We start from the raw sequence: 139621 nt of genomic DNA, 5'->3' as shown, positions 1-139621 counted from the left end.
GAAATCAAGAGATAGAAAAACCTTCACTGACCAAAAGTGTCCATCAATAGCTGGAGTTCATGGTCATCATGTATCACTGTCCAAAAGTGTCCATCAATAGCTGGAGTTCATGGTCATCATGTATCACTGGCCAAAAGTGTCCATCAATAGCTGGAGTTCATGGTCATCGTGTATCACTGGCCAAAAGTGTCCATCAATAGCTAGAGTTCATGGTCATCGTGTATCACTGACCAAAAGTGTCCATCAATAGCTGGAGTTAGGTCATCGTGTATCACTGGCCAAAATCGACTCCAGTCCCAATCTTTTTGGTGTAAATTTAATTGATCTTGAGGGTTATTTACTAAAGTGTCCCGGCTGCCAACACTGAGGCTAGTGACATGAATTTCACCAAGTAAGATTTATTAAAGAAAATTCTACCATTGCTTTCAATGATATTTATTTTCACTGATCAAGTGCTGGATTTTTGCAGTGCTTTTACCCCCGTTTTGCAGTCTTTAGTAAATAGACCTCACAATGGTAGATGTTTCAATGCAAAGACAGTTTCTGCTGGTGCTTGCTACACATATAAGAGTTTCCTATGTGTGATGTAGTTTCTTAGCCGGAATACTTCGCCACATCTGACTTGGCAAATTGTTTGACACTCGCAAGATAAAGAATTGACACAGAGATGCAGTTTGCTAAAGCTCATTATCACCTATGCGTCTTGTAACTTCCGCCTAACTGCTTGTACTGTCGATACTCTCTAAATCACACAATGACACACAAGGCGTCAAACGTAGAGCAAAGTCCTTGATACGTTGATGCAGAGACGCATGAAAATGTCCCTTGTTACATCACCACAATAACGTTTTACTTGCTAATCTGCAAACACCAGGAAAGCCTTCCTCGTAAAACCAAACGTACTGTATTCTAGTCACCGCTTTCCCAGGGGGGAGAGAAGTGTTGTGAGTCTACTCTAGAATTACTGTACCGTGCGCTTGTGCCTAAAATGTTTTGTCACCTGGGAACAAAGCCCTCACACAATGGAAGGTGCAAGGCGTCTGCTGATAACAGCGACATCAACGTCCAATTATTCCATCAATGTATTGATATGTAATATATCTAGAAACAGACCGGTCCTGCCTTGTTTCTTCTTACTGGAAGGCTAAGCAATAGCTCCGGTGGCATGACATGCTGAGCCTGAGAGCAGCTGGGGGCTGCGGGCGGTGGGCAGGGAGACCGTAACATTTGGGGTGTTGGAGGATTTAGTCTGACCTGCACAATGTTAGGAGTCAATATACTAAGGCAGGGGTGCTCAAACTTTTTTTGCTGCGCCCCCCCTGCCGGATCTCCGTTGTTGCACCCCCCCCCTTACCTCACGTCACCTGTGGCATCATTTGACGTTGCTTTACCGTGGCAACCGTGACATAATTTGACGTCGCGTTGCCATGGTCACGCGTCCTGAAGCCGGCTGAATCTTGGTAAGTAGAGGTTGCAGAGACCTCGCGCGGTCCACCGGCTTAAATGCCCTGGGGAAGAGTGCGAGACCTCGGCAACCCCCTGCGCCCCCCCCCCCAAACCTTGTGCCCCACCAGTTTGCGCACCTCTGTACTAAGGCAAGGGTGGCCAACTCCAGTTCTCAAGTGCCACCAACAGGCCAGGTTTTCAGGATATCCCTGCTTCAGCACAGGCGGCTCAATTAGAAGACTGAGCTACTGATTGAGCCACCTGTGATGGAGCAGGGATATCCTGAAAACCCTGACCTGTTTCTGGCCTTTGAGCACTGGAGTTGGCCACCCTTTGTACTAAGGTCTCAGCTGTAAAATTGGGGCAAAACCAGTGCAGAATATAGCACCAGAATTATCAAAGAAAAGAAACCCCATTAAACCCAGTTGAATTTTCCTTTTCAATAAATCTGGTGCAATTCTTTTGCACGGGTTTCACCCCCGTTCTGCAGCTAGAGTGTTAAGTAAATAGCCCCTTTAATGTGGGTATGAGAAAGTATTGCACAAAAGGAGCCAAAACAGACTTCGAAGCTTCATTGTATTTAGGATTGCACTTTGTCTATTTAGGGTTAACTCCAGTGACATGTTTAAGGGCTCTCATCTGGGTAACTGATACATTTTGTACCCAAATCTGACAGCTATAAGTAATTAGGGGTTTTGATTTCCTCCGGTTGTTCCCTTTTGTGTGATGTCATTGTGTGATATCACAAGTAGCATTTGCACCTCCCAAGAATTGCTATTGCACTTACAGAGCCCCCGCTCTCCTCCCCACAGCGTCACGTGACGGCGTGTTGTCATGGCAACGATTCACCACGTGATCTCGCTACCTCATGACGCCACAACTGCACCCCCCAAACAGATTTTTCTGTACAAGCAAGTGCTTGTACAGCCACAGTCCCCCCTTCCCGCCTCCCTTTAACTGTATTGGTTCTCTGATAAGGACAGGGTCGGACAGGGTGGGATAAGGAGGAAGAAAACACATCATTAACAAACTCTTCCCTATTCAGAGGTCCCTAAGAAATTCAACTGGCAATGTGAGATGACATATTTAAGAGAAGACTATGGTACACAGAGAACCTGTCGCGCGCCACACAAACAACCACAACATAAACAATAGCTACCTGGTGCATGGGAGAAGGGAAGAGCATAGAACACACACATAATCACAGAGATTACATAAAGCCCCCAATAGTTGCACTCAAGGTAGATAACACTACAGGTGAAAGTGTCATAATAATGGAAGCCAAAAAATAGCCTAATCCCCTAGTGGGGTCAGCCGCAGAAGGTCACCCTAAAAAAATAATAAAGTTTTAATAATCTAAGATAAAAACCGACGAAACACCATAAAAATGCATAGAAATGCATGAAATAAAATCCCCAAGTAGGTGGAGGAGAGAGAAATAGGCAATGTAAATATATCTCAAGCCTAAATCACTATTGCAAATAATAGTAATAGAGCTGTCCACTCGATCTGGGGTAGTTGCCTATGTGTTTAAATTGTTCTTGTATACACGTGTTTTTCTGCATAAGAATTTAGAATTGAGCTCTGGCATATTTTCTTAGGGTCCATAAAAAAATCTCTGTTTATTGATTAAAGTAATATTAACAATTGTGCTGGATATTGACTGGGAGAGGGAGAAATGCTTTATCTAGCATGTTTCTTTACCTAAGGCGGAATCATTTTATATATATATATATATATATATATATATATATATATATATATATATATATATATATATATATATATATATATATATATATCTTTTTTTTCATTAGGGAACCCTGCATGTATTATACAATATATAAATTAGGGGAATCCTTGATGGGGAAGGATTTAGGAGTGCTTGTAGACAGCAGGCTTAGCAATAGTGCCCAAAGTCATGCCTACAAAGGGCAATGGATGGAAGGGAAGTAAACATAATTATGCCCCTTTACAAAGCATTAGTAAGACCGCACCTTGAATATGGAGTACAACTTTGGGCACCACTCCTTAGAAAAGACATTATGGAACTAGAGAGAGTGCAGAGAAGAGCCGCCAAATTAATAAAGGGGATGGACAATCTAAGTTATGAGGAGAGGCTAGCTAAATTAGATATATTTACATTAGAAAAGAGGCGTCTAAGAGGGGATATCTATATCTATAAGTCTCAAATAATGTTTGTGTGTGTATGTCTTCCCCCGGTGTGATTGGCCCTGTGTTCCCCCTGTGTCATTGGCTACGGCGCACCCCCCACCACCCTCCCTCCCCCTCACCCCACCCCTCACATTGCAAGGACCATCTCACTTGCAGTTGGAACCTAAGGAGAACAACTTGGCGAACCCACACTCCTCACCCCCACTCCTCGGTGCAGGCCTCACCTCTCCCCCACCACCAACCCCCCACCCTCCGGTCACGCCACTACCGCGCAGGCCTCACCTCTCCCCCACCACCAACCCCCCACCCTCCGGTCACGCCACTACCGCGCAAGCCTCACCTCTCCCCCACCACCAACCCCCCACCCTCCGGTCACGCCACTACCACGCAGGCCTCACCTCTCCCCCACCACCAACCCACCACCCTCCGGTCACTCCACTCCCACCTGCCGCTCCTCGGCGCCGTCCTCACCTCTCCCCCACCAACCCCCCTCCCTCCGGTCACTCCACTCCCACCCGCCGAGGAGCGGCGCCGTCCTCACCTCTCCCCCACCAACCCCCCTCCCTCTGGTCACTCCACTCCCACCCGCTGAGGAGCGGAAGAATACAGGGGGGGGAGGCAGTGTGTGTTTCTGTGGGGGGGGGCGGACAGTGTGTGTGTGTGGGGGGCAGTGTATGTGGGGGGGGGCAGTGTGTGTGGGGGGGCAGTGTGTGTGTGGGGGGGCAGTGTGTGTGGGGGGGCAGTGTGTATGTGGGGGGGGAGACAGTGTGTGTGTGGGGGGGACACCGTGTATGTGTGTGTGGGGGGGACACCGTGTATGTGTGTGTGGGGGGGTGGGGACGCAGTGTGTGTGGGGGGACGACAGTGTGTGGGGGGGACCCCGTGTGTGTTTGTAGAACACTGTAGGGGGGGGTGAACACAAACAGAGAGGGGGGAGTGGAGAAACAGACAGGGGGAGTGGGAAATTGTACTCCCGGGCCCGGGTCTCTCAGCTAGTATAACTAATATACAAATATATTCAGGGACAATGCAGGGAGCTTTGAAAAGAACTATTCATCCCACGGGCAGTACAAAGGACTCGGGGGCATCCCTTAAGGTTGGAGGAAAGGAAATTTCACCAGCAACAAAGAAAAGGTTCTTTACAGTGAGGGCAGTTAAAATATGGAATTCGTTACCCATTGAGACTGTGATGGCAGATACAATAGATTTGTTCAAAAAAAGGTTGGACATCTTTTTAGAAAGGAAAGGCATACAGGGATATACCAAATAAGTATACATGAGAAGGATGTTGATCCAGGGAGTAATCTGATTACCAATTCTTGGAGTCAGGAAGGAATTTATTTTCCTCTTTATGAGATATCATTGCATGATATGACTGTGGGGTTTTTTGTTTGCCTTCCTCTGGATCAATAAATAAGTATAGATATAGAGTAAAGTATCTGTCATCTAAATTTAGCATAGGTTGAACTTGATTGCTGCATTTCTTTTTTCAAACTCATCTACTATGTAACTATGTCATATATTTTTTTAATGGGGGAAAAAACAGACTGGTGAGTATCATTGCATATCCCTCCAGCACTTAAGAGTTTAATTCGGCCGAAAATCCCCTTAGATTTCAATGGGATATTCAGCCCAAAACAGCCCGAAGGGCCGCTTCAGTGTATATTTAACAAGGTCTACGGTGGTTCCTCTTTAAATTTCAATAGTGCCGATCTGGCTAACTGCGATAGCGCGCCGTGCTAATCACAGCTTTACAAATAACGCCATAAGAGCGCTACCATTTTGTGTGCTTTGTCCTAATTCTGTGGCTTGTTTTCTGGTGTTCATGGCGGAAACCAGAGACACGACATCTGCACGCTCTCTATATCTAGAGACACGACATCTGCACGCTCTCTATATCCAGAGACACGACATCTGCACGCTCTCTATATCCAGAGACACGACTTCTGCACGCTCTCTATATCCCTCGTCGACAGAACATCCGACATGCCGGAGGGAATAAGACCTGGCCCGTTTACATCGGCGCCGGGCGAGGGAGGCGTGAAATAGCTGCAGATTCGGCCATCGATAACCCAGCATGGTAGGCAGGGATCGCGGCGCGTTAAATCCACGGTGCACAGCAATTACCCGCGCATTGGTTCTGTGAGACCTGCTGTGCTGATAATGAGCGAGCACTTAATGTGTGCTCTGCGAGTCGCAGCCCTGTGATTCCCAGCGAGGCTTTCCTTCAAGGCTGCAGCGGTGTGCAGTGTCTCAGCATGAAAGACTGGGAAGATGTGTGTGGTGTATCAGATCACTTGTCTTTGTCTAGCAACACCATGTAATGATTCAATCTAACACCTGCCTCAAATGTAATATATGCTTGATACATACAGAACATTTTTAGGTTGGGAGCCAGCGGAAGGCCTGCGACGTGGTAAAGCAGACCCCGCTGAGCCGCGCTGAGCAGATGCACTTACCCCCTGCATCTGTAATCAGCGCGGCTTTAGGAGCCGCGTCCGCATGCGTGCGGAGGCTCAGAAAATTTCAGGAGACAGGCGGGTTTACATTTTCGCGCTGAGGGGAGCGGAGGAGCGGTCACGTGACGGCAAACATCCAATGGGAGCGAGGGACTAGCACCGCCTCCCGTCACGCCCCCGCTCAGCCTCCGTCCCCACGGCGCGCTCACTGCCTCGCCTGCATGGACGCAAAAAAGCACCAAATTGAGCAGGCGAGGCAGAGCAGGAGCACGGCTCAGCGCGGCCCGAGGCACCATGCCCGAGGTCTAAAGGAGCAGAACATGACTTATCTCAGTGTGAAGTCCTTTAATGCAGATTAACCAGTCGCATTTTGTATTCCTAATTGTGTTGAAATGTATTTAAGGTTCTATTTAAAAAGGCCCAAAGGCCCTGGCGGTAAGGTGTCCACATGGCAACACCTGCTGTTTATTCTCACTTTCTCTGCTCCACCAGGCAGCACTGAGCTGCTTCCACTTAGTACAAAGGGTGTTATCAGCCTTCTTAAAGTCTAGCGATATCCCAGGGGCTGATTAATTGAACCCTAAAGCAATCGGCCTAGAAACCTCCCATTGCGGTGAATGGGAGCGACACGATCGGCAGCTTTTTGAATTAGCCCCTAAGTGAAAGCAGCCGTATTAATTTAGGCTCATTTATAGGAATAAAATACACAGTCAAAAAAACTGAATTGTGGAGGGAAATTACCAGTGAAGTGAAAACAGACACCCTTCTTCTGTACAGTAATGAGACTAAATATGTCAAAAATAAAAGATAAGCATGCAGGAGAAACTGTGCTGTACAATTCATATCCCCCCATTGGAGGTGGGGAAGGACTTACCCGTCTTTTCTCACAGCACTACAAAATATTTACTGTAACATTTCCTGCCTTGGCATCTCTGGGAAGTCGAGAGATGTCCGATGTCTTTGAGACAATGGGTAGAGGTCACGCCCAAAGTCTGGGTCACATATGCATTGCAGTAACGCATCAAAGGTTTGGTGGTGATTTGCTTCCGCCAATCTCATTGCGGGCGACTGCCATTTCTAATTTATATATAAGAAATAAAAATAGGAAGGTGACATTTTTTTTCTTTAAATAAATCAATTCTGTAGTATGAGATAATAGTGAGTTTTTATTTTATTTTTTTATTCAACTCAATGCCCCTTTTTATGAGTTTTAAAGCATCCTTTTGATTTCAATAGCAGGCTTTAGCCCACCTCCCCAGCAGTGCAAGATCTTTGCAACACTTTCCTGTTTGTGATCATTTGTTGCCAATGTTCCCAGCAGTTTGAGCTGTAAACTGTAACAATAGAAAATGTTACTTTAGTAATATCAGGATACATTGTAGCTGCTGAGTTACACTGACTGAAGGATTGATTGATTGATGCTAGAAGGTGACAATTATGTTAGGCACAAAACCAGAATTTTTACAGATTTATAACAGCAGCGCCAAACGATTGCCAGCTTAGGTAAGAATGCAGAATTATACATTGTCACATGTTTTACATATAAAAATAAGAGGGAAAAAAAGGGGGGGGATGTACTGTAGTATTAAATAACAATAAAAATAATGAGAAAAGTTCATGCTTTAAAAGACACGAAGAAAGGTACCTGTATGTATGTATGTGTGTGTATGTATGTATGTATGTGTATGTGTGTATGTATGTATGTGTGTGTGTATGTGTGGATGTGTGTGTGTATATGTGTGTATATGTGTGTGTGTGTGTGTGTGTGTATGTGTGTGTGTATGTGTGTGTGTGTATGTATGTGTGTGTGTATGTATGTATGTGTGTATGTATGTATGTATGTATGTGTGTGTGTGTGTATGTATGTGTGTATGTATGTGTATGTATGTATGTATGTGTGTGTGTATGTGTGTGTGTTTGTGTGTTTGTGTGTATGTGTGTATATCTTTATTTATATTGTGCCATCCGTGTACATAGCGCTTTCAGCAGTAATACATGTGGCATAATAATATAACATATAATGGGAATAAAGAAAAAAGTGCGTGCTGTGTAGCGCTATTCAAATATAATAATTTATATAAATCAATATTTATCACTCTAATATAAATAATAAGTGAATTAAATAATGAGGGCTCTCAACTAAAAACACTAACTACCCAAAGTAAGTGATAAAGATGCAGAAAAAACAGATGATAGGCACGCCCTCACATCTACATAGTGTGAATATATCTCACAATAGATGTATAAAGAATATCATATATTATATACAAATTAGGTATGATCAAATACAACCGTGTGAATGTGACAAAAATGCTGAAAAAGTCCCCAAGAGTTCCAAGGATGTAGAAAAATGGACCCAGCCGTTGCTCAGCACATAGAAAGAGATAAATAAAACAACACAGTGTGATATTGTTAAGAGACAATGCAACTAGTATTAATAATATGGAGAAAAATAACCATAAACCATCTTGCTTCATCAATCTGTAGTATTTTCCTTTTGTGTATTTTTTATGGTTATTGCAACCGCCTTAGCTCCTGGCTGGTAGGTGATACTGGGGTGGTCTAACTGTGCCACTGCCCCGGATACCTCCAGCCCATAGCAAGGCTGCAACAGGGGGGCTCTTAACTGAGAGTCCCCTTGATGCTCCGCCAGGGTAATGGGGAACTCTGGCTGCCTTACCTGCTGCTTTCCCTCCCCGGCTACCACTAGCCCTTCTTCTCCCACTGAGATCTGGTGCCGACTACCTACCTGCAGCCTCTCCTCACTCCGCTTCCCCCTGGCTACTCCTAATCTGGATCCTAGGGACACCTGAGTGAGGCCATCTCCCTGACACTGCTCCCCATTACCGGGGGTGAGCTCAGGGTTGCTGGTGCAGATGAACCCACCTTAGCTCCTGGCTGGTAGGTGATACTGGGGTGGTCTAACTGTGCCACTGCCCCGGATACCTCCAGCCCATAGCAAGGCTGCAACAGGGGGGCTCTTAACTGAGAGTCCCCTTGATGCTCCGCCAAGGTAATGGGGAAACCTGGCTGCCTTACCAGCTGTCCTTCCTTCCCCTCCCCTGGTGCCCCTATCTCCTGCCACCCACCGGTCACCCCTACAAGGGAATAACAGGGTACAGTCAAGGGAAAAAATAAGTCAGGGTCAGTCTGCGACTTGGTCTGGCTTACCTCGCTGGCCCCCGCAGAGACCGCCGCCTTCGTTGGTCCCGATTGCAGGGGGACTGGAGTGGCCGCCGCCGGCATCATCTGGGCCGGGCAGCAACGGGCCGCTGCTGCAACAGCGTCCGGGCTTGGTACAGGTAAAACGGTGCAGGACAAGGGTCCCAGGTCTTTGTGGAGTAACACGGCTCCCGCCAGACCAGGTAAAATAATTCCCTCCCGCAATCCCTGTCCCTCCCCCCACTCAGAAAGGGCTCCGGCACTTTGCCGGAATCGCGGCTCTTCCACCGCCGTCGCCGCCATGGGCAAGCCCCGGGCAGCTGCCACAACAGTACCCGGCTTTGGTGCAGGGTCGCTGGCGTGGATTGTGGGGCTCTGGTCATCGCTGGGAATAGCTGACTCCGCCAAACAAGGTGAAACACCGACCTCCCGCACACCCCAACCCTCCCCCCAAATAAAATTGCCGCCGGCAGGATGCCGGAATGGCGGCTTCTTCTCCGCCGCCGCCACCGATTCGCCGCCGGGATCTGATGGATGTCCGCCGCTCTCCGCCGCTAACGGGGTCATCTCTTCCGCAGCTCGTGAGCGCTGGCCCTGAGGGGCTTCTTCGACCGGCCGCGCACGGTCCGGGCAATGGGCTTTATTGTGGCACGCTTTGTGGCAGTGGTAACACCGCCGCTTCTGCCGGAGCTTCTCCGCTGCCGGTGGACTACCCCCCGCAAGAGGCTGCTGAGTCTAAGGCAGAGTTGCTCGAGCGCCGGGCTCATTCTGGAGCATCTCTGCCGCCGGTGGACTACTCCCCGCAAGAGGCTGCTGAGTACAGGGTGGAGTTGCTTGAGCGCCGGGCTCAGGGAGGGGGTAAGGGGTCGGGACAACGCCAGCTTCAGGAGCTCGTTCTGCTACGTCTGGGACCACATCCCTCCCCACGCAGACAACAGTGAAAGCTCTTCCAGGGAAAATGGGCTGGCCGCCGCAACGGCCGTTACCTCTCCGGCTGTAAAACTCTCTCCCTCCACAAGTCTCTGCCGTCCCGGAGCTGGGTCCATTCCCTGCTCTCCGGGCGGTTTGGTGGTTACAGCGGCTGCAGCTGTGGATCTTTGCTCAGCCTGCCGGGTTTCATGCTCACCGATCGCCGCCTCTCTCTAAGCCTTGCCGGCTGCTGGTCAGCGTGCCTACTTGATGCACTCCTCCGGTCTCGGTGCCCGGCTCCAGTCACACGGATGGCCGGCACTTTGGTTCTGGAGGCAATGCTTCTCACAAGTAGGGGAACAGTGAGGAGGTGCCATATCTTGTGTTATATGTTGTACACTGTGTGTTCAATATCTTTAGTCCCAGGAACTCGCAATTACTCTCGAGTTCCCACTATATTACAGGGTCCCGCAGTACACTGTAATACAGGTCCAGTTCAATCCCGCCGCTGCCACCAGTTTTATTAATAAGCCTGTGACGGTAACTTTGTGACAGGCTATTAATAATATGGTAACTTTGTGACAGGCTATTAATAATACACACCAAAAATAGAACTGGGTTGAACTGAACGAGGCTTAGATATGATAAAATATAATTTATTCCTTGAAAAAGGTGAACACACGAGATTATACAAATAACAGACAAAATATAGGCAGTTACTTAAAGGTTAGGACAAGAAAGCCATCAGGATACAGGATCGCCATTTCTTCCATAATTCAGGTTCAGATGTGGACATCACAACAATACATGAAGACAATTGAGTAAGGGGTGAATCTGACTTATACACCATTTCAGCCCTTTACTCTTAACCCTTGGCGCCGAGCTGGCTAGGAAAATCTCTTTGAAGTAGATTTTAAGTGTGAAGTATGACACTCACAAACCACTCAACTTCCTTTGTTCCTGGCCCTAGTATAAACAATCAAGGCAGTTAACTTTTGATCACAGGGCTATGTTAAATCTTCAGGATGCCCTTCCTGCCCTATTAGCATAGCAGATGGAGTCTGCATTTTCAGAGCAGATCCAAAATCCCATATACACTTTAATATCTTCACATATTAATAAGTTCTGTTCTGGTGGGTCCAAATCTGCCAGTTATTAATGCCTACAGTGACCCTACATATTGGCCAAATTTCAACTCTCTGCGACCTCCAGAACCGGAGATACAGAAATGCACTTTAACACATTTTTAAAATACAGGATTCGTCCCTTTAAAATTAATCTCTGCTTTTCACTCTTTCCCCATTGAAATCAACGGGGTCCGCCGCCATAGCGTTGAATGGCGGGCTCCGCCGTTGCCGTCAATGGGGTTTCCCGCCATAGACTTTCAATGGAGAAGCCGCCGCCATTGAAGTCTATGAGAAAATCCACAAATCTTTACATTCGCCCTCACTCCGTCTGGTTGGTCAGAGAGGGCTGGGAAGGGTCATGCATAAAAGCCAAAACCTTGGCTACATGCCACCCAAATCCCATCCCTCTGGTCATTCTAGAACCGGAGATATGGACTTACATTTTTCATCATTTCACACTTAGTCGTTTTTACGCCACGCGGCTTTTCCCCATTGGAATCAATGGCCGGCGCCGCCATAGACAATGCATGGCGCACGCCGCCATTAGATTCAATGGGACCTCCGCTCCGCCATTGAAGTCAATGGCGCGACCCTCCTTCTCCGCTCGACCCCTTACGGGGTCTCTCATTCCTGGAACCGGTGTGGATCGTGTGTGGGGGTTCCTAGGAGCTAAGGGCAAAAATAACTTTATTCCCAGGGGCCCTAGAACCTAAGATTCCCACGCCAATTGTCTTTGAACTTGACCGAAGTGATTAAACTCTTTTCAAAGACATTGTATCCGCTTTTGCGGTCTGCGGTTTGGATGGCTGCCAACCTGTTCCTCGAGGCCGGCGTTGAGGAATCTCCATTGAAGTCAATGAGCCCATTGACTTACAATGGGAAACCGCCGCTCCTCCTCTCGGACGCCACCTGCTGGTCGTCGCTGGAAAACAGGTCCAAAAACGCTACTTCTGCCATTAGAACGCATGGAGTCTCAATGGCGACCTATGGAAGGCTGCAAAATGGAGCCTGAAAAGGCGGGAAACAGGAACAAAGGGCTATAATCACTAAATTAACATTAACCCCTTCCCTCCCGCATCAACCCATGTGTATGTGTGAGTGCAAACACCAGGATGAGACATTACATTTATACAGGGGAATAAACATTTGGATATTGAAGCAAGGTTAAAACCACATTACTGGACCCCAGTCCAGTTAACCCCTTGCTTCCCAGGTGAGAGTAGGGGGTGGCCAAATGGGGTGTAACCCCTTTAATCCCGGGCCAAATCCCCTCTCTCTTGACAGGGAGAACTTACAGAGACCGAAGGCGGGTGCTCTGTTAGTGTATCTGCAAGGGGCCAAGGTCCGTGCATCTGAGGTGTATAGTATCAGCCAGTGGAGCTACCTATATGCTTTGTTAAAGAGGTGTGTTTTAAAAAAGGTCCTAAAGGTGGGGAGCTAGGGGGCAAGTCAGATATTGAGGGGAAGGGAATTCCAAGGGTGTGAGGCAGTGAAGCATGAAGTTAAAGGTAAATTTCTGTATATGTGCTTCAAGTAACTGCTTCCTTAACCCTTCCTGCGCCTCCCTCTATCGCTCACCGAGGTAAGAGATGCTAAACTAATCCAAAATTATTTTTAAAAGCCTCTTTATTACATAGTAGCAAAGTGATGTGTGATGTGCAAGATGCATTCTTCATACCCCGCTTCATATACTGTACATGCTGTATATGAGATTTCCTGACCGCTGACACGCTGGGAATTAGTATCGACAAAGGAAATATATGTGTATTACACTTTCACTGAATTGATACAGAGTACTGCCATCGAGTTGCACTATTTATTGTTTTGCCATGGCACTGGATACATGAATATTTTCAGAAGAATAAAAAGGTGATTCCAGAATAAAATGAACTCTATTTTTATCTGTGGTATTTCCCGGTCTCCTCGTCCTTGGAGGCAGATATCTGTTTCGACTCTCCCCGCGAGTTTTACCGCTAGCCAGAGGTAGAAATACCTGTGTGCGGGCTACTTTGGGTGGGGTGGTTGATGGATCTACAGGAGCATTAATCGGGTTTATCCAGCACGTACATATTGTTGTATATGAGATTTCATGATCCATGTTTCTCCTGCATTGCATTGAATCCTGGTTCCTGTAGATGTGTCTAGGAGCATCTTCAGCTTTCATTGCTACAATGCATTCAGGTCTTTCTAACCCCGCTCTCTCCTGGAATAACTCGGGTGTCAATTGATCCAACGCCTTCTGGTTCTGGACTTGCAAGACTGGACAAGTGCACTGAATCCTGCTTTTGTCTGCGACGACACTAGGGCATTGCATTCCGGTCTGCGCTTTGACTTCACCAACTCGCACAGCTGCCTTGGTAATTATGAATAAGACATGCTTAATTAAACTCGCTCCATACGCACGCTACAAACAAAAACCAACAACCCGACAGCTTTAGATGATTAAAACAGGATATTAAAAGAGCAGGCCTGTGAGAAACGTTTGCTTCTCTTTGTGTGCCCTGGGGGTACAGCTCTGATGGCATCTTGGCATCAGAGCCAAGCACATTCATTCTACTGCCATCAATATGAGCCGTAAAAGGAAAATGTTGAGGTTTTGGCCAGTCCCTCCTGCCTCCCTGTGGGGTTATAAATTCGCAAGACCCTGCTAGGAAAACGTTCTCATCGGCATGTTGCAAGCAAAGCGAAACTTTCAAGGAAAATACCGTTACAAAACGTATTGGGGTTACTAAAAGGCCGCTGTCCTTTTCCCCATCACTTCATATTTGCGGAAACAACAAGGCCTTGTTCAGGGTGCCAAAAGCAGGAGTTGGAGGGCGGGCGTTCGCGAGGGCGGGCGGCAGTCTGCTGGGCGATGTGTGTTCATCCTCCCCAGCAGACTTTTTCAGGAGTTGAGGAGGCGGGGAGGGGGCGGGGCTACAGACCTGAGGTTAGGGATCCAAGTTGCAGTCTTGAAATCATTCTCAAGAATGATTTCATTGGCTGCCGAGTTCCCAGTGACGCTGCTGCAGCTTCAAAAAACGACTTGGTTTGTTTATTGAAACTGTAGCCAGCGTCAACTCGGTACTTCGGAGACAGGGCAGCTGCTACCCTGACAACCAGTATTCAATTTGAATACATTGTGTCCCACGGCAGCTCGCACGTAAGCACGCCCTCCCTCCGAAAGCCTGCACCCTGAACGAGGCCTTAGGCATTGAGGAGTCGTAAAAAACCCCAGGAGCGGGTTATTCAACTGCTGAGTGTTAATCACTTCATAAGAGAGATTTAAAATCAATCTAGAAAACGCCCCGCTCTTTTATCGCTATAATTACTCTATGTGGCCGTACATTGGTTTTCATGCACAGAATATATAAGTGCCCTTCACACCGTTTCCTCCCGGCCATCGTTGTGTCTGTGTCAAATGTAAGCAACATGTTAATCAGGTCTCTCGCATAAAGTGACACAGATTGTTATTCCGAGAGGCACCTGATGGAGAGTGTTTACCGCCAAATAAAAGGGGGAAATTGATGGCCTGGGATGCAGCATTTGATGCATCCCATTATATCATATGGACTGTGTAACCGCAACCTAACTCCTCATGGTCCTGTGCAGGGCCGGTTTAACCACTAGGCGGGCGCATAGAGCGGCAACATTTTGGGGGCTGCAGAAACTGGGGCTTCCATGTAGCAGCGGGGCCGGCGACCCAAACATGTGCCAGATCTGCAGAGGTGTCATCCTGCGGGGACATGCTGTAGGCCAGTGTAACATACCAGGGCGTACTTAATCATTGAGCTTAACCTTTCCTCTGTCTTAACCCTGTACGTTTCCCTCCTGCCTCTGTCCCTTTATTTGCTGCCTCTGCTGTGACCAGGTTCCATTCATCCACTACTCTTCTCAATGAAGAAAGGTGTTAACCCTTCAGCATCTCCCCCCCAGCAGAAGGGTTTAAAGAAGCCCAGGCTTAGAGGGCTGTGCCATTTGAAAGTGATTTCGCTGAGGATGCTCAAAAAAGGAAGTATATAGGGGAGGTGGAAAATATTCAATGTATTGTCCCTGCGAGCTGAATCTCCATCAGCACTGCACCATGCTTTTTAACAAGTCAGCGGTCACAGACCCACATCAGCTCCCCCTCCCTCCCCTGTCCGCCAGCTCACAGCTATTCCTGTCCCAGCAGCTGCCTATGTCAGGGATAGGACAGGATCACGGTTCTTCCTCCGTTGCAAGCATTTTGGAAAACGATTTTTCCACCGTTGTCCGGATCCAGATCTGGAGCGGCCTCGCTGCAAACTCTTTAACTGGTGGCGGGCAAACTAGATCCCCATAGGCCAGGGCTCTTCAACTAGTTCTCCAAAGGGGCCGGATCAGAGAACATTTACACGGAGAAGGGCCACAAGCTTATTGTAATGGCATTTTACATACATTTAAAGACTTGAAAATGTGTTGCAATCATATATATTTATATGACCCTAAGGCTGCGCTTATAGTGCCAGCGACGTCACGCTGCGGTCGCTGGAAAAATCTAATGGACTTGACTTTCAGCGATCGCGACCAAGCCGTTGTGCCGCTTCTAATATACGTGCACGCAACGGCGGCAATGCATGTGTTTTGCCGCGACATCGCATATCTGTCGCTATAAGCGCAGCCTACTTACAAGGGAGGTTCAGTTAAAAATTGCACATAGCTGCCTAAGTAGTATAAAGTATTAGCAGAATCAGAGAGTGCAACAGCCACATCAAGGCCCCGTGCGGGGCGCCAGTCGAAGAGACCGGCCACAGGCAGTAAAGCAGTGTAGTGCTGATATTAAAACTAATAATGCTGTTACGTGGCTCCTTCCTACGCTTAGATTTAGGCATATGACGTATAAATCACAGACTCTATGTAAGAGCCTCAGCTCATTGGCTTGATTTCCACACCACCGATGCACTACACATCTGTGTGCTGTCAGCAAGTACCATGACAATCTGTATTAACTGGGAAAACGAAGGCCAGAAATGATGTTAAACTTTCAACAGAGACATTCGACTATTAGTGCACTCCATGTAAACAGTTTCTCATTAGTTTCGTATTGTTTTAACCTCCTAAAACGTAGCTTTAATAGATATACTGTTAAAAAGGGGACATTGTGCTGTTTATATGTGAAAGTCTACAAATTGTGAAAAAAAATATATCAATAAACTACTCAGACCCCACTAGAACAGTTTCTGTTTCAAATGTTCATCTGTACAGAAGGTCTAGTTCAAGATCATTTTTTTTAGGTAGAACACCATTTATCCTGGGTCATTTCATTTACCAATGAGACATATGGGATATCAACATAACTTATCAAAAAAAACAAACATATACAAATAGCTCAGATAGAACTTCTGTCTTATTATTTTTGGAGTTTATATGCATAGACGATATCAACGTATACTAGCTTACACAGCAGATGTATAATTTGTAGCTATTTCAAATAATGTACTTTGTCTATGGCATCCGAGCATCAACTGATATCTCTCTTAAACACAGAAGCCATGAAATGATGCATCAAACTCAGGTTCAATTAACTGTGTTTCAAAACAGCAAATTCTTGTTTGTGTTTGTTTTGAGAGATTATCTGGTTTATAAGTATCAGAATAAAGTAATCCCCTCTGTTTATAGCTTTTTTTCCACCGTGGTAAAGAGAGGGTATTGGGCTGACTGTATAAATTGTGAGCAGAGAATGCCTAACAAATGGATAATGTAGCGCTAGCTAGTTTGTAAACACACAGTATCATTTTTATGCAGCAGTTTATCCCTACTGTTGGAGAGGGAGTTCGATGTGCTAAGATGTTACCATTAGTCTCTCCCTCGTGGTGCCCGACATATAAATGACACACCAATATGTGTTTCACTGTATACACAGCTTCTGTCGGGGCGGCGTCAGGTGTGTCTCTCTCGACCGCTTTGTAGTTTATGGTTGTCGTGTTATTTAGTATCTTTAATTACAAGGGAAAATAATAGTATAGTGCCGTTTCAATTATGATATGAATTGAATAGTACGATTCATTCAAATGGGATTCTTTTTATAATTATGATTGTAAATGAAAGGCTGGTAGAACTTGTTAAAATAGAAAAGGGAATCAATGAGTTGAAATCATGTGTACATAGGATCTACTATGTGAATAGCAATTTTTATTAATATCGATCTTATTAGATCACGTGCCATTATCACTTTTAGTTGTTGGATATTTGTAGTGTTGATAATGGTGTCTATTCTTAATTACCATTATGTTGGTATTCTTTTGTTGTTCACGAATAGTTGTTTCATATTTCTTTCCTTTCGGTATTGGTAGTTTGTAACTCTTATTTATCGATGTTGTAAGAAGAGGAAATGTGTAATTTCCACATTTTATTTTAGTATTAATAAACACAAATTTACGGTTTTATCCTGTTGTGCAGGTTCTCCTAATTTTTGGAAGGTGTGTGGGTGCTGACTCAGACTTGGGTATTCATAATAAATGTAGCTGCATAGAAGATATCTTTAGGTGCTTTATAGTGCTGGCAACGCGACCGATGACATCACCCGTCGCCACCAGCGAAAGTTATCATTTGTTTTTTAGTGACTGTCGCCAGTGATCTAACTAAAGGGGGCGGGCCGTGCAATTTGATTGGTTTAGAGACAGTCACATGTGGCGACTGTCCCTAAAAAAATCTAATTTACCCGACTTCCAAATTTTCAGTCGCGACGTCGCTGTCGCGCTTACTATAAGCGCTTGTGACAGAGTTAATTGATTTGTTTTGGAGCGACGTCGCATCGCCGTCACACTTGTCTTTGATAAAGTGCCTTGCACGGCCCGAAACGCGTCAGAGGACTGACCTGTACTGTCTTTTTTTGGCATTATGCCTATTAAATAATTTCATTAAGACCCGTTTCCAGCTCAGCCTTTTTGCAGTGCTCTAACCCTTCTCTGCCTCTACTGTATACAAAGTCTTCATTTAGGCCATTTGGAAATAAAGTGGGAACAGTGTATATACATTTGGATTCTTTTTGGAGGGCTTGCTTATGCTTAGATTTAGGTATATGACATATAATCACAGGCTCTATGTGAGAGCCTCAGCTCACTTTCTTAATTTCCCTACCACCGATGCTCTAAACGTGTGTGCGGTCAGCAGATCAGAATGTACCATGACAATCTGTAGCAACTGGGAAAACCAAGGCTTGAAATGATGCTCTACAGCCGGTCCTCGCTTGTCCTACGTAAAGCGCCCCACAATCCGCCATTGGATAATGGACCGTCGGATTGCGGGTCCATGTTAATCGGCGGTGGTGACCGTCGGATAATGCGTCCAGCGGACTGCATCATGCGGCATCGGATAAGGCATTCGACGGAAAGCGGGCCGTCGGATAGCGAGGATCACCTGTATATTCATACACGACTCTTCAGGGCTGAAAACGCCAGAATCCCTGCACCAAAGCTTAGAATGAACCCTTACTTTTTGCATTGCAAAGTATCAACTCCGCTTCAAGCAGCCGCCTACTTAGAAGACGGAGTTAAATTCACATAATGTTAGTAGGAAGCCCTCCGAGCATGATCGGCTCTTGAAAGCTGTTTTTCTAGTGTTCGGAACATTTTCCTTAATCTCCAGCTTCTGAGGTTACCATGGTGAAGTTTAGATGGCAATGGGCCCTGGGGAGACCTCCCGGACACTTCATATTTCAAATGTTTATATATCGCCTGAGCAGAGCATCAGATGCAAAAAAATAAAGACTGACCTGGAAAGGACAGATCCTGAAAATAAAATGGCGACCGGTGCCACCTGCTGCTTTGAAGGGATGACGAGAAAGATGAGCTACCTACGGTTACACACACCTTACATTCCCATACGGTCCACTTAACCACTGCACTGCCAGGTGCTGTGCAATGCAGCCAAAGCAATGGAGGCTTCTATATATTGTAAGGCAACAAGTTGCTGGATATAAATATAATAATTATCTCTTCATGTGCACGGCTTGGAGCAGCTGCCCTCCTGCAATAATAGCAGGCCCGGCACAGTGCTCTACATGCTGCTGGATGGAAATGAAGGGCTGCTGACCTCAGTGACAGATGCCTGAGTCCCAAGCCAGGCTCCTGGTATCAAGCATACAGCCGCAAAACAGAGCTATTTAATTTGGCAGCTCCCAGGGGATTGTAGACGCTTCATTTAGTTACCTGGAGCCAACAGGAAGAGCTACAGCAAACAATGCTAGAGTGAGCGCCAACACAGATTCAGCTGAAGAGGCACGTGTGTGTTAGGAGAGTGCGTGTGTGTTAGGAGAGTGCGTGTGTGTTAGGAGAGTGCGTGTGTGTTAGGAGAGTGCGTGTGTGTTAGGAGAGTGCGTGTGTGTTAGGAGAGTGCGTGTGTGTTAGGAGAGTGCGTGTGTGTTAGGAGAGTGCGTGTGTGTTAGGAGAGTGCGTGTGTGTTAGGAGAGTGCGTGTGTGTTAGGAGAGTGCGTGTGTGTTAGGAGAGTGCAGCGTGCCCACAGAGCAACCGTTGTGTTAAAACACTTTCAGCATAAAAAAAAACCAAAAAAAACTATGCACAGTAATAGGTGGAACTTCATTTCTCTGAAGAATGTGCTGCAGATTATAGTTGTACTCTGCGCACCACTGTGATACACACAATGCCCGCACTGCTGTCCCCCCCATGTTTCCCTGCCCGCACTGCTGTCCCCCCCATATTTCCCTGCCCGCACTGCTGTCCCCCCATGTTTCCCTGCTGTCCACCCCATGTTTCCCTGCCCGCACTGCTGTCCCCCCCCCATGTTTCCCTGCCTGCACTGCTGTCCCCCCCATGTTTTCCTGCCCGCACTGCTGCCCCCCCCATGTTTCCCTGCCCGCACTGCTGTCCCCCCCATGTTTCCTTGCCTGCACTGCTGTCCCCCCCCATGTTTCCCTGCCCGCACTGCTGTCCCCCCCCCATGTTTCCCTGCCCGCACTGCTGTCCACCCCATGTTTCCCTGCCCGCACTGCTGTCCCCCCCCCATGTTTCCCTGCCTGCACTGCTGTCCCCCCCCATGTTTTCCTGCCCGCACAGCTGTCCCCCCCATGTTTCCCTGCCTGCACTGCGGTCCCCCCATGTTTCCTTGCCTGCACTGCTGTCCCCCCCATGTTTCCCTGCCCGCACTGCTGTCCCCCCCGTTTCCCTGCCCGCACTGCTGTCCCCCCATGTTTCCCTGCCCGCACTGCTGTCCCCCCCATGTTTCCCTGCCCGCACTGCTGTCCCCCCATGTTTCCCTGCCCGCACTGCTGTCCCCCCATGTTTCCCTGCCCGCACTGCTGTCCCCCTGCCCGAACTGCTGTCCCCCCCATGTTTCCCTGCCCGCACTGCTGTCCCCCCATGTTTCCCTGCCCGCACTGCTGTCCCCCCATGTTTCCCTGCCCGCACTGCTGTCCCCCCATGTTTCCCTGCCCGCACTGCTGTCCCCCCCATGTTTCCCTGCCCGCACTGCTGTCCCCCCCCATGTTTCCCTGCCCGCACTGCTGTTCCCCCATGTTTCCCTGCCTGCACTGCTGTCCCCCCCATGTTTCCTTGCCTGCACTGCTGTCCCCCCCATGTTTCCCTGCCCGCACTGCTGTCCCCCCCATGTTTCCCTGCCCGCACTGCTGTCCCCCCATGTTTCCCTGCCCGCACTGCTGTCCCCCCCATGTTTCCCTGCCCGCACTGCTGTCCCCCCCCCATGTTTCCCTGCTTTCCCCCCAGTGTGCATGGCTCTGGCTCTCCCAGATTGCCCTGTGTACACAACCAACACAAAGATCACACCCCCTGCCCCCAGAATGGAAGTGAATGGGTACCGAATGAAAGCCTTTTCTTTCATTGTCTACCTCACCCCATTATAAAGCAAAGGCCCCTTCATATAACCCCCATTCACAGAGCAATCTATAGCCACTGTCTCGGTCTTCCTTTTATGTCCAGGAAAATCCTATTTCATCCACTCAGCACCAAACCTGTAACCCCCCCCCCCACCCCCAGCAGTACAGATGCACTGAATCAGGAGCTGAAGGTCCATACAGTATATCAAGGCCACGTCACACCACAGTCCGGAACAACACATGGCTTTTATTTAACCCTTTCCCATCTTTCCTGGTTAACCTGTTAATAAACAGAAGAGAACACTGCACTACCATCCAGCAATTAACGTGTTAGCACCCACATAAAAAGAGTTGGGAGGGGGCGTTATGTGAAACTAGCAACAATGAAATAGGAAGGGATGTGTGTTAGTATGGTCTTGTTTACAGAAAATTGTGTATGTATTCAGCCCCCTTGTCAATACCAAAGCACTTTCAAATTATCCGTCAAATCCATTCCAGCAGCCAACGCTGGGGTGGAATCCGGAGGCTATAGACTTCCCACTGTGCCGGAGAATACTGGTAAGATAATCCATCTAAGACCCAGTGACAAAGTGTGCTGTTAAAAGCCTTGCGCCTCTGAATAGATTAGGTCTTTGGAGCATGAATTTGCTGTAATGTTTTCTTTGTTACACAGTTCTGTATGATATATATACATATAGAGAATCATTCCTATAACCACTAAAAAGACCATCAGACATGACTAATTAGAAGACACCACATCATCCCTTCCTCCTGCCTAAGAAATCAGAGCACACATCAGATACATTGCCAGAGCACAGAAAGCGCATATCCATGTATTTATATTACTCATACCGTACATTTTCAGGGTGCAGGCGGAAAGTGTTTTCATTAAGCGTCTTTCACACGAGACGAAATTAAAGCTGCATTCGCCGCGGTTCATGCTGAAAAATACATTTTCAGAGATCTAATATGGATCTGAGAATTGACCTCTTAACTCCTGTGCGGCCGGAGAGCTTTACCAGGATCTACCTGAGATATTCTGCAGGCGTCTCAGGCAGCAAAGAGGTCGAGAGGGAAGTTGGAGGTAAACTTATTTATTTACTACTTTTTTTTTTTTTTTAACATTTCCACCGCAACAACAAAAACATGTCCCACTTTTGAAGGATGTGGCGTATCAAAGTGAACCATCACAGGGGGGCTCAACTCCAGTTCTCAAGCCCCCACCAACAGGTCAGGTTTTCAAGATATCCCAGCTTCAGCACGGGTAGCTCAATCAGAGGCTCAGCAAAGACGGAGACTCTGATTGAGACACCGGTGCTGAAGTAGCGACTGATTAAGCCACCTGTGCTGAAGCTGGGATATCCTGAAAACCTGACCTGTTGGGGGTGCTGGAGGACTGGCGTTGAGCCCCCCGGCACTATAAGACCAGGCTTGACATATTGACTTTTCTCCGTAGCTCCTGCCTATCCCACAGTAATAACCCCAGCAGGAACGTCCCTGTTGCAGTTTGGGGCACTGGGTGCTCCATGCTGGAGTATATTACGTTTGCAGCCTCTGGCAAACTGCTCTGGCAGCGAAGGGAGAATGACACCAAGGATTTAAACAAAACAGCCACTCTGACACCAAAGGAAATCTGGAGTCGGCAGGGAACCTAAAGCAAAAGCAGTTAAAGTTTTTGACCGAGTCCTGGGTCAGCACCTTCACATGTTAATGTTTATTTACCCCTTTGCTACCGTATAATAATGTATAGCAGGGAAAACATGCAGATTTCCTCTAGATTAGCGCTTCTCTTATTCTTGTTCTTATTCCTCAGAAGCTCCCATATTCTGTTTTGGGTTCTTTTGCAACTTGAACCAAAAAAACAAAAACAAAAAAAAAAAAAAGGTTTAGTTAACTCCTCCCCCCCTCCCATAAAACAGCCACACACGTCAAATAAACAAAAACCAAAGCAAAAAAAGAAAGAAAAATCGGAAGAAAGCTGCATCTTGGGGGTGTCCCAGCTGCAAGGCCCTGAGCTGCCAGGGGTGGAGGTAAATGTGTGTCTCAGTCTTTGGGGGGCGAGGGTGCAGAACCAGTCCAGGGGTCTCCAGTTCCCCCCCACCCCCAGCTCTGGAGACTCCGAGAGGCTTTCCGGTTCTCGTAGAGAGGGATCCAACTTTCGGAAGCTGGTTCTGCGACATCATCTGGCGTAGCGCTTGATGTAATCCTCAACTTTATTCCGGTACTCATCCTGCCGGCGAGACCCAGAAAACAGTGTTAGAGCCACAAATACGGCAGATAGTACGGACGGGGCGACAGAAAGCCACGGAGGAGCATTTTCTATCAGATGGAAAACAATGAGCAGCGAGTGACATAGCTATTTATTCTCTACACACTAATATATATTGACCTGCCCTGTTCTGGTTTCATTTAGCACTTGGATTTTCATCATACTAGACTGTTATTCACTCAGCTGCAGGGCCTGGTCCTCAATGTCCTATTCATTCAGGCAGTGGTATTAAAGGGACTTACAAACTTGGGCTTGCACTATAGTCAAGCAGTTATCTGTTAAACTCAAGCACACAACTGTTTTTGCTTAACTCCTTTTGATACCAAAGGGTTAAAGTAGCTCTTTATATTAAGGGGGCAGGGGAAAGCCCTCACTTAACAAAAAGAACATGCTGCCGGGTGCAATACTGCAGAGTATATGTACTCACAATGCTCTTTGTTAAGTGTATACCACTGCCAGATCTGCGCAATGCAACCTCATTGAGACAGACCACACGTACGGACCTCTGCAGACTGCAGTTTCAACAGGAAACACCAAACTTTCTCCCCCACACCCAATTGTTGTTTAATCTTCTGTTTCTCATTCCCCATTGTACAGATCAGTGGAATATGTATACAGTATATACACAATGACAACATGTGCCTAACCTAATAGGGGAGAGACCTTTGGTAATAAGCAGTAGACAGATTCATTTTTCCTAGATGAGTGGGCAATAACCCCATAGATGCTGGATGTTTTTTTGCTGCACAGCCCCCTGCAGTGAAGAGGTTCATACACATGCAATACGGGGAGTAGGTAGATTGGTTATAGTGCCATGGTTACCATAAAGTGTCCTGCAGCGTAAACTATGTCCCCATAAATAGTGCACGTCTCTCATCGGAACACTTTAGCAAGTCTGTCAGCGCTGCCTCTCTGAGCGATGGCCTTCAGCACAGGATAGAGAGAGACGCATTGACCGTGAAACACCATTTAAATAGGCAGATTCACGTAGTAGAGCCACTCGTTGGCCCTGAGAAGCGGTCACTCTGTCCTATAAATGACACGGAGCATTGCTCTATATATATATATATATATTGCTGAAGCCCTTGGAAAGGAACGTGCTGCACTGTGTATAAGGATGAGTATGTACATTATAGTATATAAATCCTGCCCATGGCAACGTCGAGTACTGAAGAGTCGCCGGAAATGAACAAGCTGACCTGTACAGTGATACTGAGTATCGATATATACATATATTTCCAGCCTTCCAAAAATGAATATGTTGCACTTTACAACACTGCTGAGTATTGCTATACTGTGTGATACGCCTATATAGTGATCCTGATTATGTACACTCTTCAAACCGCTAAAAATGAACCCGCTGCTCTGTAAAATGTGCTAAATGATCTTCTGAGCGGAAATGAAAACAAGCCCCAGCACAGGCACCTTTGCCACCTTTCCTAGGTTGATTTGTGTTGTGTCCGCACTTGTGGGTTTGAACGCACAGATCTGAGTGGGAAGGGAGCAGTTATCGCCAGTAATCCCACGAATAGGCCCCCTTCTCCTCTCACAAGAGGAAGCCTTGCCAAAAGCAGCTATTGGATGCACAGCATGCAGCACATTTTGCAGTATGGGAGTACCAATCCCTCCACCCCCTCTGATTCCGCTGCGCTTGTTTAGCGTGTGAATCGGATGATGCAGCTTCCCCTGAGCCAGCATGGGGTGTTCTGGCCGAATAAAAGGGACAAAGCAAAATCGAAGGTCCCCCTTGGAAGTCCCAGTGACAGATATGTATGACTTCTTTTCACTCGCAGTGAAAGAGCACTTGTTTGGTTCGGTACGAGCCAGTGTGAGCTGATGTGAGTGCTTCATCCCTTTTGCTGCTGAAGGGACTTGCAGGATGTGGGTGCGTGCGTGCGTGCCTGCCAAAAAAAATGCATCAGCGAGTGGTGATCGTGAGCACTTACAGCTTGGAAGGAGAGTCTGGCGTGCAGGAAAATAAGTTGTTTAAAGAGCGCTCACAATTCTATCCCGTGAAATATCAGGCCCAACAAATCTGATCAATTACATCAGCAAGAAGAAGTTCACGAAAGTGCAAACTTATTTAGAAATGAAAGTTGCTACCCACCCTAGTAGACCTTTCACGGGCCCCATTTTTAGGCTAGTATAGGGCGCTACTACATACATATTGTTTTTTTTTTAATAAGCATGAAGTCCAACGTATACATTAACAAATCATTCACACTCAAGAGTCCCCAAAACCACAACACTTCCTCAATAGGATATCCTCTTTCAAGAAGCATTTTCCATGTTGAATAAAAACAATTCAGTTTATTTCAGATCCCAAATCTATCACGATTGTGGTGGGGAGCAGATTGTCCATCTGCTTTCAGGATGCAGGTGTCTTAAATCAGCATCTGCACAAAGAGGATATCCGAATGAAGACCTTTTTTTATGTTCGGGGTCGTGGAGTGAGAGATGATTTTTCAATATAGGACATTGACTACCTGGATATTAAAAGCATTTCTTCCCGTTTGTTCTCACAAGAAAATGGGTCCCCCAAGCGTCCCCTTATTTAACAGATCAGCCCTGCTTGGAATAGGGAACGGAACTTCTATCTACCAACAAGGTTAATTAAGAACAGGTTAGTCAGTGGGGTAGGCAGGATGAGTGGTCTGTCAGTGGGCAGATGTCTCCTCTCCATGTAATCAAATCATTGCTTGCTTCATGCACTTGGACCTCCCCCTCTCCTGATAATAAACAGTCTATAAAAATACTCCTGATAACACTCTTCCTGTTGGATAGCATGTTAGTAAAACACTGCCTTTCTCTTCAAGCCTGCTCTGGCAGAGATTCAGTTAACGGGGAAGCGCCCAGTGCCAAGAAGGTCGGTGCTCCTCATTAACAAAGCTGACATCAATTAGCCCTGGCTGTGATAAACAAGGCCATCATAAATGCCTCTTCAATGCTTGCTTATCTCACTTGTGTTTGCTGATTATTGCACGTCTGTTGGAGACAAAGCAGCGAACTTTCAGTGCTTAGGCTTTTTTTAGACAGATAGATAGTGCTTCAGGGTTCCTGATCTCAGTTTCTGTCCTCCGGAGCGATGACTTGTAGAAAAGGCAATAATACATAAACATGCCTCACTATATAATGATAGATCGAGTTCTTCAAGCCGCCTCACACCCGGACAGGCTGCTTGTTTTTTTTTTGTATTTATTTAGCTTCACACATGCCTGCTATCCTTCACAGGACAGTAATGACAACACGTGGGAATTCCTTCCAAACAAGAGCTTACAATCCGTGTACGTGATGTGCTGGGGAGGCTTACAGACTATAGGAGATATGCACATCTATTGTATAGTGCACTGGTAAAAGGAAACAAGGGTGTTTGGAGGGGACAAACCTTTCATATCTAATAATAAGAATGTCAATTTTCCAGGCTTATGGGGTCCTGATGCAAAGAGCTTACAATCTAATTTTGGGAGCGCAAGGAGGCAGCGACGCACAGTGACATGCAGCTCACACTGCTTTTTGATAGTGGCTTTTGGGTACATCTCACAATGGCGCTCTCCTCTAACATAGGTCATTGTTAGCGAGTCTAACCATGAAACATACAAACCATGAAGACTACTGAAGCGCTATGTACATTAGTGGCGCTATATAAATAAAGACATACAATACAATACATGTGAAAGTAAAAGGCAGTAAAAAGGAAGGTCTGAGTAAGAGTCATTGGGCCCTTCAGGAGGGAAGAATGTATTGTATTGTATGTCTTTATTTATATAGCGCCATTAATGTACATAGCGCTTCACAGTAGTAATACATGTGGTAATCAAATAAATAACAGATAATATAAATAACAGATCATGGGAATAAGTGCTTTAGACATAAAAGTAACATTAAGGAAGAGGAGTCCCTGCCCTGAGGAGCTTACAGTTTAATTGGTAGGAGGGGAGAACGTACAGAGAAAGTAGGAGGGAGTTCTGGTAAGTGCGTCTGCAGGGCGCCAAAGTTTATGTATCATGTGTTCAGAATATCCACAGTGCTATTCATATGCTTCTTTAAGCAAGTGTGTCTTAAGGTGGGTCTTAAAGGTGGATAGAGACGGTGCAAGTCGAGTACTGAAAGGAAGGGCATTCCAGAGGTGTGGGGCAGTCAGTGAAAAAGGTTTAAGGCGGGAGAGGGCTTTAGATACAAAGGGGGTAGAAAGAAGACATCCTTGAGAAGAATGCAAGAGTCTGGATGGTGCATAATTAGAAATTAGGGCTGAGATGTAAGGAGGGGCAGAAAAGTGTAAAGCTTTAAAAGTGAGGAGAAGAATGGAGTGTGAGATGCGGGATTTGATTGGAAGCCAGGAGAGGGATTTCATGAGGGGAGATGCTGAGACAGATCTAGGAAAGAGTAGAGTGATTCTGGCAGCAGCATTTAGGATAGATTGTAGGGGAGACAGGTGAGAGGCAGGAAGGCCGGAATGAAGCTACAAGCTTGTTTTAATGGCTGTTATAGAAACAGCAGAAGAAAGGTTACAGTCACAGAACTGCCTTATTACCTTGAAAAACCAACATTGGAATTCTCATGCAAATTTCCAAACAGCAGAGGCTGAATACATTGCACGGCCTTTGTACTGATGTTGCTTTCTAGGCTTCCCTGTCTTTCTCTCCGCTAGAAGTGAACATTGCGGCTTCCATTTACATTAACAGTTATAGATTGTTGACCAACGAGCCAGTTAAAGACCGTCTATGCATCAGGCAGGCTTTTTAATAACAAAAAACAAAAGCACGGCAGTAAATTTACCAATCTGCCCTTTAATGGCAAATGTAATAACGTTTGAAATATTTCTGGACTGGAGAAGATAACGCCAGCTCTGATAATGGCAAGACAAGTAGAAGCGTAATACATCTCATTAAACAAGGTTAACAGCAACTCCTGTTCTCAGGGGCCACCAAGCGATCAGGTTTCCAGGATATTCCTGTTTCAGCACAGGTGGCTCAATCAGTGACTAAATCGAAGACTGAGCCACAGATTGAGCCACGTGTGCTGAAGCAGGGATATTCTGAAAACCTGACCTCTTGGTGGTCCCCGAGGACTGGAGTTGGCTACCGCAGCTCTATATAGTAGCCCTTTAAAATTCTGTGTAATGCTCCATATAACCGCTACTCAGACCTGCTCCATATAACCTTTGCCTAAAACTCGTATTGCTCCATATAACTGCTCCCTACAATGCCTCCTTAACTCCTCCTGTTCCACGGTATGGCTCTTCCTATAACCCAGGGGTGCGCAAACTTCTTGTGCTGCGCCCCCTGCCTGCTCGCACCTGCCCTTACCTTAGTGCCGGCGTTGAATGACAAAGCCGGCTGAATCACGGTAAGTTAGAGGCCTCACGCGGTCCCCCGGCATTTAATTTAAACGCCTTGGGAAGAGCACGGGGCCTCTGTAACCGCTGCGTCCCCCCCACCAAAAAAATCTTGCGAACCCCCCAGCTATAACCACGTATTACTTACTCCACATAACCCTTTTATTACCCACTGCCCCCCAAAGATGGGAAAAATAAATGAAAAGTATTCTGATAAATTTTGCCTCCTAATCACTACTGTCTGGAAGCTTGATATATAGAAGTCACTGGACCCCACGGACACTGGAATTACAGACAGGCCTCACTACTTCAGGGGAGGTTTTCCCCACACACACTGCACCCAAGACAGAGGAGAAAATTGTGAGCTGTCAGGTTGTGCTCTTTAATTACACAACTGTGTTTCTCATGTCTCAGAATAAAAGTTCACGTCAAATCAAGGGCAGACAAGCGAGGGATCCTGCTGTTAACCATCCCCCTGCCTGAGATCAGATCCTTGCAGCTACATTTACTCTCACTGTAACAAGTGCAAACACTATTATCTTCCAGAGCCGGGGTGGAAATAGTCACCTGTGGGAAACATTTATTGTACCATTTGGTGCGTCTGCTTTTTTTTACCCTTCTACATAGTACAGTTTTGTATATAGGACTTCCTCTCTCCCCGGGCGGTGACTGAGGGTATCCACCCAGACTAATTGCGGAAGTTGGGCCCAACTTTCGTGTTAGGACCACCATGGGGGGCTCCCTCTGCTGCCACCACCTGGTAAGGCCCTGCACCACAGGTATAGAGAGGGGGGAGCTTTAGACATGGAACGGAACGCTGGAGGATGGGCTGCATAGTTCCGCCACTGTTCCGGAGAGAAACGTACTATTTACACCCAATCTTTCCGACACATAGCGCAAGGCAACCAACACCATGCATTCTAACACTGGTTTACATATATACCTCATCAGGTCAATGGCCTTGGGTAAAAGACTGGCCTTTGTAAGGGATGGGGAGCAGTAACTGCTTCAAGTGCCCTTGGTCAAATTACTTTATTTCCCTGTGATGTGTGCATCATGTGATTACTGCAAGGTTTTTGTTTAGGTATTTTTTTCTCAGTAGTGTAATGATGCCTGTAGATTTGTATCCCCCATCCCCCAATCAAAATTGCAGAGTATGAATTCCCTTGATAAATGTGCAGCTGCATCTCTGCTTGTAAGGATTAAGCTGGAGTAGAAAGTGCTCGACACCGTTAGCTGAAGGGCATCTGCCATCCTAGGGGCAAAGGACTTTTTAATGGATTTATATTCTTGGCTAGTGTATATTTATGCCAAGGGATGTGGCCGCATACCGCACATTATCAGCCCATTTTACCCACTATTCTTTCTGACCTTGCCCCTAATGCCCTCTAACCTCTTCCTAACACCAACTGAAAAATTCCTCTAGGGAAGGACTGTAATATTGGTTACTGATATATGTTGGAGCAGCAGGTATTCATACCCTATAAGATCATTACCATGTAATATCATGCAAGGAGCAGTGCGCTGGTGCTAAAGATTTTTTTTTATTGAGGTTTATGCATAGAGGAGAACTGCACCGTGAATATATTCATTTTCATGAGTGGAAGTGTATGCAACTTTTCTGTGTCAAAATGCAGTCTTAATTTTAGGTTGTTGTTAATGTATGGAGACCGAATCAATGTACAGTGCTGCATGCTCCACATCTGGGGGGTGGGGCTGAGACCGTGCAGAAGTACCATTATACAGTGTAATGTGTTCATCTCAGGTGGTTGGCACCCTATTGAGATACAAAGTCATTATATGGTGCACCATGTTAATTTTCAGCCAAGTTACACCTACACACAATCAGTCTTCCGATCAACCTTGTTTCCCCTGCAGATGTGCGCGCAAAAGAATGTGCTTCTGCACATCGCTCGGCGGGGTCGCAAATGTGACGTCACAGTTTTGCGAGCGCATTGCAGTACTCGATATCTCAGCCTTATCCAACCCACTGGCTACAGCTGTGACTGAAGACGCTAAAGGGACAAACTAAAAATGAGGGCAGTTCAGAGGAAATAGTCACAGGGCATGGGATCCAGGGGGCACAGACCGTCGCCAAGCCGCAGTGAATGCACATGATGGATTGGAGTCTTACCTTATCTCTCAAGTGATGCTCAGCAGCCTCAATGTTCAAAGGATCGTCAAAATTTAACAGATCCTGTGGGAGGAACACAAAGATTTCACTTGCAGGGATTTCACACATAACAGGATACATCACTGGGCCGGGAATTCTATGGTTTAAGTCTAACTGAAAGCAGAAGCTTATACCACAAAACTGTAATATCTACTATTAAAAGCAAAGACCGTTTGAACTTGTTTGGATGTGTCACAGGGTTCTCAAATATCTATCCATCCTATAAATATAAAAATTATAAAAATCGGGCCACGGCTCAGCTTAACTGAACACGCATTATGACCCATGCACCTTAACGCCTCAGTGTGCGCCAAGACCTACGCTCACGTTTTGTCTTTTATAGCTTTCCATACACTAAGGCAATTGGCATGAACATGGTCTCATTCGAGTAATGAAGCGATTAGGGGAGGCGATAACAGGTACAAAACTACAATAGGCTGCATCGATATTTGCGTCCCAATAACGACTGTTAAATTTAGCTGATGTTGCGTTAACCTCTGTGCCGGAGATGCATGGAATGTGGCGAGACTTTATTGCATCTAAAAGCTGCTGCAAGCAGATGCTGGAGAGAATTCTTGCACTGTCCTGCATACAATTGCTTGCTTACTGTCGTCTATATCAGCGGCGCGCAAATTCTTGAGCTGCGCCCCCCTGCCCGGGAGCCGCAGCGTTTGCGCCCCCCCCTCTCCCAATAACTCAGCGACAACTGACGTCTCGGGTCATTTGATGCTGTGTTGCCATGGCGATGCGTCGCCGAAGACCCGCAGAGAGCAGGTAAGTGAGTTAGTTACAGAGGCCTCACGCCTCCCTCTGCATTTAATTAAAATGCCGTGGGGAAGAGCGCGGGGTCCCTGTAACCGCCCGCCCCCACAGTTTGCGCACCGCTGCTCTATATCAGGGCTGCTCAACTCCAGTCCTCAAGGCCCCCCCCCCCCCCCCCCACCCTCCAACGTGTCAGGTTTTCAGGATTTCCCAGCTTCAGCACAGGTGGCTCAGTCTTCAACTGAGCCTCCGGTGCTGAAGCTTGGATATCCTGAAATCCTGACCTGTTTGGGGGGTCTTGAGGAGTGGAGTTGAGCACCCTTGCCCTATATCTATGCAGGACGATTACACTGCCCTTTATAATACAAATCCACAGGTCGACACGTGGAAGCTCTTTGATGATTGTTTTCAGCTATTCACCTCATACGTATCTGTTATGGGTACGCGGATCTACAACAAGGTGTGTACCTGCTGATCGACGGCAACGGACTGTGACCACCAATTGTCGGCTAGCGTGCCTGCACCATGTGTTTTGGGTGGAGATTTCTGGGTATTTAAACACACGTTTTTTCTGTAACCTAGAACTGACAAAGGGTGTGGGCAGCACCCAAAACTTTGTTTTTGCTCCATTACTATGCCACAATACATTTCTATTCATGCCCGTATGTTTAAGTAGCACGTGGCCGCTCGACCCGTTTCTTCTACCTTTCTACGTATGCATGCAGGACAATCGCTACCCCGTGCAGAAAACGGAAACTTTATTGTTGTACTGTAAGTGGGGCTGGGCCGCTGCTATATATTGTATCAGCTGAACCATTAGAACATTTTCAGTCATGTTGTGCAGTTTTGCTCCTCTTGTAGACAGCTTTTACTTTGATCAATATACAGATCAGTACTGTCAGACATTTATAAATCACTTTATGTCTGTACTCACTGTAAATAAGGAGTTTAATCCCCACACGACATCCTGCAAACAAACAAACCAAAGAAAAATCAAATTAACCACACCAAAAAAAATAGTCAGCAAAAGATCACGGCCGTTTATTTGCAAGTAACACAGTTTGCTTATCGCACGCAGAGCCCCAGGACAGAGGAAATGTGTCTAAATGCAGCCGAATAATAGTACAAGGTGTTTTCAAAACTCCTGGGTTTTGGAAAGCAACATAACTAAATTGGATACAAATTAGAGCCTGGGCAGGGGGACTGCAGAGAATTACAGATTATTATCGGCTTTTACAGTCATAACGCACGGCCGAAATTGATCCTGATCAAGGGTACTTGAGCGTGATGGGAAACAGAGCAAGCTGCAACCATGCTACCCAGCTCTGGGCTATATTGACAGAACATGAAGGCTGAAAGAGAAGTCTGTCACCAGTTATATACACAACTCAATATAGGCATACCCCACATTAACGTATGTAATGGGACCGGAGCATGTATGTAAAGCGAAAATGTACTTAAAGTGAAGCACTACCTTTTCCCCACTTATCGATGCATGTACTGTACTGCAATCGTCATATATGTGCATAACTGATGTAAATAATACATTTGTAACAGGCTCTATAGTCTCAGCTTCGGTACAGGTAGGGAGCCGGTATTGATGTTAAGGACGTGCTGACAGGTGCATGCGTGAGCTGCCGGTTGCCTATTGGGCAATATGTCCTTACTCGCGAGTGTACTTAAAGTGAGTGTCCTTAAACCGGGGTATGCCTGTAATGCGTTACTGGCGCCTGCAGCAATGAAACGGTTACAGCTGCAGTGTCCAGTGCTAGTGCCAAAGCAAAAGGGTCACTGAATTTCGAAAAGGACGTATAGTTTTTTGCCTGGTGTCTTGATAATCGACAGGCAGGGTTAAGAAGTAGGCAGAGGGAGGATTGAAGTTTATTCTTTATGAGATGTTGAGGCAGAGGAGAAATTGAGGGAATGGGAAGAGCTGAACAGGATACATGGCAAGAAAACAGATGCCCAGTGAGGTATAAAACAAACAGAATGACATAGCAACTACCAAGCAATCTGTGTCACAAGACGTGCTCTGTTAACTTTTACATGGTATAGCGGTTACTCCTTTATGAAATAATTAAAAGAAAGGGAAAGGTCACAAGGAGACCGAGTGGTATTGATACAATTAAACCCAATGATTGCACGCAAGTGGCTTAGGAAGCTCCGTTTTGCATTTCTATCAATCACTTCCTTGCCATTTTTGATACCCCAGGAGTGTATTGATTTAGCCGCTGCCGACCTGTTGGCAAAGTAACGGATTATAGGAATTACATTAACATCTCTACTGCTCTCAGATACATGTCGAGGTTTTGCTGCCCGTGTCTGAGCTGACAAAAGATGCAAAGTAAATTAAAGCTGAAACTAACCCTACTAGACATGGTTGCAAGTTGCATCCTTTTTAATGGACCATCTTGAAGATCTTCATAGGCCTTAGTACAAGACCTTTCCAGACCTCACTAGTCTCTTCTTCAGGATCTAAATATCAGTTACAAGCACCACAACCTGAAAAAGAATCTGGCTTTCTCCAAGATTTAAAAAATAGTTTGATATAAGTGTTTATGAAGGAGCCAAATAAAACAACTAATAATTTCTCCTAAAGGAACCATTAAAAAAATGAAAAGAAAAAAAAAACCCTGTAAAAAGTGAAAGGAAGAAATTGGAGGGCAATGCGTTATAATAGCATTTATATAACACGTACAGTACAGTACTACACACTGCCCAGGCTGTAAGAAATTAATTATTGATCCCATTATTGGGGAGAGGTATACGTTTGCTGGGCCCGTCAACTGTGAATGGGATTAAAACAAGTTGAAGACAGACAGCCCTTGAGAGAAGACGAGATGATTTTTTTTTTAATGCTGGCTGGTGGTTCCGCTTGCCGCATTCAATATGTCATGGCTAAAATGAAGGATTCCATGCATCCAGCTACACGCCTCATTAACTTACTGCCGAGGAAGCAGAGGAAAGCATGGGGAGCTCAGGAAGGAACTGGGAGAAAGATACAGGATATTCACAAGTCCCAACAAAAGATGGGGCTAGGGAGGTAGTTGTCCCCACTTGTAAATGAGCACGATTAATTCAACAGTGACACGAGCTATTAGCATACAAAGACAGCACCCCAGAAAATGAACATGACAACACTTCTATACACTTCATTCAGCACACTGCTGGTACAGATGATACAAAAGAGCATGGGTCCCAAATACCTAAACAGTGTATGACTGGATATGGGGGTGTGTAGCGATATCTATATCTACATATCCAGTGAACAGTAAGAGCGACCATTCTAAAGCTGCTCTGCCCATTTGAAAAGGTCTTCTGAGCCTAGGATCCTCTTTGCTTGAGGGGACTCGGGTCTGCAGGTCAGGCATTTATGACAAATAATAAGGCAGTAGTTACGATAATCAGGTACATTTGTGCAATAGGCTGTACATGTAAGAAGCCTTGCGCACACTATAAATAGCAGTATAAGGCTGATATTATACAGCCTGTGCGCCCGCATAGCCTCCCGCACTCCTGTAGCCCCAGCGATCTGTGAATATGGCTGCAGGAGATTGGGGAGGCGATATGGGGGCGTGGCAAACGCGTCACAAAGCTGGTTCACCCTCATTGGCTGAACCAGTTCACGTGACGCCGCCATGCGGCAACGCATGAAAATACATTTTTTCTCTCTTTAAATCGCGGACGAGCCAGCGCGCTCCTTCGTGCGCGCACACACGGAGTGGCCATCATAGGCATTAGCCAGGTTGATGCGAGAGCGCAATGACAGGCTGTAAAATCTCAACCAAAGATGCTATTTGTTGAAGGGATGTTCTTTACGTAATGTTGTTCTACTATAAACCAGCTTTGCGCAAGCTTCTGTGGGGAAGGGAATGTTAGTACGTGGGTTGAGGTCCGTGCAGGTCCTTTCCATCACACTACTACACTAAAAGAAATAACATTTGGGAGCTGATGCAATGCTCACCTTTTGTTTCTATGTCACGGCTCAGATCCATATCCTGAGATCCAAGCTGAATGCCATTTTGCTTCTCAAAAATCTGCTTTGTACATCAGCACTCACTACTGCACCTCTGCAGTCGCTGTTGCATCTTTTCCGCAGCTATTGCCTTTATCAGGGGCACATACGCGTTAATGCTGAGATATTGGTGTTGGTGTTTATTACAGTTAGAATCTTGCAAAGCTATTACTCTGTTGCATCTTTTCCGCAGCTATTGCCTTTATCAGGGGCACATACGCGTTAATGCTGAGATATTGGTGTTGGTGTTTATTACAGTTAGAATCTTGCAAAGCTATTACTCCCAATTACAAATTGAGGGAGCAACTTTAAAAAGAATTGTTGCGGAGTGCTTTTGCATCATCGCATCTCCAATATAGTCTGCTATATGGGACTTCGCATTTAACCGATATAGCACTGCATGAGTGTCTCCCGGCGCTGTGTGACATCCCTTGCGTTCTGTTTCTAGCTGCTGTGGTGTCATTTATAGGGAGCTGAGGGGCGAAAAAAAAAACAAAAAAAAACAGATTATACGACAAAAAGCCATATTATCCCCCTAGCTCCAGTGCAATTTGTGCCACGACCAGTATCATTACCGATTGTTTTTGTGTGTGAGCGTGTAGATCATTTCAACAGCCCTAAACGGATCGGAGAAATATATATATATTTTTTTCCTGCTCCATTATCCTTTCAGAAAAGGATGAAAAGAAGAAAAAAGGGTATTCGTGCAGCCCGAGAAACATTATTTCAACAAAGCCTTTTCTCCTTGCTTACGGCAGAACATAAATGGCACATAATCACTATCCACCCAATAATTACAGGCCTGTCTCTAAGATTTTCTGTGAGTTGGTGACAGTCTATAAAGGTTTCAGAAAAATCTGAAACATCTCAGTGCTGATTATTGTGGGACAAATGGGACAGCTTCACCTTTTAATCGCTGCGGAGATTACTGTAAGTTGATTGAACATGAACACACACACGCGCTTAAAACAGCAATGCAGTCCCACTTGACAATTCTCAATGGGTTGCGCTCCAGTGGGGCACAGCAAACACAACAGCCTGGTACTGCTCTTGCAGAACACTATGTATGAATATATACATATACACACACACACGAGTAGTTGGAGGATATACAATGGTGGCCGTGAAATAAACAAATGTAGATAAATCAGTGGTTGGGTAGTGAGCGCTTTACAGGGATAAGTCACTTCCAAAAAGTTAAATGATCATGTGGCTCACCAGCGTTGTCACTAGGGCACGTTTACCCCCATTCCTACTGTGCTGGGAATGTGAAGCTGGAGTAGTCCCACTGTGCCAGTACTCTCGTGTCCCGTACTGCTTTATGTTATTTCTATTTTTCTTCATCTGAACAGTCTCCCTCCTAAACTCCAGAGACTAAATAGAAACGTCAGGAGTTGGATGGAATACACACACGCACGCGCACACTTTATCCTCCCATCTTATTTTTGGTCGTCACCTTGGTTTTTTAATCTCTCATGGAATCCAGCTGAGTGCCATCTTTGTCCAACGTTGGTCATTTCTTCTTGCGAGATGTTCGGCACACTGCCATTTTAATTTATTCACCCTTGTGATGTCACAGACTTGTGTGTGGTTTCAAACCCATTCATGCTTTTTCCTGTCTCGTTGGGTAATACCCAGCATTCAGCTCTGCATACTTCTTTGCTTCTGGATTATCTTCGCATTTAGGGTCCAAGTTTCACATCCATAACAGAGAACGGGCAGATACAAACACTGCTTTTCAACAGAAACTAGACACTTACATGCTTTAAACATGGCCATAGGGAGGCTCTCCGTCTTTTGCTGCTTCTCATATGAAGTTGTTTAGGACTATTCAGACTGCACAGGAAAATAACCATTAAATACATGCTGGTGTCTGCAGGAGATAAGGGCATGCTCTTTGTCCAGGTACACAACAAAGGAATGGACATTGTAAAACGGGTCTCCAGCACCTTATAATACTTGGTACATTTCTGCAATATATTGTCTGAATAATGATGTCCAAAGAGCACATGATTTAAGCACACTGTGTGCGTAACCCCTTCACCTCCCTTAGTTAAACATCCAGGGGTACGGAAGCAGATGACCGCCAATTAACACCTTTTTTTCTGTACAGTTTAACAAGACAAAATATTAACGTCTCCACTTCTGGAGGGACTGGCAGTGCCCGGTGAGACTTTACCACAATAAAGATGGTAACAGGGCACTCTGCTGGCCCAAGAGGCCAAAGCTGTGCTGCGGGGCTCACTAGCAAAGAAAAAAGGTTAGTCTACTGCACTTTAGTCATCCAGCATCAAAAGGGTTAAGAACTTCATTGGCAAAGGGGCCAGTGGTGCAATACAATGCACCCCCCTTTGGCAATGAAGGGTTAATAATGCACTGCAATGAGGAAGCTCTCTGAATGTATTTCATGTTTCTCCAACAGAGGTGGTTGGTCAGATGCCCTGCAGCACCTCCTCTAGTAATGAGAGTTAATTTGGCCCCCTGCAGGCTGATGGGTTAAACACAGTGGAATAGTTAATGCCTTCACGGTCAAGCCGATCAGAAGAGCCTACTCTGTGTTTCTCCCGCTGTGCAAGTCATTTCTTTCAATGTCACTTTACTTCTGCGCTCGGCACTCTGCACAGAACAGCTCTATTCATCTGACTAAACAAAACCCCGCAGGAGACGCTTCTCTGCCCCGACGGGAAAATTGAGCAAAACAATTGTGTTTAGCAGGCTCAGAGTCAAGTGTTCGGACAGCGGCCACCTCCGAGCCGAGTGTGTGAGACAAAGGCTTATCTCTATAGAAGTGGAGCGGGGCCTGCAGGGAGCTGCAGGGAAATGTTCCAGGAAGTCAGTACAGATAACGCTCACAGTAATCTACCCCCCATCCACCCCCAAATAAAGAGAGCGTTTGAGAGAAAAACAGCAAATCCAAGCACTCAAAAATATCCAGCACTTTCTTCCTTGTTCCATAAAAATGATATATCCCCCAGCTGTGGAACACCCTTCCCCTCACTATCCATCACACCTCCTCTCCTGTTCCTGTAGGAAAACTCACATTTACAAGGAAGCATATACAGTGTTGCTAAATGACCACACGAGTCACTGCACATGCTGTTACCCTCGTCACTTGTCTCTGCCTTCCAATAATCCAGTTAGACTGTAAGCTCTTCGGGCACAAACTCCTTTCCCCCAATGTTACTTTTCTGTATTATTCACCTAGTTTCAGGTCTTGTATAATAGCTTGGTAAATGGTGCAAGCACTGACTGACGCTATATAAAGAGAAACTACAATATATAAAAGGTTTAAAGGAGAATTGTGTGTTCCAACTCAAACTGGATTATTGACGGTCGTGACAGAGGAGACCTTAACCAGTGGATAGGCTGCTTAGAACTTGGCTTGGGCTGCCATATTTGATCTGGGCAGCACATAGGATGGAAGTAACCTGCAGCTCGAGCGCCATGTGGAGCCCAATTCACTATCTAGTGTGGGAGTTAATGGAAAGCCCTAATCGTTTTAGTATACAAGCTGGGTAATGGAACCAAACACGAACATATAAGTTCTTCACTATGATTACCTGTACTAACTCAACATGTCCTGGTACATTATGTCTTACAAGTAATGGTAATCTCATTCTGACAGAGACAATCACAAATACAGGCATTTCATCATCAGCAGGGCACATCTCAGAAATAAAACCAGCAATAATAGTAACAATTATGATAACAAAGCATTCATTTCAGCTCTTGACAACACACCGAGCACACCTGCTTCAATCATCACATCCCTACCTTGAGAGGTCTGTGTTCTGGCTACCTACAAGTTACTACTGTCACACATCCACAGTCACTCCTACTAATGACTGCTATCTACTTCACTGATTCCCTCACCTGCGGTCTCTGTACATTTTCCATCATACCACTTAGATTGTAAGCTTTCCGGGGCAGGGGTTTCCTTTGGTCTCGTCTGATCTAATTTGTTGCACGTACTGTATTGTCTCTGTTGTAAAGAGCTATGTACAGCTGTGGGCACTATATAAATAAAGACATACATACATATATATATATTTTTTCTACAAAGCAGTAGTTGCATACTACTAGAAGGATATTGAAATAATCAGCATCATTAAATAGTGCAGTTCGCTTTTATGCTGGGAGCTACAAGTACAGAGAAACGCATAATTCATTTGCACTGCAGTATGTCATCATAAAGAGGCTGAAGACATTTGCAAATACTTCGTACCATTATACAGTGCACTTTTGTTGTGTTACCATCAGAGCTGTCTGATTAAGGAGAACCCATTGACTTTTTAGTCATGCCTGTAAAAGGTTCCTTTGTTGTATGCAGAGAGAGGAGGGGAGTGGAGAGACAGGTTTTATGGGGGCTTTTGATTCTCTGCTGCTTGTTTATGTTATGCTTGTGTGCAAGTGTGAATACCTAATTCTCTGCCCAGGATTACTCGCAGGTAAGTGTGTGTGATTGCTACCCATTCACCGCCAGGATATTTAACAAGTCTCTCCTGCTCCAAAAGGAACACAATGTCTAGAGTGCCTTACTGTTATTAAAGTCCCACGAGCAGTATTAAAAAGGGGACAACCAGCTGCCTTGCAAAAGAATCATAACTTCTTTGTGGTTGGTGGAATGTGGAAAGAAAGCAAAAAAAACTCTAGGACTAAACAAAAGACATTGTACTCCATCAATTACTCAACATTGCTTCCTCCAGGGTATGTGCGCTAAAGGTATCATACAATTGGGTCTAGCTCCTTGGCAAGACAGCAACTAAAATAGAAAGGGGAGAAAAATCACACAAAGAACAACTTGATGCATCCTATTATGACAAGTGCATTGAATTATTTTGCCTCGGCTCCCTCTACTGCGCTTTATAACGGCTCCCTATAACTCCTCCTATTACTTGATATAACCCCTCCTAACAACACCTCCTACTGCAACATATAACCGCTTGCATGCCGAAGCTGCCAAAATTAACTCAGAGGATCCTTCATACAGTGAGTGCAAAGGGACACTGTCCTTCAGTCGAACAGCATCTACTTCATCTCACATCTACCTTGTCATACCTTCTACCTGCCATTACCTGACTTAACTGGAACCCAAAGCTGACATCACTGCCCGATACTGTAACCAGCTTCCACTGCTCCTCACACAGAAATACAAACAATGCAAATCACTGAGCCGCCCCTATCTGCCGGGCTGGATCTTCCTTTATATTTTGTTTTTAGCACTCTTCAGTATATGTCCTTTTTTTTTTTAATATAGTGCATGCTGAGCTGCATACACTAGCACAAAACAGACACAGCGAATCACTAGCACAACCAGTGTGCAGTCTACATTCTATTGCCAAAGCCACAAGAAGGATAAAGTGCTAAATCACTCAGACATGGCGCTGAATCCCCCCACCTCAGAGCCCGTGTTTTAACAACACTCATCAAGAGGACTTTCGGGAGGTACGCCCACCAAGATGGCTGCTTAGCTTGGCCTCTCCATCTTCCTTTTCAGACCACAAAAAGTAACGATGCAGGTCGGAAAGAGAGCTCTCCAAAAATACAGTACCTATATTGTTTAATTGAGGTCTACCCCAGTAGTTAATTTATAAGTTAGGGACACCCTGAGGCCTTAATTCCAGAGCAGACTATGCTGCGACTGCAGGAGGGCCATCATGTCTCTGCTGAGGGGGAAACAAGCTCTAACATAAATAAGTTCCTGTACATGTAGATGGAAAAACCCTGGTTATACTTTTTCGCAGTACATGTAAATAGGGTTGCCAGGTGGCTTCTCCAAAAATAATGGACACAATGGTGAACCTCTCACCTCTCAATGCAATTTACTCCTCTCCTTGGCTCCACCCCAAGGCTCCTGATGCCGCCTCCTGATTGGCTGCATTACCAAGCAGCAGCCAATCTGGATGTGATTGGGGAAATCCCGCGACCCCTCAAGCCAGTCAGGTCACTATGTCCAGAGAGGTAATACATGTCCAGAGAGGTTATACCGGTATACACATACACGTCCAGTATTACCTCAAAAAAAAAAAAAAAAAAAACATCAGAGAATGGGTATTGGGGGGGGGGGGGGGGGGGGTTTGAGGAGGTTCCATAAAAAAAAAGAAGGGGGGTGGAGGAAGGCAGGAGAGAGGGGGGACCAAGGCCTAGGTGGTTAAGGAAAGCTTCACCATCTTCTGGGTTTCTGTGGTCTTTCGTTTTTAACCACCATGAGCCCGAAAGGAAATGTCCATCTATATTTAATATTGCGATCCCTCAGCTTTGCCGTTACCTCACTGAGATTTCTTCTTTTGGCAAGGGCGGAGGGCGCAAGATCCGTGTAGACCTGTAGGGGTATATTTTGGAACCTGAGGTCCCTGGAGCCTCTTGCTGCTATGCTGAAGGCTTCCTTTGGTTAAAATAGTAGAACCTCAGTAGCACGTCCCTTGGTCTGTCTCCCGGCTGGGGTCTCATTCTTAGGGCTCTGTGACACCTGTCGAGGGCGAGAGCCTCTTCGGTAAAATCTGGAAGAGATGCTGTCAGCCATCTATCCATAAACCCCTCGATAGCCGTCTCAGATTCCGGGATCCCCTGGATCTGGAGATTGTTACGGCAGTCCCTGTTCGTCGCATCCTCCTGTCGGAGTTTGATGACCCCGAGTTGGGACTTCACCTCTTTGAGCTCCGCGTCCATGGGAAGATATCGCCTCATTGAGATCCTTCACTGTCGCTTGCATTAGAGATCCAATTTTATTAAAGAGGATAAGTGTGTCATTCTTAGTGGAGGGGGCCTCGACCTCCGGGCCCAGTTCTGGGTCAGAATGCTCTCGAGAGAGGATCTGTGCTCACCCGTGGGACCGATGTGAAGGGCCTCCACAAGATAGCCACCCCTCCGAGCACCCTGTCCTCCGCAGCTGTCACCCCAGCCGGCGGCTGACACTTCTCCCTGCTACACTGCCTGGTCGGCTCTCTCGTCTGGCGGCCTTCACTCCTTACCTCCTTGGAAGGTCTGTGACCTGCGATTTCCTCTGCTCACAGAGGGCCTTTCTGCTGCGCCCGGCAGCCATCTTGGAAGCCTTGCAGTGCTGGTGAGGAGGCTCTGAGGACCCGATTTCAGCCTGCGGGGTGGTATTTGCCTGGTTCTCACCGCTGTTGGGTCCGGCCGCGCCCATAGGGAAGGTTCCCCCAGCTTTATAAGGGGATACTGCAGATTTCTGCACACCGTAATAATTCATTTTACCCCTTTTGGCCTGCATTTGGGACGGAGCTACAACGCCACACATCTTGTTTGCTAGGTGTCTCGGCCACGCCCCCCCCCCCAACCTCTAATTTTTTAATGGACAGAGGGTTCAAATACAGGATAGTCCGGTTCAATACTGGACACCTGGCAACCCTACATGATGTAAACCGCTGCAGCTGTGATGCTGTCAGGAGGCATTGATATGAGGTCAGGCAGCCCTATTAGAGGTGATAACCGCAGGCTCTGGAGGACACATATTGATAGAGCCGCTTTTGCCAAAAGGGAGGTTGACTGCCTGTTACAAGCTATTATAGAACCCATTAACCATTACTTCTCCTCCCTTAAAAAAGAGTGTGCTGCATTGAAAGGCATTCTGTCCCCACAAACTGGGCAGAGCTTCCTGAAGCATAAGGGTCAACATAGCTCAAAATTCTGTTACCAAGATCCACTACAAGAACAAGAACAAAATTCTGTCTTTCAATCTGGAGCTGAAAATAGCAAAAACACGCTCAGTTCCCTGGGTCACGATGACCTATCAAGATCACCAAATAATCAATTACTCTCCTCACCTTTACTGGAGGCTCTCTCTTGCTCTCTACATCCTTGACAAATATTCTTAACATTTTTCGCTGGGTCAGAAAACAAGCTCGTCACTTAGAAACCTTTTCTATCTGCAGGCAACAGGCTGACAGCGGCCGATGGTGTGTGCATATATGTATAAATTTAGATGAGAAGTAGCACACAGCCAAAAAAATGAAGGAGAAGTGTCCAAGTAATACAAAAATGGTGTTTAAAGGAAGACATTAGCATAGAGGAAAAACCTCCTATGCGTTTCATACCTTAGTAATTTATCAAGTACTTGATAAAGTGTTAAGGTATAAAACGCGTAGGAGGTTTTTCCCTCTATGCTATTGTCTTCCTATAATACCCCATTTTTACATTACCTGGACCCTTCTCCTTCATTTTTTGGCTGTGCGCTACTTCTCATCTCAATACTTGATTTCAACTTCAGCAGCTGCACGTCCTTTCCAGCACCAGGAAGTGGGTAATTGTGTGTACACACTAGGCTGCGTTAATAGTGCCGTCGCTGGCGATGCTGACGTCATGCTACGGTTGCTGGAAAAATCTAATTGAAGTGACTTCCAGCGATCGCAAAGCCGTCGCTCCGTCCCGTTGCACCTACTATAAACGCACGCGACGGCGTAAATACATTTGTATTGACGTGACGTCGCGTCGCTGTCACTATAAGCGCAGCCTTGCTAACCATTGATTTGGACACTCCCAATGAAACAGAGGATTGGTGATTTTTTCACTTGTCCCCTGTTTTCAGGGACAATATGTCATCTTAGCACCTCATGGACATACTCACCTTTTTGGCAAGGATTATGGTTTCACCCACTTTTCCATTATTCCGGACTCATTGTAAGCATTGGCCCTGTATTAGAGTGCCCTTACCACATTCTATATCCCCTGTGTACATATGTATATCTATTTATATAGTGCCGAAAGTGTACTCCGCGCTTTACAAAGAATACAGTACAGGGAATTATAATCGTACAATAAGTGCAGCAAAATCAAACAATGGGAAAGGAAATCCTTGCTCCGGAGAGCTTACAATCTAAGTGGTATGTTGGGAAATTTACAGTGACAGTGGATGAGGGAATAAGTGCAGTAGATGGCAGTGCTTGGCCAGAATGGTTGGTAGGAGTGACTGAGGGCGTGGGACAGTAGCCATGACTCTAGGCTATTATGATGCTTCTTTTGAGAGGTGAGTTTTAAGGTTGGGCGTTATTAAATTAGTTGAGTTAAGACCATTAGCAGGGAAAGAGGTGGCAGGGAGGCGTGGGTGAGAGCAGGTGTGTATATTAATGGGTCCAGGACTAGGAGAGATATCCTCAGTAGCAAGGAGGAGTAGAGAGAGAGAAGGTGAATAGATTATTTGTGGGGTCGCTTTTTATTTAGGGGTGTAAATGTTGTTGGGAAAGAGGTGTGTAAATCGTGGTGTAGTGTATGGGCACAGGCATTGGTGGAGGGAGGGAGAGATGAAGAAATGTGCATAGGAGGGGGGCGGGGAAAGTGAAGGGAACAGAAACGTTAACAAGGGATTAAAGGAAATAGCAAACAGGAAAAGTAATAGGGAGGGCATAATGAGAGGCAGAGAGAGAAAGTTAGAAGGGGAGCGTTCCCAGGTATTGGAGCATAAGAGTAGGAGTTGAAAGAGCAGGTGTACAAATCAGGCCTGGCAGGGCAGTGTAGCACAGAAGATTAAACAGCAGCTTAGAAAGCAAGTCTATAAAACTTATCAGAGCATGATGGCAGAATGTCCTGGTTAATATGATACTCCAGGCGTTCATAAGGTGGAAACAGCTCTTTTTTCAGTGGATCACAAACTTTGACTCTTTTCTCAAAAGAATTCAGATGAATCTACCAAAGTTAGAGCAGTGTCCCCCTCGAGCCCGTCTGAAAAATGGCTAGAAATATCCTGGGATCACCATCACACAGTGTGCATGATACAAGCTCTCACTCCTTATTGTGAATGTGCTTCTCCTTTTCTGGACCAGCGCTTGCCAGTTCAATTACAGGATATTATACTCAGTTGGACATGTTGTTCTTATTCTATGTTTCATGTTATGTTAACCTTATGTGGTCCTAATATTTTCTCTTTTAGACTCAGACTAGTAATATCTGTATGTAAACCTGGTAATGAAAGTGTTAATTCTGTGATTCTGCCATCTACTGACCCAGAACTTACCTTCTGACAGAAATGCAACAATATGTACAGTAGAACTCATTAATTAGCTTTCAAAGATCGTGAAATTGCCTGAGATTTCTGCTTAATATGCATCAAACCCACAGTGCACGTTATGCTTTTCCACAACAAACAAGCAATCTTTATTGGTAATAGATTTTTTTGTTTGTATTTTGAACGGTGCTTTCAGTTTAATTACAAGAGAATATACACTTAGGACATTTTCTTATTCTATGTTCTATATTAATGTTAACTACAGCTCAACCCCGTTATAGCGCGATCCGTTACAAAGCGAATCCGCTTATAGCGCGATGCAAGTGTGGCTCCCAATTTTCGTATTTATGAATACTTTACAACACGATTATTGGTATCTTAAATACTTTATTGTACAATGCATACAATGGTACATTATTTCTAACGCGATCCGCTTATAACGCAATGTGATTCTTTGGACCCCAAGCACAGCGTTATAAGGGGGTTGAGCTGTATATGTAATTCTAGGTGAGGAGCCCAAACAACCAGGCGGAAGAGAGCCCAGCTCCTTTGCATAAAAGGGAGAACCAGAGTGATGTGCCGGTAAAAAGGTAGGTTTTATTTGTTACAGGGAATCATCCACAGCACAGGCGTTGTAAATGGATAGTCCTCTTATGCGTTTTGCGCTGCTAAGCACATATATATGCATCTCATCCCAGGCTATGTTTAAAGCTGTGTTAAAAACAGCAAGCATTGGCTTAAGGGTTCCATGTAATAATGGTTTTGAGACAACAGGTGGTACTGTGTGCTCATTTGCATGTCATTTCCCAGAATCCCTTGCTGCAGTGGAAGAACTGTATGCTAGGTGATAATGGCGAAAAGCAGGGTTGCAGACCTGTCTAAGACATGTAAATGTGCTCACAAGTAATATTTTTATATCTTATGATCTCTTTTTTTTAGTGTACGCATGACCATTTTACTTGTTTGAATTACTGGTCACTTCTTGCCAAGTATTTCATCTTCTCTGTATTGTTGTGATACCCGTCAAAGTAACGAAAAAGCAACACTCTTCAAGAAGAGCCACATTTAGGATAGAGGCCACACATTAAAAAGCTGAACTCTCAAATGACGTATTCGATAATTTATATATAGCCCTAACGTAAAGCACTGTACTGTATAGTCTTCTAGTACAAGTGGTGCTCAACGCCAGTCCTCAAGCCCCTCCGAACAGATCAGCTTTTCAGGATATCACATCTTCAAGCACAGGTGGCTCAATCAAAGGCCCAGTCAAGGACTGAGCCTCTGATTGAGCCACCTGTGCTTAAAGCTGCAGTTCAGTCAATATCCTGCATGTGTGTTTTTTTAATAAATCAGTTCTGTAGTAAGAAAAAATACTTTTAGCATTTTCTGTTTTTAAAAAAACAACTTTGAAAGACCAATTTTCTTGTATTCTATTTTAACAGCCATTTGCTAAGGCACCGCCCCTTCATGTCCTGTCACAAGCCCTGGCACACCCCTTTGTCAGCCCTGCCCTCCCTCTAGCACTTGTCAATGCAGCAGTGCTCATGAATATTCATGAGCTTCCACTGAGTGACAGAAGCAGAAGAAAAACATATGCCAGCTCTAATGATGTCACCAAATTTCGCCAATCAATACATGGAGAACGAATTGACCTGCAGCTGTACAGTTCTTTAGGTAATTAGAGATTGCTCACATGAAACTATTGAAGTAAAAAAAAAAAAAAAAAAAAAAAGACTGAACTGCAGTTTTAAGTGGGGACTGATTAAGCCAATTGTGCTGAAGCATGGATATCCTGAAAATTTGACCTGTTTGGGAGGGGGGTGAGCTTGAGGACTGGAGTTGATTCTAGGGAATCTTATGGGACAGCAACTTCTATGTATGTAATGGGCAGATCCCACCAAAACACACTCACTTTGCTCCAATATAAATAAAATCCAGCACCACAGCACTGCACTGCAGGCCCCACTGACAGCAGAGCAGTTAAACTTTACAGTGCTCTTATGAGGTACCAGGTATGTCCTAGGCACTTGCTCGTTTTCTAGGGGGTGATTGGGCTGAGAGCTCCGACGAAGCCCCCTCCACTTTCATTTCCTGCATCTGGGCACCAGCCGTGTCATGTGATCCCTGCAAGATTGATCACATGACGCGGAGGTGCAGCAGCACCGTACCCCGCAGCACTGTCGAGGTTAAGGTCCGTGCAGCGCCATCAACAAATGGCAACGTTGCCTTGCTGAAACACAGTATGATATCAGTGCGACAGGCTCTTCAAATCTTGTGTGTGGAGGGACTGATGCAATATTTAATGGACCTTAAAATTATAGGTTGTGCTCAGGTTGCCAGCTATTTAAAGGGTTATCAGTTAGCTCAGCTTTCAGGGTGACAGATGTACTGTAAAATCAACAGATGGGGGGGAGAAGCCAAGCAAAAACAGGTTTGATCCAACATTGACCGGATGTGACCCAACAGAGCAGAGGCAGGGAAAGCGTTCATAAACAGATCAAGGTAAAAACATATGTCAAGATAAAAACAAAAAGCAAAATGTAACCCCAATTAAGGCGGAGGTTAGGAGAGACACCAAGGGACAGCATATAGTTAATAAAAGTGATGTACATTGCCAACTAATATTTTTGAAATACCTCCGATTTACATTTAAAAAATTTTTTTTTAGAAGGCCCGAAACCTGCAGTAGTGTTCACATGACAACATCTGCAGTTTATTCTCCCTTGCTCACCATGCCAGGAAGCACATAGCTTATCCAGGCAGACTTCAGAGAATCCGATCAGACCACCTGTTTTATTCTGAGCTTCTCTGACAAAGCTCTTCCAAGTCCATTGATGTCAAAGTGTGTGGGGGCGTAGGAGTTAGGCTCTAGTTTTAAGAAATAAAAAAACAAATTTCCCACCCGTTGAACCTCCAGTGCTGAAGTGGTGAGTTAAAGTGTCATTCTTAGAAACAAATTTAATTCTCATTTACTAAAAAAATAAATACAAAGGGACAGTTAGAACAGCAGCAGATGTTAGAAGTAACGGTGGAGGAGAATCCCTGCCCTGAAGAGGTTAAGGAAGTGAGGAACTGTCCATCCTCATATCCAACAGGCACACATGTAATGTGAAGCCAGCTTTGCTCTCTTCACACCTTTTGCACTGGGGCCTCAGCAGCCAAGCAAATACTTTCCAAACCATTCCAGTTCTGTGGGTAAGGTTTCACTGTGCAGCTGCTGTGTGACAGTATCAGGATAAGGCCTCATGCTGGAGAGGGGCCCTGCTTTACCTCGGCATTGGCAGAAGGGCCCATATTGCAGTGCAATGTTCTGCAAGTCTCTAATATTTCATTTATGGGAATACTTTCCATGCCATAGATGGTAATCTGGATGTCTGGGACCAATAATCCTGATCGTCTGGCACAACGGATCACAAATAGTTTGGTCCAGATTTATTAAATAGTGCTGCACCCTAAATTGAATTTAGCAGCTCATTAACTGAACACGCTGTAAGGTGCTATTGCTTAGCACCACTACGTAAATAAAATGGTTCTCGGTGATTACTTGGTATGACATAATATAGGCCCCCAATATCTGTACCAAAGATCTTACAATCTAGAACTAGTTCCTGACATCCTTAATAGGACCAACATTCATCATATTGAATATAGGACTCTTTTCTTCATATGGCAAAATACCTATGATTCTCCAGAACCAGCTCCAAGAATTCCACAGGATGTGAAGAAGCGAATGATAGAGCAGCGTTCTCAACCTCACATGGAGCGGCTACTGGGTCTCTATCTTACTTCTCCTCGAGGCCCCAGAGTAATATCACTCCGTTCTCACTCTCACATGTTCACCCTGCTCAGCATGTGCTGCCTATTCCTGACTGCCAACTGCAGGGACTAGCAATGTATTCTGGCAGCACCTCTGCAGATAGGGACCTGGGGCATTCTCCAATGGATATGTACTCAGACAAGCGTACTATTTAAAGCATCTGTTAAGGTGAATTAAGGTGCATGAGAACTGTACCTATAACTCCTTCAATTGTGAATGCAAAGGTTGTGCTGGCAAATTGTATACACAGGGACAATCATGAAAGATATTTCACATTCGAATTTGGGAGAGGGAATAATTAAAGAATGATATAGCGTATCAGTCTACATTTCCAGCCTACTAGCACTCTCTCTCCTAAGAGAAACCAGAACTTAGAGTAGCCCCGACAAAAAGGTTCTGATCTGCAATGTAGATAGATACCAGTGTCTTACTTAACAAAATGAGTGATCCCAACACGCTCTGCAGAACAGCAAATAGAAAAAGTGGTTGGGAATGAATAGATCAATTCCATTTTACTGCAGGATGAACATTTCCAGTGGGGCGGCTGTACAGAACATGGCATGCCACTGTCAGCTACCTGTATAAAGATCTTTCAAAAATGCTCCTCTTGATACAAATGTAACACCTTGGGGCTTTCTCCTGCACTGAATTCCACAGGAACTTTGTGTCTGGCTAGACTTGACCTCACCTGCCATTTTATGACTTGGAAGAGGGTCATGAGTTAGTGCACTCCTTTTCGGGAATTTTTGCTCAACGTCCTCACATTGAATAAAAGCATTTTTTTCCCCTGGGCAATATGGCAAAGAGGTTACTGAATGGATACAGATATATAAAACTAAGGATGTCTGCACATCTCTCTGTGATAGGCTGAGCGGCCTGTCACTCACCCAGAGACAGGCAGTGAGGCTGCAAATCCCTCAATGTCCATGATAGAGTGAGCAGCCTGTCACTCACCCAGGAAACACTGGGGGAGGGACTTATAATGGCAGTGGGTGCAGAGGGAGAGTGACAGGTGTTAATGTCCTAATTCGTGTAATCTAAACACACACACACACACACACACACACACACACACACACACACACACACACACACACACACACACACACACACACACACACACACACACACACACACACACACACACACACACACACACACACAGTAAGGATGACTTCACATCCCTCTGTGATAGGCTGAATGGCATGTCACTCACCCAGAGAGCCAGTGATGCTGCAGATACCTCCCCTTCTATGATAGAGCTGAGCAGCCTGTCACTCACCAAGGGACAACCAATGAGACTACATATCCCTCCCCCTCTGTGAGTGGAATGGAGAGCAGTGTGCAGGAGGAGGAAACAGAGAGATAGCAAGGAGATGAGACAGATGAGTAGGAGTGGAGGGAGCATAGTTTGCACAGAGAGGAACAGACACTAAGGCAGGTAGTGCAAAGAGAAGGAAGGATAGAGTGCAAAGAGGAGCAGGACATGACGGAGGGAGTTGGGCTGGGGCCATGGTACCGCAGACCGTGCAGAGTGCCTTAAGGCAGTGTTCGCGTCCATGTGGCGTGCGGGGTGGAAGCGGGAGGGGAGAGCGTTGCGCAAGAAATCAGTTAAAACTGATTTCTTGGTGCGACAGGCCGGTCACGTGAGCGGTTCGCCTATTGAGGGCAAACCAGCTCCGTGACGCACCTAGGCACACCACCCTCGGCCCGTCCACCATGGCCAGGGAAAGCACCCGCTTACCTCACAGCCTCCGCACGGGCAAAGGCACCATGGTCCCAGCCTAAGGTGGAGAAGAGTAGACAAGAGACAGCAAGGCATTACAGGGAGGGGTGAAAACAAAGAGTAATGTTTAATTAATAACCTTTTGGAATTCCTAGATCGGCGTATGTTACACCGGGTACAGCTAGTAAGAAATAATGTTCTTGGTTGGGAATGAGGTTCTTTCACACAGGGAGCCCCTTTGAAGCCCCAATCCATACATTGACAGTTTGCAGTACACTGCAAATATTCCCACATCCCTGACTTCCTTTGGAGAGAGTTATATTAGTAATGAGTAATATCCATTAGTGGCTTTCCCTGGACAAGAGTTATTTCTGGATTTCAATAGACCGGAATAAAATATAATTTCTGTCTTTCAATGCATAGGGGTGCTATTAATTTATGGCTTCCTGTGGATGGGGTCATATTCAGTTATGGCTTTCTCTAGAGAGCATGTTCAATTCTAGCTTCCTCTACATAAGGATCCAGCTTCCACTGGAAGTATATTCATGTAAGTGAATAATATAAACGGAGAATATTCCCTTGGTTATAGTAATATTAATTTCTTACTTTCCCTTGGACAGGACTTGGACTATTGCTAGGGTTATGGGCATTGTGGTTCAATGTCCTAGTAACCACAATAGTCATGAAGAAGTGTTGATGTGCGGACGGTTGGATTACATTGTAATGAACCAACATGCGAGTTCTTCATACTGTATATTAAGGTATTGTGTCCAGAGCTTTTCAGCACACATGTAGAAGAGAATTGTAAGGCTTTGAAAACTCTACAGCCAATGACAGAAGCAGACAAGTCCTTAAGTTCTTGACATGGAGTCTTATTATCAATAACTGACGTAACAGTATAAAAAAAAAGGCAATAAAGTGCAGATAAAAACGGCCGCGTCCTTTATAAGAACGAGAACTGTACAGGAACACTCAAAGGTTTCAAGGCAAAGTCATCTGTGGTACGTTCTGAATAGCACAAATAGCTTCAAATATAAAGAAAGAAGCAGTTTGTCTCTCTCTCTTACCCCCCCCCCCATGAGACTTAGATTGAGAGAGTGACAAAAGGTATACAAAGGACAGACAAGGTAAACAAAAGATACATTGTTTACACTGACATGAAGGGAGTATTGTGCAAAATCTATTTCAGGACATTGCCTTTTAAGATCATCTAGAAAGCGAAAATCTTTTAATTCTCTTCATATACAGATTTACACTAACGTTAACACGGATGCCTTACAGGGATAGCGGTGCAAAGCAAAGAAACCTTCTTTCAGTAATGGCCAACTGATGAGACCTGTTCACTTCAGCGGTTATAAGGCTCCGCGGGCGTGATGAATACAAAAATTGGGGGGGAAACTTTAGCAAGAAAAGTCTGTGTGACCACCACAAATAGACATAGAAATGGGAGAGAAACAGGATTTCTCAATATGAGATACAAAGCAGCGCTCTACTCACAAAACTCTTAATGCAATGTCTTCCGTTTATTGCAGGAACAGTGGCGTGCACACCGTTTCAGGTCCCATATGGACTTTTCACCTGATGAAAGGCCCATATGGGACGTGAAACGGTGCGCACGCCGCTGTCTCTGCAATAAACGGAAGACATTGCATTAAGAGTTGTGAGTAGAGCGCTGCTTTGTATCTCATATTGAGAAATTGTTTTTCGCTACAGGAGTGTAGCCAAATTTGCTGTATAGTTTTACCTCCTCAATAACCCTCTCCTGCACTGCAGCAAAGCTACAATACAGAAGGTAGAGAGGCGGTATGAATTATAATGCCAAGATGTAAGACCTGTACTTTTTCTGTGTAGGTGTGACGTGCGTTAATATATTGTAAAGTACTGTGCCAACACTGACCCCCTACAGAAATGTTGTGGTTGGAATTATGTCACAGCTGCTAATGTATAGCATTGCACTGCAGGCCTCTCTGACAGTGAATGGCGTTAAGAGACACGTAGCACAGTGTGCCGCCTACCATATGCAGCATCATCTATCTCCCATCAAGTCACTGTGAAGAGTGTTCTGAAGTTTACGATGGTTATCTGTGATCGTTGTCATGCCGACAACACTGCTGGTACGGAATGCAGTAGGCAAGCTCCCATCACATGTATGACGGAAGCCTTACCTTACTGACCTATACTGCCTACCTACTCTGTAGTATTGCACTTTGCAACGTGCAACAATGATAACACAATGTATCCTGCGCCAAGCAGCTTGCAATCTGTTTTGCCTGCTCAAAACATCTCTGCGAAACTGGAAGAGATTCCCAACGCTCAAAATAATTCTATATTCTCAGGGAGCTGAAAGGATATATACCCATTTGGTTTCATTATGCATTGGAGCCTGTTCATCTTCAAGCGGAAGTGTATATAGATATTCAGTATCGCTGCAAAAGGGATGCATGTTCATTTTCAGAAGGTAGTGAGTTAATACAGCTATTACACAGTATACAGAGCTGCCCGCTCCCTTCATTATATTACATTTTTGTACTGCTCAGAGAGCCCGGCGAAGTTCCTGGTCCAGAAGTGGTGCAGGTTTTTCACAGGTTCTAATACCTTTGCTGGCATAGGGGCCTGCTGGATCAGGAGTGGCCTACTCCAATCAAGGGTACTAACAGGTCAGGTTTTAAAGATATCCCTGTTTCAGCACAGGCGGCTCAATCAGTGCCTCAGTCATTGACTGGAGATGACCACCCCTGTGCTAGACGGTGCTTTGCAACGCATGGAAGCCACTCTGGCAGTGAAAGGGTTAACGGACCAGCAAGTTCTCTCAGGTCTCTTCAAGAGTACGTGAGCCGCCAGTCCATTAAACGGCATCACAACCTACCACAAAACTTGTATTTATTTATTTTCTTCTAAAACAACGGCTGAAAATACCAGCGGATTTCCTCAAGCCTGGCAAGTTACCAACAGTGTACTGTACCTTTAATGTCCTTGTTGGTGCCCAGCCAGTTCCATCAATCGAATGCTCCCTCAGCAAACTGGAAGAGACGGTTTACAGGTTAATGATGTGCTTCCCTCCGAGTATCAGCTGCTGCGGGGGGTCACGGCAGCTGGGCACAATGAGGTAACAGGGACCACAGCAATGAAACAGCCAGGAACGAGAACCCTTGTGCTTCTCACAGCTCTGGCATGTAACTCACCGTGAATGCAGAAGCTTATGTAGGGGCTTCAATGCACTGCCCTCTATATAATACAGATATATTATTTATAGTAGATACACAATGCTGTGCATACACACACAGACCAACAAACAAGGACTTATGTACAATAGAGATGCACATATATGCAGATAAAAGAAAACCTCCCATCTATTTAAAGGTTCTCTGTGCAAGCGAACAAAGATAGACAATGAGGTGCATATAATAGAAATACACTGCTCTGAGCTCATTCAGACTGAGACATGTTTAATGGAGATGCATAATGCTGCGCATATACGGGCTGCTACATTTTAAGCGGTGTATAACACAAATGCCTAATGCGCTCATACATACAGACCAAAAGGGTTCTGGGTTTGTGTGTATCTATAGATAATTATTTATAGTTAAAGGTGTGTGTGTAAATCAATTACTGTAATTTGTTATTTTGATCTTTAAAAAAATACTTTTTAGATATGTTCTAGAGTGATTTGCTGAATGACTCACTGAGAGAGCCGTCACATGCAATCAATAGGTCAGGAGTGGCCAACTCCAGTCCTCAAGAGCAACAAACAGGTCAGGTTTTAAGGATATCCCTGCTTCAGCATAGGTGGCTCATTCAGTGATCAACAAACACGGCAAGTGCACTTATAACACTTGCAGCATAACCCTGCAACACAATGCTATGTGAAGCACGTCAGACCTCTCTGGCAGTGAAGGGGTTCGGCCTGCAAGGTCCCCACAGCCGAATCATTATGAAAATATGACAATAGGTAATCAGCTGCGAATTAGCTGTACGGGCGGCCTTAATTGCAGCACTGAGGAGAAAGTACAGCATGTTGATGCTATTTTCAATTAAAGATAATATGGTGGGAGACAGCTGTGACCGCTCAGTATCAGCCATGACACACGTAACGATTACTATGCCATGATGTGCAATCCACTGATTGAGTTATGACAACTCATCTGAAAAAGAAGCCTGAAAAAAAAGGAGCTTAACCTGGAGAAGTGCGTGGATACAATAACATCTGTCAGCGCTGCACTCCCGGCCTCGTGAAGCAAACAGGAAGGTTGTGTGAAGAAGTCAGATGTCTGCTTCATGCGATGTGAAAAACGCTGAAACATGACAAGAATAAAAGATGACACCGTCTACCTTAAGCAGATTTCTCCCGTCTCGGTGATGTTGGGATGCCAGATCCGTGTTAAGCATTTCACTTTCGGAGGCTGCAGACAGAGAAAAAATACATAAATAATTGGGAGCACAGGGATTAAAACGGAAAATAACGTTCTATCACAACAGGAGAGTACACGAGACTGTGATCTTCTCTGCATGGTGCTTATAAAAGTGAGAGTTAAAATATTTCAATTTAAGGCCAATTAAATGCACATATAAATATATAAACCAAGCACTGAAGTGTTTTATAACGTCCATGGTTCTGGCATTGTGTAGGGCCGAGGTGGGCAACCCTTGTCGCCATTTGCCACTTGTGGCGAATTGGCAATTAAAGTGTGGCGAATTTTAGTTTCCCAGCGTGAGGTAATGGGAAGCGTGGCGGCAAGCGCGAGTGGGGCAAGGTAGGAAGCAAGAAGCTGGCTCGAGATGATGATGAGGAGGGGTGAAATGACATGATGAGGGTGGTGAGATGATGATGATGAGGGGGTGAAATTAGATTATATGATATGTTGATGGAGGTAAATGAGAGGATGATGATGATGAGGAAGTGAAATGAGATCATATGATGATGAGGGGGGAAATTAGATGATGATGAGGGGGGAATGAGATGATGAGGGGGGGGAGTGAGACGATGATGAGGGGGGTGAGGAGATGATATGATGATGGTGTGGGGAAATGAGAGGATGATGTGGGTGGGAAATGAGGATGATGATGAGGGGGTGAAATGAGATGACGAGGGGGGGAATGAGATGATGATGAGGGGGGTGAGGAGATGAGGAGGGTAGTGGTGGGGGGTTGAGAGGATGAGGGGGGGTGGGAGGGAGGATGAGGGGGGTTTCAACAATCTTGGAGGTAGTGGGAAAGAAGCATTCAAATCAGTATAGCTCGCCCTGTATGACTGCAGGTATGTTATTTATAAATTATCTGACCATTATGTCATTTGTTTCTACATGTCACTCCACGTGTGCACCAATTTGCACCATTTCATATTCTATTTCGTAAAAAATGCTAGGAGGGCGCTCAATCCCCAAACCTCTCCCAGAATGTTTTACGAAATAGAATATGAAATTTTCGAATGCGCAACATAATACCTCAATTTTTATATGGTGTGGCTATTTTCACTTACCATTCGCCACACCTGTGACTATATTGAAAAATAGGTTGCCCACCCCTGGTGTAGGGGTTGAAGGGGGATTTAAACTTTACAGTACTATCTCCATAATATGCCGGGCAATTCCCTAGCTCCAGGTGGAATTGCATATAACTTCCATGTTGTTCCATCTATAAATATATGTGGAAAATCCAACCTACATGGTGCAGACTATTAAATAATTTCTTTCAGTGTAAACACGTGTTTTGCAACTATTGTCACTTCATCAAGGGACTTCCTTGATGAAGTGACACTTAATGCAGTAGTTGCGAAACGCGTTAAAGGACTTGGAGTTCTGTCCCTGTTGATCATCTGTAGAGACCCGGTGTACCTAGGAGTGACGTCACCGCAGCTGTAACGCGGAAGTCCCTCCAGCTGGCACCACGGTGCAACCAGCACACACACACACATAAGCTCATGTACATTGCAAGTGCATTTTTATCAGTTTTCACACTTACATAAAATGTGTTTAATAGTCTGCACCATGTGGATTGGAGTTTGCGCTTATGTCTTCTAGATTTTCCATGTTAAAGTTTGGGAGTAGAGGACTCCCTTATTCAGAAGCAGCATCAACACACCCACTAAGACTGATTGATTAATATCATAGTATTCTGTGGAACTCCTTATTTCTCATCACCATGAGGACTTCAGGATTTGGGCAATTTGTGACTTTTGTGCCCTTGCCATCATCAAGGAATATTTACATTTTATTTTGTATACATTTTGTATTTTGAGCGCCTACCCTTCTTTCACTTTACTCCACATTTTATAATTTGGGAGAAAGTGTGTATATATATGTATGTGTGTGTGTGTGTGTGTGTATGTTTGTAAGACGGGTAGTATTGACAGTAATAGGGTCACCGCCCGTTCCCTACAAACAAACAGAATAATAAAATAACGTTAACAAAATAAAAAACATATTTTAAATAAATGTAACATTAGGACAGGGGATAGGCAAATGTAAGTAAAGATTACATTTCAAACTACTCTAAATACTAAATAAAGAAAACCAATACTAAATTAAAATCAACACTGAAATACATTATCAATAAACTAACATACAGTCTTAGCAAGCTCAAAACCCAAACTCACTACATTGTATATTACAGGCAGTCCTCGCTATCCAACGTTTCACTTTACAACGAATGGCATATCCAACGTAACCCTGTGGGCCGGTTTTCGATGCCGGAATGCATTATTCAACGCTCACCGCCACTGATTAACATGGGACTCACTTTACAGCGGTTTCACTATCCAACGTTACTTCCAGAACGGATTCCGTTGGATAACCGACTGCGTGTATATTGGAGTGCTACTAGGTGAGAAACTAAAATGTATACAACATGAGATGAAATATATATATATATATATATATATATATATATATATATATATATATATATATATATATATATATATATATATATATATATATATATATATATATACTAGCTGATATACCCGGCGTTGCCCGGGATGTAAATACGTAATAGGTAGTATTAGTTATAAATCGTGGAACAATAGGTTGAGTATTTGTTGGAAAGGTTGGATAATAATGTTGAAAAGAAAGATGGAAGAAAATGTAATACAATGTTGTATAAAAATGGTTTATTGTAAACACACCACAGTACAATGTATATTTTGGTGACATAAGTGATGTAAAAATGTGAGGAGTGTGTCCTGCTAGGGTGTGAGCGTGTGTGAGGCGGCGGGTGGGTGTTCAGTACGGGTGGCGCGTGGGTAGTGAGTGCTGGCTGTGGGTCGGGGTCCTGCTAGGGTGTGTGGCGAGTGCGGGCGACAGCTGGTCAGTGATGTTGTTGCGTAGGGGCAGGAGGCGGCAGGTGTGTGTCGAGTGTGTGGGGTGGGTGAGAGGCGGCGGGTGTGTGCCGAGTGTGGCGGGTGTCTGTTCAGTGCGTGCGGCGGCTGTGGAGGAAGGGGGAGGTGGAGGAGGGGAAGGGGGGAGGTGGGTAAGGGTGGAGGTGGGGGAAGGGGGGAGGGGAAGGTGGGGGGAGGGGAAGGGGGGGGGAGGGGAAGGGGAAGGTGGGGGGAGGTGAAGGGAGGGTGGGGGGAGGTGAAGGGGGGGGGAGGTGAAGGAGGGGGGTGAAAGGAGGTGGAGGGGGGGTGACGGGAGGTGGAGGGGGGGGGGTGACGGGAGGTGGAGGGAAGGGGAGGTGGAGGGAAGGGGAAGTGGAGGGGGGGGGAGGTGAATGGGGGAGGGGGTGGGAAGGCAAGGGGGGGAAGGGAAGTGGGGGGGGGGGGCGGGAGGTAAGTGACAATTAATGTATCATGTGGCCGCTTGCTCCCCCTTCCCCCACTGTCTGCAAGTCGTCTGCCCCCCCCCCGTCTCCCCCCGAAACCTTCCGTCTGTTGTGGACGTCTGCAGACGGGGGCGCGTGCATGCGTCGGCCGCTCCCTCACCCGTCCGCCCGCTCGCTCCCTCACCCGTACGCCCGCTCCCACGTGGATCTGACGCAGGAGGCAGCGTGTTGTGGCCGCTCCTCCGGCCGGCTGTCCGCTCCCCCACTCTGTCCCGGGCGCTCGCTCCCCCGCTGACTCTAGCGGCCGGGGTGTGAGCTTGGAGGCAATGCGGGAATGGAGGGCGGAGGCGCAGGGGTTGGAGGCAGCGGGAGGCACAGGGGTTTTGCGCTGGGAGGGGAGGTGCAGGGTTTGGAGGCCCCGGCGGCAGAGGTGTGCGCTGGGAGGGGAGACACACGGGTTTGAGGCAGCGTGAGGCACAGGGGTTTGAGGCAGCGGGAGGCACATGGGTTTGAGGCAGCGGGAGGGGTGTGCGCTGGGAGGGGAGGCGGTGGTTTAGTTACTTACCTGGGCGGGAGGAGGTGTGTTTGTGTTGGACCTTTGGCCCGTCACTCCGCCTCAGGCCAATGAGAGGTGTGCGGGGGCGGGCGGGCCAAGGGAGCCATCTCATTGGCCTGAGGCGGAGTGACGGCCAAAGGTCCAATGTGATTGCCCCTAGGGACAGACAGACAAACACACATACGACGGTTTGAGAAATATATATATAATATATATATATATATATTATATATATATATATATATATAGATAGATATAAGATATATACACACACACACACACACACACACACATTAATGTACTAAATAATCTGTCATAGTGGATGCAGCATTGATGCCTTTTTGTCTCTTTTTGTATCAATACACTAATTTTGATCTTTAAAAGGGCTAGATCTCACTTTAATTAGGTAAAATGTATTTAATCTTATACGTATCTTAAATCTTGTTGGTCTGACGAGGGAAGGACAGTCGTTCCTCTCTCTCGTATCTATCCCTGTAAATTCTCTGTGTAGATCTGCTTCCATTCTATACGTTATTACTCTGTGTCCTACTTCTTACCATTTACTGCGCTATACTCTTTATTTTCTATTTTTTCCTATTTAGTACACTCTCTCTGCCTTTCTCCTGTCTCTTCCCTCTCCCAGTCAAAGTTCTAAGTTAGAGAAAAGATTCTAAAGCATGTTTATAATTCTCACTGCTTGCATAGAAAGTCCTAAAGAACCCCCTTTTAGGGTTGCCAGGTGTCCAGAATTGAACTGGATTGTCCTGTATTTGGGCATTGTCCAGTAATAAAATAGAGGTAATACTGGACATGTGTGTGACTGGTATTACCTCTCTGTATATACTTGACCGGCTTGGGGGGCCGCGGAATTTCGCCAAGCAGGGCGGTTGCTAGGGAGCTGGGCATCTTCCACCATCCTGATTGGCTGCGTTACCCAGCAGCAGCCAAATCAGGAGGTGGTGTCAGGAGCCTGGGGGTGGGGCTAAGGAGAGGAGGAAACAGCATGGTGCGGAGAGAAGTGTGTGTCGAGCGCATCGCACCATTCATCATTGTGTCCAGCACGGAATATGGTTTGATTGGCATTTGTACTCCTCGTCCATTATAATGCTTTTTTTTAATGGACAGTCATGCTATTAGGTGTGGATTAAAAAGAAAAAGGAGGTTCCAAAGGGCTGCAATAAAAGTGAATTCAAAGGGATGGTTATTTGAGTGTAAATCTCTACAGCAGTGAACAATGTCAGATACAATAGAAATCATTAAAAGATTGCAGTGCTAAGCACTTCTGGCTGCAAAATGATGAACAACAATCTTAAAATGACCCTACAACAGCCAATCACAGAACCTTCATGATGATGGCAATGGTGATGAAGACAGGGGGTCAAATGGATAATGAGATTAACCTGTGTGCTGCCAGAAAGAACAGCTCGGTGTGGCACAGACATGCTACATCAAATAAATGTGACCCAGCTGGAAAAATCTAATATTTTTCCCTACCTAAACCTGCTGAGTAAATACAATCCTATTTATTTAACATGTAGACCACAGGGTAACAGTATTTAAAAACAAACAAACCTAGAAACTGAACTTGAAGTCCTAAGAATAAACAGGACCTGCTTTGAGCCTTTTCCCTGATGCCAACACGTACACATGGTCTTGTCACTAAAAGGTATCTGCCAATGAAAAGATATGCGAGCTACTAGTAATGGTCCTGGGATGAGGAGAAGCACAATAAATTTAGCATTGGACGGTAAGTAGTGAGGAGGTACTTTCAGGGGAAGATCCACAGAACTCTGTTATTTACTTAACGATGCATCATCAAGTGCCAACGGAGATCTTCAAAGCTCCCAAAATGTACTTTAAGGCCTGTCTTATTTACAAGATGACCTGGCGATAAATTTAACAGTCCCTAATGATATGCAAGAGAGGTCTGGAAAACCACAACGCATATCCACAGTAGGCTGTTAACTCTGTTTTTACTCAAGTCCTGTGTAAACTTTAAGTCATAGCTGGAGTTAGGCACTTCTAGAACCCAACGCTGGCTTGCAGAACATTTTTGAGCCATGGCTAGGGTGCTGCAGTGACCCACTTTTGCTTCCTATATTGCCGTAGCAATATATGAAGCCAAAGTGAATGCCCTGAACTAGGCTCAAAAATTCAACCAACACCTATGTATTAACCCCTTCGAAGCCATAGTGGCCATGAAGGCATATTGTCCAAAGCGGCTGTCTCCGGCCAAAATGTCTGTTGGACTTCAATACGGACTTGTGTCAGAAAACGGCCCAATGAACCGCTTCAGACAACTTAGACTAAATAAGGGCCATATTTACTAAGGAGTCTTCCAACATATGGCACTTTTTGTCGCTGGAAGACACCTCACAGCCTATTCAAGTCAATGGGCTGTAATGTATCTTCCAGCTCTAGAAAGTGTCTTGTGGCAGTCTGATAACAAAATATGGGCCTATTTCCAGGGGTTTCTGTGGTGATTATAAGACATCTGCAAATCCAGTGATACAATAGAAGCAGTCAGTGATCATAGTCCTTCTAACTATCGACCTGTCTCCCTCCTGCCTTTTGACTCCAAACTCCTTGAACGTCTTGTATTCTCTCGATTGCTACACTTTCTCAAAACCTATTCTGTCCTAGACCCTCTACAATCTGGCTTCCGCACTGCTCACTCTACTGAAACAGCCCTCACTAAAATAACTGACGACCTCCACACTGCCAAAGACAGAGGTCATTACACTCTGCTCATATTACTCGACCTCTCTGCAGCATTCGACACCGTGGACCCCCTCTTCTCCTTCACATTCTCCATACTCATGGTATTCGGAACAAAGCTTTATCCTGGATCTCCTCTTACCTCTCCCATCGTACCTTCAGTGTCTCTTTTGCTAACACCTCCTCCTCTATTGATCTCTCTGTGGGGGTACCCCAGAGCTCTGTCCTGGGACTCCTTCTCTTTTTTCTCTACACACTCTCTCTAGGTGACCTAATCACATCTTTTGGGTTTAAATATCACCTCTATGCTGATGACACACAAATTTACCTTTCAACCCCTGACCTTACACCTGCTATACAGAACAAAGTTTCTGAATGCCTCTCTGGAATATCATCCTGGATGGCCATCCGCCGACTGAAACTTAACATGGCAAAAACAGAGCTCCTTGTACGTCCTCCCAAACCTGGTCCTACTACCTCCTTCCACATTGCTATTGGAAATACGATCATTCACCCAGTAGCCCAAGCACGCTGCCTAGGGGTCACACTTGATTCCTCTCTCTCATTCTCCTCTCATATTCAAAACGTTTCTAAAACTTGTTGCTTTTCCCTCCGCAATATCACAAAGATACGCCCTTTCCTCTGTTACTCAACTGCTAAAACTCTGACTCAGGCCCTCATTCTCTCACGTCTCGATTACTGCAACCTCCTGCTGTCCGGCCTTCCTACCTCTCGCCTGTCTCCCCTACAATCTATCCTAAACGCTGCTGCCAGAATCACTCTACTCTTTCCTAAATCTGTCTCCGCATCTCCTCTCCTGAAATCCCTCTCCTAGCTTCCGATTAAATCACGTATCTCACACTCAATTCTCCTGCTCACTTTTAAAGCTTTACAATCTTCTGCCCCTCCTTACATCTCAGCCCTAATTTCTCGCTATGCACCATCATGACTCTTGCGTTCTTCTCAAGGATGTCTTCTTTCTACCCCCTTTGTATCTAAAGCTCTCTCCCGCCTTAAACCTTTCTCACTTTCTGCCCCACACCTCTGGAATGCCCTTCCCCTCAATACCCGACTAGCCCCCTCGCTATCCACCTTTAAGACCCACCTTAAGACACATCTGCTTAAAGAAGCATATGAGTAGCACTGGATAATCATGGACACATGACACATAAAGCTTGGCCCCTTGCAGACGCACTTACTAGTATTCCCTCCTACTGTCTCTGTACGTTCTCCCTACCTACCAATTAGATTGTAAGCTCCTCGGAGCAGGGACTCCTTCCTTAATGTTACTTTTACAGTATGTCTGAAGCACTTATTCCCATGATCTGTTATTTATATTATTTGTTATTTATATGACATGTATTACTACTGTGAAGCGCTATGTACATTTATGGCGCTATATAAATAAAGACATACAATACAATACAATACAATAGTACAATAGATCTTTCTCTTGCACAGCTTTGGTTTCTGAGGGTCTAGAAAAACTAGAGAAAGCATAAACGGCTTGTTGAAAATCACCAAAATATATTTTCCTTTAAACAAAGTATCACGTATATAACATTTTTAGAGCAGATTTCAATGTTTCCAATGTATTACTTGCCCTGATTGAGCCTTCTATAAATTTGGCACCCTAACCTTATAGTACAATTCAGTCTGGAAATGAAATCGTTGCCCATATTGTGATACAGACTAAATAAGCAAAGGGTTAAATCATTAATTCATGTCAGAAGGCGCCCTCTGACATCGCCATGGCACATGCTGCTAAATTAGATGTCCTTATCCTTGGTAACTAAGCAAGTATACGCAATGGCCGCTTCTTCAAAAACATCCTGCACAAGGAAATGAAAAGGACCTAACTTGGTCATATCACAGAACCGCAAAGAGGAACAGACGGCTCATTTATTTCCTGCGAGCAGCAGCGACCATGCTTATCTTCGCAGTCAACACGGAAATAACTACAGCCTCTGTGTACAGAAATAGAGGCAGCAGGAGAAAGTCCATGAAACACTAAACCCCTCTGGTTTTAATAAAGTGGTCGTCAAATTTTAAGCTTTCTGAAGTTTTTAAGCTGAAACCCTAACTTTTTTGCTTTTGCTTTATACCTTCCATAATTTGAGTGTGCGCAAGGATATACATTATTATAGAGAAGTATTATTGGACACTGTGTACAGAACTAGATATCCCTCATGACATGACGTCCGTTAATGTAACAGGATTGTGAAGCAGATTGAGAAACGCTGGCAGAATTTTATTTGAGTGCTGTCAAAATCTTGTTCGATCTGAAAAACTGCCAAGCCATTTGAGCGCACTGCACACCGCACTTCTTCCAATACACTGCTACTTGGCAAACTCCCACACAAATATCATTGGACGACAGATTGCAATGCCCACTGTCCGCCAGCATTTGCCAATGGACAAACACCAACACCATGTTGAAGGTCTCTCCAGCTGGGTATTCCTGTGGGCTCAAGAAATAGGGTGCCAGCCATGACACAAATTGAACATGGCAGACTGAGCAATAATTTGTGCAGGGATTTTTTTACATTTTTTTTCATTCTATTTTCATTAAAAAAAAAATATTACTGGACATAACTGAATGTATAAAAAAAGAAACCAGAAACATACTATGTATCATTATACAGTTGCAGCAATGTTCTATAGTCGCAGAAAGCCACTCCTTTTCCATTACACTTCACCATTATGGATGTCATGTTAAAACAAGTGTTGGTTCTTTTTAATTAGGATTTTAAAGCTGCCGTTTAAATGGACATTTCATGGCGCGTGTTTAAGCTGCTAAATATTTATGTTTCTCTTTATCCCCATTCTGCATCAAAAGCGGCATTAAGGAGAAGGTTAACGGGTGAGTCTTGCAGCACAAAGCTCTCTGTCGGTGGAAGTGAAGAAAAGAGAGATCTCCCTAGCCGCAGATAACCTTGTGTTTCCTTGACGAGAAGTAAGTGAACGGGGAGTCTTAATTAATGCAATTTGATTGACTAATTAATGTCTTATTACGCATGTCACACTGTTTCGCCTCAGCTAGGGCAGATAACGGCCAGCGCCTGGGAATACGCTGAGCTTTGATTCTGGAAGAAGATTAAAAACACTCGCCCCTTCTGCAAAGTGCAGAACTGCTTTCTGACAATGGTGCTTCACTAGCACTTTATTCCCCCTCAAGGCACACACTGTACAAATCCTTTTCAGATGAATTTAAAAGCATTACTGTTTTCGCCCCTGGGGACGGAGGCCGTGCAATGCAGCCCAATGTCATGTTACAGGCAACTGTAAATGCCATGGCAGTTTTGCTTTGTTCGTATATATATATCTCTGCCAAGATTAATGCAACGAAAGTTGAAATACAATATAAATAGGCAGAGCCACTGGGCAGGCAAAGGAGGAGGATTTAACACTGCTGGGAAAAGTAACTTTGGCACAAGACTCAAATACCCCGATGGGACCAAGCGTCCTTTAAATATAGTTATAGCCAGCACAACAAGAATACCACAACTGGATACATTGGCCCAACATCCCCTCTGATATGAATTAGACTACCTCCTACACCGGACAGTCCTTAAGTCCAGCTTTGTGCCTTCTGTCACTGTGTTACTGCTTTGTCCCTCTGATGTAAGACACACCAGCTAATTAAAAGCAGAGGTGAGAAACCTTATTACAACTTTTGTCATACAACAGTCTTTTATTCATTTCCCAAGGCACGGGGACCGCACATCACACACTAAGCAATGTTGTACTGTTTCTCTATTGTTAACGATGCATTCTGTGCTTCCAATAGTGCCCACACTTAACACACAGAGGGAGATGGAGATATACAGTATATATTGTATGATGTTACTAATTTTATATATATATATATATATATATATATATATATATATATATATATATATATATATATATATATATATATATATATATATATACAAATATAACTGTATGCTCATCTGCATGTCTTAGGCAGGTCTGCAACCCCGCCTTTCCCCATTATCACCCAGCATACAGCACTTCCACTGCAGCAAAGGATTCTGGGAAATGACATGCAAATGAGCACACACTGTCACTTTTTGCCTCAATAACCATTTGCATGTCATTTCCCAGAATCCCTTGCTGCAGTGGAAGTGCTGTATGCTGGGTGATAATGGGGAAAGGCGGGGTTGCAGACCTGCCTAAGACATGCAGATGAGCATACAGCTATATTTGCATATTTGCTTTCCTGTGGAGGGTTTTTGTCACTTTTTTTACTCACCATAACTTAACTCAGTATTATGGTTTTATGTGTGTGTGTGTGTGTGTGTGTGTGTGTGTGTGTGTGTGTGTGTGTGTGTGTGTGTGTGTGTGTGTGTGTGTGTGTGTGTGTGTGTGTGTGTGTGTGTGTGTGTGTGTGTGTGTGTGTGTGTGTGTGTGTGTGTGTGTGTGTAACATGAACACACAATTATTCTTAATTTACTCTATTTGCTCCTCCTCCTACGTCTTTTGGTGAAACGCGTAGGAGGAGGAGCAAATAGAGTGTTTGCTTGCTATCTGTGCGGTTGAGAGGAGCGGTTAATACCACTCGCTGCGCTGTCTGTATGGTCACTGTTAACCATCAGGAGGAGGAGCGCTGAGAGACGGAGCCCAGAGACTACCGGGAAGGGTCTGTGCGTCACAGCCGGAAGTGACATCAGACCCGGACACCCGGAGGGCTGCGTGGTATCGTGAGTTGCAGCACATTCAAGCTGTGTGCACCGGAGCGTTTTTTTGTGACCTGAGGGAAAACAGGACCGTCAAGGATCTGCAGTATTCAAAGGGTGAGCGTTTCCAACATTGTCTCAACCCTGGGGTACCCCTCTTCATTAATACCTGCCCGGGCAGTGCACTACCTACAGGACTCAGACTATCTATCGGGTAACTCCCGTTTTCAATCCCATGGAGACTGATTTAAGTGTTACCGCATATCCAACCCAACAGCACTATATTTTTATTTTTTATTTTTTTTAACTACTATTTATGTATTGATCTTTTATTATTGTTGTCCTAGAGGGCTTTTCCCTGGGACTAGTTCATTTAATAAAGAACATTAGTTTAATCACAACCCCCACTGTCTGCGCTTCTCACTTTTTTCTTTTTGTTGTTAAGTGCAATGCTCAATGGACATCTTGCTCCCTATTTACCAAGAATCCCTGTAGTGTTTTATTTTTATCACTGGAGTGTTAAAAACAGACGCGCACAATTGAAAATGAAGGCGCCAAATTCTGTGTATTTGAGCCTCATTAATTGACTGCTAAACATAGTCCACATTACAAATACAGCATCAGAAAACATGCCTTGATGCACCTACACTGCAGGGGTGCGCAAACTTACCCCGTGCGCACCCCTGCCTGCTCGGCCCCACGTTACCGTGGCAACACGACGTCACGTGACCCCGGGTTACCATGACGACACATCACTGTAAGGTAAGTGCGTTATAGAGGCCTCGCACAGTCCCCCGGCATTTAATTTAAATGTCTTGGGGGAGAGTGCAGGACCTCTATAACTGCCGCCACCCACACATCCCCCCCGAAAATCTTGCGCCCCCCAGTTTGCGCACCCCTGATCTACAGTATATTAAAGTAACGCAGGTAGAAAAATGATGAAGTCAGAAATCGAGAGAAATAGAAATGACAAATGTAGCCAGACTTGCTGTACTGTGGGGGGGTTCATGCATCTGAAAGGGACTCTCCGATGTGTTAGTCCTCCGGTGCCGCATGACCTGCTACATCTGTATTTAAATGTATTCTTGCACAGGATTCAACTTCTCCCCAAACGCCACCTACTAGACCAGGGGCTCAACTCCAGTCCTAAAGACCCCCCCCCCCCCCCAACAGCTCAGGTTTTCAGGATACGCCTGCTTCATCACAGGTGGCTCAATCAGAGGCTCAGTCAAAGTCACCTGTGCTGAAGCAGGGAGTGATTGAGCCACCTGTGCTGAAGCAGGGATATCCTGAAAACCTGACCTGTTGAGGACTGGAGTTGAGCCCTTCTATACTAGACTACAAACATAACAAACGCAATGTCTAAAACAAACCACAAAAAATCCTGAATTATATACGGCAAATACTGTACCAACAGTTTCAATTTGCAAAGGCAAAGCTACTTAGTAAATAGCCGCCCCCCACGAGTCACGAAACAATATGTACAGTACTGCATTTTACTTGTTTATGTTCTTTCTAAAAATGCTTTTGATACAAATCCTCAGTGAACGTTGCTGCAGACAGGACAATATTAGTGGTCGTGTAACAACAGCTTTAGATGTAAAAATAACAAGGAATTTACATAGCTAAAACTATGCCAATGAATGACATGTTTTCAATAGAAGGGGCAGCAGTGCATTGCTCTGGCACAGATACACATCTCTTCAATACATCCAGCAGATCAGCAATGAATGGGTTACATGGCAGGTAAGTACTTAATTCCATATGTTTGTTCCTGTACCAGGTCCAAGGCTTTAATGCCTGCATCCGTGCCACATTTGGAGGAAGAGGGGTTCATTCTGAACCCAAACCTTTGTTCTAAAGAGGGTAATTAAGAAATTAAATATGATTTGGCGTTGGTATAATTAGTAGTAATTTAAACAAAGAATATCAGTGCTTCATTGTATGTCTTTGTCTATTTCGAGCGTGACTCTAAGTCCACTAGACATTTTAAAGGGTAATTTTGGTAAGTATATAAATTGATTTTGACATAACACAATAAAATTAAAATGTGCCTCCTCTCAGGCGGGCAGATTACTGATTAGGCATGTTTGCTGCGCAGGAACACAAGCTGGCAGGACATATGTTAAGATTATTGGAAGGAAATGCAATGCAACAAAAAACAGGACTAAAAATACCACACAGCGCGGCTTATACTGTTTGCAGGTAGCTGGCTGGTGATAGGAAATGCAGAACTTGGCTTGGTATACAGTGACATTAGGACTACAAGTTTACCAACTTGGTCACTTCTTAAAAAGGAGGCAGAGTAGATGGAATAATACTAGGGTACCAAACCAAGGCAGCCTGATGTCCTGGCTGGTATTAGCTGGCTGACAGTCTCACCACTGGGTACTTTTTCGTGTAGAGCAGGGGTGGCCAACTGTAGTTCTCAAGGCCTCACCAACAGCTCAGGTTTTAAGGCTATCCCTGCTTCAGCACAGTCAGTCATTGACTGAGCCAGAGATTCAACTACCAGTGCTGAAGCAGCGATATCCTTACAACCTGATCTGTTAGTGGCCCTTGAGGACTGGAGTTGGCCACTCCTGGTGTAGACCATTAAGGCTCCTTTGGTTACTGCCAGAAGCCCACAAAGACGCGGCTGCTACTGTCCCTCCAAACTGCCAGCAGTTGCAGACTGCCGCATACACTGCACTTTAGTGGTCATCAAAGTGGCACTGCTGCTTTACAGAACATGCTGTAGAGTAAAGCAAAACGAAGGCACTCATTCCGCAACGTGTGAACAGAGCTGCTCCTGTGCGATCGGCTGTCCGTGCGATAGCACCCAATGGACTCTATTCATACTTTACAGAAATTAGACTGCAGACCTCCACCTCTGTCTAGTGTACAATTCTAGTATCACCACTAAACAACATACAAAGTTCTTCACAGATGTAGTTTGCAAATGAACTCGTGGGTCTCCTCTGATCACAGGCCCATTTCATCAAGCAGTGCTACACCAGAAGTAGCCCTCCTTAATGAATGTATCCCGTAATGTTAAAAGCCATTTACAAATTACATCTATGTAGAATTATTTCAGGTCATTAAAATGTACTTGCATAAAATAGTTTCCAAAGCGTATCTGATTTTAGAGAGGGTACTGTATGAAGAAAAAGCCTGTGCCAACTTCCTTTACATGCTAACCACGTATGAGGTTACAATACAGAAAGGTGCCCACAGTGATGTGCAGTGAAAGCAGAACACGGGATGTACCTGAAAGTTCTGCATTTCTCTCAGTGAGACCCAGAATAATGCAGACTTTCCAGAAGAATGCATTTTAAAGATTGTCACAGTAGATCATGATCTACACCAGGGGTAGCCAACTCCAGTCCTCATGGGCCACCAACAGGTCAGGTTTTAAGGATATCCCTGCTTCAGCACAGGTGGCTCAATCAAAGGCTCGTATGAGCCACCTTTGCTGAAGCTGGGATATCCTGAAAACCTGACCTGTTGGTGGCCCTTGAGGACTGGAGTTGGCCACCCCTAATCTATGCAGTAATACGTGACGTAGAATCCACCAATGACGCGTTTTACTACACACCTCTAAAAACAAATCCACACTGCTTCCTCCTTACATGACAACGGGGATGCTGATTAACCCATTCAGTGCTGAAGGGGCCAGCAACACATGGTGGCGACGAAACGGCTTCAAAGGCGCTTCTCACGTGTTTGACAACTGATAAACAAGGTTTCCGAATAGTTAGGCAGCTTTTTACTCAATTCTAGTACCGTAAACCTAGAAGACTTGATGACCGAACTAGGATAAAACATGCCCCAGATTATTTCACATCAACAGAACACGCCCCTCATCTCAGGGGAGAGACTTGATTTGGGATTTTAAGTCGTAGGGGTTTTCTAGCCACTAAGTTCAGTGAATGCCCAATAACAGCAATAACACTTTTTCCTTTTATAGCTGGGTACTGAATGGACTGTAGCAAAGCAGGTTATTAACATACAGGTACAACACATTTATAAAGCACCTTGTTTACTATCTAACCTTTAGTGTTTGAGGCAAAGGGAGATAAAGTGACTTACCCCGTCAAAACCGCTCCCCCACTTTAAAAATAAAGCATATACTTCGTTGACCGAGTCACCTAACTCCTAGTGTCTCACACATTTCAAAATGTACTTCTTGTTTTGTTTATTCAAGCGAAAAATGGGAACGTACATTTTCACTCCTGGAATAAACAAGGTTTGCAGAGAACCTGTGGGATTTTGTACCACATTTTGCTGTGCTTAGAAAGTGACTCTAGCCCAAGGTCACGCAGTGCTGCCACATTGGGTCTCAAACTACTTCAGGGGCCACTTCAGGGGTTCATGAAAGAACAAAAACAGACCTGGTTACTTAAAAACCAGGCTCAGCCAAAGATGAGAGGGCTCAAAGATGTGTGGAATACACAATTAAGAGGGGTTTTCAGGAGACAGAAAGTCTTTAATCTTGCAGTGTACTTAGCATAGATCCAACAGAAGACCACTCTGTGCCACTTACCTATCGCACAGACACAGCGAGAGCGGACAGATGAGATGAGATTAAAGCCTCTGAAGCTATTCCTGTCCATAGGTTACTCTGCCTGCAAAGGCTGACTTTGTTCTTCCTGCTGTGCACAGTATATCGATTATTCCAACTCCTGTTTTGCGTTTGAAAAGGTCTAAACCAGGGGTGGCCAACTCCAGTTCTCAAGAGCTACCAACAGGCCAGGTTTTCAGGATATCATTGCTTCAGCACAGGTGGCTCAGTCTTTGACAGCCACTGATTGAGCTACCTGTGTTGAAGCAGGTTATCCTGAAAACCTGACCTGTTGGTAGCTCTTGAAGACTGGAGTTGGCCACCCCTGGCCCACGCATGGCACCTAGATGGCGCAGTAGGAGTGTGAAGCCAGAGATATCTGGTGTCTTGTAGATTCACCTCGGTGAACTGAATTAAGCAAAATATGCCTTTTTCTGTGATAATATTCAGAAGTGTTTGGAAAAGATTATGGAGTTCAAATCCTCACCAAATTCGGCACTTCCTGCCTATGAAATGCAAATGGGAAACATCTCGTTTTTTTTAAGCCCGTCCCATGAAGAAGTGATTGGTCCAAGAAATAAGATATGAGCCCGTGTTTGGCTGTATTCAAGATCAACACTCCCGGGCTTAAAGAAACTGGCCACTTTATTTTCACAGCAGGTCATGCACCTCTGTAATCATTTACCATAATCCTACAAAACCCTATGGCTCCCCCAGGTTGCTTGCTCTGTAAACAGGTCTGAGATTTACAGATGATGCATATCCCAGGACATGCTTGAGAACAAAAACATTGCATCCTTAACGGCGTAAAAAAAAATGTTTTTTTACGCGCTTGTTGGTGGGAACCTTGAGTTTCTTAAACCACTTCTGTGCCAGATAGACACTGCTTTGCAGTCACTTGATGTCCCCTATGGCAATGAACAGAGCTAGGAGTTATTTGACTGGTTCAGGGATTACACAGCACAGATGATCTCACTCACAGATATTCGGTGCCACACAGATTTAGATGGCCTTTGCTATTTCCAATCTGTTTTTCTAACCTCTCTGGGGCACACAACGTCTGGGGAAGTTAACACTCATTACTCATGTATACTTGGTGAAACCCTGGGCACATCATTGTGGGAATTATGTTGTTCCCTGGCTAGAATGTGACTGGCTGTAAGCAGGTGCTGAGAATACATGGTCGTGTACAAGAAGGGGAGAGATACACAGGCACTCACCACCATGTTATAGGCGTCCGGAACATCGATTTCAAACTGGAATTTCCCTCCTTGGTAATAGCTCTCATCTGAAAAGCAGAGGAAAAGGCTCTTTAACAAGTGCACAGGGTTGGAGGTGAATTAATGTGAAAGCACTCATCCAAGCAACACTTCAGACATTATAAATCTTTATCTTGACTAAAAGCTCAACAGAATGACCCTGCAGTACATAACACATGCTGCTTCTCCGAAGGCCAAGTTCATAACCTACTGAACAAAGAGCGCAGAATGAATTCCAAAGCTGAAGTGATCAGGGCTACTTTACCCTTAAAAAAATGTCTAAAAAAAAAAAAAATAGGAAATTGGATTTTACATTGTAGGCCTAAAATAAAAGAGGAATATAAACAAGTATATTTGTTTTGGTCTGCGTACAGCAGATAGTACATTGAATAGAACAATACACAGGAATACATTTTGTTTTTGTGAGAAAACGGCAGAGGTTTAGTAGCATGTCTTAGCTGGCACTCGGACACATTAATCAGCCCTTTTGCTACCTGAATACGGAGCTACAGATGCAGCGGCCATTATTGAAACATGTCACGCGGTATATACCTCGGAATACCCATGTCATGGCGCGGGATTTCTTCCAACCTTCCCGCCTTAAGACGCGAGTGCAGAAAATGGCATTTTAGTGTGGCTTTTAAACACCTGAAATTGACACAGTACTGTACACATTAAAATTCATAAAACATACAGGACACCTACAAGCTCATATTGAACCCCCAAAATAACCACAACATATATAAGCATATAAGTGTCACAGAGGAGTGCTACTGAGCATTACATTTCATTAATTTAATTGCATTTAATTGCACACAATCCATGAAATTCAAACAAAGCAACCGCGATAAACACGTGTCCCTGGGGCGATTGGGGCGTTAATGCCGCATGGAGTACAGCAGCGCAAGCGAAATCAGCGCCGTGATTTTTCGAATAACGGCCGCTGCATCTGTATAAGGTCCCCCAGCACTGGAGAGGCTAAAGAAGAAGGCATGACAACAGTAGCTGCATGTGCTAGCAGAGGGGTGTGCAAACTGGGGGGAAGAAACTTTTTCGGAGGGTGCGGCGGTTACAAAGGCCCCGCGCTGAGAGCGCGAGGCCTCTGTAAACTTACTTGCCCGGCGTTAGTCACGCGTCTCCATGGCAACACAGCGTCAAATGACGCCTGCTGCCACGGAGACGTGATGTCTCATGACCCCGCATCGTCATTTGATGCCACATTAGAGGTGAGGGGGTGTCACGACCCAGGAGGAGAGCAGGCAGGGGGGGTGCAGCGCATGAAGTTTGCGCACCCCTGTGCTAGCAGGTGCTCCTGCTTTGATACTCTGCACCTTGTGTATGTATGTAAGTGGAGTACTTTGATCATGTTTGGGCCGGGGTGGCTTTATACTGCTGCTTCATATGATGCTCAGATACTCGACAGAAGTGGGCAACAGTCCAAAGTAACACAGCCTGTCACACGCTTTCCCAGACAGTTTGTTTCCACATGCTTCTCTGGTCTGAAAGCATTCTGCCGCGGTTCACGCTATCTTTGTGACATCCTCCCCCCCGTTGTGTACTCCAGGCACCAACTCCAACATCCGGGAAGCATTTCAGCAGCATTAGGCCGTGCTCATGGCGGGGGCGTTGCCGTGTGCGCGCGCTTGCAATTTCAGGACGCTTACCTGATTTCCTATTGCAGTTCCTCAAGTGCCCGCGGCGCTGTAGCACATCAACGCTGCTACATGTTGGCCAGACAAGTCAATTTGTGATTTCGGCCTGCAGTCACGTGATGTCAGCGTCACGTGAGCTGGTTCAGCCAATGAGGGCGAACCAGCTTCGTGACGCGATCGCCACGCCCCCGATCGCCTCCCCAGTCTCCTGCATCCTAGTGCTCACATGGCCTGGGCTGCAGGAGTACGCGCCCGTGCCGCCACCATGAGCTCGGCCGTAGCACCAACACTACTTGTCTCATGTTCAAGGCCGCGTCCATGGTTAGTGTGTGCGAGCGTTCTTGCGGTGTCGCGCACACTGACAGGAGAGATTTTTGTCCTGTAGGTAGATGTGACGGGAAGGCGTGTCGGGGGTGTGACACGTGACCCCGGCCATCGCGCGGCAAATTCAAACAATTCTGTCTTCTCAAGTTGTGCCGTCTCTCACGTGCACGCTACAGTCATGCTCATTGGTTCCCTGTGTTTTGTATTTGGCGCTCGCGCCGTCGTTTCACTATGGACGCAGCCTAACCCTGCTACCTCCTCACCAGCACTCTCACTTTGTGGTCCCCCCGCATGGAAGCCCAACGCCAGTATCTTAACACGGTACCGATTATTAGGCAAGCTCTTCAGGACAGGGACTCACCTTTGTACATATATTATGTAACCTTGTGTATGCAATGCTATATTTCAGGGGTGCGCAAACTGGGGGGTGAGGGATTTTTTTGGGGGGGAGGGGAGCACGGCGGTTACAGAGGCCCCACGCTCTTCCCCGAGGCAGGGGTCCGCGCGAGGCCTCTGCAACCTGAACCTACCGGGATTCAGCCTGCTTCTGGTCACGTCGCCATGACAACGCGGCATCAAATGATGTCGCGGGGTCATTTGACGTGATGCGTTGTAATGGAAACGCGCTTCAAACGACGCAATGGGGTCACGTGACCCATGGCGTCATTTGACGCGGTGTCACAGGAGAGGGGGGCGCGAGCGCTGGGGCTGGCACACAGGGGGGCGCAGCTCAAAAACTGCGCACCCCTGCTATATGGCATGTTCCAATGGGCGGAGTACACCATCAGAATGAAAAACAAGAAAGTTAAAGAAGAAAACACACACACACACACACACGCACGCACGCACGCGCGCACACACGCGAATTTTGCCTCATAGTACTTACAATCTAAATGATGGTGCCTGGGGCATTAGGACGCAATGCGACTTGCCCAAGATCACAAAGAAAGCCGAAGAAGAGATTAACCCAAGTTCACCCACTTCAAAGGCAGTGGCGTTACCACTAAGCTACTCCTCCAGACCGTCTACAAAACACCAGCGTATTTGAAGTGGGCAAATGTAGCTCCAATTGCAGATCTTACATTAGAATTGTAATCTTTGCAGGGTAGGGACTCGTGTCCGAAAATGTTATGTACAGTGCCAAGAACACAATTAGGTCTATGACTACAGAAAAAAAGGAAGAAAATAAATACAAATGTCATACTGGCTGCAGGGACCACAGCTGAGCCACCTACAGTAACACAAATGCATTATTAATGATGTATGTCTGGCCTGACACTTATGAATGGCAGCCCTGATGAAGGCTCTTCTATTCCCGGCTTCTCACCCAAAGCTGCTTGTCTAACCTGTCCTGTAAGGCTCATTTATATTTAACACGCAGGGAAATAAATAAATAAGCAGCAGGGGTCAATGCAAAAGGACTCAGGACGTAATGAGATCTCGCTCTTGTCTGGCAAAGGCCCCCTCTTTGTGTGGAGCAGGACGAGAAGTTAATACCCTGACAATGATATGCAAATGCACAACAGCGTGTTCTCAATAAAGCAATCTACTCATTAACATGCTTACTGGCCCCGTGCGAGGACGCAGTTCAAGCGCATCATTAACAGCCAACTGAGCTTCTCCGGGACACGGCGGAGGGAGGAAACGCGCAGCTGGGCGGAAAACACAAACAAGAACATGGAAATGAAACACAAAAGAGAAACTGAACTGTTCACTGGAAATTCACTGGGCACCATGGATGATTTAACTGGGGACAAATACTGTGAAAGTTAATGCTCCCCCCACCCACCTTCCCACTCAAACCCATATGCCACACTGCATATTGGCAACAAGCACCTCTTCCGGCCCGGTATAATGTTGCACTGTATCAGAATATCTCTACATATTTCTATCACCATTGAAAAGTTTGCAGACATATATAATGGTAGTGAACACGAGCCTTCAATTCCACAATCCCAGAGCACCCTTAGGGAAAAAAGGGACACGTAATGTAGCTTCATCAGTAGAAGGATATTTTAGGGTCATATTAACTAAATGGTACCAAGCCTAAGGCAGCTTACCGCCCATTCACGTGAATGTAAAAAGTGTCCTACAGGTCAGCGATGCTTCGTAAATATAGCCTTGAATCTTCACGCTTGATCTACGTAATAGCAAACAGGAGGGTCCTTCACAGAAAGGCACAGAAAGCTGGGTACCCAGGCTGGTCCTTTATTCCATGCAATAAGAAAGGAGGGAGAGGGAGTAGGGGGTATGGTACTTTTTTATTGGACAAACAAGTAGTTAATGTTACAAGCTTTCGAACCTCTCAGGGTTCTTCATCGGAAAACCCAATGAAGGACCCCGAGAGGTTTGAAAGCTTCTAACATAACAACTACTTGTTGGTCCAATAAAAAGGTATCACACCCCCTACTCCCTCTCTTCTTACTACTTCACAGAAAGGGGCTCTCTTAGTTTGTGTAAGGTTTAGATTCAGGCAAAGTTCAGCAGCAAAATGTATTTAGAGGGGAGGGAGAAGCAATAATATTTTTTGAGTCTCCATTATTTTAGGCAAGAAGCGTTGCATGAGCAAGTGTGTCCCAAGTACTGCAGTATGTTAATTTTCAGCATGGGTTCATGAAAAATTCATTACGTCCAAAACTTTCAACATGAATCACTGGGTTGCCTTTTCATCGGTACAATTGCAAAGGCAATATAAGCACAGTGCTCCACATCATGGAGTATGAATGATTAAGCGTTCCATGGATATTGTTTTTAGCACATTTACAGCAGAAAGTAACAAGGCTTGTTTTGCAGGATGAACACACACACGTCTCTGAACGTAAACCTGCCAGTTATGAGCTGCTGTGTCTCCGCACCTCTGAATTCAGAATACAGTTCTTCCACGTCCGCCTTTTATTACTCCAATCTTCAGAGCATGCGGGAGGAGAGCGCATTACAGTGGCATACAATTTGACTGAAATTAGACAGGTCATTGGATTAAAGAAGCAGAAAGATTCCTTCCTGTGAAAGACAAGGCTTCCGGGAACCAGACTGAAAAGCCAAAGCCAACTTATTTTGACCACAATGTCACATTGAGAAAGTAGATCAGTGATTCCCAACCTTTTTTGTTTGGAGGAACCCTTGAAGTATTTGGAAAAATCTCGAGGAACCCCTATCTGGCTGACACATATTACGTTCGACAGGGGTCAGTCACAACATTTCACACCTCACGAGCCACCTCTATTTCCCCACCCTCTACCCATGTATTTCTCTCCCATCCGTCTCACTAACTCTCCCCCCTCCCGTCTCGCACGTATTTATCCCTTGCGTCTCACTCTTACTCCCTCTTTTCCTCACTCACTCCCTCCCGCCCCCCTCTCTTCTCTCACTCGCCCCTACCTTCCGTCAATTACCCCACTCTCTCTCATTCCACCCTACAAAATACATACAAAAAAAAACAACCCCCGGGGGGGGGGAAAGGGGGACGGGTCTGTGGTCCATAGGAGGAACCCCTGAGACTGCTTCAAGGAGCTCCAGGGTTCCACGGTTGGGAATCACTGTAGTGGATTACTTGGGGCTATTACCTGTACCTGTAACAGTACCAGCACAATAATATAGTTCTTACAATTCCTGACCAAGTCAAATATAAACAAACAAATAGAAATCCTGGACCACATGAAGGCCGTTACAGTTACCTTCTTTACCAGTAACACAGAAATGTTAATCTTCCTACAAAAACGGAACAGAATGTACACATTCCCAGAACTGAATAGAAGCCTCTCAAAGAGACCTATCCAATTACATACAGTACGAAATCTCTTTACTGACTGCAGTGTGCGAAACAGTAGATGTTGATAAACAGTAGATGTAGAAAACAGATACCATCTGCACAGAAATGCCATCTTCAGCTCTGCCAGTTTTTTATGCTGCATTATGGAAATATCCCTTTGGACAATTTAAGACGAAATTAATATACAAGTGATTAAAACACACTCCCTCCTCCTGCCTCATATTTCCTCCCAATAATTACTCATTTCTGTTGATTAACAAGCTCTAATAGGAAACAATTAGTTGCTTTGTGGAAGGATGTCCAAGTGGATAAAGCCTTAACCTTCCGCTTTTATATTAAGGAAACAAAACGCAGACAAGATTATGCGGGGTAATACAGCTGTTGACTTGTAGTGGACTGGCCGCTTCAGCGTGGCAGAAGTACGAGAAAAAGAGCACAGTGGTATGCAAGTTACAGGTCGTCAAAATACGAAAAGAAGCAAACCGGTCTACGCTATTATAGGAATTTTACACGACCGCTATGGGAGATGTTTAGCATTCATGCAATAACCTGCAAAGCATCCAGTTTAAAGGTATTCTGAAACTAGAGACCACAGAGCCCCAGGGAAGATCTGATCTTTGGCAAAAACCAGTAGGACTTCCCGGTCAATAAACAAAGCCGTGTGTCAGGCCGGGAAAAAATTAAACACAGATTCTACGGTACTTTTGGGGGTGTGCAGTGGGACATTTTGGCTTATGGGGGTCAATTTATCAAAGTCCTCCAAGTTCCAGCTGCAAAACCACACTGTATTGATCAGACGAACAACAACAACAACAACAACGCTCTCTGTGAGATTTCTTTCTTTGATAAGGTTGGTGTACCAACTTGTTCCAATTTAGCCCCAGTTATGCAGCTGGACGACTTTGATAAATAGACCCCACGTGTGTTCTATGTTGTGCTTTTCCCAATAGCGATCAGGTGGTGGAATGCACAGGCCTGGGGAGGAAAAGGGGGGTGGGGGTTTACTTACTAAACTTTTTTTTTTTTTTTTTTGGAAGAAAGAAAGGGGAAAGGTTTTAACATGTATTATGTTTCAACATGCAGTGCGTGATGCATATATTTTAATCCAGAATAAACAGAATTGCACCTGTGAAGCAAATATAAGAACTGAAAGACACGCTTGATTAATCCCATATGAAGAGCATACTAATTATATCCAGGGAAGTACTAAACTCAAAGTTTAGCACAGGAGAAATGATAGCAAGGAGAACTCCCCCGCACCCCATGCCCTCTAATGCACATGTCTCCATTCAAAGGTGACACACTCTCCCCTTTTTTGGGCAAAACCTAGAGCAGCAGAAACTGTAGGCACAGAATCAGCGTACTCTGCTAATATCCGGGAGAGGAAAGAAGGAGCTCTCTGACAGCTGTGGTCAAGCACGGCCGATACGCCAATTACCATTCAAATACAGTACAGGAAAAAGGCATTACAGCCCTGTCAGCCGTGAAGGACTTGTCAATGACAAAGCATCACATCGCTTAATATGAAAAAGAGAGACCCTCGTAGCAGACAAAAACCAACATCAATGCAGTAAAAAGGATCAGTGCCATTACCTTACTTAGAAAGATGCAATCACTTCCCCCAACAAAACAACAAAAAAGTGCTACTCATTTATGCCCTGTAAAATGTATTTATCAGATTTTTTTTGTGTTCACTTTTAGCTATTTGGCATCATACGTACAGTTCTTGCAAAGGAAATAAATAGCGACAGCTGACAACTTAAGCTGTACATACGAGAGTTCACAATTTATCGCAATCCAAGATGAAAGACTGCAAAAACAAAAAGTATTTGGTTACCGTTAAAAGTGTACAAATGGTTTAAAAATGTGCCAATTACCCACATTTAATCCATTAAACACACGGTATCAATATCATTAGTTCACTTTGGGCTTAGAGGGGAATGTACCATATTCAGTTTGAAGATTTCTGTATGTTGGCGAACCCCACCAAACACTTACAACCCTCCCCGCCTCCCCAGTGAGCTGCCGTCGGCGAGCTCGGAAGCTGGGGGGGAGGGCCGGGGGGTAAATCACAACCCTATTGAATTATGCATCTCAGCATTTCATTGCGATGGGCTGAAGGCTACTTTCTTCCTACGATGCTTACATTAATCTTGCCATGCCTGGGAAAGTGCTACTTTGCCTACTTCCTACTAATGCTTGTGGCATTTCAGGTGAGATCATGGAACGGAATCCGCAGTTGGAACATGCAAGTTCTCCCCTATAATTTACTAACAATAACTTCATTTGCATTGGAACACGCAGTACTACTCAAACGTGACGGAGGATTTTGCCAGCCCCACGCCGGCTTGTTTTGTTTCTTTATTATTTTTTCAAATTATTTCCAGAATTGCGTAAGTTTCCTAATCATGCAGCTGCCAAGCGTTCTGATTTCGCCAGTGTGAGGTGCCTTATTTAAAAAAAATGTACTCTTGACATTTTCTTAGTCCCCATAAACGTCACCAATACGAGTCTCACCAATGCGAGTGTCTGCAGTAACGTGAGAGACAAAGGCAGCTAAAACCATCTATGTATGTCATGTACACTGCTATGTATTTATTTTGCAATTTACACTTCCTCTGCGTAAATGATTTGTGAGATGTTTTCAGCTCCGTCTTTGGGTTACAGACTCATTATAAATGCATCACCCCGCAAAAACAGCCATTCAAATGAATATTCGTCCCTGTGCACTTTTAAAGAAATGTTTGCTTTAGTTCACAGGACTAATAACTCATCGCTGTGCGTACAGAGAATTCACGGGATCAAGGGGATATGGTTTCTTTTCTTCCCCCCACCGCCCGTTAATTATGGAAAGGCTGGCACTTTGCAGGATGGAATATGTTTCTTATATAAATAAAAAGCTTCTCAGCTCTAAGTGTTTCCGACGGAATTTGATCACTGATTAAGAGACTGCATTAACATATCTTATTGTTGCTCTGGGCAACGTCCTGGGCTTGCGGCCATCAACAGTATGAATGAGAAGGTGCAGTAATGAGGCTCTCCCTGGAGATCTCTCCCCATCACTACATGGGGGTTTAGAGGCAGAATTCAGAAGCTCTTGTAATCAGCAATAATATCGCCTGCGTCTGGTTTAGTCCAGACACACATCTCACACGTCCTCTCGCATAAAGTGTCCTCGACAGCATGGAGATGTACATATACGGTTTTGTGAAAAAGAAAGTACACCCTCTTTGAATTCTATGGTTTTACATATCAGGACATAATAACAATCATCTGTTCCTTAGCAGGTCTTAAAATCAGTTAAATACAACCTCAGATGAACAACAACACATGACATATGACACAGTGTCATGATTTATTTAACAAAAATGAAGCCAAAATGGAGAATCTGTGTGTGAAAAGCTAAGTACACCCTTACTGCTTCCATAGGAATTAAGATGCTAAGTAGCAGACAGGTGCTGCTAATCAAATGCCCTTGATTAATTGATCATCAGCAAGTGTGACCACCTCTATAAAAGCCGAAGTTTAGCAGTTTGCTGGACTGGAGCATTCAGGTGTGTGTTAACACAATGCCAAGGAGGAAAGACATCAGCAATGATATTAGAGAAGCAATTGTTGCTGCCCATCAATCTGGGAAGGGTTATAAGGCCATTTCCAAACAATTTAAAGTCCATCATTCTACAATGAGAAAGATTATTCAAAAGTGGAAAACATTCAAGACAATTGCCAATCTTACCAGGAGTGGACATCCCAGCAAATTCATCCCAAGGTCAGACCGTGCAATGCTCAGAAAAATTGCAAAATACCCAAGAGTTACATCTCAGACTCTACAGGCCTCAGTTAGAATGTTAAAGTTCATGACAGTACAATTAGAAAAAGACTGAACAAGTATGGTTTGTTTGGAATGGTTGCCAGGAGAAAGCCTCTTCTCTCTGAAAAGAACATGGCAGCACGGCTTAGGTTTGCAAAGTTGCATCTGAACAAACCGCAAGACTTCTGGAACAATGTTCTTTGGACAGACGAGACCAAAGTGGAGATGTTTGGCGAAACCCAACCACAGCATATCAGCACAAACACCTCATACCAACTGTCAAGCACGGTGGTGGAGGGGTGATGATTTGGGCTTGTTTTTGCAGCCACAGCACCTGGGAACCTTGCAGTCATTGAGTCGACCATGAACTCCTCTGCATACCAAAGTATTCTAGAGTCAAATATGAGGCCATCTGTCCGACAGCTAAAGCTTGGCCGAAATTGGGTCATGCAACAGGACAATGATCCCAAGCACACCAGCAAATCTACAACAGAATGGCTGAAAAAGAAAAGAATCAAGGTGTTGCAATGACCCAGTCAAGTCCTGAACTCAATCTGATTGAAATGCTGTGCTGTGCATAAACAAATGCCCACAAACCTCAATGAACTGAAGCAACGTTGTAAAGAAGAGTGGGCCAAAATTCCTCCACAACGATGTGAGACTGATAAAGTCATACAGAAAACGTTTACTAGAAGTTATTGCTGCTAAAGGTGGTTCTACAAGCTATTGAATCATAAGGTATACTTCGTTTTTCACACATGGCTTCTCCATTTTGGCTTTATCTTTGTTAAATAAATCATGACACGGTGTAATATGTCATGTGTTGTTGTTCATCTGAGGTTCTATTTACCTAATTTTAAGACCTGCTAAGGAACAGATGATTGTTATTATGTCCTGATATGTAAAACCATAGAATTCAAAGAGGGTGTACTTTCTTTTTCACACCACTGTATGTACAGCACTGTGTCGGTGTTATCTCCTGCTGACCTTTACAGTAATGTCTCTTTCTTAAACTATACCCCATCTATTAATTCTTTGCTCCAACACACATTCCTAAGGGCTGTTCTATAGTGTGTGCGCCCGCGTGCCTGTGCAAACGCACGTGACGCACAATTTGTGTGTGTATAGAGTCCGTGCGACAGGCTGGAAAGGTAGTGTGTGCGTAGGCGTGTGTGTTATAAATATGTTTTAAATAAAAACGTTAATAAATTATTTATTAACATTGTACACACACACACACACACACGCACACGCACACACACTTCAGCAGCGCAAATTCTTTATTTTACTCATCTTCCCCCCTGTCGGCCGGTTCCACGCACACTGCCGTGCACGCGCGCGGCACCATTATAGAAAGGCTGACTAAACTCAGCCAATAGAACACTATAGAACAGCCCTAAGGCTACAGCCCCAGTGGGGGCGTCTGACGGAGCTCGGGCCAAGGTGTGGACTTCAGATCAGTCGTGACGGGGAGGCGTGGCCATGACGTCACACAGCTGGTTCACCCTCATTGGCTAAACTGCCGCCGTGACGTGGCCATCACTCGGCTGCTGTGCCAAAAGACAAATTTCTTGTCTTGTGAAAATGTGGTTGTGCCATCGCGCTTTGAGCATGCGTATGTGCGGACTGTCACGATCGCCCAAGGCTGTGCTTATAGTCCTGGCTACGGCGACGTGACGTCATCCGTCGCAATAGCGATTCCTGATCCTGCTTATAGTGCAGGAGACGAGAGAGCGACCGGGGGCATGAGTGGTTCGTCCTCATTGGCTTAACCGCTCACGTGCCGCTGACATCACGCGACGATCAATGGGAAAAATCCAATTCTATTGACTTCAGCGATTTTGGCCGCTGTGTCGCGCCCACTATCGGCGCAAGCAACGGACTACATCAACTTCTTTTGACTGGGCGCGCTGTCGCCAGGACTATAAGCGCAGCCTAATTGAGGACAGGAGGCGGCCTGCAAGTGTGTGATTGCAATGTTCTGCTGGGGGATCAAGCCTATAAAGTCAGGAGTGTCCAACTCCAGTCTTCAAGGACCATCAACAGGTCAGCTTTGCAGCATATCCCCACTTTAGCACAAGTGGCTCAGTTTGAAGCAGGGATAGCCTGAGAACCTGACCTGTTGGTGTACCTTGAGGACTGGAGTTGGTCACACCGGCTCTAAATAATATCAGCTGAAGACTCTACCCAACTTCTATTAGATGGGGTTCAGGAAACCCCTGGCCATGGTCAGAGTCTGCAGTCATTCTATCTTCTCACCCACTTATCAAGTAGAAAGACTATAAAGTCATATTACACAACGCCAGTTGAATATATGAGAAAGTGAAAATACCCTGGAAGGTAACACACTTATACATGTAATGTTTTTATTCTAAATTAAGATAGGTGGCACATTTAAGTCAAATGCCCAAATGCCCAACTACTTTGCTGCTTTAATAAATAAGAAAATAACACCTTTTATTCTGGATCTGGGCCTTACTTGTGCTTAAGTAGGACAGCGATTTCCGATGGTTTTTTTATCTCTAGGTGGACCCCTCCAGTACAGAAGAGGTTAATGAGCCATCTTTGTGCCTGCCATTAGGGCACCTTAATGCCCTCTTCATGGAAAAAAAGGACTAGGAATAGTAGGACAATAGCAGAGATGAAGACCGCTCTGAAAAGCCCTTGAGATGACAACTCCAACCTCTCACACGAGTCACCCATCGCGGCTCCTTTGTGTGAGAGGCGGAGGAATTCTATAGATAAAACCCAGTGCTCGCCGCAAGCCTAAAACAGAACATGGCTCTAACGAGACCGAGAGAAGCAAGAGGTCGTGGCTCGTCTGTCCAAAACCGTGCAGGACTGAAAAGAAAAAGACGTTAAAATGAAAAAACAAACGTGCACATTACACCAGGTCAAATAGTATTTTTCAATAGGCGCTCCTAAGAACTAGTGGAGTGTTAAAATAAATAAAATATTCACATAGCAAAAATGCAACATTCAATAATCTTAAAACAATACAACTGACTATCAAATTGTAATAGTCAACTAATGCATTGTTTTCTTAAGGCCAAGATTATAGATGGCACGAGCGACGAAGCTTATGGCGTCGCGCCCGCCTGTCGCCCAAGTGATGTGTGAACTGAGCTTCCAGCGATTGGGGAGGCGTCACCAGGCTGGTTCGCCCTCATTGGCTGAACCACTCGCGTGATGCGGCCGCCGCGTGAAAAAAAACAAAATGTCTTTTGAAAAATCTGCCACACTGTTGCTCTGCATCGCGCGCACTATGCCGGCCCCCCATTTGCTGCTGCACTTTGTTCTTGCAGCGTGCGAAATAGCATGCACCGTCGCACCTACTATAACCGCAGCGGACATAATACAGTGCAGATAAAGTGATTAAACAATCAAAATAAAAAAAGTGCACAAAAATGATATAGAAATAGTGAATAAATAGTGCACAAAACTGGTGCTCAAACCCCAAGACAAACGGTTTCCAAATTGTCGTTTCCTCTCCAAGATTATGGGGTAACCATTGTGCTCCCCTAAATCTTGGAGAAAAAAAAACCCATTACACCAGGTAGCTAGCGGTTATTCTTTCTGGCAGAGGCATCCTTACGACCGGTTTGCACTTCTTTAGGCCACACATTCGAGTACATTATTACCCACTCAGATGAAAAGAGCCTGATCAGCTATAGAATTATAACCAAGCATCTCGTTGAGTTTCCCTGCAACCTTACAAACTTCTTGTCCAATCCATGCTAGGAGAGGCATCTTACGTGTAGGTGTTTAGACAGGCTTTTAGGCGAGTAGTGGGGGTGAGAGCTGTATGGTGGTAGACATGGGGAAATGTAAGGAAGAGAGTAGTAGGCGCAAGCAGAAAATACTGTCAAAGTATGAAAGAATGCTTAAAGCAGATACAAAGTAACCCTACGCGGTTTAGGACATTTGGTCGGATCCGTTTAGCTGTGACCAAGTGACTGCCGGCGTTTAGTCGCAGGTGACCTCGCCGCAGGAACACTCCGTCACAGTTCGCTTCGCCACCAAGGTAAGTCCCAAACCTTAGCCCTTACCTAAAGTCCCCTAATCTTAACCACTAATACTAATGCTACCGCCTACCATAAAAACCTTTACCCCTTACCCTAACCGCTAAAACCCCTAAAGTTAACCCCCTAACCCACCAGTGAGAGCTGGTGGAGGGGAGGGGGGTGAGAGCTGGTCGAGGGGAGGGGGCTGAGAGCTGGTGGAGGGGAGGGGGGTGAGAGCTGGTGGGGGGGGGAGGTGAGAGCTGGTGGGGGGGGTGAGAGCTGGTGGAGGGGGGGTGAGAGCTGGTGGAGGGGGGGTGAGAGCTGGTGGAGGGGGGGTGAGAGCTGGTGGAGGGGGGGTGAGAGCTGGTGGGGGGGGAGGTTTGAGCTGGTGGGGGGGAGGTGAGAGCTGGTGGAGGGGGGTGAGAGCCGGTGGAGGGGGGTGAGAGCTGGTGGAGGGGAGGGGGGTGAGAGCTGGTGGAGGGGGGGAAGAGAGCTGGTGGAGGGGGGGAAGAGAGCTGGTGGAGGGGGGGAAGAGAGCTGGTGGATGGGGGGTGAGAGCTGGGGGGGGTGAGAGCTGGTGGGGGGGGTGAGAGCTGGTGGAGGGGGGGTGAGAGCTGGTGGAGGGGGGGTGAGAGCTGGTGGAGGGGGGGTGAGAGCTGGTGGAGGGGGGGTGAGAGCTGGTGGGGGGGGAGGTTTGAGCTGGTGGGGGGGAGGTGAGAGCTGGTGGAGGGGGGTGAGAGCCGGTGGAGGGGGGTGAGAGCTGGTGGAGGGGAGGGGGGTGAGAGCTGGTGGAGGGGGGGAAGAGAGCTGGTGGAGGGGGGGAAGAGAGCTGGTGGAGGGGGGGAAGAGAGCTGGTGGATGGGGGGTGAGAGCTGGTGGAGGGGGGGGGTGAGAGCTGGTGGGGGGAGGTGAGAGCTGGTGGAGGGGGTGAGAGCTGGTGGAGGGGGGTGAGAGCTGGTGAAGGGGGGAGAGAGAGCTGGTGGACGGGGGTGAGAGCTGGTGGAGGGGGGGAAGAGAGCTGGTGGAGGGGGGGAGAGAGCTGGTGGAGGGAGGGGGGTGAGAGCTGGTGGAGGGAGGGGGGTGAGAGCTGGTGGAGGGAGGGGGGTGAGAGCTGGTGGAGGGGGGTGAGAGCTGGTGGAGGGAGGGGGAGAGAGCTGGTGGAGGGGGGGAGAGAGCTGGTGGAGGGGGGGGGGGAAGAGAGCTGGTGGAGGGGGGGAAGAGAGCTGGTGGACGGGGGGAAGAGAGCTGGTGGACGGGGGTGAGAGCTTGAGGGGAGGGGGGTGAGAACTGGTGGAGGGGAGGGGGGTGAGAGCAGGGAGGGGGGTGAGAGCTGGTGTAGGGAGGGGGTGACAGCTGGTGGAGGGAGGGGGTGAGAGCTGGTGGAGGGAGGGGGGTGAGAGCTGGTGGAGGGAGGGGGGTGAGAACTGGTGGAGGGAGGGGGAGAGAGCTGGTGGAGGGGGGGAGAGAGCTGGTGGAGGGGGGGAGAGAGCTGGTGGAGGGGGGGGGAAGAGAGCTGGTGGAGGGGGGGAAGAGAGCTGGTGGACGGGGGGGGGGATGAGAGATGAGGAGGGGGAGAAATAAGGAGGGAGAGAAATGAGGAGGGGGATGGGGAGAAATGAGGTGGGGGATGAGAGATGAGGAGTAGAACAAATAGGATGTGAAGGGAGAGAGATGAGGGGGAAGATGAGTTGAGAAGGCAGACGGGGAGAGAGAAGAGGTGTGGGGAAGAAATTAGATGAGGAGGGAAGAGAGAAGGAGGGGAGAGTGAATCAGGGATGGAGAAAAAAATTGCAGCCAGTATTATCTTATACTACAATGCTGATTTATTTAGAAACAAACCTACAACATTTGTAATGTTTTACTGTCTTAAAAATGTTATACCGATTAACAAAAACAAAAAAATAATGTGATTTGGATTACATCAGGGAGGGGGGCCCGACTAATATCACGGATGAAAAGGGGGTCTCGGCGTAAAAAGTTTGCTCACCCCTGGATTCATGTCTGAGATCTGGCAAAGTCTATGATATCGTAGCAATAATTGAAAATGCCCAGAGAAAATCCAGTGATTTTCTACTTCTGTATGTGTTCCCCATTAACATGAGAAAACTACATAAAAGGATATCTTCCTTCATGCGTCTACAAATAAAAGAACGAAGACCTGCTGGTGTCGATACCCATGCTTCCCCCAATGGACTTCTAAACCTCCCCAAACAATAATACAGGAAGCTGTACTGAAGGTTTCAGCATACAGTATCAGGGATCAGAACATCCTGCAGTTTGACATTTTAGTGCTTAAGATAGAATGAACTTTTTAAACATCATTATACAGTTCAACATTTCATTTTAATTAAGGGCCTCAATTCCAGAAACAAACAAATGCACCTTCATAGCTGTAAACAACGAACCATCCAGGATGCTTAGATGTGTAAGATCACAAGGAAAGACGCAGTATCAAGATCAATTACAGCTGCACATTGTTTCTTGGGTACCCGAAGACCCTGGAAATAACGTAAGTAGACAAAAGACTTGAAAGTGAAAAAAATACCAAAAACCGTCAAATAATATTTTTTAATTTATATTCAGGCACCGTCTATCCAGATAAATGTACAATGTCTTGGCCATCTTCCAATGCAAATACTAGATGTGAATCATACAAGCTGCAGGCTTACTTATACTTCCACAGCACACACACAACGTGCACATCTTAAGCCTCAGACATTATACAAAACACAAACCTAATTAGATATTGCCCAGAAAAAAAAAAGAAAAGAAGACGTACCTGTAGGGGACAGTGGTGATACAAAAGACAAGTGCAAATAACACCACTTTAAACAAAAATAGCAATATAGAGTATACTGTCCTTAGAGAGTGCAGCTCCGACACAGGACTCAGACCAAATCCAACCAGCAATCGACGAAGAAAACCGGTGCGCAAATCTCATCAGGACATAGAAGAAGTGAAGACACCAAATAGTGCAATATTGTCAATTACAACAATGTGGTCAATGTTGAAAGCTCTATAAAGTTTGCACTCACGTGTACAACGTGATATTAGGGCGTTGTGGTTGTTAGAAGTTACCAACTTTATTTATCCAGATCCATGCTGCAGATCAACACCGATATTGTTCCACAAGAAAGTAAGGGAAATCCACATACAAAGGAGAAAAAGCAGAATAGTGTAATATTGCTTTTAATATTAAAAACACAAAGTATTCCACTTACATAAGTGTCTTTGTGGTAGGCATTCAGACCACCCTGGGTCATATGGACAGAAAATACTCTTCACAGCAACAGCATCTGCTCCACGGCCGTCACAGCATAGACTGGGCTGGTTGGTGATGTCTTCCGCTCTGAATGTCACCAACAAAGTTCCACTCTGTAATCCATGACTAACCCAACGCGCGTTTCTACTTAATAGTCTTCTTCAGGGGCTAATCTAACATCCTGCAGTGTTTCCTTTCCTTAAATAACCCGCCGCATTCAATCTTAATTGCGGCGCGTTACGTGTGACGTCATCACGTCCGACGTCACGTAACGCGCCATGGCGTATATATGCATGTCCTAGCGCTCAAGACATTCAGTGTAATGGCAATTAAGGCTTTTACACAGCCATCCAATGGGCAAGCTGCATCCATCTGCATACACCTGACCACTAAACATGCCAAAGTCAATGCATTTCTCTCTATGGGCCACGGACTTAGTACAGATAGATACAGGAACAATAACAATCTTATATATCTTGTTAACAATTGATAAAAAATGACAATAAACATTGCCATTTCAAGCATATATTATACAACAACCTAAAATAAAATAGATTCTTATATCCCACTTGCTTCTGTCTGTGTGCATGTCTAAAAAGGATATATCCTCTCAAGATGATTACATAAACACAGACAGAACAATAATGGCAGAAAAATACATCCTAATCTAGCTACTGCTATTCTACATTCCATTATCAATTGTCGAATCCTTATCAGTGGATATCTACAAATACAAAATATTATAATTAGAACATTCATATTTTAATTCATGAACATATTACATTTATAAAAAGTAACTTCAAAAAGACATTCAAAAATGATAAAAATTTGAGGGTTAATTAATGAAAAACCATATAACCAATATTATGATGACCTCAAACCAAAAAGGCATTTATGTCAAACTCGACATTTAGGCCTTTTGGTTGTAATGTTTTTAACCTATGTATCCAAAAGGATTCCCTTTTGGATAATGATTGAATCCTGTTTCCTCCCCTCCAGTGGGCAGATACTTGCTCAATTCCCATATATTTAAGTCCGGAGGGGTCGGAACGATGACACTTTTTGAAATGTAGAGACACATTATGTGTTTCTAATCCAATACTGATGTTCCGTATATGTTCTAATATTCTAACCCTTAAAGGGCGAATCGTCCGCCCCACATATTGGTAATTGCAGGGGCATATCAGAACGTATACCACATAGGTACTTTTACAGTTTATAAAACTTTTTATTTTCAGAGTTTCCTTTGTATTATTAGAAATAAAGGTATCAGTTTTATTAACCCCAAACTTGCAGGCTTTACATTTGTCACACTTGAAAAAGCCCGTAGGTTTTTCAGGTATCCATGACCTATTGCCAGTTGTCAGTTCTTTCTTTAGAGCACTTGGTGCTAGACTATCTTTTAGGTTTCTTGCCTTCGTAAAAACTACCTGAGGATATTCTGGAAGATAATCTTTCAGGATCACATCCTGTTTCAGAACATGCCAGTGTTTACGAATTATATTTTGTATTTGGCTAGATTCCCTATTATACTGGGTAATGAAAGATATAAAATTAGTATCTACTTTATTTTCCTTAGGAATACCTAATAAGCTAGTTCGTTCTTGTCTTAGGGCTTTGTTTTTGGCTTTTTCTATCATGATCGGATCATAATTTTTTTCTGCAAATCTTTGTTCCAAGACTGTTGCCTGATTTTATACCTTTTATTATTCAGTATAATAGGGAATCTAGCCAAATAAAAAATATAATGCAGATTGCCCATTGGATGGCTGTGTTAAAGCCTTAATTGCCATTACACTGAATGTCTTGAGTGCTAGGATATGCAATTATACGCCATGGCGCGTTACGGGACAGACGTGATGACGTCACACATAACGCGCCGCAATTAAGATTGAATGCGGCGGGTTATTTAAGGAAGGGAAACACTGCAGGATGTTAGATTAGCCCCTGAGGAAGACTATTAAGTAGAAACGCGCGTTGGGTGAGTCGTGGATTACAGAGTGGAACTTTGTTGGTGACATTCAGAGCGGAAGACATCACCAATCAGCCCAGTCTATGCTGTGACGGCCGTGGAGCAGATGCTGTTGCTGTGAAGAGTATTTTCTGTCCATATGACCCAGGGTGGTCTGAATGCCTACCACAAAGACACTTATGTAAGTGGAATACTTTGTGTTTTTAATATTAAAAGCAATATTACACTATTCTGCTTTTTCTCCTTTGTATGTGGATTTCCCTTCCTTTCTTGTGGAACAATATCGGTGTTGATCTGGAGCATGGATCTGGATAAATAAAGTTGGTAACTTCTAACAACCACAACGCCCTAATATCACGTTGTACACGTGAGTGCAAACTTTGTAGAGCTTTCAACATTGACCACATTGTTGTAATTGACAAAATTGCACTATTTGGTGTCTTAATTTCTTTCTTCTATGTCCTGATGAGATTTGCGCACCTGTTTTTTTCGTACATGTAGGGGACGAAAGAAATCAAAGGGACAGAGACTGCTGTGGGTACCCAGTCATTGTCATCGGTTCAGATCAGCAGAATGGACTATAAATCAAGCTGACAGATACTGTGTTGTCAGGAACAAATTTCTGTTCTCCAAAGAGGCTTAACATGCTCACTGAAATCAAACTCTGATTATTTTGAATGAGTCAAAGATCTTCATTTGTTTTGCCGCAAGCGCTTATTAAAAAAAAACATATTTTGCTAATTCTAGGGAAGGTACATATATTGATGGTCAGGATTGGACATCTACTGGATCTTGAGTCTTTGTTAAGTGAACAAGAGTGTGCGGGCCAGGAAATGGGGTGTAAAGTAACTCAGGTTAAAAAACTAAATCTACTTTCTAGATCAGACTGACATTTTATATGTTGCAAAAAAGGTTTACAAGAATCTCTCCCGCCCCCCTGGATGCCCATTAATGACAGGTTTGCGGAATACCTTTGAACCTATTTGCAAATATAGATTTTGTTTCGAGTCCTTTTGTAGAAACATTACATAATCTTATATACGGAATACTGTACTTATGTTCTTTTGAGACTCAATGATATTAAAGTTGACAAATGGGTGATTTTCGGCACGTGATATTGAATCATTGTATACCAGCATTAATCCGACTGATGGCCTTAATGCTAGTAAATACTTTTCAAATCGATGGCTGATTTGCAGGAACATATGATAACTCATGTTACATTTGTACGAATTTATTCTAATGCATAATTATTTTGTGTGCAAGAATAATTTCTATCTGCAACAAAGGGATACTGCCATGGCTGCCACATGCACACCCAAATATGTAAGTCTTTTCCTGGGGTGGTGGGAGAGAGATGTTTTTTTTCCAGATCTTTTTGCCGAGCCATGTGTAATTATGATTGAGGTATATTGATGATGTGCTAATTTTGAGGGAGGGTACCCTAGTCACCTTAGAGTGGTTCATCAATGTCTTCCATCAGAACTCTTAACATCAAGTTAACTGCCTGTGTCACAGTCTGAGTGATGTACATTTTCTGGACCTTAGAATATCGATCAATGAGGATGGTGGCCTGGATACTGATGTGTTTCGAAAGGATACTGCAACTAGCACATTATCACGTGCTTTCAGTAATCGCCCTCCCTCACGTATCCAATGTATACAAGTGGGAATTGTTTTTAAGATTGCTACGCAACTGTTCGGACATGGATACGTTCAAGGAGAGATCTCAGGAACTCAACATGACATGTAATAACAGGAGTTACAGTAACAGATATATTAAGCAAGTGTATTATAGGGCCCTTAAGAGTGATCGTAATTAACGATTGGTTCCAAAACAAAAAATAATATTCTTTGGTGTACACAGTCAGATGTATTTGTACTTCTAACTCTGAATGGGGCAAATTAAAGTACATTTTATAAAAACATTGGCATATACTTTTAACAGAACCTTAATTGAATGCTATTTTGAACAGGAATGTTAGCATGACTATTAGTAGAGTAAATAATCTGCAGGATGTATTATGTCATTATATATCATAGTCATTATGTTTGTGACATTCCATCCTTTTTGGGATACAGCTACAATAAGAGATTGGGTCTTTTAACAGTGGTAATTGCAGTGCCTGGCGATATGTGAAAGAAGGCAATATACCTAGCTACCACAAAGACATTAACAATTACTCTATGTGCATCACATTAAATGTTTCATATATAACCCCACCATTGCTTTACGAACTAATGTACAGCACCCTGGAAAAGGGTGCTATATAAATGTTGCTATAAATAAAAATCTGGTACTAAAGAATTTACAGTGAAACATCCTTTCATGTCAAACCATGGGTGTTATCTACTATTTATCCTACCCTTGTCATAAAATCTATGTTGGTATGACAACACGAGAACTGAGGTTTTGGGGTTTAGAACAGTAATAAAAATGCAGAAAAATGTCTATGTTTAAGAAAATTACTACGGTAGCAAGACATTTTCTTAAATATCAGAATTCTGACCTCTCTGTACTTTCAATAAATGGTATTGGGCATCAGGGGCATGATCTGGAGAAATCCCTACTCCAAAGAGAGAGTAGTTGGATAGGTGGACTACATTCTGATGCCATGGAGTCCTAATGAGGCTCTGAATTATTTTGCAATGTTTATTTAATTTTATTCGACAATGGTCTCTTTACATTTTTCTTCTGAGATGACGTCATCAAGCTGGGAATACACAGTCAAGGGGTGCATCATTCTCCATTATTATCCAGAAAGAGTGCGAAACACGCCTTGGAGGCGGAGCGTTGCTGACTCAATGAAGCTCCTACATGATGCGGTTGCTATGCTCCAGATACCACGCTGCAAGAGGAGATTTTTTTGATTTGTCTCCCTTATAAACACAATACAGTATTTGTGTAATGGTGGTAATGAACTTCTTTAGCTAGTTTGTTTATATTTGATATAATGCATCAATTGTGGGTTGTTAGTTACATGAAATTAGGATTGATGATTATATCTTCTGAAGTTTTGGAATCTTTCTGAACAAGAAATAAGTGAAATACTATTTAACAGGGGAAGTTAATCACACACCTATAGATATTGCATATGGTGCAGATTTAGTCACAGTTTGTTTATTGGTGTCTTAATAGGATTCTCTACTATCATTGCTCTACGTTTGAATAAATGCATGTATATTTTTGTGAAAATTTTCTTTGAGCCAAGTGCTTTTTTTAACGTACTATTTCTTGTTCCGTATGCATTCGTTTACCTCTTAGAAATGTATTTATTTTTGAACATATAATCCCCCGGTCCTTTTTTGGAGCTCATTATATATCTGGTGTTTACATTTGAGCAGTGCGTGTGTTTTTGTGTTTATATATAGATATTAGTAATGTTCCTTGACATGTAGGAGAACCGCGGTTGTGAAACAGTCTTTGAAATGGAAGGATCCTGTTTGAAACCCTATAGGAGCACTTTGTGAACTTGATCACTATACATCTTGTGCACTGAACACCAGAAACTGGATTGCAAGCTCTTTGGGGCAGGAACTCATTATGTTGCAATCTAGGTACACACATATTGGCTGTGTATACATGTATAAAAATGAATAATAAAATGTGTAACAAATAAGGGTTCTTCTGGTCAAAGCCTGTATAGGAGGCTACTGATGGATCTGTTTATGAAATGCACACAGGGCAAGTAGACATGGAAACGTATCACTCACATCAAGCGCTTATCACTCTGACTGCAAACTCTTTTTCATTGTCATGAATCTGAAAATCTCAAAGGCTTATCGGCTGTAACATGCTGCTTGCAGGGCTTGTAAGAGACAGCCTACAATGTTTTTGCAGAGAAGTCTTAGAGCCCATTTCTGCAGCCCTACACAGATCGGATCACTACACAGACCATCTTTGAAACTAGAGAATTGCAAGGGATGAGCCAACAAAGGTAACTACATTGTGTTCCCCTTTGTAGCTACTGGAGATTATATAAACTGGCTGTCAGTTCACTCTTAGCAATCACTCTGCAGAAAGGTAATACTCTCCCCAGAAAAACAAAATGTCACATCCGTTTATAAAAGAGACAGATTCAGGCGCCTGTTAGTCTAATAATCACATCATCCTTGAGGCCTCTTGCATGGCTTTATGTGGGTTTGCAGCTCTGATTCAAAAATCTGCATTTGGCAAAAATAGAGTTGGGGGAATCATCCACGGTCAAGGATGATTTAACCCACTACAATGGTAGACACCTACAATGCAGGGCTTGGGAAGCCACTGCAATCCTGTCTTGCAGGAGAAAGGTTAGGCAGTAACGTCACTTAATGCCCAAAATATGCATTAACTTTACAAGCATGCTCAGGTGGCCTCTCACTGAATTCTAGACACACATTCTTTAACCCAGGCTGTGCTGAAAAGTTGTGTAATACAGCAGGCATGTGCTTATAGGGGTCCATGTAAAAATGTATTATAAGCAAAAAGGTGCCACAGTGTGCTCATTTGCATGTCATTTCCCAGGATCCCTGGCTGCAGCGGAAGCACTGTATGCCAAGAGATAAAGGTGAAACGCAGGGTTTGTAATCCTGTCTGAGACATGTAAACACAAGTCATATTCGTATTTGCACACACATGAAATTAACTTGGACCACTAATGCTTTGGTGAAGGAATGGCTGCTGCTGAGCTTACTTGCTTCTGATAGATAGAACTTCTCTGGCTTAATGCCATGTGTCAGAAAAGCCACACAAGATCTTGGATATATCAATCCTGCTGCCTTGAAATGCGTTGCCTTCCCCTCTGGGAGTCAAAAGCATTCACAACACCTTCCACATTGATATATCCCATTTGTTTTGCTGCCAAATGGGCCAGCATTGCATTGCAAAATTGGAGGGATTCAATTATTTACTGAGCCGACAGGTGTGCAAAATCTGTTTTATTTTATCATTTTACCCATAAGCAGGACTACACTTTTAAAAAGTTCAGCAATTACAAACCCCGAGCAAAGCTCCACATGAAATGGGCTGTCAAGGGTGAGAGACGGGCCACATTGATGAGATGACCTCTCAGCCTTGCCCCAGAACTATAATGTACCTCCCAGGTCAATATGCAGGCGCTGAAAGACAATTTGATGAGTTATTGATTATCAAACAGCCTATCAATACACGTGCAGGATTACTGCCGCTCCCGAGCACTGACTGTGTCACACGGAGGAGTTCTCATTTCCAGGGTGTAATATTTCAATATTACATTGCAGTGACAAGGGAATCCTATTAAATGGCACCCCTGACATTATGGAACAGACAAATACTGGCAGATTATGCTGCAACAGACCTGTTGAGGGGGGGGGGGGGGAAGAGGTGTCTTGAGGACTGGAGTTGAGCACCCCTGCTGTATAGCAATGTAAAGCGTGCTGCAATTTAGCGTAGGAACTTCTTTGTTCTACACCTTCAAGTTGCAATCAATTCCCCCCACTTTTTTTTTTTTACCCCCTCACCCTCGCCCTCATTTTGGTGTGGTCTCCTGGAACAGAACGGCACTATTTGTAGCTCTGTGGACCCCTCGGTTGTCGAGATACTTCCAAGAGAAGTTAGCAAGTTTAAATCACTCCCCATGGAAAACAAAAATGGCTGCCAAACCTCAGGCCAATAGGAAGCCGCAACTTCGGTTGAGCTTCCTTTTGGACGGCCTTGGAGTAGCTTGGGCTTTTTAATGAAATGTCTCTCTACCAATCGGACTACATTTTAATGGGGAGACAGTTCAGGAAACACATTTGGCTCGGAGATCAGAGAAGAAATTAGATGCATCAGGTAATCCAGAAATCTCGTTTTTCAGTCTTTGTATGTTGCCATGTACACCAAAATAAAATCGCAACACGCAACACACACACCTTCTGGTGGGCTTCAAGACTTTCTCCGTTTCATCTACACCACCCATATATTTATTGTAATCAATAATGCAGAGTGGCTTTTTAACAGGTGTGTTGTCCCCAGGTGCCCACACTTCAGTGGTGGACCCATCATGAATGATTGTTTATATACACCTACAGCACCTGCTTTTTTGCCACCAGTTACTGTAGAAATACCTTTCTATTATGCACTATTTTGCCACAGGCTGGGTTATCAAGGCAATCCAGAGGGATACTAGAATAGAAATAGTTAACATAAAAGGTTGCAAGTCAGGTCCTAACAAAACAGGTACAGCATTAGATCCCAAACAATGTTTTCACTTGCACTTAACACTTGTTAAGTAGTTGGGCAGTCAGGTGGATCCAACTTTGTTCTTGCCCTCACATGCAAAAAAATTAATTGTACAACTGGTGGAAGTTTTACAAACGTTATAAATTATTATTCCAATACTGGACTCAGCACATTCATAGGGGATATATATATCGGCGAAACACAACTCTTCCTTTAAAAAAGCAGTAGTGATTCATCTACACTGATTTTTTTTAGCAGGAGTATAGACTCCTGCAAATTGTGTACACAGGCAGGGCTGTCGACAGGCACAGTGGGTTGAAGAGGGGGCTGGGAAGAGGGGGCTGGGAAGAGGGGGCTGGGAAGAGGGGGCTGGGAAGAGGGGGCTGGGAAGAGAGCCGGGACAATTGTCAACGGCTGCTGGGCCTCTAGTTGTTGCCGGGCCCCAGCATCTCTCCTCTGCCGGAAGTTGGGCCCAACACCCGCATCCACGCACGGGACCAGCGCAGCACCAGAGGCCCAAGGTAAGTATGTGTGGGGTGTGTAATTGTGTAGTGTATGTATATTGTGCGGGGAGGGGGCATAGTGTGTATTGTATGTGTGGGGCGTTGTGTGTGTATTGTGTGGGGGGCAGTTTGTGCATGTTATGAGGGGCGGTGTGTATATTGTGTGGGGCGGTGTGTATATTATGTAGGGCGGTGTGTATATTGTGTAGGGCGGTGTGTGTATTGTGTAGGGCAGTGTGTGTGTATTGTGTAGGGCAGTGTGTGTATTGTGTGGGCTGGTTTGTGTGTATTGTGTGTGTGGGGGGGTAGTGCGTGTATTGTGTGGGGGGGTAGTTTGGGTGTGTTGTGTGGGGCAGTGTGTATTGTGTGTGGGGGCTGTGGGCATTGTGTCGGGGGGTAGTGTGTGTGGGGAGGGTGTACTATGCGTGTAGGTTTTTATGTGGGGGTATTGTGTGTGGCCAAGGAGCGGGGGGACTGAGTAGGGGGTTCAGTGTGAGGAGGTGGGCTTGAGGGAGTAGGATTGAGCATGTGGATGCATTGATTGATAGCGGGGGAGGGGGAGAGGAGGAAGAGTGTGAGAGGAAGACAGAAAGAGGGGGGGAGGAAGTGAATGTGAGAGAGGGGGGGAAGAATAAGACAGTGGGGAGAGAAATACGTGGTGGAAATGGGGGGGAGAATAGACAGTGACAGAGAGAGGGTGTGTACAAGAGAAAGAGGGGTGGGCTTGCAAGGACGTCAACACAAAGGCACAGACACAGGGGTTGGGAGCCCCCCCGGTCTAAATAGTAGTCTTGGGCCCTAGGAAAGCTGTTGGCGGCCCTGTACACAGATCATAAAATTAGAGGCCTTCATTTATATAGCCTGTCAGGGTTTGGATTTGAAAAGAGAGTATTTCAAGATTATGTTGATTACGAGAAGACCACAAAAGAGCTTCTCCTACAGTTTGCCTAGCTTCGGGAATGAGATCCCTGGACTCACATACAGGTGGCACACACTCTGTACCATGGACATCGCACTCCCTACATTTGACTCTGGCTCATTATATCCAACCAGATTCCAACTGGAAGCAGCATTTTGATTACATATGTGCTCAATACTTGTGATCACTTCATCACTTTCTGTATCAGAAGGAAAGTCCTCAGAGTCACTACCATAACCAAGCTCACTCTCTGAACTTAATTGGTCCATAAGTTCAAATACCTCCTTTTTAGAGTATTTTCTCACCCCTGAAATAATCAAATGAATGATCAATGTTATATAGAAAATAATAAATATTAGATCAAAGATTTAATAATATCGAATATAAATAAATAAAAAATGGTGTCAAAAACTAAATGGTAAAAATATATATATTTAAAAAAAGATCAAAGTAGAATGATTGGTTGATCTAAAACAGAACAGATCAGCTGTACTCAACCTGAAAACAGTTTACAGTATTTATTTTATTATATATATTTTATATATTTGCTATCAAAAAAAAAAAACCTGGAAATGGCTAAATTAACACACACACACACACACACACACACACACACACACACACACACACACACACACACACACACACACACTCACGCGCAATATCCCCACAGCATGTGCAGACTTATTTAGTGTGTTCAAGCGCTCAGAGTCATTTGATCACATCATATTGGTGACCTGCTCATTAGGGGGAAACAAACTATATATTCTTGCAGCTATGAGGAAGCTATCGGCCTCGAAGTCGTGACGTACTGACTACACCAGAGTGCCAATGCATGTGACGTAGTTACTACGTCCCAAAGCTCTCACAAATGTTTCAAGCAGCAATTCCTGCTATTCCACTAGCAGGCTGTGACAGGGCATTGCAGCATCCGAATGGGCGATTTTTTTTACCCCAGCCATCTATGTTTTACTCTTGCCAGTGCTTATAAGAAAAAAAAAATTAAAACTTAAATCTCAGCAATCATGACATTCACAAAGATTCAGCTGTATGCACTCAACCATAAACCTTTTAACATACCATACTAGTTACTATAACCATGTAATATACAAAAATATTGCATTTTATCGTTTTTACTCCTTGTACTGCATTGTAGAACATGTTGGTGCCTTAAATAAATTATGTGTAAGGATGTGCTAAATTCCGTGCATGTGTTCACTGTACGGCAGGTTCCGCGCGGCAAGCTGATGCAGGGCGCCACCATATTGTTGCGCAATGTTGCGAGGTCACTGATGCAGAGGAAAGGTCGCGCATGCGCTCAGGAAGCGCGCGAACAGCGAACCAATGGAAAGGGACTATGTACTGAACTTTAACCCCCGCGACCCTTGAAGGAGTCGGCTGGGAGCGAGGAGCCAATGAACGGGCTGGGTTGTTAGGGGAGGAGAACGGGAAGCGTGGGGGAAAGCACCACGCTATCAGAAGGAGTTGGGACTTTGGCGGAACAAGGAGTGCGAGAGCAGGGGGTCCGTGACCCGCCTGCCTAGGCCAGAGACTATCCCCAGGTCCCTAGGAGTATTCCCCGTCACTGTAGGTTGCGGTATTATAGGGCCGCCCATAGTGAAGAGCATTGTCACGATAGACGGATTCAAGCGCACGGAGTTGTGGAAGGATACTGCCGTTTGGGCGCAGACGGCGAACCGCGGCGGCGGGAGGTCTGGAACAAAGGTGGCGGACCTATTGAGAGGAGTTGTGGTCACCGCAGTGACCCGGGAGGTATTTTGTATGCTGCAAGTGCACCGACACCGGTCATCAGGCGCTGATCCCGCCTTAGTACTAATTGAACAGACACTAGCAAGTGGCTAGCGGATAGATAACATTCTTTCCAAACTTTCCTAAGGACATACTCTTTGAGAGCGTGGCAGAGCCACAACTGTACAGGACAGTATTCCCTTTGAGGTGTGGCCGAGCCACTTTAGCGTAATGATAGGCCTAATGTGTGTGTAAGGTTATCTGTGTTATAATATACTTGCATATATATATATATACTCATGTATGTTGTGTTGTCCGGGAGGCATCAGAGACAGACAGTAAAGTTGGTTGTTGCACAAGATATGGTATGGTTCTTGCCCAGGGCAAATCTTTCAAATGGGGGATCCTGGGTAAGTGGAGGCGCTGCGCTATGATATAAGTGTGTATTACCCCAGGCTCCCAGCAAGCGGAGGCTCAGCTCTCCTGGAGCCACAGGTGTTAGACAGCGACCAGTAGACCCTTAGGTAGGTGTTCAGAAAAAGGGCTACATTTGGAGGCGCTGCTGAGATATCAGACCTGGGGTGCCCCAATCATTTTTTTCAAAATCTACCACTAGCTTTACATCATGTCTGTGCCCTCCCCGCTCGAGGTGCGCAAGTGGGCCCAGCGGCATGGAGTCCCGCTGAACCGTGTCTTCGCCCTAGGGCATGTCCCCGCCACTGTATCCTTAGGCACCGTGACCGACCAGGTCAGAAAACTCCCGCTACTGGACACTGCCCAAGCCAAAGACTATTTTTACGATCGGGACCGTACGTGGCGCCAGGTCTTATACGTCACTGAACGGGATATATGTCCCGAAGCACTACCCCAAATACTATTGCTGCCGGAGGCTCCTGGCGTACACTGTCCCATAGTTCAAGTAGATTTCACTGAACCGCTAGCCACTTCCACCCCACAGCGAGAACAAATTCCCGCGCTAGGTGCCGTGGCAAGAGGCCCTGACCGCACACCTGACAGTAGTCTGAACCCGCGGTGGCCGGCAGCACTGAGCCTGGGCTCTCCGTCCACCCCCCCCGTTCTGAGGCCCGCGTTAGATAGACACAGTATGTCAAGGCTAGACACCTACCCCTCAGTTGGAGGTAGTCTACCGGACGATGCCTCTATTCCTGCGGTTGCCGCAGCCATTCACCACTCCACCCAGTCTCTCCAATACCGGAAGTTGAAGGCGTTCTCGGGCGATAAACCCACACCTCAAGGAGAAGTAGGGATCGAAGAATGGCTGGATCATACGGAGCAGGTACTGCCCGAGTGGACCTGCACGGACGCGGTCCGGAGGCAGCACATCGTTGAGTGCCTGCGACCCCCAGCGTCCCACATGGTGCATTACTACCGGGACGACCACCCGGATGCTGACGCGGCGGACCTCATATTGCCTGACCAAGACCTATGGGACCCCGGTGGATACCTATGCGCTAATGGCAAAATTCCACGCGCTGGCGCAGAAAGAAGGAGAGATGGTGTCCGACTTCCTCAGACGTCTACATATAGATCTGTGGGCTATGGTGAGGAAGGGTGTAGTACCAAAGGTGGAGGCCGACGGATTGCGCACTACCCAGCTGTTGAGGGGGCTCCTGCCCCTGCATCCAGTGTCCGTACGTGTCAGCAGCTGCCCAACGCCCGGGCAAGCCCTGACGTTCCATGACCTAATGGACCGTGTTCAAGCGCACGAGACCGTGCTGTTAGGGAGCGAACTAACCCCAGGGAAAAAGGCATCGCTAGGGAGCAAGGATGCCAAGAAGTCGGAGCCAAAAGCCGAGGTGTCCGAGCATGGGGACCCTGACCCAGAGGACGCAGGAGCACCGATGCCGGCCCGACCCGCCCTATGTCGGGACGAAACTCACCGCCAGGGCGGAACGAAACATACCTCAGCAACATCCAGTGCTATGCGTGTGGGAAGATGGGACACCTGCGGGCCCGTTGCCCCTCCCTACGGAAAACAGCGCCCCGGCAGGCTCAGTCAATGCCATGCACCCCCCAGGATGGCGGCGCAGGCGCCCAGCCTTCCACGAACAATCGAATTGGACCCGCCGCCATTGTTCGAGTAGTTATTGAAGGTATCTACGCGTCGACCTTACTGGACACGGGATCCCAAGTGACCATCGTGTACCGGCCTTTTTATGATCAACATTTACACCGGTTGCCGTTGCTATCTGCGGACGCCTTACGGTTAAGGGGGTTGAGCCATGAAGACTACCCCATCGATGGAGTCGTAAAGGTGCAGTTAGACATTCCACAACTGAACACTGGCAAACATCATCCCATGGAAGTGGAAGCGCTAGTGTGCCCCGAACCTCAAGATCACCCCAGCGCTCCGATAATTTTGGGGACTAACACCGACATTGTACGCGCAGTGTTCCGCATGTACTTGCAAGAAATCGGGCGAGGCTCCGCTGCTAGCCCTCGCTATGTGTCCAGTACTACAAGAGGTTTGTGGTAGAATCGCGACTGAGGAGGAGCATGGGACGCTATATAGTCAAGAATGGGGACTGACTCACATTCCCCCCGGAGAGGGTCGGATGATGATCGCGGCCTGCCACTACCCGGACCGACGTCCGGAGGACCAGTTCTTCTCTTTGGAGAGTATGGCCCAAGATGAACAGCGGCTAGGCTATGAGGTGCTAGCCTCTGTGAAGAAATGGCCTGGGAAAATTCCGGATCGAACATGGGTGTATGTGCAGAATATCTCCCCGTATCCCATGAGTATTGATCGGCGATAGCTGCTGGGTAGAATATACCCCGTCACCCCCGAGGAGAGGGCCCTGAGAGGACGGCCAGCGGACACTACCCCCATAACGTCCCCCAGTTGAATTTCGATTTCGGAGATTCCCCGCTCCCGGAAGAATGGAAGGAGAGGCTGCGGGCACAGCTACAAGAACGACAAAAAGTCTTCTCCACAAGTGATATGGATGTGGGGTGCAGTCGCAGTGCCCATCACACCATTCGAATGAACGATGCTACCCCATTCCGGGAGCGCTCCCGTCGTCTAGCCCCCCGAGACGTGGAAGAGGTGAGAAGGTTACTCGTCGAAATGGAGGGAGCTGGTATTGTGCAGGGATCCCATAGCCCTTACGCCTCCCCCATCGTGGTAGTCCGTAAGAAGAACGGGACGGTCCGCCTCTGTGTAGATTATAGAACCCTAAACAACCGCACGGTCTCCGATCAGTATACGTTACCCCGGATCGAGGACCTCCTGAACGCATTGACAGGGAGTAAATGGTTCAGTGTACTCGACCTGAGGTCAGGGTACTATCAAGTGCCAATGGGCCAGGAAGATCAGGAGAAGACGGCCTTCATCTGTCCATTAGGATTCTATCAGTTTACCCGCATGCCACAAGGGATCTGCGGAGCTCCTGCCACCTTCCAGAGGCTGATGGAACGGACTCTGGGAGATATGAACCCTCAAGAATGTCTGGTGTACTTGGATGATATTATCGTGTTCGGGAAAACCTTAGAGGAACACGCGGAGCGGTTGATGAAGGTGCTGGATCGACTTCAGAAGGAGGGCCTCAAACTATCCTTGGACAAATGCAAGTTTTGTCGACCGTCCGTGACATACGTGGGCCATATTGTGTCCGCTGAAGGGGTGTCCACCGATCCGGGGAAGATAGAGGCTGTGGTGAATTGGCCCAGGCCCAGTAACGTCCAAGAACTGCGCTCCTTTTTAGGATTTTGTGGCTACTACCGACGCTTTGTGGAAGGCTACTCCAGCAAAGCCAAACTCCTGAATAATCTTCTAAGAATTTATCCAGAGGACACAGAACGAAAAAAAGTCACGGCACAAACGCCTTTCGGAGAAAAATGGACCCCTGCTTGCGAACAAGCGTTCCTGAATTTAAAAGCCAGTCTCACCCGGGCCCACGTACTGGCCTATGCTGACCCTGACCGTGAATAAGTCCTATATGTGGACGCCAGTCTTAGTGGCTTAGGAGCAGTGCTGCACCAGAAATACGACACCGGGCTTCGCCCTGTGGCATACGCAAGCCGAAGCTTGACTCCCAGCGAACAGAACTATCCTGTCCACAAACTGGAGTTTTTGGCACTAAAATGGGCGGTGGTGGACAAGTTACATGACTACTTGTATGGAGTGCAGTTTGAAGTGCGGACGGACAATAACCCAATGACCTATATTAACACGTCCGCCAAATTAGATGCCACCGGACACCGGTGGCTGGCAGCCCTGGCCAACTATAGTTTCAACCTCAAGTATAAACCCGGGCCCACCAACGTGGGAGCCGATGCTCTGTCACGGAGACCGGGACTTCAGCCCACTACGGATGAGGAAGTATGGGAGGAGATTCCGGGGCCTGGGATCCGTGCTCTATGTTCCATAGCCGCTGTGGTTAACGATCAGGTGGCGTTCTCAAAGCTAAGAGTCGCTGACTCACTGGGGTGCCACTCCCGAGCCATTCCCCGGGCCTATCAGAGTCGAGAAGGAATGAATCTCACTGAAGATAAAATCATTTCCTGGAGAGACTTGGTACATCATCAGATCCAAGATCCAGTGGTGGAACTGGCTCGTCAAGCTGTGCAGCAAGAAAATTCCTCTATACTTAAGCAAGCCCCCAAAGACCTGGTTATGCTATTGTTGAACGAATTCGAGAAGTTCGAACTGGACAATTGCCTACTGTATCGGATAATCCCATACCACAACCATCCTGACCGGCGACAACTATTCTTGCCGGAGCGTCTGAGAAATATGGTTCTCCGGGCCCTTCATGATGATCACGGCCATCTGGGCGTTGACAAGACCTTCGGACTACTTCAGGATCGGTTCTATTGGCCGAGGATGAGAGAGTCGGTGGAACGACATTGCCGGAGGTGTACCCGTTGCTTGCAGAGGAAAACACTCCCCACCAGAGCGGCCCCCATGGCCCATCTGAAGAGCTCTGGACCTATGGATTTAGTGTGCATGGATTTCCTGTGTATTGAGCCCGATAACCGAGGCATCGGCAACTTTACTAGTGATTACAGACCACTACACAAGGTACGCACAAGCGTTCCCCACCAAAGATCAAAAAGCAGTGACAGTGGCCAGAGTCTTGTGGGAGAAATACTTTATTCATTACGGATTACCGAACCGCCTCCATTCGGATCAGGGCAGAGATTTCGAGAGTACTCTCATTAAGGAGCTGTTAAGGTTACTAAATATAGCTAAGTCACGGACCACTCCGTGCCACCCAGAGGGGGATGCTATGCCCGAACGGTTCAACCGCACCCTGCTGGATATGTTGGGGACCCTAAAGGGCTCACAGAAAACAGAATGGAGCAAGCATGTAGAGACATTGGTACATGCTTATAATTGTACCCGACATGAGTCTACTGGGTACACGCCGTACTTCCTGATGTTCGGGAGAGAAGCTCGATTACCTGTAGATGTGAGACATCTACCGATGTGGTATCCAACAGAACTCACTTTCGTTATGTGCAGTGGTTACGGGATAGTCAACAGCAGGCCTATAAACTGGCTGAAAAGGCAGCAGCGAAACTGAATGCGGGTAACAAGAGGCGCTATGATCACAAAGTGCGACATAAGGAAATCCGCCCCGGGGATGCTGTTCTCCTTCGTAATCTAGGCGTTCCCAGGAAGCACAAACTGGCTGATCGGTGGAGAGAAGGGGTGTATGAAGTGGAATCGCAGATGCCTGGCCTCCCGGTATATCGCATCAAGGACTCCAAAGGCCGGGTAAAGGTGTGGCATAGGAATCATCTACTCCCCATACCTCAAGTAGGGGACAACGAATCGGAAGTACCCACTACATTCATTAATGGCGAAACTGAACACCCAGAGGATGGCCTAGAGACTGTAATAAATGCCACCTCTGAGAATCCTATGGAGGGAACCGAAGGAGCCACGGGTAAAGAGCCCCTTGGTCCAACGTCAGACACGCTGACTCCAATGAGCCAGCCATTAGACCCACAGAGCCCATGCTTTGTACCCCAGAGAGACTTGGTGAATCTGATGAACCCCCCCAGGGCAGAAGTGGAAATGCCAGCTGAAACTAGTTACCCCTCAGAGGAGGTGACTGAAGAACAACTTCGCAGATGTCAGAGAACTAGTCAACCTCCAATGAGGATGGCTTACGATCAATTCGGGGCACCCCATTATGAAACTCAGCAGTGGGCTCGGCATAGAATGCACTCAGTAGTGGTCATGTTCAATGAGATGTGTAATCTAATCTAAGGCAGCAGGGGATGTACCGTGATGTGTTTTTTTTGTATAAATGTTATGTAGTGTAGCCAAGCGGGGACGTTGGATTCTGGGGAGGGGAGAATGTAAGGATGTGCTAAATTCCGTGCATGTGTTCACTGTACGGCAGGTTCCGCGCGGCAAGCTGATGCAGGGCGCCACCATATTGTTGCGCAATGTTGCAAGGTCACTGATGCAGAGGAAAGGTCGCGCATGCGCTCAGGAAGTGCGCGAACAGCGAACCAATGGAAATGGACTATGTACTGAACTTTAACCCCTGCGACCCTTGAAGGAGTCGGCTGGGAGCGAGGAGCCAATGAACGGGCTGGGTTGTTAGGGGAGGAGAACGGGAAGCGTGGGGGAAAGCACCACGCTATCAGAAGGAGTTGGGACTTTGGCGGAACAAGGAGTGCGAGAGCAGGGGGTCCGTGACCCGCCTGCCTAGGCCAGAGACTATCCCCAGGTCCCTAGGAGTATTCCCCGTCACTGTAGGTTGCGGTATTATAGGGCCGCCCATAGTGAAGAGCATTGTCACGATAGACGGATTCAAGCGCACGGAGTTGTGGAAGGATACTGCCGTTTGGGCGCAGACGGCGAACCGCGGCGGCGGGAGGTCTGGAACAAAGGTGGCGGACCTATTGAGAGGAGTTGTGGTCACCGCAGTGACCCGGGAGGTATTTTGTATGCTGCAAGTGCACCGACACCGGTCATCAGGCGCTGATCCCGCCTTAGTACTAATTGAACAGACACTAGCAAGTGGCTAGCGGATAGATAACATTCTTTCCAAACTTTCCTAAGGACATACTCTTTGAGAGCGTGGCAGAGCCACAACTGTACAGGACAGTATTCCCTTTGAGGTGTGGCCGAGCCACTTTAGCGTAATGATAGGCCTAATGTGTGTGTAAGGTTATCTGTGTTATAATATACTTGCATATATATATATATATATATATATATATATATACTCATGTATGTTGTGTTGTCCGGGAGGCATCAGAGACAGACAGTAAAGTTGGTTGTTGCACAAGATATGGTATGGTTCTTGCCCAGGGCAAATCTTTCGAATGGGGGATCCTGGGTAAGTGGAGGCGCTGCGCTATGATATAAGTGTGTATTACCCCAGGCTCCCAGCAAGCGGAGGCTCAGCTCTCCTGGAGCCACAGGTGTTAGACAGCGACCAGTAGACCCTTAGGTAGGTGTTCAGAAAAAGGGCTACATATGCATAAATAAATAACAACAAGAATGAATAATAATGTTGTAGCCAAGAAGCATCTATTTCCATGTGCTCTGCTGTTTCGCCATTCCGTTTTATGGATGTCATGTTAGCAGCAATAGGGATAAAACCCTTCCTGTTCATTATATGGTTTTGGAAGAACTAAAAATAAAATACAAAATCTGTTTAAAAGTTCTTTGATGTTATAAGTTTAGTGGGAGAGCTGCTTTCCCCCAAAAAAATACTACCACAAAAGATGAGGTTAGTATACAATTGTTTTTGGGTGCCAGAAATCTTGAGGCTATGGATTTTGTTAGCAATTAATCTGAACAGACCATTGTGTATTTTTAAATGCATCAAAAGGAAACTTTTTATAGGAGTATCATAATCCTGAATCTAAATAATGTTTTACCAAATCATGCAGAGTTCTCTTTCCAGGGAACCAGCTTAGTTTTTATTGCCACACACACAGAAGGTTGAAGGGACACCTTTAATAGAAAACGGGAGGAATACAGAACCTTTAACTTGAAAACGAGAGGTAACTCTCAATGTATTACTTCCTGGATTTTTAAAAAAATATATAAATAGGAACTCGTGGTTGAAGAGTGCAAGCCTTCTGCACCACGCGGGTCCCTTCTATAGGTAGTTTGGTAATCTGGACAATATGATTAAATGTGTCAGTTAATTTGGAGTCCATGTTAAAATGGATAAGTGGTAAAGAGTGGCACACTCTGCTCATTTGCATGTCATTACCCAGAGTTCCTGGTTTTTGTCACTTTCATTTGGGCCATATAGTGACAATGTGATCATGACGTGCTGGGCCTGTACGGCACTCAAATGGTTAAGATCTGCACTGAAGAGCTGTCCTAGCGTCCAGTTTGATCTGTGCATTAATAACCATGAATGATTGTGTCAGTGAGGCCGACTTACATGTCAGAGCAGGAGTGGCCAACTCCAGTCCTCAAGGGCCAACAACAGGTCAGCTTTTAAGAATATCCCTGTTCCAGGGCAGGTGGCTCAATCAGTGGCTCAGTCACCAACCGACTGAGCCACTTGTGCTGAAGTACGGATATCCTTAAAACCTGACCTGGTGGTGGCCACTCCTGTGCTAGAGCAGGTGTGCACAAGTTTATTTTGGGAGGGGTGCACACTTCACCTACCTTTCCTCATCGCCATGGCACCGCGGCAGCATGGGCGTGAGCATTGCGGCTGGCAGGCAGTGGGGGCGCACAACTGAAAGTTTACGTGCCCCTGTGTTAGAGTGTAGAGGACATTATTGGTTGAACTCGTGGAGATACTCATCCTATATTTAAAAAAAGGCTTTTTTCTTCTACATAAAGCAACTAGTATCCTTAGTCTGGATTTCTTTGTCCTGGATAACCAATCCTAAACTCACATGCCCCACCGTGCTACCTGCCCCTTTATCTCACACCCGGTGCCCCTGTAACACAACTCTACAGTACACGGCTGGCACAGCTATTTTTGCTCTTGCTAAGCCCTCCCCTGTGCGAGGCACATTCTTAGAAATAGTGTTTGCAATAAACATTTCTAATAGCCCCTGGATATGAGATCCGTCCTGTATACAATGACCGGTCACATTACAACAGGGGTGTAATGGAATTCTAGGGGGTGGGGGGGGGGGGGAGATAGAGGAAATGGAAAGTAACAAAGGGGTCACTTAAAGTTCACCGTATACATTTACACTGGCTGCAATGTAAAGCCAACACATGTGCACATATATACAGCTCCATTTGGCAGCTAGAAATTTGTTTGTTGGCTCTTTACAAAGATCTTCAAAGCAGAGAAGAAAAAATACCCCAATGATGGATAGTGACGTACAGTACTCAGAGTAGAAGGATGCTGAATAGGTCTGCACAGCTTGAAGCACCTAAAAGGAATATGGTGTCGAGCTACTTCAAGGTCTTTTGTCTCAAACAGACATTACAGTTAGCTTCAGTTCTGCTGCCATGCTGATTTTGCATGATGCAAGGCCCAATGCACATACCGCATCTTTATTAGTGTTTGGAGAGGGTGAATATACAAAAAACATACAGAAGATCGCAGAATGGCGTCTGCCAATCATTACCCACTTGCAGAAAACAGCAGAAATATTTCACATTCTAGGTTTGATATATCAAAAGCTGGGGGCAGGTGAAACTAAACTGGCATAACCGGCAGGCTATTTGAAAATAATTAATGTCATATATACTGAAATAAATATAAAATATCACATTGTTGGTCCCAAATTTGTAACAGCTGGGCTTAAATAGTAACTATGCTCCACTACAAAACAAAGCTCCCTATAGTGTCGCACTGGAGAAAAACATCCCAAACTAAATTAAAAGTACTATTTATTAATGAATTAATTAAAATATATTTATTGCAGCAAAATATACAATGAACCAAATGATTAAAACAAATTAAAAATGAGGGAGGTGTCTGTGTGCTTATTGTCAAAGACGTCAGTGTATGTAATGAAAATGGCTATTGATCACTATCTTTGTCCACGGTTATATGATTATACTAACCGTGGTAATAGTTATTAGGTACAATTCTAGCTCGTCTGACAACTATTCCTAAGTAGATGAGAGTTAGTAATTGAAGAGGGTTATAAGCTCTGTGTGTCCATGGCCCTGCTTGAAAGTGGAGAACTGTGAATACAGTCACTATATACACATACACAATGTTACCAGACCACCAGGCTCAGAAATGGCTGAGCCTATAGGTCTGTCCTGGTGAACAGCTATAACACATGCTTGCCAAATGCTCTTAAAAAAGAGAAATGAACATAGCCCTCTCAGACCACACTCTGTGGGTCTAACACTCAAATATAAACTAACTAACATTTCTGGACACACAGAGCTTATAACCCTCTTCAATTACTAACTCTCATCTACTTAGGAATAGTTGTCAGACGAGCTAGAATTGTACCTAATAACCAGTGTTCGACAAACCTATACATTTGCTCGCCCCGGGCGAGTGGATTTAACATCGTGGCGAGCTCCTATTGGCCCAAGCAGCACACGTTTGGTACTAGGTGGCGAGTAGATTTTTTTGTTCGGCGAGTAGATTTTTTGGTGATTTGTCGACCACTGCTAATAACTATTACCACGCTTAGTATAATCATATAACCGTGGACAAAGATAGTGATCAATAGCCATTTTCATTACATACACTGACGTCTTTGACAATAAGCACACAGACACCTCCCTCATTTTTAATTTGTTTTAATCATTTGGTTTATTGTATATTTTGCTGCAATAAATATATTTTAATTAATTCATTAATAAATAGTACTTTTAATTTAGTTTAGGATGTTTTTCTCCAGTGCGACACTATAGGGAGCTTTCTTTCTTTTCTGGGTTCATCACAGTATATATTCCCAGTCAGCACCACCCTAGCATTATTTATTGCAGTTCCAGTCATTACACAGGATATCCATTTACCCTCCCCTGTGATGTTGTGCGAGATACACATTTGACCTCGTTTAGGGGTCACTTTTCTAGTGTGGGTAACTATGCTCCACTACACAGAATAAGAGTACGGGGCCCATCTACCATGGGTTACAACAGACCTTACAGCGCTTTACCATTTCAGGGATGCCTTGCGGAAAAGCTATAAAGTAACTGGCACTACCAAGGATTTTAATCACTACAGATGCCTGCAGAATATGTGCACACGGCGAACAAGGCACGCAAAAGCACAATATTACTCTGACAATCTTCAGTCTATGCGCAAAGTTCACCTTTCCTGTCTTGCCTTCAAATCATTTCTGAACAGGCTACCAATCTATCTGAACAATTTCCTCACCCCTATCACATGCAGCACTTCTTATCTGAGATCTGACTCCAAAAGACTGTTCATGGTTCCAAGGCTCAACAAAGTATCCAGCCGCTCCTCCTTCTCTTAGGCTACGCTTATAGTGCCGGCGACGCGATGGCAACGTCAGGCGGCAGTCGCTGGAAATCAAATTGAGATGACTTCCAGCGATCGCGACCGAGCCGTCGCACTTACTATAAATCGCACGTAACGACAGCAAAGCATTTATTTTGATGCGGCATTGCGTCGCTGTCACCGGCACTATAAGCGCAGACCTATCGTGCACCCCAAAACTGGAACAACCTACCCGAGACTCTCACATCCACCACCAGTTTATGTTCTTTCAAAACTAAAGCTGTCTCACATTTTAATCTGGTCTATAACTGTTACACACGCCTATAATATATATTATCTCTAACTGTGCATACCTTGTATATAATGTATACCCTGCTCAATTATGGAACTGTATTTGTAGACATGTATTATTTGTCATCTTAACTCTGTGCCCAGAACATACTTGAAAACGAGAGGTAACTCCCAATGTATTACTTCCTGGTAAAACATTTTATAAATAAAAAAAATAAAGAATATATCAAACCCAGCTAACTTCTGCTAGGTTATCAACAATATATTCCAGCCTTCTAGCCATCAACAAACAACCAAGTAAAATCATTAAGGAGGACATTGCCAGAGTTGTCCCAATCTTCAAAAGTGGGGACAAAAACACTGTCTTAAACTACAGGCCAATCTCTGTTCTCCCAATACTATCCAAAGTCATGGGAAAATGTGTTCACTCCCAATTAAGCGATTACTATACCAAGACAAATTTCCCTAGCCAATTCCAATCTGGCTTTCGCCCCAAACACTCCACCGTAACTACCCTGCTAAAAGTTTGCTTTGAAATTCATTGTGGAATGGAACGGGGTCAACTCACTGGTGCAATATTCCTAGATTTTGCATTTGCTTTTGATACTGTTGATCATGTTATCTTGCTTAAAAACCCTAGTGCTCTGGAATATGGAAGCATGCTTTAAACTGGTTTAATTCCTACTTAGCAGGTAGATCCCACCATGTGTCTATCTCAGGCTCTAAATCCACCCCCTTGGATATCACCTGTGGTGTCCCGCAAGGCTCTGTTCTGGGGCCCCTACTCTTCTCAGTGTTCATCAATGATCTTCCTACAGCTTGTATGCAGATGACACAATCCTATATGCACGCAGCCCTAAGCTCTCCGACCATGAACATGTACTTCAATCTGACTTTTTGAGACTTGAAAATTGGATTTCCCAAAACAAACTGTTTTTAAACACGGACAAGACTGTAACAATGGTATTTGGGACCATGGCTAAATTTTTAAAGCTTCCAATGACTGAGCTCCAGATCAGAACCAACGCTAACACCCTAACTCCTGTTACTAGGTTTAAATACTTGGGCATATGATTTGACTCCCATTTAACATTCGGGATGCACATTGATACCCTGACATCCAAAACCTATGCCAAACTAAGTGTACTTTACAGGAACAAATCCTCCCTAAGTCTGCTGATCAGAAATCGTATGGCACAGCAGATGCCAATGCCAATTATCGACTATGGGGAAATAGTATACGGCTCGGCACCCCAAACCCACCTTAGCAAACTTGACACCCTCTGCAATTCTTGATACCCTCCACCCGTTTTGTTCTCCAATGCAACTACAACACACATCACTACGAAATGCTCAAAGAACTAGATTGGTCATCACTTGAGCCTAGGCGCAATGTTCATCTTTCCTGCTCTTGCCTTTAAATACTTTCTGGGCAAGGAACCTGTCTATCTGAACAAGCTCCTCACCCCTACCACATGCAGCACTTATTATCTGAGATCTGACTCCAAAAGACTGTTTATGGTCCCAAGGTTCAACAAAGTATCTGGCCGCTCCTCCTTCTCTTACCGTGCACCCACCAACTGGACAGTCTACCGGAGACTCTCAGCCTCCACCAGTCTAAGTTCTTTCAAAACTAAAGCTGTCTCACATTTTAATCTGGTTTGCAACTGTTACATACGTCTATAATATATATTATCTTTAACTGTGCACGCAATGTCTTGTATATGTATATAATGTATAACCCTGTTCACTTATGTAACTATGTATTTGTAACCATGTACTATTTGTCATCCTAACGTTATGCCCAGGACATACATGAAAACGAGCGTTAACGCTCTATGTATTACTTCCTGGTAAAACATTTTATAAATAAATTAGTAGTAGATGAGGTTGAAAAAAAAGACATGTGTCCATCAAGTTCAACCTATGCTAAATTTAGACGGCAGATACTTTATCCTGTATCCGTACTTACACTACCGACACGATTTATTCGAGCAGGGCTAGTTCCGCAAGCCGGGGAATGCCCCGGCTTGCTAGCCCCACTCCCTCGGCGTGCCGCGCGTCACCGATGCGCGGTCACACGTCATCGGGTGCCAGCGCCCCCTGCACGCGTGTCCAGGGCTCCCCGAGGGAGCCCTAGTGTCCCGCGATGTGGGGGACGGCGGCAGGGGGTTCCGGGGGACCCGGCGGACCCGGCAGCGGGAGGGAGAGCGCCCCGATCAGAGGGCGCTGTTCCGCTGCTTCGGCGCGCGCCCGGCACCCTCCGGCGCGCGCCAGGTTACTGCTGCGGCAGAGAACGGGCAAATGCTCGAATAAACTCGGCCGCAGCAGTACAGTATATTCATCCAGAGGAAGGGAAACAGAAAAACCCAGTGACATATCATCCAATGATGTCTCATAAGGGGAAAAATAATTATTTCCTGACTCCAAGAATTGGCAACCTGATTACTCCCTGGATCAACATCCTTGCCATGTTTACTTATTTGGTATATCCCTGTGTACCTTTCCTTCCTAAAAAGATGTCCAACCTTTTTTTGAACAAAACTATTGGATCACCCATCACAGTCTCCATGGGTAATGAATTCCACACTTTGACTGCCCTTACTGTAAAGAACCTTTTCCTTCGTTGTTGGTGAAATCTCCTTTCCTCCAACCTTAAGGGATGGCCCCGAGTCCTTAGTACTTCCCGTGGGATGAATAGTTCTTTTGAAAGCTCCCGGTATTGTCCCCGAATATATTTGTACAGTATATAGTTATCATATCCCCTCTTAGACGCCTCTTTTCTTATGTAAATAAATCTAATTTAGCTAGCCTCTCCTCATAAGTTAGAATGTCCAGCCCCTTTATTAATTTGGCAGCTCTTCTCTGTACTCTCTCTCGTTCTATAATGTGTTTTCTAAGGAGTGGTGCCCAAAATTGTACTCCATATTCAAGGCTTAAATGTTCTCTCCTCACCAGGTCTGTTTATAGGTTACCGAACAAAATGTTTAACTTGACAATGGCAAAAAAATAAATAAATAGAACAATGCAGGAAGAGCAAAACATGCACTAACCAGCGTGAGAGGTATCAGGTGAGGGACCTTCAAAAAGAACAGACCAACCTTATACAAATGTAGTGAGTGAACCCGCCACCCTAGATAGAATTAGCAAGTGGGACGGTCAGAGCTGCCAACAGCATGTGGGTAAAGCGCTAGCACTTGTATTTGCTTCCGGCATCTGGTGATTACTCTGAAAAAGGATCCATCGGGTGTGAAGTTACGAGATGCTGACATGTCCTGAAATATTGGCGGCTGCAGAACTCTAGAGAGGTTTTTATAGGTGATAAAAGGAGACAGAAACTTCAAACATGTGGCAGCACCCGAAAGCAGCCCAGGACTCAATGATGCACCAAAAACACCGAGCCGTCAAAATGGAAATGCAAAAGCCACCGTGAATTCTGCATGTAATCAGAGGAGAAAGCAGGCTTTTCACAGTGTATTTGAAAGCATATAGTTTTAACCCATATTTTGTCTCTAGTTTAAATCAGGGGTAGCCAAATCCAGTCCTCAAGAGCTACCAACAGGTCAGGTTTTTAGGATATCACTGCTTCAGCACAGGAGGCTCAATTAATGGCTTCCTGCTTCTGCACACAGTTGGCTCGATCATCAGCTGAGCCACCTGTGCTGAAGCAGGGATATCATGTAAACCTGACCAGTTGGTAGTTCTTGAGGAATGGAGTTTGCTACCCCAGGTTTAAACAGACTCTCATAAGTACAATGAGGAAAGACCTAGCAGCACCAGCGCTGCAGCAGGAGAACAGGTCAAAGCCTTGTCATCTCCTTGTGACCCTGGGAATGTCATCGCTATCGCCGTGTCCCTCAGATTACAGTCTCGGCTCTTTGCGACCATATAGGATGCAATAATACCATGTACAGAGCTATAATGGAAAAATATTACAATTTACAGTGTAACACCAGGAGTGTTTGCTGTAAGGGCTGTGCCTTCCACCGCTCATAGGTATTTTTTGTTAGCATTTTTGTGTGTCCAGTGCCCCCTTGAGGTAATACCTGGTCACTTCCACTGAATCTTCCTTAATGCTGCATGTTTAAACCGGGATTGAGTTATAAGCAGAAAATGATAGTGAAACATGCCCAGCTGGATATCATATGTCTGAAATATTAATATTGAAACTCATCACCTCTTTACATATCCATGCAATCTCAAATATTCTTTTGGCATAAACAAACCAGAGAAGGGGTTTATTACTGTCAGGCGGAGTAAGAGGCTTCGAGGCTGCATGCATTAGGCCCGGGCCATAGAGGTGTGGGGAGAGCGGAGGCGCGCTAACGCTGAGGCTCGCCTGCTTCAGTCAGCGCGATTGCATGGACTTGCAGGCGAGCCAGCGTGCGTGAAGGGAGCCGGGGGGAGGTGGTTGGAGGCGGGGCAGTGACGTCGCTGGGCCAATCACCCGCGACGCACTGACGTCAATGTCACAGCGCCGACGTCGCGGCGCCGTGACGTTGATGCTGCTGTGCTGTGATTGGGGGTTTTCAGCCAACAGCGCGTGGAAAACAGCTTGGCTGTCGGCTGAAACCTCCGACTCGTCAGCACGCCTGCGGACGCTCGCGTGAGCCCCCTCTCAAGGCATCCTCATTGAGGATGCAGGGGCTCAGTGCGGAGCGTCCGCACGGCTCAGCACGGCCTGTCCTTCTATGGACTCGGCCTTAGGCTGAGTCCATAGAGACTGCAGCCGTGTGGAGGCGCGCGGAGGCTGAGGAAAAGCGGGTTCTTTCCCTGGCCTTAGTTCACGCGCTCCTCCGGGGGCGGGCCAGTGACCTCATTGGGCGAACCGCTCACGTGACCGGCCCATCGCTCCTCTCAGCGTGCAAACGAAAAAAATTTTAACAGCTACGCCACCGCACGCCTGCGAAAGCGTGCGCGAGCCCCTGCTAAAGCCGCTCTCATTGCGGCTGCAGGTACTCACTGGTAAGCTTGAGCGCGGGTCAGCGCTCACCATGCCCTCGGCCTTAGGCTGCGCTTATAGTGCCGGCGACAGCAACGTGACAAAACAAATGCATTGCCACCGTCGCGTGCGCTTATAGTAAGTGCGACGCAACGGAGCGACGGATTGGTCGCGATCGCTGGAAGTCATCTCTATTTGATTTTCCAGCGACCGTTGCGTCGCCGTCACAATAAGCGTAGCCTAAGAAGCATAAAAAAAAAAAACACACGTGCCCCATAAGCCGTTAAAAGGTGCAGATCCCCTGCACAACTTTAAAGGGTAAATACAGCATAAACCTTTCGGAAATCCTGCCCACACAACTCTGCCATTATTTGAATTTCTGTAAATGTGTCTCTTACAATTACGCATTGTGGCCCATACTTACTAAGCAGTGCTATGCCAAAGGACATCACCGGGTGCTGGAAGACAGCTTCAAGTGTAAGGCGTCTTCTAGCACTCTATTGGTTAGTAAATATAGATCGTTAACTCTGCATTTTAAATGTGCAGCTTCACTAAAACGCAAGGACAGATGAGACAATGAAAAGTACAGTGAAGGCCAGATTCATAGCAGATTGTCACTAGCAGCTATAGGAGGAGACAGTTATGAAATCACACCGATGCCCATCACATGCCCCACACCGTCTTTAAGATCAGGTTTTACCAGCACAGCCCTGCACAGATATACATGTTTTATACACCTCTGGCATTCTGGTCTGGGACCTGCTGACAGGCAGACCCTCTGTAGGATGGCAAAGCGTCCCCTGTGACCTCTGAGGTCTGTCGTGTGTTTGATACCAGGAGTAGCCTTCTTAATTCAGTTGTGACTGTGCGAGGGAATTGAACACCCCCTTTTTATTTACCAGGTTAAGTATGTGGGGGCATGCTCAGCTCAACTTCCAATATTCACAGCACCGGGGACACCTGTTTGCCGTCAAATTAGAATTTAAATCCCCTGCAGCATAAGATTTGTCAGAGAGAGAACATGTCGGGGTCACCCTCGCTCCAGCGACCAACAGAACACTGCAATGCCATTGGCAGACAGGGTATAGATAGATATATATATATATATAAACTAAACTATATATATATATAAACTAAACTAAATGTAAATATTACTGTATGTTCATTTGCAAGTCTTACACAGGTCTGCACCCACCCTGTCTTTCCCCATTATCGCCCAGCATACAGCGCTTCCACTGCAGCAAGGGATTCTGGGAAATGACATGCAAATGAGCACTCAGTGCCACCTTTTGTCTCAAGCTCGTATTACACAAGCAAATCCTCAAGCCGAAGCATGCTGTTATAAACACAGCTTTTAGACAGAGGCTGGGATGAGATGCAAAGCCATTAAAGAGGGTTTTTGTCACTTTTTTTACCCACCATAACCTTAATAATTGTGGTGATTACCTAGTCTAGTCTCAAACCAGCTTAGCCATTAAGACCAACCTCACACTGATGATACCCATCAAGGTTGAAACATGTCTGTGAGTGGGTTTAATGGCTTTGCATCTCATCCCAGCCTCTGTCTAAAAGCTGTGTCTAAAAACAGCATGCATTGGCTTGAGGATTTGCTTGTGTAATATGAGCTTGAGACAAAAGGTGGCACTGAGTGCTCATTTGCATGTCATTTCCCAGAATCCCTTGCTGCAGTGGAAGCGCTGTATGCTGGGCGATAATGGGGAAAGACAGGGTGGGTGCAGACCTGTCTAAGACATGCAAATGAACATACAGTAATATTTACAGTTGCTTTATGCTTTACTGTGGAGGGTTTGTCACTTTTTGTTACCCACCATAACCTTAATAATTGTGGTAATATATATATATATATATTTTTTTTTTTTTTTTTTTTTTAAGAAATTGGCAAAAGAAAAAAATAAAATCATCTAAATTTCCACGCAACTCTGGGGTCACAGATCAATAAAGGTTAACTAATTAATTTATACATTTGACTTATTTTTTCTTAAAACAATTTTTTTAACAAGGGGCTCCCTGCTTCTATGTTCCACTGACACACATCATTTTAACAATAAATCTTTCTCGCAGTGTTTCCCTGTGATGGAGCACAGTACCACTACTTTTTGATGGCGCTTCAACCACTGCTGGAATCCAGGTGTAACCTGCACTTTACCTGCTTGATCCATAAAAAGCTTGTGGGGGAGAAAAAAAAATGGCGCAGTCCCTAGTCTGGTCACGATTTTATACCTTACAGCGAGACGCAGATTGCAAATGCAGATTTCCTGATTCAATGCTAATTACATAGAAAAATAACACAGATGTTCCACATCAAATGTACTCTCAGGAAAGCCACTCTGCTACATCTCTTTCCGCTCTAATTTATCAATTAGTTAATTGCGATTAGTCTCTTTGCCAATCTTGCCTGGTTTAGGAGCTGCAACATCTTCCAAACGCTGCACTCTAGAGGGTATATTACCTGGGCTCACGATTAGCTGGAAATTATGCAGCGAGTCGGGATCAGGAAAGTTCACTTTACATGTGCCTGCAAAAAACAACAAAACAGAAAATAAAATAAAAAATGCAGTATAACAAGTTTTTTTTTTTAAAGGAGTCTACCAGCTCCTCCTTCGTAATGAATCTGTGATCATATATTCTACTTACATGGTAGGTTTGCTTCAAGTTCTGCTACTTCTGTTGAAATAGAAAACAATGTAATTAACGAATTGCATGGACATAAGCGGAACACAAAGGAGCGTCGGAAAAAGGACCCACATCTGTTAAATCGCTCGCTGCCCAGGGGCCTGCACGTCACTGTACTGCTGAGAGGATTTAAGGCAGGACTGGGCAACTCCAGTCCTCAAGGGCCACCAACTGGTAAGGTTTTCAGGATATCCCTGCTTCAGCACAGGTGGCTCAGTCAAAGTCAAAGACTGAGCCACCGATTGAGCCATACAGGTGGCTCAGTCAGAGACTCTGCTGAAGTAAGGATAGCCTTAAAACCTGACCAGTTGGGGGCCCTTAAGGACTGGAGTTGCCCACCCCTGAATTAAGGCGACGAGGCTCCTTACTCACCATAATAAAATGTAGGCAGATCTCTGGACCGCTCTACATTCGATAGGAGACTTAATGGAAGGTCTTTGTTGGAGAAGCAGCATCTTTTCCAGGGGTTGTGTGTTACACCTATATACTATATGCAACACCGATATATAATATTTTGAATTGCTATGGTAAGTAACTCTGGAAGCTGGGGGTCCCCGGAGCTGAAATTCATGGGATTTAGCTAGAGAGATCACCTGCTTCAATCCTGTGTTTAAAATAAATAAAGAATATAATCCCTGGCTTGGATGGCTCCTTTAAGAGAGTTCTGCGCTTGTCTCACTTTTTTCATAATACACCTTTTTCTTTTTAACCAATTAAAAATCCTGTTGCTTTTTTTTTTTTTTTTTTAAACATGTATTAATTTTTTTATTCTGTACTTGCTTTCTGGAAATATCAGTTGCTGAAGACTTCATCCCTGATGGGAAATTCAAATGGCCACTGCCATGGTAAAAACAGACACCATTGAAGTGAAAATACAAAACTGAAATGCAAGAAATATATCAGAACATGTACTCTTCGGTTATGATATTACCTTTCATGTGTGAGATTGTGAGAGATTATAAGATTGTGCGTTTGTGAGAGCGTGCGTGCGTGCGTGGAGGGGGGTCAGTTCTAACCCTATCCCTGCCAGATACAGTACGTCTGCAGACTTCAATTGAAAAAGGACAAGAAGGTGTAAAAGGCAGAGTCCCCAAAGTTTGGTGTTCTTCTAATCAGAAAGAAAAACACAAGAAGGTATGGAATGGTTAGTGTGTAGTCTCTGAGGCACACAGAACACCGTTACTAGCGGCAGACAAAGCTACTAGGCTCACAGAGGCAGCAGATTATATCTCATCACTAGGACAATAGGACACAGGGGCCAGGCAATTTTGCTGGTGCTAAATGAAAATTGTCCACTAGACACTTCTAATAAATTTAATGCGCCAGGGCAAGACCCGGAAAAAAGTTATTCCAATATCCACGTCCTTCTTCTACCAGAACCGGAGGCGTACGCAAGATCAGTATCCCATTTTACCTTACTGATAAACACAACAGGAGAGATTTACTAAGAGCTGACGCGTCGGCACGCGATGCCCTGCAGGAGCGCTTCGCGAGTCCCTGACTTTCAGTGCTGCTGGGGCCTGCAATGCACTAAACCAGCGGTTCTCAAGCTTTATATATATATCGTGTCCCCTCCCCCTCTGCTGCGAAACATTTGTTCCGCGAACCCCTAATGAATAAATCTTATTGCAATCAGACTATTGCTAACAAAACTGACCAATCCCAGGCAGTCGTGTCCAGAGCTCAGGGGGGGGGGGACACATGTTTAATAAGGGCCCAAACTGCCCCACAGTGAGTGCAGACAGAATGGGTGGCAGAGTTTTCAATCACTGCGGCAGCTTCCAAAGTCATGTCCCACAATGCCTGGCTGCTGTGGATGCAAAGCATTGTGGGGAGCACTTTAGAAGCTCTTGGGGGGAGGGGGGAGGGTGAAGAGAGAGATTTGGGGGGTTTACAAAGATGTAATACATTTTTAAACGGTTCCACAGGCCACATATCTTTGTGAAGAGTTCTTCGTGCCTTAAAAAAAGGTTGAAAGCTACTGCATTAAAAGATAATCCTACACTGCCATACAGGCATACCCCGCATTAACATACGCAATGGGACCGGAGCATGTATGTAAAGCGAAAATGTACTTAAAGTGAAACACTACCTTTTTCCCCACTTATCGATGCATGTACTGTACTGCAATCATCATATACGTGCAGAACTGATGTAAATAACGCATGTGTAACATGCTCTATAGTCTCCTCGCTTGCGCACACTTCGGTACAGGTAGGGAGCCGGTATTGCTATTCAGGACGTGCTGACAGGCGCATGCGCGAGCTGCCGTTTGCCTATTGGGCGACATGTACTTACTCGCGAGTGTACTTAAAGTGAGTGTCCTTAAAGCGGGGTATGCCTGTATAGAAGAAATAGAGAAAAACCTGGCGCCAAATTGTCAGTGGAATGTCCTGTACTCCTCAAGGGATCCGCACACTTGCTCGACAGACCATGCAAAGAAATAAACACAAACAAACAAAAATCATAGCGCAACACTGTAGGGTGAGCAGTAATGCACTAATATATACAAACAATTAAGAATCCTAGCGACAATTAAAACAACTATTTATTAAAAAGAAGAACTATGCCAAGACAAGGAGGCTGGCCGTGGAGGCTGAAAAACGATCAATTAATTTTAATTGGCTAGGGTATATTAATGTGTCACAAAGTATCATTGTTTTCAGCCCCTGAGGAAGTAGAGTGACATCTACGAAACGCGTAGGGCTAGTGGCATAGCCACTGTTTGATTGACTTTGGACGTTTAAGGTCATTTGGCTTTGGAGACCTGCTTTTCATTCTGCCTGCCAGCTGTCCCTTTAAGGCCACGGGTACTATCGCGCGCGGGCGCGCAGAGACTTCCCGTTGCTCCGGAGGAGGAAGTGAGGCGTGTCTACACGCGGTGCAGAGCTGTGGACCCCGCACACCAGCCTCCACGGCCGGAGAGGTTCCGGCTACCATCGTAGGGACTGACTGGAGTTTGAGCCGCAGTGGAGCAGAGACATCACCCGGCAGGGAGACCATCTCTATCTAGGACTTGTTCCTACCATGCGAGTTTAAGCCTTGCTGTCTGTAAGTAGGGCTCCAATTTTTGTGTCCCAGATGACCTGCGGTCCTTTGTCTTGGCATAGTTCTTCTTTTTAATAAATAGTTGTTTTAATTGTCGCTAGGATTCTTAATTGTTTGTATATATTAGTGCATTACTGCTCACCCTACAGTGTTGCGCTATGATTTTTGTTTGTTTGTGTTTATTTCTTTGCATGGTCTGTCGAGCAAGTGTGCGGATCCCTTGAGGAGTACAGGACATTCCACTGACAATTTGGCGCCAGGTTTTTCTCTATTTTATGTTATTCTGTTAGTACTGGCAGTATCACCGGGCAGCCATCCTTTATTAGAGGTTTTTTTTAATATCACACTGTGTTTTACACTTTAGCGCTAGTTCACATTTATTTTCACCATTCCTGTATAGAAGAGATATTGTAACTATCGGCTCTTTGGAGGGGATGGCTGCATACAGCACGTATCTATATTTATATCCTGAGCCCTTTATTGGATGTTGCATGGCTCTGTAAAAAGCATTATAAGCACAAAGAGGGCAAAGAGTACAACAGATTATTCAGATACCCTACGAACAACCTATAATGCTTGGCTTGTTGAGATGTAATATTGCTGGACTAAACAAAATAGAACATACTCTAAGCAAAAAAAAAAAAGAAGGGGTATTTACAAGAGTGCACTAACTCAGTGATGGGTTTCACCCTTCCAAAATATTACAGGTTCTAAAAACATGTTAATGCTACAGTATGTGCACCAATAATCATTAGTGCCAGAACACACGAGAGGTAACTCTCAATGTATTACGGTACTTCCTGGTAAAACATTTTATAAATAAACAGACACCAGGGTCATTAATGCACATGTACCCAAATCTGTTCTAATAACACTGGAACGCAGAGCTGCTTCACCGAAGCGTGAAAATCCTTAAACAACTCCAACATGCCGACTCTGGTGTATTGCCCATTCTCATCACTGTAGAAGGTTTGTGCTAATTTTTGCCCATTACCCTGAATAACCAGCAAAGGCTACCAACTGCACAATGCCAGGCCAGGAACCATGGCACACGGAAGGTCTGAGGCATTTAACACCTCTCCTGGTATGTTATACATACACACAGACACAATTTATTGACCCAACGTTTCGGCTACCCTCTGGTGCCTTTTATTGCTCTTGATAAAGGCACTAGAGGATAACCGAAATGTTGGCCAATGAAAGAATGTTTTTGCATATTTACGGCGTGTCTATTCCTTAGTTATTTTTGTACAGTACCTTATAGGTACTCTAATAATAGCACCCTCTCCAGTAGTCTGGTATACACTGGCGGCCGCTTTTACTCTTCTGCGGCCTTTCCCCCGCGTTTTTAAAAATTGTGGGCAAATCGCGGGATGATGCGGCCCGTTCACGGCCGTTTTGTGCGCCTGCGGGCATTGCCATTGTTTAGCGCTAAGCGCTTTCTTTGTCTAATCAGCTGTTTTCGGGCCGCGCGGAGAAGGCCCGTGACCATCGGCAAACATGCGCGAAAATTTTCGGGTATGTTTTAGGATAAACGTGGTCGCAGCAGTATACTATTTAAGTGTCTACAACAATCTCTTAAAAAAAATAATAATTTATATATACATACACACACACTCCAAGGTGCACTGTTTTTAAGTAAAACCCTTCGGAAAACATGAGAAGAGGAAAGAACCCTCGAGGATGCACACTGCTCTAATAATCAAAATAATAAAGTTTTATTGAAATCTGAACTTAACACAAAATATATATACAATTAAAAACCAAATTAGAGCGCATAAATGTCGCCAGAATGCTGTGTGTCCCAAGTAGGTGCTATGAAGCAAATGAAGCTGCACCGAAAAGTAATATTCATCAGCAAGTAACTCGCATGAAGTGTCACAGACTGTGCAGATACTATACTGGGTAATGAACTAGTGGAATAGGTGCTATAGTTGTTATAATAGATGGATGGTGTCCAGCTTGTACGTGACTAACCACCCAATGACATATACATGAACTCCTGTCACCACTATAATTCTGGCTGTGTGGTAGACTGATAGTGGACCCAGTATATTGTAGTATTAGAGTTACTGATGCATACAGTGTACACCAAACTCGCATAGTATTGTAATTTGGTGTAAGTAGTCAACAGCCCTGTATACAGTGTGAACGGCTGTATATCATGCCTCTCTCTCAGAAGCCAGAGGGGAGAAATAAATCACCCATGTCTGTGAGAAGCACTGATGCACCTGGTGGTCAGCTACTCCAAAGGGAACCCCCCACCCCCTGGGTGTCTTGATTGTCAAGCTCCGAGGGTTCCTGGATGCACAGGATAAATAGTGTACCGTGCCCACGTAGCTACACCGTACCTACTGATAAACTGAGTGGTGAGTACACTCAAGGCTACATAAAATAGTACCGAGTACTGTAGACAGTAACATCATAACCCACGATTGATAAGTGGTGACGTTGTGCTATTATGCAAAAAAGAAAGCCTCTTCTGACTGTTTAAATGGATGGGTCTGCATATATTCCTGTGTGCAAATGAATGTAGCTTGGTGTGGCCCTTTAAACTGTAAAAATGACCGTGTATCCCCCCACTGCCTCACACCAGCAGCATAGAGGATAGTGCGTGATCGCAAGGATGTAAGTATTACAGCTAAACTCTGTGTCGTAACGACAGGACTCCGGTCTGAGCGATGTCACAAGAGAAGCCTGTGCATACCACCCTCACGGGATAACCCTCCTATCCTGTCGGGAGACCGAGATACTAAATCAATGATAATCATGGTCTGCAGAGGATAGCATACATGGTGTGAGTTATAGGAGTTACTAATGTATAAGAAACTCCCTGGTCATCCAGTTAATAGCACACACACACTCTGACTCAACTAGTAACTAAGGCCCACAACTTTTTTTTAGCTTGCTTATGTGCATTCATCCACAGTCTCAGTAAACAGAGTAACTTTCAATATGCTCCTCATGCATCAGTAACTCTAATACTACAATATACATTACTGGGCCCACAATCAGTCTACCACACAGCAAGAATCATAGTGGTGACAGGTGTTCATGTATATGTCATTGGGTGGTTAGTCACGTACAAGCTGCACACAGCTTTAGGCTGCACACCATCCATCTATTATAACAACTATAGCACCTATTCCACTAGTTCATTACCCAGTATAGTATCTACACAGCCTGTGATACTTCATGCGAGTTACTTGCTGATGAATATTACTTTTTCGGTGCAACTTAATTTGCTTCATAGCACCTACTTGGGACACACAGCATTCTGGCGACATTGATGCGCTCTAATTTGGTTTTTAATTGTATATATATTTTGTATTAAGTTCAGATTTCTATAAAACTTTATTATTTTGATTATTAGAGTAGTGTGCATCCTTGAGGGTTCTTTCCTCTTCTCGTGTTTTCTGTATGCTTTAGCCCTGATAACACCTCTCTAGAAAGTAAAATTTACATCATAAATTTTGGTTGAGCAGGGACCCCCCACATTCTGTCTCATAAGTTAAACCCTTGCCTGCTTTATTCAATGTAACACCGCTGGAAGAAGAGATCAGTGTATCTGAAAAGCTTGCACAAATAAAAGCATTTTGTTAGCCACAGAACGGTATCGTCTATTAGTTTTTGATATACACACACACTTTTTTTCTGACCAGGTCAGTGGAATTTTGGAACCATATTAAAAATAGAGGAGATATTATGAATACAGTTAATTTATTGTGACTCCAGTACCTATAGAGTATATGCTTTTTGGTTTTTTTAATCTGTGCTATAAATTCAAAGTGGAAAGTATCGCTGGGGGATTTACTCCCATTTCTCGTGTTATAAATTCAAAGTGAACTGAAAAACACACTGGCCAAGGATGAATAGCACAATTTAAACATACAATATTAAAGAAGCCCGCTGGGGACAGAGCGGAAACACACAACGTCAGATTCGCCAGGCAGGAGAAGCCTGTGTGTATTATTTATTGCAGAGTTGTTAAGCGGATAGCCATGAACGAGGTCAGCCCACTCAGATGAGGAAACTGGATCGGGTCTCTGCGTAACTTGAAAAATTCAGGGCAGTGCATATATTGAGAGCTCCAAACACCGACTGGAAGCCTTTAATAACTCATTTTTACGAGTTCTGTGGGGCCCGCAGCTCAGGGAAAAAGTGTACACTCCTGTACTACCAGAACAGAGCTTTAACGCGCAGTACTGTACAAAAGAACACTTAAACACTGAGGGGGTGTCACCAATTGCTTTGAATCAACATTGAACATAACTTCATACTTTCAACTGTGCAGGTAAGAGAGCAGCATGAGTGGATAACACACAATTAACATACAAGACCAATCGCACGTCAGCAGCTACGTTCAGATCTATTATCTGTAAGGGCAAAAAGATTTTTAGGACATAATATTAACATTTCTTTAATAAAACTATTAGGCAGCAAGGCCAGTATTTTTTAAAAGAGCCGACTACGCCATAAAAAACCTATGGCATGACAGGGACAGAAATGGAAAAACTGCAAGAAACGCTGTAGGCCTCAAGAGTTAAGGTGTTTTTCTTGGCTTTGTTTTTTTTCCCTTTAATCAATCAAGTACCACAAATTGTATCTTCAACATCCAATAAATTGCCGATTCCGTGATCTAGTGGCTGGCAGATTGCCGTCGGATTCACCTGCTGCCATATACTTTTTCAGTATTTTTTTATTTCTACTTAAAAAAATAAAAATAATAAGAACAGTAACTATCTAAATTCGTCCCAGGTTACTCCCCATTGTGCCCTAGACAATGTGGAGAGCCAGCGGACTTGTTGCACATGCTTTGGTCCTGCCCTTGTTTGACTCCCTTATGGGAGCACATTAAAGATTGGCTACAGAGGATTTTGGGGTTCGTAATCCCTATGGACCTGGGGCTGTTTTTATTAAACAGACCACTACAGGGTATATCCAGATCAAGCTCTAAATTAATTGTCCACTTTGACGGCAGCAAGGTCCAACCGTGGACAAAATTAGAAATACAATTTGGTTTGTGTGTCACAGTAAGACAGTAAGGTTTGGGAGGGGAAACTAAAATATATCCCTAAATATGAACATGATCCATTGAACAATGATGACTATAAATCTGTATACATCTAATCCAAACCATTTTCTCATGCCGAGATTAAACAGAAGTAAAAACAGCAATTGGCATACCTCCATACGGTCTAGAAATAAACCCAACAAAAAAAGGAATTAGATAAACCCCTCTTCCAGACTGATTGTTACAAAATAACAATTGGTTATATGGAGCAAAATACCTGTGTAGTGTAATCAGTTGTGTTTGCAATTTGCCATTCATTAGTCCCAAATAAGAGCTTCAACTGGTGTTCTGTTCCGTTCTCTACTGAGCTATTCTATGTCATTTTGCATAGAGAAATAGGATAGCAGATACAGTCAATACATAGAAAAACTTTACTAATACTTCAACCAAACATGTTATGGCGATTGAAAAAAGTGACAAAAGCACTCCGCTGTGCAGTGTACCACAAAAATCACTTGTGGGTACATTTGCAGGTCTTTAATAGTTCAACAAATTAGTTCAAAACTAGTACACTGTTTTGATGGAAGCATGGTTCCATCAATAAAATCCCCATGTGTGCAAGAAGCGTCTGGGTCAACATGATACAGAAATTCTCATTTCAAATGTCACACTTTAGTGTCCAGGGACAGTTTACGCCTTTTTGTTTCCTAGCGATTGTTTAAATACATACAAACTCCTATCCTGTCTGCATACCTGAACCATTTTAATTCATGTTCTGCTTCGTTGTAGGCATGTAGATGACAGAAAACATCATGTACACCAGGGGTGGGCAAAAATAAATAATTCTGGCTGACTAAAATGTTTTATTAGCCAGAAGGGGGTTTAAAGGGGCATATTTAAGGGATCTGCTTAGCGGGGGTGGGTTTGTTGATCTACAGTAGGGGAGAGGGTGTTGCTGGGGGCAGGGTGGTGGCGGTTTAAAAACAAAGGCACAAATTCCTGCCCCCTACCACAACAGTGCAGCTCTGTAGATCAGCATTGGCAAGGCGTGAGTGAAGGGAGGGCAGATTTCCCTCTCTTCCTGCATGCCCTTGTTGAGTGAGCGGCGCAAGTCTTACTGACCTGTCAGTCACCGCCACTCGCAATGCTGACAGGTCAGTCAGCACCGCGCCAGCATATAGAGTAACATTTTAGGTGCCCGGGATTTTTCCATGCCCGGCGTAAAGACTTGTAAGCTTTCAAAAACTTTGTACTCTAGGATTCTATTTACGAGCAACTCTCTTGATGGTTCATTGAAATGTTTTTTTTTTTAAACTTAACCTTTATAATGCACTATTGACGTATTTGTCTGTCACAAGAGCTGGCATGCCAGGGGCCCTTGTGATATATCAGGTACATCAGGCACAAGTGGCTCTTTTTCTAGGGGAGATCGCGTTTAGATGGCACTCCCCTTATACTTTCGGCAACAGGGAGCTGGCCGAGACCATGAGATTGCTGGCAAACTGATCACATGGTTGCGAATCCGGGACTCCAGCACTGAGAAGGTTAACACCATTTCCTCGTTTCATCTTTTTCTCTTTCTGGAAATGCTAATTTCACACTTGACCAGGTTTGTGACACACTGGGTGTCTGCCTGAAACTTACAGCCCTAAATGAATACAATGGCAAATGAAGGCTCGTTACCTTTCACAAGTAACCTGTCTCGTATGGACACTCTGCGCGTGGAGTCGGAGGTTGTGCTGGAAGTCCGACTCCCTTTCACACCATCGTCCCGCTTCAACTTGCTCGCCAGTGTCAGCATCACGCTTCGCCTGCAACAGAGGCGCCACAAGCAATTTACATCATGAGAGCTAGAGAAAATACATACATACATATATACATACATACATACATACATACATACATACATACAGGCACAGCACTCACAGTATAAAAGATGTACATTTATTCCATCAAAATACTACAAAGTTAAATAATGTGACATTTCGAGCCTACGTGGCTTTGTCAAACATACAGCGATTTGTTTGACAATCACAGTTTTTAACTTTGTAATATTTTGATGGAATAAATGTATATCTTTTATACTTGGCGAGTGCAGTGGATTCATGGACTCTGGATTATTTTCGGACATATCCCTGGTCTGTCCACTGGCACCGCAGACGTAAGTGGTTTGATCTTTTTTTAATATTTTTGTTGAGCATACACACGTGCGTACATACATACTGACCAACGGATATGTTCAACAGGTAGCTCCCATTTCCCCTTCTTGCTACAGGCAAAGACTGTGCCAGGGGCAAATTATTTTATATACAAATATATGCACATTGTTTCCATATTTATGTATTCACCCCCTGCAGGTCAAAAATTACAAAACCCACACTCGCGTATGGCATTTAATTGGCCTGGACTCAACGCTACTGGCCCACATCCATCATGGTTGGGCACTGCCATCTAGTGCACTTACTCTTTCACCTGCAGTCTCTGTAATTTCATAACACACTGCTTAGATTGACAACTCTGGGGCAGGATTTGCCTTTCCTATTGTCTTATTTTGTGTTTGTTGCACTTATAGTATAATTCCTTGTAATGTACTGTCTTTTGTAAAGCTCTGTATTGTTGGCGCGATATAAATAAAAATATCTTGTGTATGTATATTATGTCAAGAAAGTGTGTGTGTGTGTGTGTGTATAAATAGAGATATTAGCATACATAAATGCAACTATGATACACACACACACACCATTATTTACATATTAATAAACAGAATATATATCTATCATCAGCAGCCCATGTCGATCCACTGCTGGATGAATGCCTCCCGAAGGATTTTTCAGGTACTGCAGTTGCAAGCCTCTTCACACTGCTCCAACCAATTTTCTGATTGCATCCTCCCATGCCAATTCTGGTCGTCGCCTTGATCTTCTAATCTTTCCTGGACTCCAGTTAAGCAGCATCTTCATCCAACGATGATTACCTCCCCTTACGATATGTTCGGGCAACTGCCACTTTACGACCCCTGTGATGATACCACAGACTCCCGTTTGGTCTAAAACCCACTCATTCCCTCTTCCATCTCCTCAGACAATACACACCATACTATCTCTTCACACTTCCCTCAAGTTTTTAATTATGTTCGTGTTTTGGGTCCAAGTTTCACATCCATACGTGAGCACGGGCAGAATACAGTGGTTACAAACCTTCCTCGAGGCAGAGTGGAAGTTTCCCTTAAAATAATGTCTTGTTTCTTAGAAATGCGCTCCATCCCATCTTCACTCTCCTAATGATTTAATTGAAAAGGTTTTCATCCATTGTTATTGTTTCGCCGAGTCTTGAATGTTCCTCGTTGAATAGGTGACTCCTTCCCGGTAATTTTCCTCTCCTATTTAACGAGGAACATTCAAAACTCGGCGAGAGACGAAGACACGACAGAAGAAAAATTTGCATCCCAAAGAAGATCTGAGAGCTAAAGAAACCTTGATGTGATAGAACTTACACAAGGCCGTGTAAGTTATTTATTCTTTTATTTCTTCACCTTCATACACACACAATTGTATGTTCGCCTCCCATCCACGGAGTCCACTCCATAGACTGATGTTTCAATAGAGGTGTTTTCACCACATTGATCACCAGCTAAAGAAGACACACCTTAAACCTATCTTTCCTCATATTGTGCTCCCCCATTTTTCTTGTGTTCCATTACCATCATCAAGGGTCCTGGATAGATCCTGCTGGGGTTTCGAGACACACGAGGACATCTCAAGACAATTACGCAATATCTTAAGGCTGTATTACACACTTCTTACTTTATACTCTACTTTTAATATCCTATGTACACCTTATAGAGATAGCGCCCGGGTACTTTTTCAAACACACTCCTAATCCTTATCTTGCTTGTAGCTTCATGTAATCCAATGGTTGATGTGGCATTCACACATGTTCTTTATAATATAAATGTACGCTTCTTCAACACTGTCTTCTTAATGCATCTACGACTGCTGAAGTGTAGACCGAATTAGAAGCTTTTTCATAAGAACGAATCTTAAGCTGAGTGGTAGATCATATTCATTACTTCCGAGAAATCACTTCTTGTACGATTTGGATGTGTTCCATTGTGTTGTATCCAATACGAAATCCTGCTTGGTCTCTAGACTGGGCAAAGTCCAGGGTCTGTTGCAGGCGATTAGTATCTTTGTAAAAATCTTATAAGTGATTGGAAGTAAGACCGATTAGTCTGTAGTTATTGAGGTCTTCTTTGTCTCCTTTCTTGTAGATGAGGATAACTATGGCATTGCTCTGGAATTTCCCTGTTCTTCAAACAGCATGTAAAGAGTTTGCCAGGTGTGTGTGTGTGTATGTGTGTGTGTATGTGTGTGTGTGTGTGTGTGTGTGTGTGTATGTATGTGTGTGTATGTGTGTGTGTGTGAATGTGTGTATGTGTATGTGAATGTATGTATATGTGTGTGTATGTAGAGAGTGGTGTGTATACATTATATAGTAGTGTGTAAATAAAATTTGTGTATTTATGGCAGAAACAATAGATTTGTTAAAAATAAAATAAAAGGTTGGACATCTTTTTAGAAAGGAAATGTATACAGGGATATAACAAATAAGTAAACATGGGAAGGATGTTGATCCAGGGAGCAATCCGATTGCCAATTCCTGGAGTCAGGAAGGAATTTATTTTTCCCCGTATGATATCATTGGATGATATGACACTGGGGTTTTTTGTTTGCCTTCCTCTGATATATGATAAATCTATCGATGGCTGGGCCAGCTACCGTTCTGCCTTCCCTGTCATGTAAGTTCCAGTAAGATCCAGACAGTGACAGGCTATCCTGTGGGGGTTTCCCCCTCCTGCAGCCTCTGTGAGTGACAGAAGTGGATATGACATGAGAGTCTGTGTCTGTCCAATAAGGTTGCAGAGCCTGTGCCCTCACCTTTTACACAAAAGAGGAGGTGTCCTAAATTATAGAGTTGAACCCAGCCATCACAGGGTGGGGTTCATGCAGTTCCCTCTTCCCCTTCAAGGGATGAGGATGTAAGTCAAGCCTCCTCCAGGTTGGGAGGAAGACATATGCTCAGTCCCTCATGGGTTGGGTGCAATCATTACTCTAGTGAGGCCTCATCATTACCAGCAGGCCTGTACCATCCAGGAGCCTTGAATGTACACATATATATACATATACATATATACACATATATATACACACACACACACACACACACATTTACATCATACACATAGCAGTGTAATTGCATACGCAATTAGAACTGTTTGAAGGAGTCTGGGAGCAGGAAGGAGTACCTTACTGACGGAGCTGAGGAACCAGAGAGGCAGCACGAGGTTGCTGGGTGATGGTAGCGTGAGCGCACATATAAGAAGAAACTACTGGTTTTTTAGACAGACACGCGTCATATCCGCTACCACGAGGATCCAGCACTTCAACGGAGGTGTACCGGAGGAATATCTGCTATTACCCAGACGATTTCTGCTGTATATACAGTTCTTTGCGCAAATTCTATCCATTTTTGTGAGTGGCCTGTTATCGTTTGGATCTTATTAAATGTTATTACAGAGTTACGCTATGGAGGCTGCGCTGTCTTTTGGTTTGCAGTGAATCGTGGGAGGTAGTTGAAGCTGTTGACAGCTGCACAGCATCTCCAGCGTTTTATTTTCCTATTTGTCACTTTTTTGCGTGTTGAATATCCTTTTGTTTTAGTCACCCCTTTCCCCTTGTCATTTATGGTTGTTTGTTTAAGTTTAGCTCCTGGTCTGAGGCACTTAGCCATTGCCAACTCTCACTTGTGGTACACAGGGTTGCCACCTCTCCGAGTTTGACCCGGAGAATCCGGGTTTCGGGCACTTACCTACGGGCTACAGGTTGAGCCTGTCAATCTCCAGGTGGCGGCAGGGTGCGGCGTCTTCGGCATTCTTCTGCAATTCCCTCCTCCAACAGCAGTGAACATGGCTGAGCGGCGTCAAATGACGCTATGTGTTGTCATGCTACGCGCCGTCACATAGCGTCCCTATGGCATGGCCGCGTGCCATGTTCACTGCAGTTGGAGGGGGGAGTTGCAGCAGGATGCTGGGAGACGCCACTGCACCGCACCGCCAAGTACGGTTTTTTTTCCCACTCCGGTTTGGTCTTCAGTAGAAGGTGGCAACCCTGGTAGTACCCTGTGCTGTAAATTAATTTTCTTATATCTTGAGAAAGGCTCCTGCAGAGAGCCGAGACGTTGATAGTTTTGCAATAAACATGTTTGTTTTTAAGTCCTGGGGTGCCTGCTTCCATCTCTCTGTATATGTACACACACACACACACACACCTATATAATGCTTAAACATCTGGGTCACTCTCTCCACAATGACAGCCTCTATAGCTGTGTGTCTGTGTAGAAGGTGACCATAGTTGTGTGTGACGTGTAATATATATATAGATATGTCACACAGTATATGTATCTGCACAGAGCTGGAGACTGTCACCTGTCACCTCAGCCGGTCCGTGAACGCAGCCGCTGGATCCCCGGTGCGGGTTGTTGTGGTCCCCGGCTCGCCCTCTCTCCCTCACACCCTCAGCGGGGCCGCCATCTTCTTCCCCCACAGTGCCCCGCGCCCCTGCGTGCTGACGCAGTGACAGCTACGGCGGTAGAGGTGAGTCGGCCATATTGGAAGCGGCAGCGTCACCATGGAGACAGCGGAGGGCTCAAAGAGGACGCGTCAGAATACGACACAGGCGAAGTGGATGTGACGTCTTAGTGCGTGTAACAGCCCTTTCGCAATATAGAAACTATGCATGACGTCACAGCTAACCCTCATGTCATACTGCATAACAGCGCTCTAGTCTATATAAAGGATAATCATGACGTCACAGTGGTTGAAGTGTGAGTACCAGAAGATAAGAGTATCACCCAGAGTACCTTTGCTTTTATATCCTTCCTCCAGAGTAGTACTGCGTTATATCCATATCCCTAGCCAAGAGTACCACAGCTTTACATCCATACCCCAGCATATCACTACTGTTATATAATTACAGAATTAGATTGTCTTGGTTTTTTTTGAAGAAATGGGCATGTATTTTGGAAAGCCTCCTTCTCCCCCTCCCTAGTTTTACAGCAGAAATATCGCTTTAATAAATGAATCTTTCCCAAATAAAGTCACTTGTGAGCACATTTACATGTCTCAGACAGGTCTGCAACCCTACCATTATCTCTTAGCATGCAGGGCTTCCACTACAGCAAGGGATTCTGGGTAATGACATGGAAATTATCACACCGTGTTACCATTTGCTTCAAATCCATTTTGATATGGACCCTTGTAAGCAGTGTCAGATTTCCCTTAAAGCCCGGTCCAAGGGCAGCAAGATTTAGGGGCGGCTAAAATTGCCTGCCCCATAAGCTCTTGCCGCACTCTCGGGCCTATTGGACGTAATAGGAATGCACTTGCCTGTGTCAGCTGCCTCCTTTCTGCTCCACCTGGAATCCCATTTGGAATCCCAGCGGCGTCTTGTTGCCAGGGCGTCATGACGTCGCGTTTCCATTTTTAACATTTTCCACATTTTTAAATCCGCCGCTGCCTGTAAGGTTATGCCTGCCACATAACACAGCTTTCAGCACAGCTTGGGTTAAAATGCATAGTCAGCACACGTACTCACAGACAGCTGTTTCGACCTTATGGGTCTCATCAGTGTGAGGTTGGTTATACTGGCTTTGCAATGTAAAGCTGGGATAGGTTTCAACCACACAAGTTGAAAGAGCTTGAAAACGATTCTTAGGACCAAAGAGAAATAATTCCAGTAACATTTTAGGGGTCTTCTCTGGGTAATTGTTGCCTTTTATACCCTAATCTGTTACGTTTAAGTAATGTTCGTATTTTTAACGTCAGACTTGGGAGAAGTTTGATTTTCTCTGGCTGCTCCCTTTTGTATGATGTCACGATGTGATCAGCAAGTGCTTGTACAGCCGGAGTCCCACATCCCCACATTTTTATTAGTTCTCTGATAAGGGGACAGAAAACACTTGATTGGTAAACACTTCCCCACTCAGAAGCACCTAAGACCGGGGTGGCCAATTCCAGTCCTCAAGGGCCCCCAACAGGTCAGATTTTCAGGATATCTCTGTGTCACGTACAACACACCTGTGAGCACATGGCCTGCATATGGGACAAGGGTTAATACACAGCTATCTAGCTGACCCACTTTTCACCTTCCGCAAAGGTACCTCAAATGAGTAATATATACCCTCAGCAATACCAATAAACCATCTGTCACGGACAGCACACAAGTGAGCACGTGACTTATCTGTGCCACCAGAGTTAATACACATGGCTAAACTAGCCAACTCCTTTTTCTCCTGCGCAAGGTACTTCAAATGAGTTCATATTTACCCCTTACTCGATTGCAATAAGGTCCCTGTTTATTAAAAAAAACAATGCACTTAACACGCAAAAATCTGTTGTAGCTCAAAAATGTGTCAGAAAATGTAAATACTCTGCAAAGCGTGCAACAGTTCATTCAGAGCCCAAAGCATCACTTATTAAAGATTTGTTTTAATCTTATTATATATTAGTGAAAGCACTGTATGCCTGTCTGCATCTTCCTGTGTCCCTAGGGGAAATCTCATTGGTCCCTTGGGCCGCCCGCCCGCCCCCGCACCTCTCATTGGCCTGAGGCGGAGTGACGACACACACACACGCGCACGCGCGCACACACACCTCTCTCTCTCTTCCCCCTCGGCCACACATACACTCTCTCTGTCCTCTCTCCCCCCATCACACTCACCTTCCTCCCCGGAGCTCCACTTACCTCCCTCCCGCTCCACTCACCTCCCTCCCGCTCCACTCACCTCCCTCCCGTTCCACTCACCTCCCTCCCGCTCCACTCCCTCCCGCTCCACTCACCTCCCTCCCCGGCGGGGGGACACGCGGCCACCTAAGAGGTGCCCGGAAGCCGCTCCACTCACCTCCCTCCCGCTCCACTCACCTCCCTCCCGCTCCACTCCCTCCCGCTCCACTCACCTCCCGCTCCACTCCCTCCCGCTCCACTCACCTCCCGCTCCACTCCCTCCCGCTCCACTCACCTCCCTCCCCGGCGGGGGGACACGCGGCCACCTAAGATGGCGGCGCCCGGAAGGACCCCCTTCCTCCCTCGCGGACTAACTAAGATGGCGGCGCACGGAAGGAGAGGTGACGTGTGTGTGTGTGTGTCACTGTGTGTGTGTGTGTGTGTCTCACTGTGTGTGTGTGTCACTGTGTGTGACACTGTGTGTGTGACCGCTCTCCCCCCCTCCTCCCGTCCGCTCTCCCCCCCTCCTCCCATCCGCTCTCCCCCCCCTCCTCCTGTCCGCTCTCCCCCCCTCCTCCCGTCCGCTCTCCCCCCCTCCTCCCGTCCGCTCTCCCCCCCTCCTCCCGTCCGCTCTCCCCCCCTCCTCCCGTCCGCTCTCCCCCCCTCCTCCCGTCCGCTCTCCCCCCTCCTCCCGTCCGCTCTCCCCCCGCCCTCCCGTCCGCTTTCCCCCCGCCCTCCCGTCCGCTCTCCCCCCGCCCTCCTGTCCGCTCTCCCCCCGCCCTCCCGTCCGCATTCCCCCCGCCCTCCCGTCCGCTCTCCCCCCGCCCTCCCGTCCGCTCTCCCCCCTCCTCCTGTCCACTCTCCCCCCCCTCCTCCCGTCCGCTCTCCGTCCGCCCTCCCATCCGCTCTCCCCCCGCCCTCCCGTCCGCTCTCCCCCCACCCTCCCGTCCGCTCTCCGCTCTCCCCCTCCTCCCCCTTCTCCTAGCGGGAAATTTAACTCACGGGCAACGCCGGGTCTCTCAGCTAGTATATATATATATATATATATAGTGCAGAATAAATGAGTTCTTCAGTATTCGGTGATACCTTTTTTATTGGACTAACAATTTATGTCATAGGACAAGCTTTCGAGAGTTATCCTCTCTTCTTCAGGTCAAGCAATATTGATATACAAAGGGTACCCTCATTTATTCTGCACTATCGCAACTGGACTAACACGGCTATTTTCTGCTTTATATATATATATATATATATATATATATATATATATATATATATATATATATATATATATATATATACAGTGGTTGACAAATCACCAAAAAATCTACTCGCCACAGAAAAAAATCTACTCGCCACCTAGTACCAAACGTGTGCTGCTTGGGCCAATATTTACTCGCCCGGGGGTTAAATCCACTCGCCCGGGGCGAGCAAATGTATAGGTTTGTCGAACACTGTATATATATATCCAGGACATTCTTGAAAACGAGAGGTAACTCTCAATGTATTACTTCCTGGTAAAACATTTTTATAAATAAATAAATATAAAAATACAGTGCTTATGTTACAGAAAAAGATTATTACAAGAATATACAGTTGGGTTCCAAAGAGATGCGGGAGCGGAGGGCATCGAAAATATATTTAAAGAAAAAAGGCAACAAGAACAGACCATAACATTTTATTGCTGGAATAAGTATGGATAACAAAAATAGAAAATCTCCAAAAGTTATATTCACATTTTAGTGAGTATCAATGGGCATATGACAATCTGTGGAAAATACCAATGGGTAATGTAGTGATGTGGGTTATCTCGAAAGAAGAGAAGAAAACACCATTGTGCAAAATATATGTAACAAGATTTATAACGTAATAAAAAACAAACCCCTCGAATGCGCACTTACATTTTGACTATTCTTTGAAACAGATAAGTTAAAACAAACTCGTTTAGGCGTGGCAATCTCACCACCTCTGCGACGCCGAGTAGAACAAAAGTAGACTAGCCTCTATCGATAAATTTAGTATAGAGTGCTTGTGCCGGGCCCTCAAATATGATGTTATCACTTCAGTTTATTTTCTAACCAATGAACTGGCCAAGGGGTATGTTATCAATCCAGCCTCTGTAGTGGTTGCTAGATGCCTGCAGGAAACTTTTCGCATCAACCTCTTTAAAGAATGTGCAGGTATTCGCTGACCCATCTGGAAGAGCCTCGAAACAAAGGTTTAAGAAATCTATGACTTTTTCAATCTTGTTTAAAGGTAAAAACCAGATTATCATCATTTTGGTTAATGTGCGCCAAGAAGCAGACACCTCATCGCCCTTCCAGGTGATGAGGACATCATCGATAAACCTCTTCCACATGACTACATTGTCTGAAAAGGGATTAGAAGTATGGACACAACGGCGCTGCCAGCTACCCTTATGCAAATTGGCATAGCTGGTGTAATGCTCGTGCTGCCCGCAAACCAGACAAGACCCCGGTACTGACGTGGGAAAGGTGAACACCACACACCCATAGCAGCGGAGGCGTGCCTGGAGTGTGGTATTTGAGCATAGCCGGGTCTGAAGTGAAGAAAAGGGTTAGTCAAGGTACTTGCTGGGTCCTGGGTTGTAGAATGTAGCGTAGTGGAGTCCGTAAGCCAATGGTCTGGGGTGTAGAGAGTCACGAAGTCGGGTTCCGTAAGCCGAGTCCAAGGAGCATAGAAGGTAGC

General features: G+C 45.3%; 1 protein-coding gene across 11 annotated transcripts; it reads right to left on the bottom strand.

Moving 5' to 3' along the window:
* Nucleotides 1–21296: 21296 nt before the first annotated feature.
* On the bottom strand, nucleotides 21297–134817 carry UBE2F (ubiquitin conjugating enzyme E2 F (putative)). Of its 11 annotated transcripts, none has more exons than XM_075607263.1 (10): nucleotides 134617–134810; nucleotides 129816–129943; nucleotides 120032–120061; nucleotides 119847–119912; nucleotides 72605–72672; nucleotides 55301–55416; nucleotides 54087–54144; nucleotides 32543–32575; nucleotides 30808–30870; nucleotides 21297–23299 (listed from the first exon to the last, which is right to left on the bottom strand). In XM_075607263.1, the coding sequence occupies exons 2-10, from the start codon at nucleotides 129931–129933 to the stop codon at nucleotides 23249–23251; spliced, it is 603 nt and encodes a 200-aa protein (XP_075463378.1). In that variant the 5' UTR covers nucleotides 129934–129943; nucleotides 134617–134810; the 3' UTR covers nucleotides 21297–23248. The 11 variants fall into 11 exon arrangements, 9 of the variants coding, with proteins under 9 accessions (XP_075463378.1, XP_075463379.1, XP_075463380.1 ...); XM_075607264.1 differs by having other exon boundaries at nucleotides 134624–134810; XM_075607266.1 differs by lacking the exon at nucleotides 55301–55416 and adding an exon at nucleotides 55454–55524 and having other exon boundaries at nucleotides 21870–23299; nucleotides 134617–134798.
* Nucleotides 134818–139621: the final 4804 nt, after the last annotated feature.

This window comes from Ascaphus truei, chromosome 7 (assembly GCF_040206685.1).
Source record: "Ascaphus truei isolate aAscTru1 chromosome 7, aAscTru1.hap1, whole genome shotgun sequence".
NCBI classification, from domain to species: domain Eukaryota; kingdom Metazoa; phylum Chordata; class Amphibia; order Anura; family Ascaphidae; genus Ascaphus; species Ascaphus truei.
This window is presented reverse-complemented; position numbering and strand designations above follow the sequence as displayed.

Coding starts and splice junctions, on each gene's coding strand:
- UBE2F (XM_075607263.1), bottom strand. CDS start 129,933: ATGCTGACACTGGCGAGCAAGTTGAAGCGGGACGATGGTGTGAAAGGG. Junction 55,417..72,604: donor CGGACGCCTATAACATGGTG/GTGAGTGCCTGT, acceptor GTCATGTTTCAG/CGTTTTTCACATCGCATGAA. Junction 54,145..55,300: donor GTATCCACGCACTTCTCCAG/GTTAAGCTCCTT, acceptor CGTCTCTTCCAG/TTTGCTGAGGGAGCATTCGA.